We start from the raw sequence: 111418 nt of genomic DNA on the forward strand, positions 1-111418 counted from the left end.
TAAAAACTCGTTTATAGCATTTTTATCAAGCTATTTCAGCAAAATATTGCCTGATTTTATGTCCATTTAATCACAGAGTCAATGGGTAAAAGCGTTAACGTGAATTATAGGAGCGTAAAAACTGACAAGAAATGTAATAGGCCTAGCTTTATTTTCGTATAAATTTGACCTTGTTTCGGTAATTTATATGTAACAATTTAACACTTTCAATAAAGATGACAGCTGTTTTAATAAATGTAAATGGGTTTACCTGAGTATTTTAATTACTGAAATTTTAACTTGTTTTAGGACCTATTATTGTCGTTATAAATTTCAACAAAATTTATGATACGAAAGGCATCATACATTATATCTTAAGTACCTTTGGTATTTTGTACAGTTAATTTTCAATAGAAAATGCAGTAAGGAATGAACAAAAAATTAAAACAAAACAAATTAAATGACATACAGAAACATTATTTGTAGCAGAGAGTTTTAAAGTTTATAGAATTTGTTTTTTATTCTTTTTTATAACATAATCAGGCCTTGAAGGCATAAAACTTTGCTCAGTGCTCGGAGCACAAAAATCATGCTCGAAACATGAAATCCAGCAATTTGATTGGTTGATTTTCGAGGCCAGTAGTTTGTACTTCGTTGCTGATTTATAACAAAACTGTCTAAGATTTTACTTTTATATATGATAAAGAAACTAAGGATGCAATTGCCTCAGTCAATATTCATCTAACATGAATTTTGTATTTTTTAATGTCCTTTAGGTTATATATAGCTCTTCAACTGTCTCGGTTCTTATATATGCTTGGCTTTGAACTCTCTTGATGTAAGTTTATCAAGAATAGCGATCCGGACGCATGCAAATTATAACGTGTTGTTTTTTCATTTCTTTGCAAGTTAAAACATAAATGCAGTGACATATGTCTATATAAGCTTTCCGCACTGTATGCACGATCTCATATTAACATACAGAGTTACTTGTACATGATTGCTTTTTTGTTATTATAAAAGTATTTCCACAAATCTTGTTCAGTCATAAAGCATACGTGGATGGAGGGTTGTCTCATTGGCACTCACACCACATCTTCCTATATCTATATATATAAAAGAAGATGAGTTATGATTGCCAATGAAACAACTCTCCACAATAGCCCAAAATGACACAGAAATTAACAACTATAGGTCACCTTACGGCTTTTAACAATGACAAAAGCCCGTACCGCATAGTCAGCCTCGGTAATATTAAGAGGAAGTCATTTAGTCTAAGAATAAGTCCAGCGCCTTCACCTTCTCATCCCAGATTCGAATCTTTCAAATGAAACATTTTGAGTATGGAATTTCTTGAATTTCTTCAACGCCCTTGCAAATGAACTGATATATCTTGAAGTTCCAAAATCACAGAGTAGGATAATTGAACAAACTAAGTGCCTGTAAGCTTTTGAAACAGCTGTTTTGATCTAGAACAGAGAACGTATCGACATCGGCTTCATTTTGATACATCTGTTGATGAAGCACCGTAATAAATCAAATCATATCATAACTAAGAGATTACTTAAGTTATTTTATAATATCTTGTATATAGTTTTACTTGAAGCTTTCAATTTACCTTATTACATAACAGTAATTATTTGCGTCAGTGTTGTATGATATGTGGTATTATTTACCATAATAAAACTTTTGATTCCATGCTAAGGGGTTGGAGTTATCTGCAGATGTATAAGATGTTCTGAGAAGAGAAGAAAAACAAGCAGCTGCCGAGACCAAGATGGTTACTTAGCGGGATATACTTTATTTCCTGGATAGTATCAAGATTCGTGAAATTGAATAAAATGACCGTGAACTATTAACTTGCAAATGTCTTGTATATGCTATTCTACAGAGCAAACCACTATAAAAGCAACAACATATGCTTCAAATAACCACGGGTTTTAAGAATTATATATCATATCTTATCAAATCAGTACCAAGTATAAACTTGAATTGTCTTCTTAGATTCTGTGCAGTTGTCTTTCTAGAATTGTGTGGCCTTCATTGCCTGATATGGTCGATTGTTTTGGGGTTTTATTCAGAACTTGCCTACACGCATGCTAACCTCTAGATGTCTTTTTCAAGAACACAAGGTTGCTTGATTACTATGTTTTGTTTACTTTAGCTATCAATTTTAAAGATTATTTTTTCGTGATCATATTTATATGCTGCTCATGCTGTAAATATTTTATTTATCGTCATTGTTGAAAGCTTAAGGAAAATACTAATATTTGTTATTAAAATGTTTTATTTTTGTACTCACGATCATGTGCAGGGATATGTGAATAGTATTACCCCTTTGTTTCTGCTATGAATATAATACAATGAAGGGTTAAAAACAGATAGGCAGATCAAAGGGTACAAACATCGACAATCTTGCATCAACAAATGGTGATTGTATACAAGATGGCTTTATGAAATGCAATTTCGAAGGGACATATTAGCGAAATTGTTAGTTGGTTGAAATCAGCACAGCAGAGTCAACCCAGCAGTTGCAATCTATATTCTAAACCACTTTAACGACACACTTTCCTAACTTTTGGTTAACATGTATGTAGACCATGTGTCGTAAAAGAAATAACAAAAAACAATAAAAAATCTACAGAGTGCATGCTACTACGTACAGGTTATTCACTAAATGCATAGACTAAAGAAAGACTGCAAATATTTTGCAAAGCAGAGTCCAATATATACCCACTACTATTGGAAGTTATCTTAGATCGAAATGTATGGCACCATCTGTTGGTCAAGAAAAAATAAATCTGAGTAGCATATACAGTTTCAGAAAGAAGTCGGATGACAATATTGGAAAGGTCAATAATGCTTCGTAGAGTTCTGTTGAGGAAAACAATCGCATTTTGTTGGGTAACTTTTATTGTAAACCACATCACATATTAAATACTTTGTCCGGAAACTTCAACAAGTTTAGGGTTAAATGTAAAACATTGTATATGAAAGTATTCACAATCAAACTTTCATTTTTTGTAGCTGTGCTGTACTTAACTTTAGTTGACGTTGCAAACATCGACATGTATTATGTATATGCATTTGTATTGCTGTTTATAAAATATGTGTTCTACTCTAGAAAAACAATACATGAATCTTTGATATTTTTATCATGTTATAAGATTATTAAGATGATTTAAATGATTTCATAAATGTCTTTAATGTGCATTCACTTCAAAATACTAACAAGTGTTATTTCAGCAACCCATTAAATATTTGCAGAAAATTGTGTGCAAATTCGAAATAATTATTAACGAAAGAAAACGTTCAGCATTGTTCATTTAATAAGTTTTCAAAGATTAACTTACTATTTCATAAATTGATCCAAAATGTGATTGATTGGTAGTTGTTTATTTCAAATGCCCAGTGGCAAATATTTCATGCATTTTTGAAACAATCATAGCAATAATATGTTGCAGTCCTGTGCTTCAAGAAACAAACATTATATCGGATTAAGACAAGCATCTCTTTATTAGTTTTTGACAGGATTTTTCACATAAATTAAGTTCATGAAATAATTTTGGGAAACAATAAGCTGCGGTCATCTCGAACCACACAAATCAAAACCGTGATAAAACTAGATTTGCATAGTGTATCGGTAGCCGTTATAGATTTTCCATTGATCCCATTATCTTACAGAATATTTCTTTCATCTGTATTCCAGAGTTTCCTTTCCTATGATCAAAGCGATGATTATGTGAAATATCCCATTTATTTCTTGTGGTGATATAAAACCCGGAACGAACATCGGACTAAAAAGACCCGTAAATCACAAACCAATTTGCACTACCTAGCGATTTGTTTACTGTGCGATAAAAATTCAATCTCTCGTATCTGATGGAAAGTTATGTAGAGAAATCCCACTTTTATATTCCTTAGATTTATTTCTTTTTAGTCAAAGTTTAAGACTTTTCCCACATATCATTATATTTTCGTTAAAAAAGGTCGTATTTTATCTTAAAATAAAGAAGACGTTTTCAGAACTCGCATTTCAAAAAACTTAAAAAGACAAAAGTGAAATTCATAAATCAAAATTTATCGCATGTAACGAAATATTTAGTGTCATTTTTATTTTCAGCTTTTAAACGTTTGGATGAACAGCGAAGTGGAGGAAAAATGAAATCACACAAGCGTTTATGCGTATCGGTATTTCGCACCTGGTTCAAAACACACAGATATCATCAAAGATACGAGCTTTATGAATATTAAACATTAAAATTGTTTGCCTATAGAAATACAGCATGAGTATTAACATCTGAAGGATATTCAAGTCAAAATTAGATAAATTTGTTTATACTAAATAACCTTCATAAAATATACTGTCCTAATTTTCAATCATTTGGCCTTGTATGGTGAACAAAAAAGCAAAATCACTTTTCTTACATTTTTTTTCTGACATAAGTTGCAAAATTGCAATTTCTTTTTTAAAATACTTCTCAGTAAAGAATTGATAAAACTAATTCTGAATAAAATGTTATCTTTTTTAAATAAGGTCTAAAAGAATCACCAAGATTACATATATGTATATCGACGATATAGATGTTTGTGAAACATCTGGAAATCTGTTTAGAGACTATTTTACAAACAATATTATACTGGTTATAGACCGTTTGTCAGAGTACTAAAATATTCCATTGATGTTTAGTAAACATTGCTAGGTTATTACATCAACAAGGTTTCAATAACTGATCACTATAAAAAAAAATATAGAAATTTTAAAAGATAAAATTTTAATAAACGACAACATCAATTATAATAATAAAAATTTAAACAACATATTGTTTGAAGTAGGTTTCAGATCGTAAAACTTAGAAAAAACACATACGTATCTATTCCTTTGAGGCGTAGATTTTAAATCAGAATTGTAATCAATTATTTGACATCTGTGTATTCCTTTGTGAAGAATAAATATGTTTTTTATTATCATTAAAAAAGCATGTTTAAGATAAATATCTTTAAGATCATTTTGCCTAAAAATATTTCCATTCATTCTGTTTGATCAGCTTTTAGAGACAAATATACATGCTCACATGTTTTAATCCTTTGATGACGATAACTAATACCTACGGTTAAAATTTAATGTCTTCTAAACAATAGCCAACACCTCGTCTTTTCAATTCTGCTTGTCAATCTTTTGAATGTGATAAGGATTTATGTATTTTCTATAATTATAGCGTCCATTTTAAGGCTTAACCTTGGGTCCCATTTCTTGCGCAATCGACAGATCGCTTGCTCCGATGGGTCATATTAATGGACAGAAATTAATGATAATGTTTCTTAGAACAGTCGGAAGTAAGGTGTTAGCTAATGGACAAAAACGGTTTCGGACGTCAGCTTTGTTTTCCGGATCAACAAGCCATTTGATGAATAGTTTCTGTCCTGCGCAACAACAGATGAAGAATTTTTATAGTCCAAGTTTAAAATTCTCTTTTCCCTTTGGCTATGTTTTATGGAAGAAAAATTATATTCTAAATTAAAGGATTACAGCCTTAGTCCAAGATCTTGACCAACGAACGATTTTGGTAACTTTTTTCTTCAAAAGTTTAATACAAACAGAGACAAATAGCAAATTTGTACAGATTTTATCACATTTAAGTTTCGTTGACAGTTTTATCAATTAAAACATATTTATCTGTCTAAATGCCCCGAAGAAGACATATATAATATATACCTTTTTCGCACATATGGTTAAGAATTTGAATACTAAACAGAGATAATTTATGTGCATACAATTAATTTACTTGACAGAGTATTTAACATACTTTTTTTCGGGAAACATAAATTTAAAATTTACTTTATTTGATATCACAGTGAATATGTTGTTCCCTTCTTAAATTCTCTTGTTTTTTCATAGTATGAAAAAAATTACTATTTGTTGTATTTATTTTTTTCACCTAATATTTTTTCCTATAGAAGTCAAGGTATGGATAACAATATATCATATGCTGGACACAATAGTAATAAATACATATTACCAGATATATAATGTATTAGTTCGTTCACTTACTTTATTTGAATGAGTTAACCGTTTTGCAAAATTAAAACAAATCTACTACAGAAATGGTCGAGTAAACGCACTGACACATACTATCAGGTGCGGAAACAATGAACTATACCCAAATTGATATTTTTTATGATTTATGTATTTATTTCAGTATTTTAGAATTAAACACGAACAAAGAACATATGTCCGTATATACCATTCCTCCCCCCTTTTCCATAGATATGTCGTAGATAGCACCACTCTCTCTTTTCAATTCCTTGGCAGTAGATTGACATTCGATATTTGTGTTTATATATTTTTAGTGTATGAGAAATATCGTTTTTTAGTTGTCCATTATGTGAATTCACATTTATATTTTAAATTTTGATTTCCCTCTAACACATCTGAGGCAATATTTCTCAGTCAAGGTGGAATTTTTCAACAACACTTCGATCGACCTTCTTTTATTCTTATCATTTTCTCAAGGTCGTTATTTTCTAAACAATAAAGGAATATAAGCAAAAGATTTAAATTGATATGTGTGAATGAGACGGCACGGTGTTTCAATTTAATGTTAACATTAATATAAGTACTTAGTTTGGAAGCAATAGTTAGATATTGATTATATAAAAGAACCTGTCATCTAAAATTAATACACATTTTGGCCCTATACCTGTTAAATTTAAGATAAAATGTAATTACTATTTTTTACAGATAATGCTGTCTAATATATTTATTTACTCAGATTCAATTATCAAATAAATCTCGATTTTCATATAGTTTGTTGTTTTAGTTTTCTTGTGGATTACTTCCCCTTTTGTAAGAGTAATACCGCAGTCCCACTAGGCCACGATTGCACTACGATCTGTGGAAAAATGCAAACTTGATGATCGTAGTGCGATCGTGTAGATCGCAGTATGGTCGTAATACGGTCGTGGTGAGGTCTTCAAGATCATGTTGAGCGTTGCCAACTTTGGCCATGTTCAAAACAGTCGTGGTGCGGTCGTAGCGAAATCATGTGTAGAAGCGCAATGAGAGCGCAGTAAGGTCGTGGTAAGATAGAAAAGGTCGCTGTACCATCGTAGCGAGAGCGTGATTCTATTCGGAGATAATGTGCTACGATCTCACAGCGACGTTATTACGACCTCACTACGACCATCACGATCTCACTGCGACCCATCTTCGTTTCCACTACGACTATACGACGTTAACATCACTCTGTTCAAGACCATAGTACGATTCTAGGACGCCCATGCCGTCCTCGTCACGCTCTTCTTACGACCTGACTACGTTTATACTACGATCATCATGCTCATTGTCATTTTTACATGAAATATATAAAATGCTCTACAAATTTGGTTTTCCGTATGAATTTTGGACCTCTTGTCCTTTTATCCAACTGCTCAATCATGATTGACACATCCGTGTCATCCCTGCTATCGTTTACTTAAACTTCGTCATTTGAGCTTGGTTGACCATCAATAGGTTGTGATTCAGGTTGCAATGGTCGTTCCGACATATCTGCTAGATCAGGAACGGGATTCGTTACTATCAGAGCTCCCTTTGCCTCTACGTCTACTCCTACCACCACGCCCACGTGTTCTGGTAGATTTTGGTGACATGAGTGTGTTGTTTCTGATAAATCTACGTATTAATCAGAAATATAAGGAATTGGACAGAATTTATATGGAACACAATGTTGAATTTATTGCTGAGAACGTTGAAAGATTGCGGTATGAACGTAGTATAATCGTTGTAAGAACGTGCTATAATCGCACAAGTTGCGTGTTAAGATCGTGTTGCAATCAGATAACTCGTGGTATGCTCGTAGAGATAACGTGATGAGCGTAGTAAGATCATGATAATCGAAGAAAAGAACGTGGTATATTCGTAGCGGAATCGTTGTAGAAGCGTAATGGGGACGTAGTAGCATCGTGAAGCAACGAAAATTTTCATTTTCATGCCGCTCATATCGCGGCCTCACCACGAACTGAATTTATTTTAGATCGCGGTGAACGTGGTGTGATCATGGTCTAATGGGACTGGGGCTTAATAGACAGAGCAATTATCTATAATCAATAAGGAGGTATTAAAGTTTATTCATATTTTTAATACCTATTAATTACAAAACACAATGGATAGCCAATGCATTTTAAAAGAGGGACAGTCAAACTCATAAATTGGAAATAAACTGACAACGCCTGGCTAAAAAGGAAAAAGACAAACAGACAAACAATAGAACACATGACACAACATAGAAAACTAAATAATAAGCAACACGAACCATACCAAAAACTAGGGGTGATCTCAGGTGCTCCGGAAGGGTATGCAGATCCTGCTCCAGATGTGGCACCCGTCGTGTTGCTTATGTTATAACAAATCAGGTAAATAGTCTAATTCGGTAGGCCACATTCATTAAAGGGAAGGGGATTGTAGTTACGACGCAAGGAACAAACCGATATCATTTGTGAAACGGTTATTCCATAACGATCAACCAACTCGTGATGGCGTCCGTAAAATTTACGAAGGGATGATTTAAACTTCACCATTTCACCGTTTACACTAACAAACGACGAACGAAAAACTGTAGACGCATTTGCAGCGAGTGTATAGATTGCTTTCGTTTCATTTTTGTGTGAAATTATGTCAAAAAGTTCGAATGAAAAAAAACCGCAATGTGACCTATAGTTGTTGTGAATAATTTCTGTGTTATTTGGTGTTCTGTGACGAGCTGTCTCATTGGCAATTGTACCACACTAGTCTCCTTTTTTATACTACAACCATTTCTGGACAAACGGAAAATACGGACAGACAAAACAGAAACTAGTCCATAAAACAGGTAAAATTTAATCCTGATTTTCTTATAAACCAACTTTAAATGATAACTTAGTCATCAGCAGTTTAATAATGAATGTTATTGTACAATGACTTTCATATTAGAAAAAATTCAGGATTTTCTTCCCTCCCGGAACACCTGAGTTCTTCCCAGGTTTTGTTGGGTTACGTGTTGCTAAGTTTTTAGTTTTCTATGTTATGCATGTGGACTGCTGTTTGTCTTTTCGTCGGTTTTCGTTTTTCGTTATGGCTGTGTCGGTTCGTTTTCGACCTTACAGTTTGATTGGTCCTTTGGTGTCTTTTGCCTCTCTTTTAAAATGTTACCTCGACTTGCAAAAGTTAAGACACGTACTGTACATGGAGGAATTTTTTTACAGTTAAAAAAATGTTGCCAATATTTTTTGCGGAAGCAAAGTTATGAGAGTTAATCAGATCTGCACACACTATTAGAGAATCGTGTAGCAGTCATGTGTTCTCGTGTATGGCCGAGTAGAGATCGAAAAGTGGTCGAATGGGGTCGCGAAGGGATCGCGTATTGGTCGAATTGGTCTAGGATAAAATAAATATAGAAGTCGCAGTGATCTGGAAGCGATCGGGCATTGGTCGAGTTAATCTGGAAATGATCGGACATTAGTCGAGCAAAGGTCGAAATGATCGAGTACTGATCGGTAAATTGTTTGTATTCCGACCAAACTCAATCTCTACACGATCCTTTCCCGAACAATTCGACCGTTACTCGACGAATTCTCGATCTCTTCTCGAGTGAATTGCTTCTCGATCCTTACTCGGATGTTTTTGACATGTCAAATGCTTTCGGGTAGAAAATCAGACCGATAAAGTGCAAGGTAGACTATCCCGAGCATGCTTGTCGATTGAGTCAGACCAGTCTCCCTATCACGTAATTTGTCTTAATCGGGCTTGATCGAGTTTATCTGATCGGCAGTGTGAACCTAGCTTTAGTTAGTTTTCTCTTTGTTTTGCGCGCAATTTAATGGGCATATTGTTTTACATCTTTACGTCCTTTCTTCCTTCCGTCCCGTTGTAAGTGTATAGGTATGCCACATAACTCCTCCTACAGTTTGCGTGCTAGGTAGTTTTCACTTTGCTGGCTGTTTGTACATATATTAAAGGTGTGCATGTGGTCAGGGTTTGACTTTAATTGGTATTTGCTCTTTTGTGAGATAGTTGAACTTTGTAATTTTTGGAGTAAATATTTAAAATGCGAATTTGAGTCAAATATGGGTGCATGAATTTGACAGTTAATGTCTCTTTATCAATATCCATATCTATCAAATTTCTACTTCTCTGTCACACTTTTGTATCTACAACAAAAGTAAAACCTACCGCAATGCTTCTTCTGCCGTACAGTTCTTCTGGTCACCTGAAAAATAATTTGCAATGGTTATTCAAGTATCATTTTATCAGAGGATTCAAATATCGTGAACTTCGACGCATAAACTGCAAACACTTTATGGAGATATACAGAAATGCAGTCGATTGCACTGTTGGATATTTCGTGGCGCCAACTTATATCGGTAGAGGAGTACGGAGTGCCCGGAGATAACAACCTGCTTTCAATGGGGAAATGACAATCTTAGTCAATTAAGATTGGAGTCGAACGACCTGCCACGTGCTGAATGCAGGATAGTACCTGTTCGAATTATGACATAGATGGAGAGTTGTCTCATTGGCACTCGCACCACATCTTCTTATATCTAGTACTACAGTAGTTGAACTACTTAGACCACTCTGCCACAGGGATCTCGTAAATACAGTCTATGATCCTGTCATACAACAGATAAAAAGAAAGGACAACACCATGGCGAAATACCGTATACAAATCTTTCATAAATAGACATTAATTGAGTATTTTAAAAAGCATATCTATACTTCAATTGGTACAAATTGCAGTTTTAAGTAAACTAGTTAACTTCTAATTTGAATAGGGGGCATCGGTGGACAAGTGGTCTAAGTAGTTCTAGTAATCACTAGCCAATCAACACTGAGGTTGTGAGTTCGAACTCTGCTCGTATGGGTGTTCCGACTCTTAGCTTAATTGACTAGGTTTGTCAGTTTTCTTATCGAAGGTCGGTGATTTTCTCCGGGCATTCCGGCTTCCTCCACCCATAAAAACTAACCGCCACAAATAGCCCAAAAGTAGCGCTTAAAAGTGGTAGTAAAACACCAACAATAAATTTAACTTATAATCATGATGTCACTTATCCCGTGCAAAATTAAACGTTTTGAAACTTGAATTGATTATTTGTTTAAAAGAAGAAACTTTCAATCTCTTACCAGTATACGTCTATTGTTGTTTCCAGTTATATTTAATGTTCATTACTTTTATAATTGACTTATTTACAACTTATTTTAATGTTTGATGTTTAACATGTTTATTATACACATGTCACTTATATATCTTTTATATCTGTATGCAAGTTACATTGATTTGGAATAAAAATTGTTGAATTGTTTTTATACGTAATAGTTTTTGTACGTTCTGTGATATCTTAATGTCTCCAAATTAATAATTTTGCAACATGCTTCAGCCGTTAACCATAAATACACATTGATAAATGAAAAAAAAGTAAAGAAGTGTGTCATTTCCATAGAAATTAATGCTATGAGAAGGTTTTTAGTTTTTACCATTCTCAATATCACATTTATCAGAATAGTTATCAGAGGTACCAGGACTATAATTTAGTACGCCAGACGCGCGGTTCGTCTACATCAGAAGTTACACAAACACCTTCCTACTTATCAGCGCGATTGCACTTGTATCATATCAACTCGACAGGTCCCACTGATCTGTTTACAGTTCCGGAGCACATGAGGTCACCCCCGGTTTTTTTTATTGTGTTCTTCTTGCTCATTCTTTAGTTTTCTCTGTTATGTTTTGTGCACTTTTTTTTGTCTTTTCGTTATTTTTTTTACATGGTATCTTCAGGGTGTTTTCGAAGTATGAGATTGAAGATCCCTTTTGTCACGATCTCTCGCTTCTCTTCCATGCATGGCATTTCCATTTATCAATTTAGATATAATTCACATGTTTGCATCTAACAGACTCTATTAACAGATATATTTGTAACTGGACGTTAAGTTATATACAATTAATCAATTATTTACAGAAAAAAAATTCCTAAACAAATACTGTTTCAGCAAAGGAAAACAAATCAAATCTTCTTTGCACAAAGTTTACAGTCACAAGGACAGATAGGTTGTCCGTTACAGCGCGCCTGTGTCTCAAATAACTATAGAAACATGCTTTTGCGGTCTGTGATATTAGGACACCAGAATAGTTGCCTGGTCTCTAAAATCATCGATTGTTTGCTTTTCCTTATCCAGACATTTTTACTAAATCAGGAGGAATCTAAACATAAACAACTTTGCACACAATACAGGATGAAAATAAATATTGTACAACAGAAAAACGCAGGAATGAAACGTGTACATAAGTGAAACATATATAAAGCATTGGTATGCAACAGATGAAAATACATTTTTTTATCACAAACCTAGTCAAAGAAGAAACTGCACTGTGGTTGGATAATTGCTGTCCAAGTCCATTCAAGTTTGAATAATAAAAAAAAGGATGCAATTCTATTCCATTCAAGTCCGTTTTCTTCGACGGTTGTCACTTTTAAAAAGATCCTCATGCTCAAAACTCTTGACCACTAAAACTTATACAAGCAAACTTTGATATTTTCAATGTGCTTTAAGCAAGTTCAATATTTAATCTCAATAAACCCATCACATATACCAGATATCATATTTGTTTAATTCGTATTTATTACAAAGCTAAGCAAATGATTTGGCTTCACTATTATTATATTTATCAAAGTTGTACATATATCGATGATAGTTTGTTATGTTTGGTAAGGAACATGTGTTTATGCTATTTATAGAAAGGTCTGTTTGATTGGATATATAAAGTATGCGGGAAGAATTTCATGCACGGGTGGTTTGATAGTAGTTAAAGTCATTCGAGTCATTGCAGTCAAGTGCTCTAGATGCTTTTTTCCAAATAAATAATTATGAAAATTATTTATTTACAGGTTGATAGTCCAATAAGAGTCGCAAATATTGATGTTGCAGTGCTAGTTAGAGACAGACAATTTTCCTAATTCTCATTGATATAAAAAATGAATTACGTGTATTTATTACATGAATAAAAATACACTTGACTTTTGCAAGTGGCTACTCCCATGTGAGAGTTTTGTATTATATTGATAAATGTTTTATGTTCGGTTGAGGTTACGAATTTGAACATAATAACTAATGTATCCTTACTAAGAAAACAAAGCATTACACTATATATACTTATTTAATACATTACATTATACATTTTTTATAAATCTAAATTATTTTGTAAATGAGAATACCACTTTATGAATTTGGTGCGCCCGAACCACTTTTCTTGATTTAACTTCATTAGAAAAGCCCAAACACTGTTGGAACAATGTGAAAGGAAAATGGTTTCCTACTTTCCTGCGTTTTGTTTTTTGTAACCTTTGGTCAAACCGTATCGGATACAGATTATTCCAAAAACACGTAATTCGCACAAGGAAATAATTCAATTGTAAAATGCTGCTTATAATAACAACAGCAGGATTTTAATGCGACCTGCCAGCTTAATCATGTTTACAAGTTTCATATCGTCAAACATTTCCAGTCTCAAGCGAGTACTACATCATGCTATATTGCACATGTAAATGCAGTTGTACTGGTGATCGATTAGATATATAGTAAGATACGTCTTATTCCATAAAGGTGACGAAGACGTCATATTTGTTAAATATATGATAACCAAGACAGTATTTTTAAGCGGCACACTCACCTTTTATGATTCGTACAAACCTATATGAGTCATTTGCAAATGATATTTAGTTTAATGTCGTGGTGTATCACAACTCTCAGCACTGGTTGTAAACTGATCATCGTAACTGCAGGTACGGTGATCCAAACATGGCGGAGCCCAAAACAGGTAAGATTGTGTTTTCTTGATTTCTCCGTGTACACTCATTGTTTTAAAGAATTTCTCAGCTGCTAGGTTGATATGTACGGTATTGTTGTATGTGCGTGTTCTTAATATCATATGTGACTTTGTTACCGAAATAATAGCTATTGAAAATTTATGGAAGATCATCGTAACTCCAAGAATTTTGTTTGTTATGATAGTGGTAACTTGATTATAAAAGAAGAGTGACGAAAGATAATAGAGGGACAGTAAAAACTCATAAATCGAAAATAAACTGACAACACCATGGCTAAAAATTAAAAAGACAAACAAACAAACAATAGTACACATGACATAACATAGAAAACTAAAGATTAAACAACACGAACCCCACCAAAAACTAGGGGTGATCTCAGGTGTCAGTGATTGTAACTTTCTTTATATAGTGATGGGCGACAATATATGAATCGTGTTTGATTGTTTGATAACTTGTGAATAATTTTCTAATTCACTTTTTGCTTTGTAGGTATAGTCTTTATATTTCACAAGTCAAACTTTACGGTAATGGATTTAGTGTAAAGACGTCATACACAGTCATAGAAAAACATGACCTTGTGCAATGCCAAGATACAAGTATCGACAGATTGTAGATCCATGAATGTGTTTATGTTAGAAACAATAATATTTAGTTTGCTTTAAATTTACTGATAAAAAAGTCAATATTAATACCAATAAAAACAATACTCAATGATCTAATTACAGGGTTGAATTAGTAGTCTTTAAGAATAAGTTTATTTAAAGGAGCGATAATATTTCCAGGATCGTATCTAAATTTCCGGGCACGGTTAGCAACATTTCCGAGGATTTGATATTCCGTTTGAAATTAGTTTTTTACCGGTCACCCAAACTTCTAAACCAAATATTTATATCTATGGAAGAATTTTGTAAAGGTTTTAAGTAATTTGTGGTAACGAAATCTCTGGCTTAATAATTTACCAGTAATACATAGATTACATTTGTTAAAATCAAAAACGTCACAACAAACACGGGCATAGCGACCTAGTTGTGGAATATAAACGCCATAAGATGGTCCTTAAGGAACATCACCATCCAAAAAGGAAAACATTATCAATTGAATGCAATGAAGATGGGTCTTCACTGAGTTTTGTTATAATGAGTTATCAAATTATTATAATTTATTACGCCAGAGCCATGATAAACAGTACAAAAACAAGTCTGCTATTAAAGAGGCGCAATTAGTGTCCATTGGATTACCTATAAAATGTAGATAAACTTTGTTGCCAAAACGTACTTAAAATTATCAACGAGCAAACTAACAGCTTCAATCATTTATCACATCTCCAGTTAGTATATTTAACATATTTACCTTTCTAATAAGAGAACAAGGCTTTAAATGAATAGAAGCAAATATTTTTGCATTCAGATTTATCAAACGACCATTTAACTAAATAGGAAAACTTTTGTTTGATAAGATTGTGAGGAAGTGTAGTAGAAAAAGTAGAAAAAATCAAAACTGTCAACAGAATCAAAAGGACCATCATAAGCATGTAATTTATCTAAAACATCCAAAGAATTGTTTACACTCCAAAAAATAGGTAATTCCACTATTTTCATATATTTTATAACAATAGTTTATGATAAGTTGTTTGATATTAGTTTAGGAACTTGTTAAAAGCACTGGACAATTAGTTTTAGAACACTTACTAGAGGTCGAAATGAAACGAAATATATTAATGTTTTTTTAAAGGTTTATGTATCAAACCTTCAAATGTTCAGAAGAAGCCTTAAGCTGTGTTGTGGTTATAATATTTTTGTTTACTATATGACTTTATATGGAGCGCACGAACTTTAATGTAGATGAATTCAAAATGTCATGCTTAAGAACTTCCATGTAGTATTCAAGGTATACCACCACCACAGCTGCTTTGTCGGCTGGTACAAACACAAACCGCTTCGAAAAAGTTTATTTCTTATTCTGGAAATAGGCTTATTATGTAAATCTGAATTTTTTTGAAAATGTAATATTCTATTATCGACAACATCCATACATATATTTATGTAAATTTTCAAGTACTATTGCTTAATGAGATGGACTTTGAATGTAATTTCTCTAAAATGTATCAGCGAAAATATCGAACTCCAAGTGAAATTCAAAGCGGATGTGGAGAGGGCTTACATAGGCTATGCCTGTTGCCCAATCCAATTCAATTTATTTGAATAAAATATTGTTTAAACTAAAGCGGATACTCCTTTATAAAACGGCATAACCAAAAGCCTAAACACACCAAACAAATGGATAACAACTGTCATATTCCTGACTTAGTACAGGCATTTTTTGATGTAGAAAATAGTTGATTAAAGATGGTTTGGTATTTTAGATATTTATATCACATCATTTCTAGAGTACCATTAGTGGTTTCAAAGAAACTTTGAGGCCCGGTTTTGATTGCTTATAGTTGTGTAATTATTTGAAAAGAGATTCCGTGCGGCATTTGGACGCCTCAGCTTTAAAACTTTCTTTTTAAGGACGATTATACTTATATACTTCGATATTCAGTAGAGTGAAAAACGCCGAAGAAAATTCAATCGGAAAGTCCATAATCAAATGGCAAAACCAAATGACAAAACACATCAAACGAGTGGACAACAACTGTCATATTCCTGAATTTGTACAGACACTTCCAAATGTAGAAAATGGTGGATTGAACCTGGTTGTATAGCGTTAAACCTCTCACTTGTACGACAGTCGCATCAAATTTAATAATATTGATAATGATGCGTGAAAAAAACAAACAGACACAATATGTAAACATTTCACAAATAAAGGTAAAAAGTCTAATTCGATAGGTCACATTCGTGAAAAGGGAACGGGATTGTAGTTACGACATAAGGAACACGAAGGGCGACTTAAATCCTCAGCTTCGAGTGAAATTGCAAGACACATCTAATTTCTCGGGAATTTCTTCTTTAAAGATGTCCAGAAAATATATATGTAGGGTTTCAAATTGTTGACACCATATTCCGTTTTCAACAAGTCAATATTATGAGAGTTACAAACACTAACTGAATAGGATTAGGCTTTGTCTACTGAACAATAACATATTTGTCTTGTGGGTAGTATTATCGACTTGGAACATTCGGGGCTTTGGAAATCATCTATTCATTTGTCATTTTGTTCTGGAATGTATTAACGATCTCTTAACGACCGTAACCCACTCAAAACAACATATCTGTCTTCTGTATGTTATCAAATAATTCAGTTTTTATTGACATAATCACTTTCAGCACAGACACAGACACACACAACCGATAAATGCTCTGTGCCTCAGTTTGTTTTTTTTTCAAGCCCGCTGCAATAAATCCCAATAAGAAATGTCCATTAGATTGACTAAAATTCTGTCTGCAGTGAAGGAGGGTCTTCAGAAATACTGTGAAACTTCTTACTAGCGTAGTGGTATTAACCATATAAGGATTCTTAAAATTTCTAAAGAACTTTAGATAATATCAAATCTCGGTCTTTTTTTCTGAATTTAGTTCTGTAAAAACTTTTGATGTTTCAACCCTGTATACCACCATGCATTCCCCATGTGAAATTGAAAAATCGCCTGAAAGAAATATTCCACAATGCCTTTCAACATAAAAGTGGTAGCATACGCTATAAATTTATTACTTTGGGATATCATAAGGCATATTTGGTTATCAGTAAACAAAAAGGTAAACCATGCTACACAGAGGAACAAGTGATCAGTATGCCGGAGTTTCTTATCGACAACATATTTGTTGAATTTGGAGGTAGACTTTTTCAACAAATTGTCGGCATTCCTATGGGAACGAATTGTGCGCTTCTCCTTGCCGACCTTTTCTTATTTTCATATGAATCAGAGTTCCTCTTTTGTGATTTTACTTTTTTCAGACACTTGTCAAAAACAAGAAGATCAAAGAAGCCAGATTATTTAATTTCACTTTCAGATATATTGATGGTGTTCTTTCCATTAACAATCCGAACTTTGTTAATTGGTTCCATTAATATATCTCCCAGAATTAGAATTCAAAATTAAAGAAACAGCAAACACGGCTTCCTCTGCCTCATTTTTAGACTTATATCTCGAATTTTACATACACAGTCATCTCAGTACCAGAATCTATGACAAACGAGACGATTTTAATTTTGAAATTATAAATCCCCCCCCCCCCCACCTTAGTAGCAATATACCAACTTTACCTGCATATGGGATATACATTTCCCAACTTGTTCGATAGTCAAGAGCTTGCAGCTTCTTCTCAGACTTTGTAAAACGTCACCAGTGTCTAAGCAGAAAGTTGACGAACCAGGGGTATGTCAAAGAACGTCTCGTCCTTTTTTTTCTAAAAAAAAGTTCATCGGAAGGTACCAAGAACTTGTTGATAAATATTTCGTATCAACATCACAAATAAAACTAGATGGTCTTGATGTATAGATTCTGCGTACTGATGTTGTTTATAATCTTAATTACGTGTTATATTGTTCTTTTATTTGTCTTTGTTCAATTATTAATATTACTTTTAATGTTGGTCTGTGTTACGTGATATCCATTTGACGTGGCTCAGTATTTATACATTCCGTCAATGTGTTTGTATTATCTTTCATTTTTGCTGGTGTGTTTTGTATATGCGCCCTTTTGTGTTTCCTTGTTTCTTATAATGTGACTCTGTACGAACCCGGCATTATGTTATTGTTCTATTATATGTCATTATGTTATTGTTCTATGATGAATTTGATGATACTTTGAACATTCGCATAGTAGTATTAACCCATATATTGATTCTAAAAAAAATTATAGAACTGCTGGATATTTTTTAATCTCGGTCTGTTTCTGTAATTAATTCTAACATAAATTTTGATTTTGTAACCCTGCATTATAACACCAATCTCAATGTGAAATTATAATTGTTTTGAATAAACATTGAACGACAAAACTACTTTTTTGTGACGTTTGTATTTTCTGACGCCCAACACGCGAAACAAGGAATATGTTTTTTAATTTAATTGATGCTTTTTTTTTATGTTTGTTCGTCTTGAAATTGTATCACGGTAATGACTGCGGTAACCATATTTTTACTATTTTACCGATTATGTCTGTTTTGTTCTCGTATAGTTGTGAAAATAACGGAATTTGATGCAAGTGTCATAAAAGTAAAAGGTTAAGCGCTATAAAACCAGGTTCAATCCACCATTTTCTACATTTGAAAATGTCTGCACCGAGTCAGGAATATGACAATTGTTGTCTATTCGTTTGATGTGTTTTATCCTATGATTTTGCTATTTGATTAGGTTCCTTCCGTTTTGAATTTTCCTCGGATTTCAGAATGTTTGTGATTTTACTTTTTTCCAAGAGTGCTGAACATTGCATTAAAGATTAAAATTAATCAAACAATCAGTCCGAATATGTGGCTTACTTATATTAGTCTTCAAATGAATTCATTAATCAGAAACAAGACAAAATTAATCATTGTGTTTGTTCCTTACTTCTCAAACATAAATAATTTACAAATAACATTAACGATACCAATTTTTTCTCCACCAGATGCACATTTCGACAATAAATATCTCTTCAATGTCAAAATATATGAAAATTCAAATTGAACCGGATTTCAAGCAAATTCCGAAGTTCAGGCTTGATAACTATTGTACCCTCTGAGACTAACAGTACGTTCTTGATTATTTCTGGATTCTGTTGTAGTTTGGGTTTTTTACTTGGGGATACAACAAGCCAGATGGACGTATTAAAGTAATATTCATGTGTATGATAGCGTCATAATTTATTGTCTCAATCATATCTTTCTTATAGTGACGCGAGTGCTTAAGCGCAATAATGTGTCAAAATTAGAAAGTGAGATAATGACAAACATGTTATACAATTCCTTAAAGGGAGATAATACATCTAATCAGCTTATTTAAGAGAAGAAGTTCTAAGAAAATGGTCGTTATATCAACGAATGCATATACAAATGAAGAAATACACCCTTACGCTGTAATGAAACAAGCAATCTATTTTTAGTATCAAAAGTATACGAATATATAACAGCGAACAATGTAAACAAATTCTTTAGCAAAAAGCTTTTCTGAAGAAACTAAAATGAATACTTTGGTGAAAGTTGTTTTTATTAACAGTAAATATAATAGCTTTCTGTTGATCCGATCTTAAATAAGTTGTATTTGGATTTGTTAGATTGTTATGTGTTTATATTTGATATTTGATGTGGTGATATCTGGAATATTTTATTTATGATATACATACAGTGTTATACAGTTTTTGTCTCTGTGGCAAGTTAGGAACCTTTGACCTTCGTTAGTCTTGTATTTATTTTAAATTGTTGTTCATTTATATGTTTGAAGTTTAGTATGACGTTAATTTTCTCTTATCTTATACACATTGATCAAGGGCAAGATGAAGCCTCCGTTGTGTGGTATTCTATCACTGTGTTGAAGACCAATTGGTTACCTCCTGTTGTTTTCTGCTCTTTGGTCAGGTTTTTGTCTCTTTAACATATTCCTATTTTTATTCTCAATTGTCATAAAAGCATGAGGTTTGGCAAGCCACAAACCAGGTTCAACCCACCACTTTATCTTAAAATGTCCTGTACCAAGTCAGAAGATGGCAGTTGTTATCTTATAGTTCGTTTCTGTGTGTGTTGTATTGGTTTTTTGTTGCACTTCAGTGTTTCTGTTGTTTCGTTGTTTTCCTCTTATAGTGGTTGTGTTTCCTCCGGTTTTAGTTTTGTAACCCGGATTTTTTTTCTTTCAATCGATTTATGACTTTCGAACAGCTCTTTAATACTATAATTTTGACAAACTTAAAAAAGAAACGAGCGTTTGATAGAAACCTACTTGTTCAACGTATGATTACACATATTCGCACTTGTTTCAGATATTACACATGGTCTTCTAGAGATGCTGACGAAGAAGATGAACGAAAATTCAACCATAGGTATGTCTTATTATCCTGTTTATCAAATTCATCGATATATCTACAATTTTAAGAAATTATGAATATATTTTATTTGTTCGGAACCTTTTACAGCCCTTTAAAACAATGCATCAACTTTTATAATAATATGCAGAACAGCTTTGGGTGATATCAACAAAACACAGACTACAACGGGTGGAAATTCAAACATATATTATCGTAATTAGTCTGACAACCTCACTGTAAAAATCAAATGCATGCATTTTGACAACCGTTGGTCACAACTAGATATTGTTAAATATATGACTTTGTATGAAATACAGTTCAGATCATTTAGATTTATCTAATGCTGTGCGAGAAAAAAAAATCTCTAAATCAAATATATAATATATATAATAAAATTATATACTTTTGTTTACATGTCGGCTATTTTGTGCTCATTAGTGTTGGCTATCTCTTTTAGTAAGACGGTACCGCTATTGTTTGCTTCAATTATTAAATGCCCTACTATTGTGCATGCCAACGAAATTGTTATTAAGTTTTATTACGTCTGAGTAAGTAGAGTGGAGGTTTATCAGCCATCAACAGGCATCTAAAGAGCAGCAATGTCTGGTATATATGCATTCAATTGTGTTGACAGAAATTTGGAGAATAATAGAAGAAAATAATAGTGGGTGTATTAACGGAAACACAAGCATATGATAATCGAACTGAAAAAATGGACCAGGTGGATATCAAACATAGTGATAAGAAAATAAAAACGGTTACCAGTCATCATAATTCTTATTGTTCTTAATACTTTTTACATGAATAACGATGACTGTATACAGTGCTATTTAGTTTTTCTTCAAAAATTGAGAGTCAAACTACAGTGTTTTGTTTAATATTTTAGTGTTCCTGCTGTTCCTTTAGTTTCCTCTTATAGTTTGTGATTTTTCTTCGGTTTTAGTTTGTAACGCATATTTGTTTTCTCTCAATCTATTTGTGACTTTTGAACAACGGTATACTACTGTTGCCTTTTTTTGTAATCCTCTTGATTTCTATACAAGCTATTGTTATCCAGTTTGCTGTTTTAATGTTAATTCTTGTTTAAATACACCTTTTGTTGGCTGTACAAATTCAAGCAATTTATTTGTCGACAGGGTATGATTTCGGTTTTAATTAAAGATTGTATTTGTATCAGGAAGTAACAGGAAGTAAAATCATTATATAGATGTATGGATCATTGAATAAATTAAACTGATTTATTGATCGATTGATTGCATCTTAACGGCAATTGAGAATTGTTTCATGTATATTCAGGTCTAGAAACTGTTAAAACATTATGCAATTATAGTAAGATGGTACGCCATTTATTCAGAACAAGTAAATTGGACTGCCACACAGTGAGTTCTTACAGGGGTTCTTGAACATATCTCGCTTTTTACACGAGACATTCAACGTCCACATTTCGACCGGACGTGGATGCAAATTTATACATCTGCACACTCAAAAAGACGATATGCTTCGCTAGGGTTAAACGGTCGGTCGTAGGAACACAAAAGTTACCCCATTTCTCTATCCCATTCACCCTTGTGGTGTAAAAGAAGATTATCAATGTCGCATGCATATTCACAATGTCGGAGATTTTGGGTATCTACAACTTAATTCATCACACTTGTTTGATGTGTTTTGTCATTCGATTCGGGACTTTTCGATTGAATTTTCCTCGGAGTTCAGTATTTTTGTGATTTTACTTTTAAGAACATGCATGTATGTAAATATTAAAAAGTCACACTGCCTATGTAATGTAAGTGTCAATTCAAACGATTTATTTGTTTTGTTGTAAAACAACCTACCTAGATCAGGGGTAGAGGTATACGAAATCTCTCAAACATGAACCACCTTGTCATTTTCATTTGGGTTGTCCCTTTCAAGAAATCTTTATTCCAGCAGTTGTCTATTATATTTGTTTTTGTAATTTGTGTTTTATTAATCAAGCCACTGTGTCTCCTTAGTTGACTTTAGTTGTCACCTTATTTTATTTATAATAAAACAAAACAACATTTTTTTTTCTATTTGTAAAATTTATTCATAATTTAACTAACGATTTATAAAACATTTCAATGATTCTCGTCCTTCAATTTTATATCATGGATTTGTCAAACTTAGACTCAGACAAGGAATGGGTTATTCCTCCCACAATGCAAAATAATGAAATATTAAGAAAGTCTCGAAAGCCAACTCAGTATTGGAAAATAGAAACAAAAAATAAAGGTGTGTAATTAGTTCTTGGAATTAGCTGACACATTCTCAAGACCATCTGGTTCATAGGAGCGTCGTGTTTCAAAATAATAGGTAAACATATCTATATAACTATCGGTGCTTATATTTTGCAATATTTTCAATTAGGACCAATATATTTTGAGTGGTACTATCGAACAAACAGCTGTAATAAAATAATGATGTGGTTCTTGTACTTTTTTGGTTTGATGATATGTTTTGATGTCGCAATTGGAAGTTGTTATCGACAAAATGGTTAGTATCATTTTTGAATATTGGTTTTTCGATTTTACAATCTTTTTAAAAATAACATCATTTATACAATGTTTCCACTTTAAAAGACTAATCACTGATCACCGAATCGACAAAGTTAAAAGATCACAAATAAAGAAGTTTACGAACATTGTGAGGACCAAAAATTCCGAGCACATGAAAATAACGCAAACTCGTTAGATATAAACTCCAAAATTGCGTATCGTCATCGTTAAAGGCAACAGCAGTAAACCGATGTTCAAAGTCATAAATAGATTGAGAGAAAACAAATCCTGGTTACAAACTAAAACCGAGGAAAACACATCAACTATAAGAGGAAAACAACGAACACATAGTAATGTTAATTGTTGGGAATAATACACAAGTATTTGTAGCAAACATGAAATGTGTTCACAATGGTGGTTTAAAAGTGCCCTCCAGTTTTTCTATCTTACAGAACAATGATTATTTTATCAGTATTTTGTCGTTAGTTGTGTATTTTTTTTATTCAAGACAGAATTATGTCTTCCAAGTCGATTTGCTTCTTTTTCATGTCAAAACCAAATGATTTATTTATTAAAGCGTCAAATGTAGATAAAAGCAGTACTGAGCTCTGTAACGAGCAACCTTAGAAAGTGTGTATATGTATGCCAAATCCAAAGGGAACAAAATTAGGAAAGTATCAATTTTAACACTGGGTAATCGGGAAGATATATGAAAATACGAATCTCAACATTCTCCCCCACCAACTTTAGCTTACTTCAAATGTAAATCTAAGTTGAAAGCAACTTCAGTGAATATTTTATTTATATCAACACAGAAGTGCTGTCTACTGCGCTGGTCGATTTGTTTTAAGATCTTCTAACAAATAACGTTTGGTGTAATGGATAAGGATGGTGTTTTTATTCGTGATACAAAAAACCAAACCCTACAGTAACTTTCCAAAGCGAAGGCAAAGTAAAGGACAGATATTTGATTGCAGTTTGTATCTGAAATCCAGCCTTCACTTTGACGAAAAATGTTTCTGCGGGATCCTTTCATATATCACCGTAAAATTGCATCAGTGCATTTATAGATACGCCTATGGGTTATTATCAACAAACTACAGACTACAACGGGCGAGGAAATCTAACTTATAGTTTAATATTTTGTCCGACAACATCATTGTCAACTAAACTCTAGAAACATTCAAATATCTTAGCAAATATAGGGCACATTAAACATATATTGTAAATAGGGTAAATATCACGAGTGGAGCTTACAATATGTTTTGAATATTTACATAACTTGTGTGTTTTCAGCTGAGAACTACATGAATAATTAAAAATTAACACATATTTTCTTCAGATATAACTCAGGGTCTGCTAGAGATGTTGACGAAAATGACCAAGTGCAACGGACATCCAAACATTGGTAAGTAAGTCTTTTATAAAAAAAAAATGTTTGGTAAAACAAAATCTTGCTTCTGAAAATTAAAAAGTGACTTATTTGTCCTAAAATGAAATATAATGTTCTTTTTTATATGCATATACTCTTGATTACAATTTCTTAAATATACCAATTTACCCACTATATTATATGGCTTTTTTACTTCTTTTAACAGATTCTAAGACGAGACCAGTATTTTTCGCTTCACTTACAAAACGCCCTACAACCGTACATGTCAACGAAATTGTAAAGTTTGATGACGTCAGAGTGAATAGAGTAAAAGCGTATCAACCTTCTACAGGGGTTTTTACAGCACCACTGGCTGGTGTATATGCATTTAATTGTGTAATTTCTGCAGAAAGGGGACAGAAATTTGGATACCAATTGAATAAAAATGATGCAATGTATGTTAACGGATATACATCTGACGCTAACTATGGATCCCAAACTACAAGCGTGATCATCGAACTGAAAAAGAGGGACCGGGTCTATATCAAACATAGACACCAGGCAACGGAAACCATTGCCGGTAACCAGTATAGTTATTTTTCTGGGTATTTTGTACATGAATAAAGATTACTGATGAATGTATTTGTTCTTTTTGTTTGAGATACGAATTCTGCGATAATAAATGGTGTTATTCTAATTTCTGTACTTTTTCTTTGTTTATCTATTTGTAATTTTATTGTGTGTTGTTTTAAAATGAATCTGTTTTTTGGTTAAACGGGGAAATTGTTATTCAATAACTATTGATTACTATTGTTTAATAGTAATATCCCGATTTTAGGGATGTTCGTACTTTGTTATAGAATTGAAAGTTGACTAAATTGAAATAGCTATCAATCAAAATCGATTTAAATATTGAAACAGCTCCTGAGGAGGGGATACAGGTCCAGAAAATCAATAGGCTAATATAATGATGCCCACCACATGTTGTCTGTTTAGTATCAGTCTTACTATCTGTAGTTTAAAAGAGTGTCGAAAGACACAAAACAAATTATCAAACTCATAAGTCGAAAATAAAACGACAATGCCATGGCAAAAAAAAAAACACAAAAGAAAACAACAGAAAAGCATCAGTACACAAAATACAGGATCGAAAACTAAATACTAACTCCACAAATTAGTGTGTGTGGAGGGAAAATGAATGGGTGATATCATGTGCTTGAAGGGCACAAGTAAATCATGTGCCACATTTTGCACAGATCGTTTCGTGACTATGCACATTCAAGTGGTTTTACGTCAAGGTTTAGGTGTTCTTTATTTTTAATTATTTCAATACTAATAAATTGTTCTTTTTCGTAGCAATGTCCTTCATTCGATAACGTTATCATTGTCATATTAGATATTCGTCCCGAATCCATAAACTTTACTCCGATCTGTCCTACCAAATGATCTTTTTATAGTTTGTTTTAGTATTAAACCCATGCCAAGGTCGTGTATGGCGGTAAATGAGGGCTCACAAACATGGAGAGGTTTAGCGTCAAACGAGAGGTTAAGCGCTATCAAACCAGGTTCAATCCACCATTTTCTACATTTGAGAATGCCTGTTTTACGTCAGGAATATGACAGTTGTTGTCCATTCGTTTGATGTGTTTTGTCATTTGATTAGGGGCTTTCCGTTTTGAAATTTTCCAAGGAGTTCAGTATTTTTCTTATTTTACTTTTTAAATGAGAAATATTTCTATATTCTTATATGTCTGTCCAGTACAATGAATCTGTAATTTGAGTGGTTATCGTTGGTCGCTGTCTTTCATATCTGTTTTAGATTTTTATAACTTTACAGCATGTATTTTGCTAATTGTTGAAAGCCGTTCGATGACCTGTATTTGTTCACATCTCTTTGTCCGTTAGAATTGCTAATGTCTTGTTGGTTATCATACATTATCTTATCATATTTTTCTAAAAAAAAAAGTGACATTAAGTATTATTTTGAACTTCAAATCGTAGTTTGATTGTCAGATTCACATCTCTGTTCCATAGATTTCTGTTGTTAGATTTTAGAAAGTAAAATTCAAACAAAAGATGATTAATTCCTCCTTAATGCAAGGTAACGAACTGGTAAGAATTATCGAAAGGCAGCATAAAGTCGATATTCATTGAAAAATAGAAACAAACACCGAAAGTGTTTCACTGGTTCTTGGAATTATTTGACACATTATCAAGACCACCTGCTGAACAAGCGTGTCGTATTTCAAAATGATAGGTAAACATATTTATTCAACTATCGATGTATATATTTGGTAGAAGATACGGGTTTTTTTTGCCTTGTACTATCATACAGATGTTTGAAATAACCTAATAATGTTGTTCTTGTGCATTTTTGTTTTAATGGCATGTTTTGATATTGCCCGCAATTGGAAGTTGCTATCGACAAAATAGTTAGTATCACTTTTCCATGTTTTTTGTCTTTTATATTTCGGGGTACAAAAATCTCTTCATAGATAACATGATTAAATTGTGCCAAAAGCGTGTGTCGACTACAAAAATACTTAAATCGAAAACGTTAAGAAGGCCATATTAAGTAGGAAGTTGAAGAGTACTAAGGATCAAAATTTCGAAAGGTTTTTGCCAAATACAGTTAAAAGTAGAAACCGTAAGTAAGTATTTGAAAAAAAATCCAAAATTTGATTTATAATAATGGTAATTTCTATGATAATTCATGTCTAAAAAAAAGTACAAACCACTACTCTGGTCGGTATTTGTAAACTTTTTTGTGGGTGTATTCATTTCACAGATGATATCGGATATGTTCCTTATGTCTTAACTACAATACCCTTCCCTTTTCACGAATGTGACCTACCGAATTAGACTATTTACCCCTGTTTGTGACATTTTTACCTATTGTTTGTGTTTGTTTTGTTCACAAATCGTTGTCAATATCATGGAATTGTATGTCACTGTCATGCAAGTGAGAGGTTTAGCTAGCTTTAAAACCAGGTTCAATCCACCATTTTCTACATAAGAAAATACCTGCACCAAGTCAGTAATATGAAAGTTGTTATCCATTCGTTTGATGTGTTTGAACATTTGATTTTGCCATTTGATTTGGGACTTTCCTTTTTTAATTTTCCTCGGAGTTCAGTATTTTTGTGTTTTTACTTTTTTCATTCGAGATATAAAAAAAAAACAACAAAAAAAAAAAACATACAGGCACTTATCAAAGCAAGGTAAAACGAAGGGACATCAATTATATTCCAGTTCTTTATATCAAAGCTACTTCAGGCCGCCACAACGTCGAAAAGGTTTTAGTGTGATTTTCTCATAAATGTCTATCAGACTGCGTCTGTGCATTTAAAGACACAACTGTGATTGGTCAACAAACTACATACTACAGCGTGCGAGGAAAAACTAATTTACCTATTTTGTCAGACAACAGCACTGTAAAATAAACTCTAGAAACGATTCAGCATTCGGCACATCTAACTCCGCTAAATAGTACATTTTTTTTTAGATATCTACAAAGCTAGGAGGGCCAGTTGAAAACATAGCACTATGGCAAAAGAGACTATCATTTATACCAAATTGTAAACTTTGCATTTCCTATCACGATTTCCTTGATAGAAGATTGCTATTAAACAAAGTGTTCCAAGTGATGAAGTTGAAAAATCATCCCTTCATAAATTTTACGGAAGCTGTATAAAAGTTGGTTGACCTTTATGGATCATCTGTATCACAGGTGTCGACAGATATGTTCCAACTGTATTAAGTAATTCCGTTGCCTCTTCCCTGAATGCGACCTACTGGGTAAGACCTAACACGGGTTAGTACTTACATAATCCACACGACGGGTGCAACATGTATAACATGATCTGCTTACCTTTACGAAGTACCTGAGATCATTTCCTGATTTGGTGAGTTTCATGTTGCTCATCCTTTCGTTTCCTTTGTCGTGTTTTGTGTACCGATGTTTGTCTTTGTCTTTTCAGCCATGCGTTGTTATGCTATTTTCGAGTGTGAATGTCCCTTTGGAATGTTTCGTCTCTCTTTTGCGACCTGTATTACAAGTTTATTTTAACCCCGGACTATTGTTGTTGCCATCTAATGTAGATCGCCACATAGTATCCTCTACCTGAAATGTGTTAGAAGATACAAAAATGTAGCATCCCCATTTCATAAAACATATAATAAAACATCTCTTAATATATTAGACAAATGCAACCAGTGGCGGATCCAGAACTTTTCCTAATGGGGGGCCTGCTGACTGACCTAAGAGGGGGCCCGCTCCAGTCATGCTTCAATGATTCTCTATATAATCAACCAAATTTTTCCCAAGAAAGGGGGGCCCGGGCCCCCCAGGCCCCCCCCCCCCCTGGATCAGCCTATGGCAACTAGTGTTGGATTGGGTGGTACGCGAAACTGTTTTAATTCCGAATTTCGGTAAAACATGTGTTTCTGTTTGCATGACGATATAAATTAAATCCCGAATACTGTATATGTAGCAGCATATATTTACGTAAGGTAAAATTCGGAACACATAGGATATATAAAATTCAAAGACAAGCTGACAATATATTAGTTCATGATACACCTGTCCATCTGCAAAAACATGAGGTGTAGGAAAAAAGCTGAACAAAAGCAGAATATCAGAGATCTCATCAACCCAAAATAACCTGAACGACAAGAATGTTAGGATACAATTAAAACAACCACTGACGAGGTTTCTTGACTTTGAATATACAAAAGAGCATGTGACAACGTTGACATATTTCCTGTTATATCTCAGCTCAAATTATTTGTCTTTATCAGTGAAATGACAAAAATGCCCAAGTATGGTTTGCATTTGAGTATATTTAAATTGCGGAACACAACCATAACGAAAAGCAGAAACTACTTGTGGTAAAGTCGATAGAACATGTTTGACCCCGCCATATAAGGTAGGTGTCTGTCACAAGTCAAGTTCAAGTTATTTAGTGGTTGTTGTCTGTTGGTTTTTTTTTCGTTTTCTGATTGACTGAGTTTTTGTTTTTAAACGCCACATTTAAGAGCCACTTTTGGTATATATCGTGTCGGACAGTTTATATTGGTGGAGGAAGCCGGAGTGTCCGGGGAAAACAACCGACTTTCGATAGGAAAACTGACAATCCTAATCGATTAAGATTGAGTCGAGCGCAGCCACACAAGTGGGGTTCGAAATCACAACATCAGTGTTGAGTGACTGGCTAGTGTTTACAGCAGAAGGACTACTTTGACCACATGGCCTCCGAGGCCCCTTTTCGTTTATTATCTTGATCATAAATCTTGTTATTAGTTTTCTGGTTTGGATTATTTTACATTTGTGAATTCGGGGCCTTTTATAGCTTATGCGGTATGGATTTTCTATTTGTTGTAGACCGAACAGTGACCTCTTACTTCTACACATCTAAATAAAGAGGTGTCTCAATGGCAATCTTTCCACTTCTTCTTATTTTTATATAAGCCAATGAATAGTTAGCCAATATCTTATTTTGTGTCATACTGAACAGGTCGACCAGTCGTAAATGTATTATGATGCCAGGACAGAAACTCGACAGAAAAGATCACTTCATCAATAAGTCTGTATTTCACATTATAAAATTGAGATTGGGAATGTGTCATAGAGACAACAACCCGACCAAAGAATAGAAAACAACTCTATTGGTCGTCAAGTCAGCTAGTGCACAGGTCGACCCATCAGCGCGTTGACGTGACAAAAAATACTTAGTCTATACATATCATTTATTTCAAGTTCTATAGGTATTTAGGATTAGAAGTCAACAGATTGACATGTCAGCACTTTAACAAATCAGTTAGTGCAGATGTCGGTTAGTTTTTCTTCCTATAGATAACAGTCGATGGACCAGCATGTTAACAGGTCGACATGTCATTGTATCAATAGAACACAAAATAAATCAGTCTGCAAACAAATTGATTTCTTATTCTTCAAGTAATCATATAAGTATGTTGTCATGCAAGCAAGTCGACATGATAACATGTTATAGGTAGACACCACGTTGGTAAGTTGGCTGGTTGACATGACTCAAAACTGTTAATATAAATATCAGTTTGTTTTATGTTCTCAAAGACTTCTTTTAAACGGGTCGACCGTTAATCGGATTATCGGGTCAACATCTCGACAGACCGACAGTTAAACAGGTCGACAGGTCAACGGATCAATAGTACAAAGTTTACATATCGGTCTTATTAAGGTTCAACAAGACTTTTGGTCTACATGTTACGAGTAAGCAAACTGACATGTCAGTGGGTCGACAATACACAATCAATAGCTTATAGTTAACGTATCAGTTTATTTCGATTTTTACCAGTCTTTGGGTCGGCATGTCAACAGTTCAGTAATTCGACAAGTCGCAAACAGAATCTGGTAGTTTTGTTTTGTGCAAAATAAATTCTTAACCACATGGTATGTCGGATATTGTCCGAGTGTGTTGATGTTTTACGATTATAGATTCGCCATGACAATATGCAGAACAAACACAAAAAGAAATATAAAATATTTTTTAAGCTTTTAATCAGCGAATTGATGTTGCTTCCATTAAGCTATACAATTCGATTACTTGTCCCTTTCAAGTTTCAATTCATTGGAAGTTGGTCTTAATGAAACTTTTTTTCAAAATATATACTAGTATTTCAGAAAAAATGTAGGTGTATAGTTTACTTGTTTATGCACACCTATCAACCCGTTGTTTAGTCTCGAAAGGTATTATCAACTATAAATTACACGGTCGAATGTCAAAGTTTTTCGAATCACCAATCGAAAATGCTTATAAATATAAATTTCGTTGAAAAGAAAAGAAAAAACATCAAAAATGGAATTCAATTGTAACGTTTACACCGTTTTCTATAAAATACAAAATAAACTTACACATTTAGCAGCAATATATAGATAAAACACTTATACAAAAATATAATAAGATTATTTACAATACAAATTCTCGTTAATACAGGGTGCCGACATAATATGTACATTCATTGCCAAATTTATTTTTCGGACATATCAGAAGTGATCTTTGCTAATATATATATATATATTAAATAAAAACTCTACAATATAAAATATATAATATAAATATCCGGTTAACACATATTAACGTGCATTTTTCAATACAGGTAGTTGGTTTTCAAGAATTGGTATTTGATTTATTGGTTTTGTTTCTTTTTTCCACTTCATTCGGCGATTCTGGAACCAAATTTTTATTTGCCTTTCAGACAAACACAATTCATGTGCTATTTCTATCCGTCGTCGTCTGGTTAAGTATTTGTTATAATGGAATTCCTTTTCTAATTCAAGAGTTTGGTATCTGGTATAAGTTTGTCTTCCCCTTTTACTGTTTAATCCTGAAAAAGTATAAATTAAAGATTGCAGTATCACATGACAGTTATATGACCTTTTAACGACATCAAATTCTCCGCCTACTGCCGTAAAGCGGAAGTAGCTCCTCCTTATTTTTATGTTAAGAAAATTTCTGGTAATAAAAACGGGAAGTTTATATGCCGATCAAGTCGTAAATGTCACTTCATAAATTGTGATACAAGCTTACTCACTTCACTGAAGAATTCCTATAAATTTTCTGTTTTAAATGCAGTGAAATGAAATAAATTTCCGTTTTCCTGATGAATGAAATCTCTATAATGATAGTACAAGCAGATTTTATTGCAGGGGGATCTTAAACCTGCTACGTTTTGTAATTAAAGCGACAAGTTTACAGTGTTAGAATTGGACATAAAATCGTTCCTATGATATAACGGTACAGATCTATAAAACATAACATTATCAGTTCTGTATTGTTCCAGATGAGGGTTTTCCGCCTTTTGCACAATGTAATAGATTTTGTCCATTGTTGTGTTGTAATTTTATGGGTTATTGTTCATGGTTTTTTAGATATTGCATTAATGCAGAATTGTTTTTATTATATTAGGTTACCTGGTACTGGTGGACTGTTAAATGTGTTATAAAAGGTTAAAAGTACTTTTTTTACTGCATCTCACTGTCTTTTCGTAAATCTATTCAGAATTTTACTTTTTTTGAATAAAAAAAAAACCAAGGAACTGTTAATACCAATTACGAATAATTACACGACAAAAGAATGGTCAAAATTGGACGAATCTAGATGGCAGAACAACACCGAAGACAATGCACCCCATTTTTAAACTTCGTTTCTCATTTTCTAAATAAATCTAATGTCAAACAGAAAACTGATTGTAATGTTGGATCATGTGATTTTCATGTACTTGATTTTATTACATATTTAATGTACCTTTTGTAAAGGTCCACACTCTCAACCAAAGTCACACACTAGTTTAAACCCGAAATATATGCATGGGAATGTCCAATTCAGGACCCTCGTAAGCGTATGTCATATAAATGTTTTTCATTGTAAAAAAACATGGTAGTTGATTGCAGAACTCTGATTATTTTTGTAAATTCCATTAAACTCTTCACCGTTTTATAGACTAAGGGCGATTCAGACTTTTGCATTGTGCAAAAACACATGTCTAATATCTAACCTATGCATGCTTTGTTGGTTATTGGTGTCGTTGGGTTGTTGTCTTATTGACGTATACTCAACATTTTCCTTGCATTCATTTGTACTTATAAATCTATAAATCACATTGTTATTCAAGGATACACTTGACATGGTATATTTTGTACTTTAAGATTGGTTTTTCTAAACGTTTATGGTTTACCATGCAAGTTTAGATGGCTAGAATAAATTAAAGTACCATGATTTACTGAGGAAGTAAATTACAAAATGACAAGCACAACTGAAATTTATTGGCTGGCTACCTTTCAGCAATTGTTTCAAGAAATTCCAATCTAAACACAAGTTCGGTTATGATGTCACAGTTCCTAACTTGTTTATTGTGCCTCCCTACATAGCGGTGAGCCCTAATGATTTAGCATCTTAAATACAATAAAAGGCGTTTCAGTAACATAAAAGAAGTCTTATTTATTCTTGTCTGTCACCGACAAGAATCTTCACTTTAGAACGTCTTTCTATAGCTATTTACCACTTCGAATCCATGTGTACTTTTAATATAATTCATGCAAAAAATCACTTTTGGAGCCTGGTTTAGTGCAATCACTGCAATAGTCTATTCACACTACTGTGATTTATATGCGAATCGTTTATAAGTTTTGTAAACAAAAAAATGAACATCCTTCCAATAACGTTTGATAGTTTTTAAGATTATAAAAAGGGTAAAGGAAAAAATAAGTCGAAGAATGCAGTCATTTCACAAAACACAACGCAGAAAACTAAAAATTCATTTGTACAAAAGCCTGCGGCATAGAGATCAAGGTCAACTGAAACATCACTAAAAGTGTTACCACTATAGTAAACCCTACGTCCAACTTACCACCGTTTGATTTCATCCAAGGGTACATACGACGTGTCATAGCATCTCCATCGTCGCTCTCGTCGCTATTCGGATCTACTCGTATGTTATCATTCTTTGCGAAGGTACTTTGAACAGTTGAGTCTTCTATCCCACGAACAGCGTATTTTTGCCCCATGGTATTATATAAAGTTCTGTCCAACTCACGATTACTACATCTTTGATTTATGTCCGGATCATAATCCATTGATTCATTAGTACCATTGTCAGACGGATTTTTGATTGTCTGTTCACGATATTTATATCCACTGTTCAACCTACGGACATATGAATTATTGCCCGGTCTAATATCATTGTTTATAGTCGGGTGAAATTGATAACTTTCTGATATATTTCTGTCGTTAAAGTGATTGCAGGAAATATATTTATCAAACAGATTTTGTTGAAGTTCTGTGCTTCCAAAAGTGCTCATAGCGGGATACATTTTACTCTATTGCCATTTTCGTGTAGATTATGTCGTATTATCCAATATCGTGTTCATTGCTTATCCTCAAGTCCTGAAATGTAATATATTTAAATGTGTTTTTAAAATTCATTTTAAAACAAGCCTGGGTTAAGTGATTTGATTTTTTTTTTTTTACTTTTCAGTTACAAGTTTCAGGGCTGTATAGCACACCCCGTCTCTGTTGTTTTGGACGATGACAATGTAATCAGCCAAAATATATGGGCTAAGTGACAAATTTCGGTATTCGGTATTGCAAATATATACTACTAAATCATAAAATCGGCAATATTAACAGAGTTTGATGGATTTATTGTTTTGTTTTTAATGCACTTTCAATAATATTGGCATTATCGTGGCTTTCATTTATTGTATTGATGGAGCAATCCGAAGATAACATTCGACAGGAAAACTGACAATTCCAAGATTGTTAAAAGAGCGAATGGCGTTCCTTGTAAATGTTGATACATGAACACTATTTGAATTATATTTATATCTGGACATCGACAAAACGTCCTTTATAATCAAAATTTAATAACAGAATATGAATTTGTTTAGAATACAATTAAGAACAGGCGTTTATGTCATGATGATTAGATATAGGAAGATGTGGTGTGAGTGCCAATGAGATAACCATCCATCCAAATAACAATTTAAAAAAAGAAAACCATTATAGGTCTATGTACGGCCTTCATGATGATTGTCTTTATTGTGGAACTGTTTGTATTTATTTGTTAAAAAACAAAAAAGTAGGTAAGAATTGTCTTTCAATTCGAAATGTGTTCAAAGGATAAAGTAAATTCAATTTCTCCCACCTTTTAATGCCTTAAATAGTAGATTTTCTGCTAGGAATAAAGTTTAGATTCATTTTTAAAGGTATTGCAGTAGACAACATCATGATTACATGTTACAAATCAAACGAAATTTATTCTGAGGTTATAATCTGATAGAAGAGAAAACAAACGCAAAGAAAAAATAAGACAATTTATGACGTTTTAATATGTTCAGTATTGCAAAGATCATTTAGGAATGATTGATTTGATCCACAGTAGGCCATGTTTGTGTAGATATAAGCATTGTTACGCCCTTAAATGAAATCCTGTCCAAAAATGGGTATTTGATAACTTTATTCATAATTCGCTGTTTGTCAACTTTGAAGCCGGCGCCGGTCAATTTTATGCTTAAATATTACGTTTATGATCATAGCGCCACGCTTCTAAAATATTTATCCTTTTGGACTTGATGCTGTGTTATTGAATAAGAAATTAGATAAGCTTTGAAATCAGTGAAACTGATGTGAAATTGATTTGCCTAAGTAAAAGCCCATGTTTACGAATGGTTTTTAAATGACTGAGTCATTGCGATCGTCAAATAGTATCCGATTCAAAATGTTAGTTAGGTAGGACGGTTGCTACTTTGAAGTATCAAAGAAGTAACCATAGAGAGTATTCGTATTACATTTTTTGTACTTTCAGTATCGTATTGATCATTTTTTATTAGTTAATTGAAATTGATTAAAAGTCGAAAAATCATTTTATTTAAGTATACGTTTTCAGTAACACAAGATGTCGCTATTTGTACCTAAAAAACGTAATTTAATAGTTAAATATACGGATTAATATTTGCTTGATGCCTGAGTAATTGTAAACACATAAAATAGGGAAAACAACGAATTGCATTCCCGATTTCTCCCTATTTGAACGTCTGTCATTTTAAACATGTGTGTGTCATGTCCACCTAAAATCAAATACTTTTTCTGCTTTATTCTAGAAAAAATACATAATTGTTGATTTACTAGTATACTAGTGCTTATACATTTAATTGTAAAAACGTGTAACAAAAATACTGAATTCCAAGGCAAATAAAAAAGGGAGGCAACACAAACGCTTTCAATCAAAAGAACAAATGAAAACAACTGCCATATTCCTAACTCTGACAACAACATGGTTAATAGGAAAAAAAGACCAACGATAAACAACAGTATACAAAACACAACACATATAATAAAAGTCTGAGCAACACGGGAATGATAGCAGGTGCTCCGAAAGGGTAAGTGATTTAAATAGTACTTTATTCTTGTAAATTATTAGTATAAGTGCTACTACTAATGTTTCACGTAACTTTTTGTGTCTTTTGTTTGTGTTGTTTTGAAATGCTTTGTATATTTTGCTTTCCAAATGATTGGCTTTGAATATACCTTGTGCTTTTGAAACAAATATATACTAGTATCATTGCTAAATTCTATATATGTCTTTAAAGCTCGCGCCGATATTGCCATTGATCATCCCCAGTTGGTATATTATTATTATTATTATTAATTTTATTATTATTATTATTATTATTATTATTATTATTATTATTATTATTATTATTATTATTATTATTATTATTATTTTGGTATCATTATTACTGTTATTAAAAGTTTTTATAGTATATTTAATTCATTCTTGTAATCATTCAAACTTTCAGTTAAAATTAAAGATGTAAACAAACACTAACATCTATACTTAATTCAAGTGTTTTTTTATATATTGAATAGAGTATTACAACATTAAAACTCTAGTAGACTCGTAAATCTTCTCACAGTTCTTAAACGGTGATTATCATTAAATTCAATTTTATGATGATTTTTACCATAAACAACAATTAACACTCAATATAAAGAACAATTTTCTTGATATATTGTTACTTTTGGTATCATATTAAGTGTTGTAAGAACAATAAAATTTATGTAAGCGCTTTTGCTACCAAAATAATTGATTGCAAGGTCACTTAAATGTTTTGGCAAACGCTTTTTTCTAAACCTGCAGCGAATTTAGTGTTTGGAACGTCATAAAGATATCATATTCCGCCACGATGTTAAAGTTTGACGTTTTTAATTGAGCTACGACATGCAGCAGTATGTAAGCAATTATGCAATCATAGATGGTTTTATATTTGGAATGCAGATCAGAGACAAGTACCAACTTCAAAATGCGAAACTCTTGATCATAAGAGTAGATGGATTGAAGTATTTCCATCATAATTGACAGATGCTGTTTTAATTTATCTAATCAGATGGCCTGATTTGTGAACTCTACGAACTTACCAGTTGTTCAGAATTGAAAATTGCTTTATATAACTGCATCTGTTTTTGTAGAAAACGAAAAAGACAAAGATTATCAAAGGTCAGATGAGAAAGAATCGTAGAAAAACTGATCGGAAAGAAAAGAAGAGTATAAAATCAAATGAATGAAGGGAAAGAAAGGACATATGTAAAATTGTTTGAACTAAGTACAGTAACAAGTTGTTCCGAATTGAAAATTGTTTTATTTAATTGCATCTGTTTCTATGGAAAACAAAAAGTCAAAAGAATATCAAAGGGCTGATGGGAGAGATCCGAAAAGTCCAAAAAGTATCAAAGGGCTGATGGAAAAGAACAAAAGAGTCCAAAGAATCTAAAAAAAACTAATCTGAAAGAAAAAAAGAGGCTAAAAAATCAAATGAATGATGAGAAAGAAAGAACATAATATGTACAATTGTTTGAACTAAGTACAGTAACCAGTTGTTCAGAATTGAAAATTGTGTTTTATAATTGTATCTGTTTCTATAGAAAACACAAAATCTAAAAACTATCAAAGGATTCTTGTGAAAGAAAAGAAAGAGCCCAAAGAATATCAAAGAACTGTTCGGAAAGAACAGAAGAGTTAAAAAATAAACTGAATGACAGGAAAGAAATGATATATGTAAAATTGTTTGAACTAAGAACAGTAACCCGTTGTACAGATTTATAAATTAATTTACATACTTGGATCTGTTTCTGTAGACAAAAAAGGAGTCCAAAGAATATCAAAGGACTGATGGGAAAGAACCGAGTAAACCAAAGATTATATAAAAAAAACTGATCGGAAAGAAAAGAACAGTGAAAACATCAAACGAATGACGGGAACTTGAAGAAAGTACATATGTAAAATTGTTTGAACTAAAGGAGTAACCAGTTGTTTTGTATAATCGGATCTGTTTCTTTAGAATTGAACAATCCAAAGAAAACCAAAAGGGCTGATGGGAATAAAACGGAGAAGTCAAAGATTATCAAAGGTTTAATTGGAAAGAATGAACAGTCCAAAGAATATCAAAGGACTGATGGGAAAGAAAGAACATATTTAAAAGTGTGTGTACTAAGTACAATAATTTAACATGTGATAAAGATAAATATGTTCTACTTTGATTTGTTCAATTGTTGTACTTTTCAATTAATGTTTGTACGCAGAAAAGAGTAATGTTAAATTAATAAACATAAGAAACTAAACGGTTACAACAAAATTGGACTGGTTGCATTCAGAGTTCACGCTTTTGCATGCAATAAGTTATTTTGGTTTCAGTTTTTTTATTTCCTAAACGACCATAATTAATTACATTGTATAGGTGATTTCAACTTACTGATAATTTCTCATCCGGGTATGTGTATAAAAAGAAACATCCATGGTCACCACAAAACTTTCAGCAATAATATTACTTAGCATACTATATTCTTATACAGTATGAAAAAGTTATCTATTACTGCTGGGAACATTATACATACAGGCAATATATAAGTTCCTGCTCACTCATATGAAATTCCATATCATTTTGGAGTAAAAGGAAAACATCTTTGATACTTCATCAAGCGTGTGACAATTGATCATGAATGAATTTCAAAGGGATTGTCGGTTTTGAGGATACGATACAGCAAAGGAGGCCATTTTGGTAAAAAAAAACATTTAGGGTTTGGCTTTTAATTACAATAAGTATAATAAAGCATTTCGTGACTTAAGCCCCACCCGAGGAAGAAGTCTACGAGTTGACTGTCAAAAGATCATTCTAGGTATGACGCCACGTATTGAGATTCGGCGTCCAAACCTTTTAAAAGTCATAGATTGAAATTATTCAGACATATATACCTGTCAATTAAAAAGAAATGTGTCAATATTTACTAACATTTATATTTTTTAATTCTACATTTTTATTTGCATTCTGATGAAGGCAACAATACGTCTATTTTCTGACAAATGCAAGCTGAGTTTTTAACAGAAATATGAAAATGAATTATGAACATAAATAGTATTGATTAATATTGCATGAAATAAGTAGATTTTCACATTGCACTACATCATATTCATCTTATATATTTAGATGTGTAACCCTTTTTTGATTAATGTAAAGTATCGCTAAGCGGTTTAAGCAGTCATCTATTCGATCGTCTTAATGTTCAAAGGGAAATAACTCGTATAATTTTGGAACTGTTACTTATCATTATTTGTCTCAAAATATCAACGATAAAATTGTGTTGCTTTATTTACTTACTGACATTAATGTAAAATTCATATATTGTTATTATCTGTGTTTTAAACCTCAAATACCTCAATATAATACGATCTATTACATATCAATTTCAATTTAGATGAAATCTATTATCATAAAACGTAGATACTATTTCTTTTTTCTTTGAAAGATATCTACAAACAATATTGTTTATATACTATTATTAAACGTTGAAGAATTCAAGTTCAAGCATTTTTATCATCCATTTATAGATAATTTATCTGTCTTTACGTCTTCACGCGACCCTTTTCAATTTATTTGTTTCAATTAATTTAAATAATGTTAATGTTTTATTTGTGTTCTAAACTTAATAGCCCTGAACTTAAATGTGTCCAGTTGATAATTAAGCAGGTAAAATGATCATATAAAATGTCAAAAGATTATTTATGTTGGGCATTTGTTGGGGAATTATCTGACATTATACTGCACTAAATTGGCAATAAAACGCCAAAATTGTTAATTTATTAGCGTCCATAATACTAATAAAGGATCATTTTATCAAATTTCCTCATTATTTTCTTTGCTTATCTTGAGAAAGGTGGTTTCGGTAAAACAACTTTGTTTTACACTAGGAATAAGTGAGATGTAAAAATGAAATGTTCGGTGATGTAAGTAGACAATTTTAACACGGAGGGAATAATTTTACTTTTATTTCTGAAAGAGTAAGAAGGGTGAGGGTTTTAAAATTTGAATATCTAGCAGAAATATAACATTTACTAAATACAAATTAGCAAACATTACTTTGTATTGATTTATCTATAAACATTCGACACACAAATTTGACAACCACACTACAATGTTATTCGAATTTTCTTAAATACATGTAGAAAAATTTCAGTTTAGCGACATAAATGTTGATAAGCCGTGTCATGGGATATATATATATAAATTATTGCGATACTATTTGATAAAGCAAATTTTCATATCCTCTCATTTTTGTAATTGAAAGATTGTGTGTATACATTTTTAGAAAAAAAATACTGAAACGAAAAATATTTGTCTAACTGGCGAAGGAAAATGTGTGTTTGTTGCTGAATTTTACAATTATTTTGGTTATAATACAACAAAAACTTATTTATTGCTTCTATAAAAAATAGTTTGTATTTACTTCTAGCTTCTGTGCACAGTTTTTCCAAAGTAAATGTTGTTACAGAAATAATACTTTCATTTTTTATTAATATCATACTATGAAATTTATTCATGTTTTTTTTATTAATCAAGAATATTTCTTTTTTTTGTATTATAAACAAAATATTGTAAAAATCTATCAACCAAAATACATGTTTCACCAGTTGTGAGAATTTCCTATCGGTATTTTTGTGGTTCGATGCGAATAACTTTCCTCTTGAAAAAAGACAATAATTTTAAAATTTACTGCCTAAGCTCTTGCAGCTAGAATGTTTTAAAATAAAGTAAAAAGTTGAAATATGCGTTCAGTTTTTGTTTTCATTTACTCAGTGTTTTAGATGAAAGGAGGCCGAGAGAGTTTTATGGGCCATAAAAGAACAATGCTTAATGGATATCTACTGTTTAATGCGTTTGCCGTGGCGATTGGGGACTAAGTTTGATATATTTATGACTTTGTGTTCCGGATTTAAACAATTGCACACTCAAAACTTCCTTTGCTTTTATTTCGCTCACGTAGACGACGAAACCCGTACAATCCGGACATTTTATGCTGCAACAGTTTTTTCCTTTTGATGTTGTGATTATTTTGTTTTCGTTTCCTTGACGCCCGGAGGAGATATGTGCTTAAGTCTATTACATGTTTTTTCCTCACCGGACAGTTATCAAATGGACAACACGCTGTGAATATCTATCAGAAAATGAATGATTTTTCAAGTAACGAAACAGGATATATTTGTGGATGTTTTGATAAATGATTTTTATGTAATTTCAATCAGGGTGGTCAGCAGGTATACTTTTTAACCTAAAATCAATACGGTATATTGTTTGAATTAATTTTTTGGTTAATATAAAGTAAAAATAAGTATAGCTCTATCATTGTAACATACATATGAACTTTTAATACTTCATTTCGCAATACAGAAAATAGTTTTCTGTTACAAATTACAATGTATTGTTTTGTGTGTATATAAGTCTTGGTACCCATCAAGGGCCCTTGATTGGAATAATAAATAATTCTATTCTTATTATCTTTTTTGAACCATTTTGTTAAAAAAACCAGTCAATATTTTATAATTAACTTGGATTGAAAAATACTTTACTCATGCAAAATACATTAAAATGATAAAAACATAATCGTTTCAAAATACACATAATTGAAAAATTGAAAAATTAAAAAAATAAAAAGCAATGTATTTTGATTATGTAAATAAATTATACAACGCATTTGTTTTTCGTTTGAAATATGTTATTTTATTATTAGTATGACTAACAAAGCCAAATTTATCAATAATATAGAAAAAATAAGAGTAGTACAAATCCTTGATTTAAAACAAGATAATCGAAAAATCAAAACCTCAGATTTAATACGTTAACAATTAATTATTTTATCAAATATTCTATTATGATATTGATATTTATTGAATTGAATCCAATATTTAATAACAGAGACAAAACAGACAAAAATAATATATTCATATTGTATTTTAACAAGGATAACGCAAACACCAACAATTTAAGTAGTACATTTTCTAACAAAGTTATTTATTTAAATGATTTTTTAATAATAATGCACAATATTTTTCTAGAAAATATTCGTTACAAAAACACAGAAATAAAGCAATTTTAAAAACTAAATTTATGAAACATAATCTAGTAAATACAATTCTTGTGTTTTATTTAAAATTATTGCATTTTTAAAAGAAAATAAGGAAATGGTAATACACAAATACGTCTTTTCAAAAGCTTATACGTTATTTGAGAGATCACGTTAACAATCTCTGTTGTTTAAGGCTATTGGTTCAAAAACTGAAAACGACAGAATGACATGAATTGATGTAATGTTTTAATCAATTTCATTTATAGAAAAAATGACAATTAATGATTTTTGCATTACCAATACGCATGCGGATTGCCATTTGAAAGTGAAACTACTATCTTAAAAAGTATTAAAGAACACAAATTCAAACAAAGAAATTTCTTACCATGTTTACTTCTCAGCATACATACAAAGGCTCATCTTATTTCCCACGGCAGTGTTTATACAGTATACATTTATAACATATGCTTACGCAGTGTGAAATGGTTTTATTTTGAAATTGTACACAAATATTACAATTCTCAAATTTTGGGATTTGTTTATTGCCTTTTATTGTTTCATTTCTCAAATTCCAATCAACTGTAGTCATATAAAATAAAAATAATAACGAGGTAGTTTTTTGACAATTTCAAAAATGAATTGTAATTTTTTATGGCGAATTCGTTATCTAAGGGAGATAACCCCGGCAGCCTTAGAGACCACTTAACACAAACAAATTGTCTGATCATTGTCTTTATATTTATTATTATTCCAATGAGAATATATCTGTCATTTATGTTCCATAATTATATTTATGTATTAGCAACTTATTATCATACCATTTAAAAAAACATTTACATGTAAGATTAAAAAAATGCTTTTGATTTTTTTTTATGTAAGCAACATAGTAGCAAGGGGAAATTTTAGCCTTGACCACATATCATTATATCTTCATGTATAAAAGCTAACAGAGAAAGGGATACCCGTGATCATTACGTTCTTAGTTCATTTGTATGTTGGTTTGTTATATGAAGTAAATAATAAAGCGCATATTGCGCATCAAATTAGCCACGGTACTGCAGCACCTTAATTGAAAAATACTCAAATTCGTTATACAAAAATGAAAATTTTATGTTTTTTTTTTTTATAAATATATATAGCACCGTGAGCTTCCTTTCCGCAAGATATATAAGTCCTTGTCCTTTGTTATGTGATAATTCTTATATTCACTATAGTATAACACATATTATCAATAATTTTTATTGCATTATTTATATACTCCTTTTCTTTTTGTTTCTTTTTTTTTCTTTACTTTTGATGTTTTTAATATATAAATGTTTTTTTTTACAAGGTATACTTTTAATCACTTTAAATTCCGTAGACTTTGCATTCAAACGTCACAATATTTTTGTTTTGATTTTTTAAGCATTTAAAACTGTATAAATGTATACATGAATCAAAAACGTAATAAGATATTTTTTTAATAATTCATACATATACGTATTTTAATTCTGTAATTTAGGGTTAGTGTTAATTATAAACCAATGCCAAATTAAACGAATACTTCACAATTGATGTCACGAGAGACTTCCTATATGGGTTCGCTTTTGAAGTGAAATGAAATGAAATGAAATGAAAAAAGCCTTTAGATTTATATTATATAAGTGAGCGGTTTAGCTAGCTATAGAACCAGGTTTAATGCATAATTTTCTACAAGAGAAAATGCCTGTACCAAGTTAGGAATATGACAGTTGTTATCCTTTCCTTTGATGTGTTTAACCTTTTGATTTTGCCATTTGATAAGGGACTTTCCGTTATGAGTTTTCCTTGTATTTAAGTATATTTGTGATTTTACTTTTTACTTTGGAAAAGAGATACAGCTTCCATTAGAGGAGGGTTTGGAGAATTTGACAACAAAAAGCTTAGCTCACTTCTAGATCAGTTTCTCCTTTAAAGGCAGAAATCTCTAAGGCTGTGTCAACGAAACTTTCCAAGGACTAGGACGTGTCTTAGGATGGTCTTACGAAATGTCTTAATTCTATTTTTTAAGTGCATAGAGGTTTCACAATGTAGGCCTAAATAAGCATATCTCTTAAAGTTGATCATAAATTTTGGACTACAAGAGAGTTGTCTTATGGTGGTTTTATGATAGTCATAAGTTTATTATATAAATTACACTAATTTTTAATATTAGTTTTGCAAAAAATATTTAATTATTATTATTTATTATATATTCTCCTGTTTCCAGCTCATAACTGAATCTTTATAGGTTGACAGATTATCATGATTTGTCAACAATGAACGTTCGATGTATTGATATCAAGAATGCACGATTTTATCATTATACCTTATAATAACCGATTCAGTGACAAATTAAATTTAAATCACTTGTACAACACAAAATGTCATAATTGTATTAATTTTTTCCTCAATTTTGTATTTAATGTTTCAAACGTATATTGGTGTATTATTAATAGATTATTTATATTAATAACACTCATTTTCTGTATTATTTTTGCAAATCATCTAAATATATTAATCAATATGTTTAGTAATTTATTGGAAAGACATACATTTTCATGAATTTTCCCATAAAATCGTGTTAATGTTTGACAGGTGTATGATATCTTTGCTAATATCATCCGCTAAATCTCCGAGATATGTCCTTAAATAGTCTTAAGAGGATCAAAAGACAGGTCCTAAAATATATCTTATGACAGGTCTTTTGACAGCTTCGTGAAACCGGGCCATGGGCCGTGTCAACGAACTTTTCCAGGACTAGGACGTGTCTTTGGATAGTTTTAGGACACGTCTTAGCACTGAAAATAAGATATGTATAAATTTGGTCCTAAAGTTAGGATATTTAAAAAGGTGTCTTAGGACGGTCTTAGGATAGTCCAATAGTTACGATGTGTTCAGTCGAAATAAAAATAACAAAAAACAACACAAGAGGTCATAATTTTATTCGTTTTGTCCTTAATTTTATTCCTCAGGCAGTATTCGAAGGAGTTATCTTTGTGTTGATATTTTCCCGTGTTTTCTCCTCAAAATTATATATCATTTATGTATATCTTAAATAATAATAATATAATAATAACAGCATAAAATATAAATTTCAATAATTATTTTTTTTAACTACTATAATGTTATTAAAATTAAACAAAATATTCTTCAATATGTAGTTTTTAAAAGATTTAATTGTTTTAAGTTTGTAGACAAATTGTTCTATAACATAATTCCTGATATGGAAAAAAGGAGCGTTATCAATTAAAAATTGGACTCAAAGATTTTTTTTTAATTTTATTTCTGCACTTGTTAATATCAATAAATACATATTGTTTAGGTTAAATTATTCTATTTAAGCAAAATTCAGCATAATAAAGAAAAAATCCTGTCTTTTATTTGGTAACAAAAAATAGTAAAAACATATTGAATTGAATTTGTCTAGTGAAACATTCTTTTCTATTTTCAGGTGTAATGAGAGTATTGTTACATTGTCTTCTAAGTCTGACTTTTTATGATGTATAAAAATTCCAATACGTCTCAATGTTCGGATATGGGATAGACATTAGCTGGAATATATCATTAAAATACCAGATGTATACTATAAAAAATCAAAAATATGGAACCAGCATTAAGACTTTTGGAAAGCTTCTGAAGATTCATAAACAGACAAAAAACATTCCTAAAACAAACAAAATAGCATTGCAAAATTACATAATGATACGAAAGAAAGTAACTGTCCTGTAAAATTTCTTAAATAACAAAACAAAAACAAAAGATACATATGAAAATGGAAATAATATCTGGAAAAAATACAAAAGTTTATACACTTTAATAATACAATGTAAAACAGAAAAAAATGTTTATTATTGTAGCAGATAATAAACGCTGCTTTTTGATGACCATCGCCAGTTTTTCCAAACCACAAATGTCAACTTCCAATTTTTAGTTTTAAAAAGTTTCCTGATTGGCGACATTTTGAACATTCTTTTTTTTTCTTTAAAAGTATTACTTCATTAAAAATAGATTTTGAGAATAGTAATTCTTTCAATTAAATACAAAGTATACGACAATATTTATTAAATGTAATCACACATTTATAAATATAAGAAAACAGCCAAATGAAGGACATTCAGCAATATTTGAATCAGGAGAAAGGGAGACAACTCAATTTCATATTTTTTTTAAATCAAAAGAGACGTTTAATACATACGCATTAAAGAGACAGCAATCCTAATCCACGACAAAAGAAGAAGGAGAAAATGGCCTTGTCTGGCCAAAAACACGCTAACGTGTTTACCAGTTATACTGCAAAATAAAGGCAACAGTAGTATACCGCTGTTCAAAACTCATAAATCGATTGAGAAAAAAACAAATCCGGTTACAAAATAAAACTAAGGCAATCGCATCAAATATAATAGAACAACGACACAACAGAAACACAACATTAAAATGTAACAATCACAGAATCAAACTATAATATAACAATTGCCATTTACCTGACTTGGTACAGGACATTTTAAGAAAAAAAATGGTGGTTTGATCCTGGTTTTGTGGCATGCCAAACCTCCCGCTGTTATGGCAATGTTACATATAACATTAAAATGACAATATTAAATGACAGGACTGCAATATTAATAAAAGGGAGAACATATAGGACAGAGAAACACACGAATAATAGCTAACAAAAGGTACCAGGTTTAAAATTTAATACGCCAAACGTGAGTTTCGTCCACACAAGACTAACCTCACTGGTAAGTTTCGTCCACACAAGACTAACGCTCAGATGAAAAAAGTTCGAAAGCCAAAACAAGTACAAAGTTGAAGAGCACTGAGGACCAAAAGTTCCAAAACGTTGTGCTCATTACGACTAGACGTCTTACAATTAAAATGGTGCACCATACTTTAGGTTCACTTGGAAAAAAATCCATCTCAGTTGTGCTCCACACAGAATGTAGGAATTCCAAATGAACAAATGAACAAATGTTAGAAATAAAGTTCTCCAAATAAGCCACCAATGCTGCTAAAAACTACACAAAGAGAACATCTGCATCGAGGTTATGAGAAAAAGCAAAACAAAGACAAGAAAACAATATTAAGTTTAGCAAGAGAAAGGGAAAAGGAAAGTATTTAAGTCCTAGAAGCTCTCAAAATATTTTTTCAAAACTATATTAAAACTGATCCTAGTACTTTTAACATATATGCATATTATACAATGATTTTTTTTATTTTTTTTTTCATGTTCTATCAACTCTTTTCTTTCTTATTTTACTATCAATTTTGCCTTTTTTGTTAGTTTCAATGTTACCCCGAAACAGAAGTTGAAAGTCTAAAAGTGTGTGTCCTGCACTCTCTGAACACGAAAAAACCATTGCAACAACTTTTCTAAGAACTCGCACATGAATTATAAGAAGGAAAACTGTCTATCCTGACCCACCATGCAACATTGTTCCAATGACATTTGAAACTTCCCATTTCTTCTCCTTGACATAAAATTCCTCAGAACCGACTTAATTGATGTTTTGTAAAATTTATGTCCGTGTTGTATTTTTATGATATATTTGCCACTGACAAATGAAAGTAACACATAGTTCGAACACGTTTATGCAAATTTAAGGCAGATATGTTGATCTCGCAGCTGTGCTCTTCAATGTACAGTTGTAGACATTCGGTTTATCTCAGCTTAGCTAACATTCTACAGTGGCGGAATTTGCCGAAGATTGCCGATTGCAGTTATAATATGATGGACACTGCTCAAACCGATGCAAGCATTTAACTTCTTTTCTCTACTTTGAAACCCTCACTGTGATACACATTTGAGACGAAGAACTAATTTTAAAAAGAGTAGTTTCTTTGCTTTTACGCGAGGTGATTTTGTGTTATCAATTAATCACGTTCTTCCTTTTCTATTAAACATCATTCGAACCAATATTAAGTTCGAATCAATATGATTGGACTAAGCATAATTTTGTGGTTTTATTTTGTGACATATTATTGTATTTTTCAAAATCACATATACAAACAAGGTGTTCTATAAGCACTTTCACAAGCCGGGCTACGGTCGTAAATAAACTCATCATAGATACCAGGACTAAACTTTGTCTTTACGCCGACGACGTTAAAAAAAGTTAAGGACATAAACACATACTAAATTCATGGAAATATGTAATAAGGTAGTTTTCCTCTAAACGAAAATAAAATCACAAAGAACAGCCCTAAGTTCAAACAATTGAAAAGACAAGACGAGAACACAGGACAGACACATTTCATTTATTGATAATTAAATGGGCTTTCTCCTTTTTCCAAGTTTACAATATAGACGTAGGAGTTATTTCCCCTGAATTCAGTCCAAGTAAGTGCCAAAAATGCTTCTATTCTTCACTGTAAACTACAGTAAAACAGTTTCATGTGCATTTTAAAATGTAACCATATAATTACGTCTTTCTGAATCAAATTACAAGTTCTACAAGGCTGCAGTTTTAATATATTTTTACAATTTTAAAGTTGTCATTTTTTTAAAGTCAATTGATGCGATGGACATTGTTTTCCTAATACAAATATATATCTGAAATCGTCTTTCAGTTACAAATTGATTTTGTTGGTTATTAGTGTTCCCCGATAATATTCGAATGTTTTTGTCCAAAATGTTTTTCATTAAAAAAATTAAATTTCTAAATCTATGTAAACTTGTTTGAAAAATTTCTCATTACATTATTAGACTTATCCGTACCAAAATTCCATTTCAGGTGAACAAAAATTGAAACTTACAGTGCTTTAAAAGTACTGAATTTACTTAGATTGACATTAAAAAAAAAATTTGTCATACCATCTGTAACATTTATGTCTTTTAAGATTGGCCCATATAGAAACAACAGTCGTTTAGTTATAAAAATCTACTGAGTATTTAAGAAACACACGTGAAGTACGTAAATGTTACAAATGAGTACATGAAATGAAAATGGGATAAATTCATTGCCCAATAGTCCATTTGCCAATTACCGAGATGATTTATAATGCACACTTTTAACACAAATTGCTGCCCTTTGTCAATCATTAGCTGGTTGTATGTGATATATCTCCGTTTTAACTTTTTTACAGTGAAAAATGACTACTGGTATCAAACGTTTTTAGCTTCACAAAAAATAAATATTAAATGCAATAAAAAAGTTTGAAAAACTTAAAGATACATTTGTTTTTCCCTCTAGCTCTCCATTGTCAATGAAATTTTATGTCCTTCCTACAGGAAACAACTAAAAATGAATTCCCGATTATAAGGTAAATTATGATAATTGGCAACTAGACTATTCATGGAATGAAGTCTGCCGTTCCTCACTTACGTAACTGTTCTTGAGGGATGAATTGAAGAAAGCTATTTTAAAACATATTGAATAAAAAGTATTTCACATTAACTTTAATAATTTAACTGTTCGCAATGATGGACAACATTTTGGTATTCCATTTTGGTACACTGTACACAAGGAATCCCGATACTTATATAATGGTCGAGGCACTAAGTTATCCATTCTCCCAATATACTGCTGCTTACAAAGCGTATGTCATCAATTCTACTTGTTTCGGAAACTTAGAGTTCAATTCATCGGAAAGAAACTGATATGGATCATATCCCAGAACAAAGAAAAGGGATTCCCTGAAGTACAACCAGGGCAACAGTATTTTAAAACTTATAAAATGACTTTGATACCGGATATGATACATGACCCGAGACCTGAAAAGTAGTGGTGAAATTCACCGTTTCATCAAATTGCAATGTATAAAGGTCGTACCTTAAGTAGTTCTTCTATAGATCAACTTAGTAAACAATTAAATACATAAACAAAAATACGTCATAATCAACAAAACAATATATCAACCAGATCAGTACTAAAAGGTAACTTACTTTTTACATATATACCAATTAACCTATATAGCTTATAGTTTTTATGCAGTTTTTGGAAAAAAGGAAACAATTGCTACATAATCTATCAATATGGCAAATGGTCAAATGATATCAAGTTTACTGTTAAATTCATTTAAAATTGAAATTAAGAAAAATATAATGAATGCATATGTATAGTGTCCTTCATACCTGCTCTTGAGCGGGTTACTTTTCATGTTTACCATATTTACCTTCAAAAGTGTCTCAATCTATTGGTTAAAATACATCTGTACAATGATCCACATGGTAGCCACTTGTTTATACCGAAAAAGTCGGTAGTCGAAGGTTAATATCTTGACCTTCCAGGCCTATCGATAATAATAAATTCCAATGTGTAATAAATCTATTAACATTCTATGGAGTATCTATTCTATAATAACTTAATATATGCAAGAAATAAAACTGCAAATGTTGACCTTTCTAAAGGAAAAACCCGATTGGTTAAAATCTGCTTTTTGCCATCAAAGTGTACTAGGCAGAAAATAAAAATGAAAATGACAGATACCAAAGGGATATTCAGTGTCGTAAGTCGATGACAAACCGACACCACAATGACAAAAGTGATAAACGACCAAAAACCAAACAACAGAATACAAAACACATAGGAAAGTTAAGACGTAGCAACATGAACCACATTCAAAAACCGCAAGTGCTTTATGCTTAGGCTGATACTGACAGCAGAAGCTCACTGCTATCGAACTGATGAACATGCAGATTTTAGGTAACTTTCCCACTTTCAACATCAAATTGACTTATCTTTGGTATATGGTATATTCTAGGTACATAGAACGATTAAGTTTTTGGAGTGAATAAACTCATGATTTGAAGGAAAATATCGAGTTTTTAAAAATTGTTAAAATGAAAAATGACAAAAATAAGATAAGATAAGATAAGATAAGAATTTTATTAATCTAATCAAGAACCCATAAAGGGCATCATTTTACAACTAAATATGATTGGAAAAAGCAAAACAGAAAATACTTAACATTGTATTCTAAACCAATACCAACTGTATTTCCCTATTAGTGGGTTAAATTATTAAACATTTTTTAAACAGATTATACCAAAAAGAGTATACATCAAAGGTGTGTATAAAAGTTACAAAGGTTTTCCAAGCCAATGACCGAGAAAAACGAATATACACCTGTTTGAAACGATGGTGACAAAGGAGATGTAATAATTTGAAAAGGTGATTGATGAATGCTGTTCCTACGTAATGAATCTGACAAACATTACAGAAAAATGTCTCAGATCTATTGAATGTATTCCAGTAGCCCAATCCCTGACAGTTTCAACAAATAATGTATGCAAGGTTAAGGTCAAAAGGTTCTTAAAGCACAAGGAGTCCACTTAGTGTATACGTAACACTTATAAGCTGAATCTGACGAGGTTCATTATATGACTTCGAATATTTGCACAATTAGGAAATCATACCGGTATTATAGTCCATGTATAATACTATTTTTTTAGGTCTATGGGTCAAAGTTCAAAGTAATTCTTAACACTTAAACGATTTTTTTTATAGAAACTCTTTTTCAGGATGATAATTTTGAACGATCTTTCTTTCTTAATTTATCATGAATATCATAAAACGTAATAACTAATATATATTCTGAATCGTAACATACGTGACATACAACGTATATATGATGCAATCAAAGTATATTAAGCATTAATTTACCAATGTTCAAATCACATAATTTGAAGAAACTAATAAAGGTAACAGATAGTAAATGTCCGATTTGATAAAGGTTAAAACCGATATAACAGCCTGATCACATAGGCAATTTTTTTGACAATATTAAATGGGGAGGTGTGGTGTTATTGCTAATGAGACAACTATCCACCACAGTTCCAATGAAGTGGATGTAAGCAATTATAGGCATCCGTGTGGCCTTTCAATAAAAACCTACCGCTATGTCGGCTTTAAAGTCTCCGACATGTCGAATATTAGACAATTCAATTGAGAAATGTAACCATGGTAACTTTGGTCATCTAACAACGCGAAGAAAGGAACCATATCTGCAAGATACATATATAATGATACATGCATGGGTCACAAATTAAAAAGTCATACGAATAATACAAGATCGAGACGACTGAAAAGAAGTAGACTACAACAAAAGTTAAACTTAAATGATGAAAAATCAATAATAAACATACATCCACCGGGACTGCTGAAGATTCAAAATGTCTATACAGCATAATGAAAAAATGTAAAATCACAAAAATACCAAACTCCAAGGAAAATTCAAAACGAATATTCCGAAATCAAAAGGCAAAATAAAATGCTGAACGACATCAATCGAATGGACAACATCTTTCGTATTCCTGCATTGGTACAGGCATTTTCTTGTGTAGAACATGGTGGATTAAACCTGGTTTTATAGTTAGCTAAATCTCTCACTTGTATGACAATCATTTTTGAATTCAAAGATATCCACAAGTCATCCTAGTTGCTTTTTATTTCTACAATTATGCGAAAACCATTATTGGTGTAATTTTTGTTCCCAATGGATGCATTATTCCAAAATTGAAACTGAAAGCTATCGTTGTAATTAAATACAAAAATAAAAATAAACTGAAAGGCAATAACAGATGCAATCGTAATAACACCAAATGGTGATGAGATATGGGATAAAGAATGAACAGGACACTTTTTGGGATAGACTTGAGTGTTGCTAATATCATAAACATGTATGGAACTATGACACAATGATTGTCTTTGGAAGCATAAACCTTCATCTGCAACTCTTTTACCAAAAATATTTGTATGATATACAACTTCTGAAAACAATTTGTCATTTTTAATTTAAACAAGCTAAAGGGTGACTTATTGTATAAGTTTAAGACATAGTTGAATATTCCGAATGTCAAGTGTGTATCTGTACATGTATAGTGTGTATAAAATTATGAAATGAAGTAGTATAACTTATCATTGACAGTGTCTGGTTAAGAAGTAATTTATTGCAAATGACACAATTCATGTCATGTATAACCTTGTGTATATGATAAATAACAAATTTGATAAATTTTGACATTAATTGCACTACGCATTTTGCATATTTATGAGGAAAAAATATTCAACTTGAAAGGCTCTAAACATTCAACGATTTCAATCTACATATTTAAGCCGAATATAAACTAATTCATCATATTCCCCAAGACATCTGCTTATCACCGTTTGTCAAAATGTTTGATGGCTGTCAAAATATACATCATCTGCATATGTATATGAATCCACAAATTTGCATAATTTGTATAATGCAGCAGGAAACATGAAAAAAACTAATCGGCCTTCACCTACTTAAAACTAATGAATCATCGTTTTTGGGTCAAAATCCGAAATTCCAATCGACTTAATGGTTATTAGACACCTTCTAATTATATTGTTCTAAAATGTTGGCCTTATTAATTGACAGTAAACATGAATGCATGAATAAAGGCAATAGTAGTATACCGGTGTTCAAAGGTTGAAATCGATTTTAACATATGAGTACTAATTAAATTGTCTGATCACTTCTAATGTGTAGCAGAGAAAAATATATAAAACACAATTTGATAGAGGACTTGAACTTAAAAACACCAACGTTACTACAAATTACGTTTCATTATTTAAGCCAAAATAGAGTATACAAAAAGAACAAAGTTAGAGAAAGGTGGTAAGACAAGGTAAACGGCTCTTGCATCGTCATTATTAGCCTTCATGTAATCCGATAATAACTGTCACAATAAATATAGGAACACACACCTGAAACGTGGACACAAGATCTGTATTTTAATTAGATTGCTGTATGGTGTTTTGTTAAAACTACTATGTGTGTGCTTTTGTAACTATTGGCTATGGTATTAGACTGTCTTTTATCATGTGGTTATGTTGTTAATATTTCGTTAACTTATATTTTTGTCAGGTTTTTTTTTAACTTGTATTAAAAAGTAAAATCCCACAAAATACTGAACTCCGAGGACAATTCAAAACGGAAAGTCCCAAATCAAAAGGCAAAATCAGAAGCTTAAACACATCAAAAGAATGGACAACAACCGTCACATTCTTTGGTTTTGTGAGCCATTTTCTACATTTGAAAATGCCTGTACCAAGTCAGGAATATGACAGTTCTTGTCCATTCATTTTGATGCGTTTTGTTATTTGATTTTGCCATGTGATTATGGACTTTCCGAATTGATTTTCCTCTGAATGTAGTATTTTTGTGATTTTACTTTTTGTTTACTCCTTGAATTTGATTGTTATTGTCTATTGTCCCATAAACAAAAATAACAAGATTGTCTGTAAATTTGAATACTAAAGATAATGAAATATGGTATATGCTGAACAAGGATGTGACCGTCTACATGTAACCGTTCGGTTTGCATTAAAAGAAAACGCATACCGTGGAAAAATATAAAACAATTAGAATAAAAACCAAACTAACTATTAATACCACAGATACAGCTTATTTTAAGATAAATAATCGACAAATAATTATGACCGATAGCAACCATTGCCAGTTACTATATTGTTTATTTTCAAAAGTGAACATGCATCAATGATATAAATATTTTTCCAAGGCTATGCATTGCTGGTAAAGATCGTTGTGAAATACATTAGACTTATAGTGATCGCAACAAACAATTGGAACTTAATGATTAATGTATTTTTAAAGGTATTGCAGATATTTACATCTTTTAGAATTCGGTTTCGTCTGAAAATGTCGGTTTTCATTTTTATAGATACAAAAACTTGGCCATATTCATTCAGAATTATTCCTTATTCCTAAGCATTTAAAAATTGAACATATACATATCGTTTACACATGTTCAAATATTCGTATGTTTGCTTTCAGGTTCAGAAATTAAAATTGGAACGTACATCCCTTAAATTGCACATACTTACATGCTCTTTATTCCAACTTGTATAATGCTAGTTCATTTAGTTTATGTCCGTATTTTGGGTCATTCTGGATGTCAGACTTATCTCAAGTGATCTCTTAATGAACAAATAAATATCTACATACATAATTTCAATAAAACAGTTAAAAGATAAAGTAGGATTGAAAGTTCGTGCTAACTGGCCATATGGTCAGCTAATGTATGATTTTTTTCTCTTTTCTTCTTGATCGAATTGGAAGAATGCCAAAATAATGAAACAGAGGTTTACGGTATCTTTGATCCATATCGAACTATAGACCAGGCATTTACAAGCTTAGAGTTAAATAAAAAGATGAATGATTTCAAGAGGTATGTTTCGACGAAAAATTTTCTCTTAGCTGTTTCGACGGAAACTATTCTCTTAGTCAGTTTGGTTGGCTTATAAAATTAACTTCGGCAACGTAACCCTCCATAATGTTAACTCTGAGTTATAAAGGGTCATAATATAATGACTTGTCATACAGTAAAGACCTTTTGGTCGTATAGCTGCTCACATTTAAAGATATGCATGCATTTTTGTCTTTCACAAGTTTTGTAATTGGCGTGCTGAAGGTAGATTCTGAAAAGCGCAACTAAAGCCCAAAAAATTAGGTGATATTTTCGTTTGTAGTCAAAAAAATGTGTATTTATACTATATATACATCATTGCAACGACGATTGCAGTATTAATTTCAAAATGCATATTATCTAAAAGAAATAATAAAATATATACAACATAAACAAAATTAAACATGAATAGAATAATATCTATTTGATGCGACTGTCATACAAGTGAGAGATTTATCTAAATATAAAACCAGGTTAAATTCACCATTTTCTACATGAGAAAATGCATATACCAAGTAAGGAATATGACAGTTGTAAGCCATGTGTTTAAGCTTTTGGTTTTGCCATTTGATTAGGGACTTTCCGTTCTGAATTTTCCTCGGAAATCAGTATTTTTAAAATTTTACTTTATACGTGAAATTGTAAACGTGATATGAATAAATTCTGTCTGGTACCTAAGTAATTTAAGGAATCATTTTCCTCTCCAAAATTCCCTCAAATATAAATTACGAATTATTGTTTTAATATTGATATTCTAGAAATATATCTGACGAAAAAAAAAATAATAATTAAAGCAAATTTGGTCCTGCTCAGTATCGTTTCAATCAATGCTTTCCGAAATTTTGCATCGCAGATTTCACTGACTGTAGAATAAAGCGGGTCAAAGTTATGCCGAAGGAAGCATTTCCATTATATTTAAACAAAAAAACGAAGAGGCACATGACAACTCATAATGTGAAATAATAGGAAGGGCTAAAATCAAGAATGTTAACTTTGGGTATTTCGCGTTCTCGAAACTTTTCTAAAAAAAAACCAATATACATGTTTTATGAACCTAAATGGTATAATAGTATCACACCAGATTGATTATAAATTAATGGCTTAAAGTATTATAGATGCATACACGAGTAAACCATTTTCACTGCATCTAACGATATTTTACGTATGCAGAAACATATCAGAATGTGTTTAAGCTTTTCATTTTGCCATATGCTTAGGGACTTTCCGTTTAGAAGTTCCTCGGAGTTCGGTATTCTTGTTATTATACTTTTTACACAAAAACTATTTCTCATATGCATATTACTTAAGACAGAAAAACTAATTTTATTAAATTCAACAAAAATAGCCATCATGTATAACTATAGTTTTATGAATGGGTGTTTTTATAATGGCCCTGTTATATGTCCACGGTCTGTAATAATGGTCGAGGAAGTCTGTAATGGCCCGAGGCAACAGGGCCATTATAAAAACACCCATTTCTTAATACATTTATTAACCAACTGATCAAAAGTGTATGTGCTGCTACAAAAAGGTATTATACTCTTTACAACTTAGTTTTATTAACTTTATTAAAAACCCTAACAGGGCTTAATACAGACAAACTGGGCATTAATACAGGGCCATTACAGAAAAACAGGGCCATTACAGAAAAAAACAGGCCATTTCAGAAAAACAGGGCCATTACAGAAAAAACAGGGCCATTACAGAAAAAAACAGGGCCATTACAGAAAAAAAACAAGGCCATTACAGAAAAACAGGGCCATTACAGAAAATATGTAATTTTCAATAACCAGTCACTTTTGGCAATAATGCACTTAGTTAGTTAAAAAAACCTAATAATATGTACTATGTCAGGAATCTGACATTCGTTTTCCTTCCGTTCCGTTAGTTGGTATAGCCTAGGATTTGATTTTGTCAGTTTTAATGGAGTTCCCTTTTTTAAATCAACCTTGCTGTTTGGTCTTTTAGCGGACACTCTTTCCCCATGTTTTCCCTTTTTTATAACGCATTTCTTTAATTTTCACATGGTCATAACAGTTATACGCATCATGTGCATAAAATTACATTTTTCATAAAGAATAATATAATACAAGTCAAAATGTATTCAACGGTTGAACAGGCAACCATCAATTAATTGATTTAAGAGAACAATAATAAACACAGCCAGAATAGTTTTATATAGCGGAATATGATTGCACGACAGTGGTAGCTAAAATAGATAATACACATTTTAATTATACCACATGATGTTTGAGCCATTTGAGTACATGTATTGAAACAATAACTTGAAAGAAAAAAAAATAGAAGGTTAACTTTAGTCTTTGCAATGACTGCAATATATTATGTTGGTTTATTTGAAACTGTACTAACGTTACTTATAAAGCAAAAAAAATACATTTATAAAACTGACTTGTCAGCCATGTGTTCATGTAGACACTACAAAATCATAAAAACGTTAATGTAAACATTTGGTCTGTACTGCCTTCCTGGTCAACAGGTGCACAGTGCTGACCATTTGACATTTCTGGTCAACAGGTGAACATAACTGACCATTTGACACCCAACTATAAGTACAAGTACTAGTCGCTCTCTTATTTTTACAAAACATTTGATACCGTTTGCAGAACGCAGGACACGTTTTTTTGTATTGCTATTAATTACTGTGATAAACCTGGTTTTATAGCTAGCGTAACCTTTCACTTTAACACATCCAATATTTTTCCATTCTCAGATTTTTTTTTAAATCTTAATTAACAACAAATGATCTTTTCCATTCATACATGAGACGAATTGCTTTATATAAGTTACCCAAATTTCGTTTTCAATACATTCGATCATTGTTTACTTAAAGTATAAGACGAAAAGGAGTGTGATTGACTTGTCTCAAGAAACATGGATAAACATACATGCAAAAGCTTTTTATATGTCTACTCGCTCCATTATGATGAAAGATAACTACTAAAAACTGCACTGAGCCCATGTGGTGCCTCTGTTTGATCTGATATTAGAGATTAAGATTAATGAATAAATGAAAGGAAATTAATCAATGTAAAAATGTCAATATCTTCATTGAAAATATGACACTTTGGGACTTTCTCGGATATACTTAATATATATGATGAGTTTATTTACAACCACTGGGTGGATGCCAATGCTGATTGAGTGTTTATTCCCCGAGGGTACCACCAGCCCAGTAGGCAGCACTTCTGTGTTGACATGAATTGTCATTCATATGTTCATAACTATAAATTAACTGTTTTACAAACTTTGTTTTTTTTAAATACTACGGTTTGTCTTCCTCAGGAACAGATTACCTTAGAAAGTTTTAGGCAAAATTGTCAAGACATTTTGGTCCAATGCTCTTTTACTCAGTACTTTATTTGCCATTTTGACTTTTTTATTCGAGTGTCACTGGTGAGTTTTTTGTAGAAGAAACAAGCGTCTAGCGCAAATACAAGATTTCAATCCTTGTATCTATGATGAGGCTACTTATACTTTAAACGCATGTCTCAAAATTTAGCATGGAAACAGATACATGGTTGTGTTATATTTTATAACAATTGCGTTACCAATGTTGTACTTCTACTTTCAAATTTGCAAACGTATCACCTCCTTCAAAACATACAGCCTTATAGAAAATGAATGTTGTTTAAATTTAATACTTGTTTGTTTGTAAATATTGTTATGTTTGTCTGGGTAACAATTCAGTATTTGAATTTTACACCAATAAATTGATTTGATTTGACAGAAACTTGACTGAAGTTTACCAAATAAGTGAATTTCGTGGTTTATTCAACTATTTTGTCCACTCCATTTTATTAGGGGCATTGTCTATTGTATATTGTCAACAGCGTAAATAATTCCTATTCGTATATAGGCCTCGCCATAAGCTCAATTTGTTTTAAAAAAGTGTGATTGGTTAAACATGTTTATTATTTCATTTTATGTAAATTTTTAAATACAATTTAATTGGTTCTCATTCTTGTTTTATTTGTTTATCATCTCTTTAATTGGAGTAACATTGATTTTAAATGTGCACTTAGATAAAGGTTAATATATATTTTGTTTTTCATTGGACGCAAAAATCGATCACTCATTTTTGTAATTGGACAAAAAAGCTTTTACAACGTTAAGATCAAACGTAAGATTCCGTTTTACGTTACTATTATGTGTTAAGACAAACATTTCCCATTTTTCATTTTTCCTGATGCGTTTAAAAAATATGGCTTACTACCTATAAACACGTCCACAATACAATAACAACATCAATATAACACGTTTTTATAATGATAAAAATATAAAATAAATCATTTTTCTTTAATTTATGTTATGATATGATATGACAAGTAATATTTGTAAATTCGTGCATTTGTAATATATAAAAGCAATTTGTAAATATGTCAAAAGGTTGACAGGTTTAAATGGCGGTCACTTTGATCTGCCTCGTGATCCCCGTATCGCTTTGTGATTCAGCACAATATTGGACATTATGATCTGAGAATGTGATAAGCAATAGGTAAAAGTCAATGAGTACACACATATCTCTGAGAATCTTGTTCTTACCACATATATTTTAAAATACTTAACTATTAACTAAGTAAACATGTACTAGGCATTATATATGTGTATTAAACTATAGGATCAGAAAATTAGATAAACTCCTCGATATTTTGTGCCTGTTCTAAGTCAGGGTGCCATGTTTTGTTTTTTGTTCCTAAGTGATGTGTTGTTGTTTTAGATTGTTGTTCCGATATTCATGATATTTTTTCTGTTATTTCTTGCCTTACTTTTCTTTGAAGTTTAGTTTTCTATTCGTATACAATTTCTAAAAATAAAAGGCAACCCCGAAATGTTCTCATTCATAAAACAAATATTTTACGTCACAGATTAAGATTATTTATCAACTGTCATTTATTGAAGAAAAAAAATGACTTTATTGTGTCAAAAATATATCTTATTGAAAACTAGTGCTGTCGTGCTAGCATAATTCATACGATGCACTTTGTTTCTTTTTAATTTATAATTCGTAAATAATGTACTGGGAATTCATTATTGCTCTTGGGATCATAATTTGTATAATTTCGTAGTTATAGGTGAACCACGATGCTAAAGTAATCAACGAAGTAAACATTCTTTTATAGGTTTATATGCAGATAATGCAAAACCACGAAATATAATAATTCCACTAAACCCCGAAAATGGGCACCACGAATCAAAATTAATCTACAGTAGTTATACGTAAAATAATATTGGAACTCTTATGCAAAACAGGCTTCAGTTGTTGTGATCTGTCTTTGTTGCTTTGTATATAAAGAAAAGACTCTATATTAAGTCGTACAAAACGTTTGGTCTCGAACATTACTGATGAAGGTTTTCCAAACAATCGAGGTAAATTGAACTATAAATATAAAATGACTATCATATTTGTTCCTGGTTTGTTGTTTTGTTCATACATCAGATCACTGTGTGTTCGGTTTGAATTGTTTTCAATGTTATGACCTATAGATTGCTATGTGGTGTTGATGTTGTCTTATTTTTTAGGCTTTACAGTTTTCTGCTGGTATCTACATCGGTAGGTATCTATTGGATAGGTGGTGGAATCCGGGAAAACCCATAGACCTTCGATAGAAAAACTGACAATCCTAGTCAATTAAGATTAGAGTCGAGTGCATCTAATTAAGATTGGAGTCGAGTGCATCCGCACGAGCGGGTTTTGAACTCACAACCTCATTGTTGACTCGCTAGTGGTTACAGTAGTAAATACCCACCCCACTCAACCACTAAGCCCCGAAAATACATTGGCTAGAGGTATAGGGGGAGGGTTGAGATCTCATAAACATGTTTATCCCCGCCGCAATTTTGCGCCTGTCCCAAGTCAGGAGCCTCTGGCCCTTGTAAGTCTTGTATGATTTTTAATTTTAGTTTCTTGTGTATAATTCGGAGTTTAGTATGACGTCCATTATCACTGTACTAGTATACATTTTTTTTAAGGGGCCAACTGAAGAACGCCTCCGGGTGCGGGAGTTTCTCGCTACATTGAAAACCCATTGGTGGCCTTCGGCTGCTGTCTGCTCTATGTTCGGGTTGTTGTCGCTTTGACACATTCCCCATTTCCTTTATCAATTTTATTAGATAATGACCACAAAACCTAAAGACATTGTATGTCTGAGGGTAGAAAAACTGCAGTATTTCGAACAAAATGGTCGTCATTTACATAGGTTTGCTCAAACATGTGACAATGTTTGTCAATAGGAAAGTGATATGATTGCTTTGGCTGAACTTCATATGATATCATGTCATGTGTAAATTGATCCCCATCAGTATAACCTTTTTATAAAGGCAGTAGTAGTATTCCGCTTCTCAATAGTCATCATTCGATTAAACAAAAACAAATCCTGATAACAAACTTAAACCGAGGGAATCACATCAACTATACGAGTAAAACAACAGACCATCAGAAACAATAAACTACAACAAAAGCAATCACCAACATACATAGAAACGGAATGTAGATAACATCTGCTATTTTCCTGACATTTTCAGAAAAAAATGGAGAATTGAACCTGGTTTTAAATATGTGATGCACACAAAATAAAGAATTCTACTTTTATTTTAGATTGCCTTTGTATTAAAAAGAATAATTCAAGGAAACTATTTACATGATTTCGTTTCGTTCCCGAGGGTATCACCAGCCCAGTAGTCAACACTTCGGTGTTGACATGAATATCGAAAATGTCATTTTTATAAATTTCCTGTTTACAAAACTTTGAATTTTTGGAAAACTAAGGATTTTCTTATCCCAGGCATAGATTACCTTAGCATTATTTGGCACAACTTTTTGGAATTTTGGATCCTAATGCTCTTCAACTTTGTACTTGTTTGGCTTTATAAATATTTTGATATGAGCGTCACTGATGAGTCTAATGTAGACGAAACGCGCGTCTGGCGTACTTAATTATAATCCTGGTACCTTTGATAACTATTTACACCACGGGGTCGATGCCTCTGCTGGTGGACGTTTCGTCCCCGAGGGTATCACCAGTCCAGTAGTCAACACTTCGGTGTTGACATGAATTTCAAAACTGTGGTCATTTTTATAAATTTCCTGTTTACAAAACTTTGAATTTTTGGTAAAACTTAGGATTTTCTTATCCCAGGCATAGATTACCTTAGCATTATTTGTCACAACTTTTTGGAATTTTGGATCCTGATGCTCTTCAACTTTGTACTTGTTTGGCTTTATGAATATTTTGATATGAGCGTCACTGATGAGTCTTATGTAGACGGAACTCGCGTCTGGCGTACTAAATTATAATCCTGGTACCTTTGATTACTACTTTCTAAATTACGTTTCATAGACACCACATGATTTAAACAACTTCAAAATGTCTTATAAAAATGTTATAAAAAAATACAATCTGCTTAAATATTTGCATTATTGATAAAGAAAATGCTTTTAAATTAGAGTGGAAAAAAACATGACATATATATTTTATGTTCATATTCAATTAAGCACCGAATGTTTTATCATTTTTTTGTTATTGACAGAGATAAATGATGTTCTGTGAAGATATTTGATATTCAGGAATCGTCGTTTCAGAATCTAAAGGTGGTAATTTAAATATTCTGACCAAAGTATGAAAATATCATATCATTGAATAAATGTTCATTGTTTATGACGTTATAAACCAATGGACGCGATTTTCTGAACGCATTTGAAAATATTCATAGGGATGTATCAGATTTTGAGAAAGCGACGTGTCCTTTTATTCGAAAAATAAGGACGAAAGATACCAAAAGAGTTTCAAACTCACAAGACGGAAACGAGAACGTCTTGGCAAAAACCAAAGACGACGAAAAGACAAACAAGAGAAAACTTATGCTTCTGTGTGCAAACGTAGTTCAGTATCTTGTGAAGTCACCTTAAGTTAAATAAGTACAATAAAAATAAGATCATAATTTGTCAAAAGAGGACAAAAGAAGGGGAAACTTTGATAGATTAATTTGAACCTTGTCATCACAATAATTATGAATGACTATCACCAGTCTGTCCACTAGCAATTACAACTGTTTCTTCAAAATTAAGTTGATAATTTTTGGTTGAAGATAAATCGAGTCTTTTAATTTGTATTTCTTGATTCTGTGAATAATTCATCGGTGAATGAATGGTAAGCAATTTTTGTGACAGTGTCGCGCAAATTCGCTCCTTTTTAATGCATAAATACACTGTCCAAACTTGGAACTTTAACAATACCATAAACGGTACAAATGTTAATACACCAAATGCGCATATTGACAATTTATGTATCTTCAGTGATGCCCGAGGCCACATTTTTTTTTAATATTCAACAACAATTACAAATGTAAAAGAGTGGTTCTAACCTAAAAAGGCCCTACAGTATAGCGAAATACGGACAATGATAATGATAAGCACCCAAATCACTAGGGGAAGTCACAAACTTAATCAAATCAGCTCCATGAATTTAAAAGATTTTGCAACTAAAATAGAGTATGCTGTTTATTAAAACACACCAATCCCACTGATTACGACATAACATTGAGACATCATATATTTTTTTGATAAAAAGTATCAATTTGTTTGACAAAAAGTATCAATTTACGACAAATTCGTGTAACGTTTTAAAATATGGCGGGAATAGCTTCAGCACGTAATTTTGCGTCAAATATAAGATATTTTTTCCGGAAAACTATTAATATGATATCATATTATGATAAATATTTAGTAACACATGTGACATTGAAAATCCAAATCGAATTAATAAGTATGTATCTTTTTGGCTTTATAAATATTTTGATATGAGCGTCACTGATGAGTCTTATGTAGACGAAACGCGCGTCTGGCGTACTAAATTATGATCCTGGTACCTTTGATAACTATTTGTACATTTCGAGTTTGCATATTAATATTTACAAAAAAATGGATAAAAATGTCATAGAAAACAAATTCTGTTTCGTTTGCCTTTAAAAGACCAAAAACATACAAAAACATATATGTCGTTAGTTGAGAAAGTTGAATCGTAGTTACATTGCCCTGATCAACCAATCGAAATCTTATGCATGTGTCCGAGTTTTGTGGAATTGATCGTCATCAGAAACATTCAAAGTCGAATATTTAAAAGCAAATGATTATGATTTATAAGTACAGGAACATTTGTATATCTATATGGAAGGACATATAAGATCCTGTAAGATAGTCAAAATGGTCATCTTAAGATGTTAATCGAATTTTAAATAAACATCCCCAAATAGGTTTTGTCTATTGGAAGATGCCAAGGAAATTCTTTACGTGAATTTCAAATAATTTCATTAATAAATTGAATCACATTGGTAGACAAAATTAGTGGGAATAGTCAAAGATTTGTATTTGGTGTAAAGTCGTTTTTTAAGTACACTTAATATATATTTTTATTTATTTATTGAGTTGCATATGCAAAGTGCAATGCCATGACTAGTTATTATTTGAATCTTTTTTAAAAGGTATTCTGTTAGTCTCTTTTTTTCTTTTAAGTTTGAATCTGTCAAAATATCTGACAAAATCTGTAAACTATTAATCATACTAGAAGCAGAGGGGAGTACATGCCATGTGTAGTTTATGTTCATATTCAATTAAGAATCAATAGTTAATTCACTTTTTTATTGACAAAGATGAATGATATGTCTCAGTGAATATATTTGATATTTTTAATTATTAAGTGTCCTATAATTTGAAGACCTGTATTTTGATGCCTAACATAATTATCGGAAGCCAGCCGTACCATACAGGAAAATATAATAATAAGTAACCCTACAAAAATATGAAAACTGCAACAATAATCATCTTTAAGGAAGAACAAGATATCGGGAGCTTAGAACGACTAGTCTTAACCATAGTTTTAAGTAATTACAAGTGAATAGCACTTCAGTATCAGTACGTTTACATACAATTACTTACATTTCATCAAATTAAACATGCCATATATAAATTAAGTCTCTGTTTTGATTGCTTTTTCTAGTTAACAAACTGTTGATAGTGACTTGTAAATAAGAAATATTGCAACAGTATCTTTGAAGTAGTTCTTTTGTTAGAAAAACAAACAAGGATAAAACTGAAAGTACACAGGAAGTGTGTGATTTAACAAACGCATGTTTGTGAGTTGTTTTGATAGTTCTTTAAAGACCTTCCTTAAGTGGAAAAAATAAACGTAAACAATTAAAAGAGGACAAACTATAGATATAAGAAGTAAGACTTAGACTTTCTTTCAGACATTAAAATGAGCTATTAAACACTCTAATGTATGGTTGTTTCCTGATTCGTTATATCAATATGCCAACTTGCTTCTATTTCGATAAAAAGGAAGAAAACAAACGATGGTTTAAATATCACTATTCCAGATAAATACACAGGCAAGGATAAGAAAGAAATAAGCAGCAAGAATAGTTTACCGATGGCCGTTTATCCTTGAGGTTCGGTATTTTTTTATCCCAACTTTTGTTACATTGTATTTCATTGTAAAGATACAAACAAGAAGAACAAACATGTTAGGAAATTGTATAAACTCAAAGCAGACTGACATCGAGTGAATCAACAGAATAAATATTTTGCAATATCTTCCGCCGATCCAATAGGAACATTTACAGATTAAGCGAATTGTCTGGTATGAAAAATTCAACAGCCACGAAATATTTCTCTCATGAATTGTGACACAGTCTTGAACAACAACAAATCATATAACATAAGACTTTAGAGATACCGGTAAACTTAATACTGCGACAGGGTAAACTACGCTTGTTGTATATGCATCTCGTGACAAGACAATGATCATAAACCAAAACGGTGAACATTTCCAATTGGTTCTGTTAACATATATAATATATCACTTTATGAGATTGCTTACATCCAGTCAATTAAGAACAACCAGTGTTGACAAAATTTGTGATGAATCGCGAAAAGATAAAATATTAGTTTAACAGCTAAATCCACGATATTTATCGATTTTTTTTTATAGTGTTTTATTTTAATTTTGACATATTCGGCAGCTACCCAACGACACCAACAATCGAGATATAGAGAAAAAGAGATCAGCAAAGAATCCTCTTTAACACAAAATAAACAAAACGCTTTTTCAGGGCAAACCCTCGACCTTTTTTATGATGAGCAATGGACAAACAAACGGTACACAATATATATATATTATTGTCAAGTTTTTTTTATCTGATTGCATATCAAATTCTAGCATAAAACAACAAAAGAATATCCTTGTTAATTCAAAAAGGCAGAAAATGATAAATTTAGTATCGCAAAATACACATAAATTAATGTTTTATTGAATAAATATTCAAAGTTTAAATCATACATCAAATTTTACGAACGGTTTTCTAGACGTATTCATGTATGCTGCTGAAAGCATTTGATGGAAATCTTGCCACATGGAATATAATCAATTTAGGTTTAAAGTTTATCGACGTTCAAATATTGTAAATACGGGTGCATCGACTTGGTCAGCGTCTCCTATTTATAAGTCAAAATGTCAATGTCGGAAAGAGGACAAAATCCGAAAAATTCCAGATCAGACGACTCTACTGGTATCTAAAGATCTAAGACCGCGAAAACATGCCTCTACTGAGTTGCAACACCGACAAATCGTATTTGTCAGTCAATTTATGGTTAACTGTAAAACTTGTGAAGTGTCAATTTCAGTATATCTTCCTCATAACTCTGTTGGTTTAGATTGTGTGTAAGTAGCATATCCCTATTAATGACTTACACACAACCTGTAATAACTGAGATATGTAAACGCCAGACGATGGAGCAGAGATAAATTTATTTTAATGCTGACAAATGGGCAGATAACAATTGGAAAGTTGAAATCATCACATGTCATACTTTTAATTTTGAATTCGTATGTGTCATTATCAAAAATAAAATCACGAGTTGTATTAAGCAGACCTTCTACATTTGGTAGTATCCATAGTTTCAAGTTAACTGGGACATATTAAATGTAAGCTCTGGTTGAAATGTGGGCTTTTATGTGACATCTTCAATGTATGTAAAAGTAGCTGAGTCTTTAATTGATATGAAAAATGAGATGCTGTACGAAAGCATGAGCCATTGACCTGTGGTTAACTCGGGTACCCCGGAATGTAAAGCAGCGTCTTCTCCACGTGATCCTCCTTCGTGCTAAATTTGACTACTGTTTTAACTCAGCATTTACTGTTGATGTTACAAAAATATCTAAACAGTCACTTGCAGTAATTTACAGTTATTTACAGTTAAAATACTGAAAAATTCTGATAGCGATTATGATTATACACTTAAAATACATTCTAGGCCGAGTGTTGGTGGTCGATGTGGTCTGTTTGAATGACCAAACATTTGGTTATTCCTGTTATCTTTTTGATGTATCATATACTTATGTTTAAAAATGTTTTAATTAAAGTATCGCATCTTTGATTTCAGAGTTCCTTCGATAGTAAACACTTGCCGTTATAATCCAAAGAGCATTTTGAAGTAGATAGCACATATCAAGCGAAAGATTATTGATTTAAGTTTTTATTATACAGCTGTTTGTTTTTAAACTTTTTACTTATTCTTTACTATGTCATGAGTCAAAATAAACTATTACGTTCTCCGATTCGTAAACTAACATTCAAATACTGACGTATTGAAAAAAAATATGACAACAATACCAAACTCCGAGGAAAATTCAAATTGGAAAGTCCCATATCAAAAGCTCAAACACGCAGAACGAATGGAAAACAACTGTCATATATCTTATTTGGAACAGGCGGTATTTTTGTGATATTTTACTTTTTTCGTCCAACAATAAATGTACTTGCAGTGTTTCTAACACAAATTATAGTCTATATTAACCTTATTATTTGATCGGGGCTTCTACATATACAAACTTAAAAACAATTACTTGTCTCAACAAATATAATTCATCACAAAAATGTGTTTATTCAATATCTGATTAAAGACTGAAAAAAAATGTTTTGGTGTAAACGTTTAATATGGGAGATACTCTAAATTGTTTTTTTCTGAGGTTAGAGTTGCAGAAGCAGGACCAGTGACACGCACGGACACGTTGATGTTCTTGGTATCATTTTCTGTTTTGAATTAATGTGGTCGAATAATATTTTAAACAGAAGGTAAAATCGCAAAAATACTTAACTCCGAGGAAAATTGAAAAAAAGGAAAGTCCCTAATCAAATGGCAAAATCAAAACTCAAACACATCAAACAAATGGATAACAACTGTCATATTCCTGACTTGATACAAACATTTTTTTATAAAGGTATCCTAATAACTTCAAGTTATTTATTTGTTCTTTTAAATTGTTTCATATTTGTTTCAATGAAAATGTTATTATTTTTTTTTTTTCCATTTATTATTATCACTTATTTTAATATTGAAAATTACATTACATATTTTGTTCATTTTTTTCTAAATTCTTACACAAACCTGTATATTTGTATATGTGGTCGTGTTTAAAGAATATCATTCGACTCAAAAGTAACCAAACACTGTTTTATATTTATTAGTTTATCTCTAGATTATATTCATCTATGGTATATCGTATTTTGATAGCCTTTATGAATAATAAACATATTTCATGTTGTTTTTATTTTCTCATTTAATTTTGTTTACAGGTGCGTTTTTGCACTAAGATAGGTATGTATTTATAAATTAATTATTATGCATAATAAATAATATATAACCATTTCATATAGTAAAGCTATCATTTTATTTTCTTTTATTTGTGCCATAATTTCGTATCAATCCAATCCAAAACAAATTACAAGCTTATAGATTTTATTTCAGTTTGCTAAGAGCATTGCATATTTTTTAGATGCGTGAAAAAAGCGGGAAATTGCTTCAATCTCATTTCAAGGGATTTATATGTTTCTGCTGCAATAAAAATAAAATAAAACTACGTTTAATGACTTTTTTCACAGTCGACGTAATTTTAACAGTTGTAGCATAAAATTAAGATAAAATTAAGAAGTTCTTCAGTAATAACCATTAACACGCAATAATAATAATTCATATACAATCGCTTATCGCTATCATTTTGGAAAGAGAAGATGTCGTAAAATTGCCATAAACCGGTGTAAAAGTAAACTTTACTCACCTAAAGTCTGTCAGATCCGTTTTTCTTTACTGTTTAAATTTTAGTGGAAAGGAAATATTTCAAAAGCAGGATCAAATTATCAAAAAACACTGACCCTTTTCATTAAAGAGTTGTGGGTCAATCCAGGTCAAGAAGCAGAAGAAACACGCATTTAACCAATCAAAATTATGGTTTCAAATGACATAAAACGCCATCTGGCTTACTTTTTTTGAAAGCACAATTTATTGACACTAATACTTGATTTTATTGAATATTAACGAAAAGATACAAATATATCGCAGCATGCATATGTAATAACAAGGTCATTAAAAAGAGGTAAAAATATCGTATATTTCTGCAAGTAAGAAAATAAATACAGGGTAAATTTTAGCAGGTTTTTAAAATGATGCGCGGTAACGTAAGTACCGGAAGTAGTCAATCTTATCAAAATCAAAGAACCGGAGAGCAGTCAAAGCATAAATGGATGATTTTTTTGCAATGTTGTTGTAGCCGTTTTTCTTCTGTTTAAAACTGATTTAAAAGAGTATTCAAAAAGATAAATCACTTTTACTGTCTTCAAACACCTTCGTTGTATACATTGCACCTACTTTTTTTTAAATAACCATCAAGTGGCTCTTGAAGAGAGAACTTCTTCTATAGTCAGATCCTCAAAAGTTACTACAAAAATGTATATTATGTTCTTAAAATCCTTTCTATTCCTTTAAGTATCATCGAACAAATATAAAAAAAAAAACATCAACATTATACATTTGAATTGAGGTAACTGCGTTAATTTTCGTATATTATAGAAAACATTGTTTTCATTTTGGAGAGTGAAATATGTCTGCATTAGTAACATCTCTTATGTGTCCGCATTAGGAACCTCTCTAGCAAGTTAAGCGTACAAAAGATAGACAGTGCAGAAATTATATCCCTGGTGGTTGATCCATAAATCCCGTCAGTCAGATTCAAACCTGCCATTCATAATCTATCTCATGTATATATCTGTCTCGAATGCTCACGTTTCTTATGCGTCTTGGCAAAGTTATTGCTTTGCAATATCAAATTCAACAGTGAAATAATTACTTCTTTTTAGCTAGACATCATAATGGAATTATTGTTAGTGATGTATTTCGTAATAATTGTTATATGATACAATGTTTTTTTAAACGATTGTCGATTCAATATTCGTCCTAGATCCGGATCGAGTCTTGTAGGACAACACAGATTGGGGTTTTTTTTTACTGATGGTTTTCCCTGCATCTAATTCTATTCGAATATCACTGTCTTCATAATGTGCCAAAAGTAGCTAAACGAATTATATTTTTCTTTCTCTGATAATTTTTTCCTATTTTACTTTTATCTGGCACAAAAAAATATCCAGGGGGCATAGCTAGTCAAACAAAATAACGATAATACTTTATGGGCGGGCAAACCTTAAGATCACTAAATACTGCAAAATACATTTACCTGACAATGTTTTGTGCAACTAGAAAATATTAAAACTGATCAGTATTCAAAACTTTCTTTGAAGAAATATTTCAAGCGCCACATAAAAGGGCTATAGACATGCCATTACAGTCAATTTGCAAATTTAAATTGTAAATAATGGTCATTTATTTTCTCATTTATCTGATGAAAAGGGGAGGTAAATGAGAAAGTAAACGAAAGAAAGCCCCCTATATAGTTATACATTACATAATTTCACAAAGGTTCCCGTTTATTTAAAGTTGGTGTATTGTGTGCGGTATTGGAGATATTTAGTTTATAGAATAGTTAAATGCAATGAATGGCCGCTGCATCCTTTCTTCCCAAGCTGAGGACTTTTGCACTTGAGTAAATTGCGCTCTCGCTAGTGCAGCGAAAATATTATAACACAGTAATTTACTGGGGGAAATAAACAAAGAAAAATGGTTCAGAATATATATAATGCAATTACTTTGATGCCTCTTGAGATGAGAGAAAAAAACATCAAAACTTTTTCTCATGAAGAAAATTGAAAAGATGTTCAGCTGAAGATGAAAATTATATATTCATCATTTATCACTTGCAACTGTTTTGAGTGTAAGAACGTTGAAAAACGCATCTGGTTACAGCCCTATCACATAAATTGTCATAAAGCTGTCTATTGCGACAGTTTTACTACCCGGACAATATAGCTTCCAATTTATGTAGGTTTCCGTTGAGAAGTAATTTTCCAGCATCTGATATTAATCTAAACCATACGTCATACTCTGATGCATATTTCATCAGATAACGATAAAATTTTGTACAATCAAATGAATGATATTTTCCATAATGCATAGTGGAAAACATTTGTGCTTGCTTTTCAATGCAGGACCAATTTTTGTCAAACTTCAGTTTAACCCATGTTTATCTACAAATCTAAAGTTGTATAAACCACAGATATATAAAACTATTATACATCTGTGGAAAAAACATTTGTGCTTATTTTTAAAATTCGTTTTTCAATGCAGGACCAATTTTTTCAATCATTTAGATTTACCCTTGTACATCTACAAATCAAAATTTGAATAAACTACATATATTTGTAAACCTATTTTGAATAAACTTAGTACTAAAAGTCATAAAACTAAGGAGGAAAAGAAGAAATATCTACAAACACGTGTGCTCCCGAAATCCTAAAGTTGAATACGCTTAGTACTTAAAGAGTCATTAAACTGGAAAACAAATATTTAATGTACAAATTGCGGTAACATTCAGTAAATTTGCAAAAAAAAGTAAAATAGAAGTTTCCATTGTTGACGAAACTGTCATGATTTTGAAAACAAAATCAAATTATCACTCGCTTCAATACATTTTGAGCTTAATTAATTTAGCAATAGTCGAACACGAAGTTTCATTTTCAACCGGAACTAAAAGTTTCATTGACAATATTTCAGAAACATGTTATTTTCGTGAAGAAACTCATTTATTTAACTTAAATGTCAAATTATAGGCACGTTGACACGTTATTTGAAATATTTGAACACAGAACAAAACAAATGTTACTTTTTGTTGTTAAAGGTCAATTTCAAATGCTTTAATTTTCTCTCATGTTTAAAGTGTAAAAGTGGTAGAATCACGACATTTTACGTGAAATTGATAACGCATGAATTGTTTTAATCCTGTTTAGGTGCATAGATTGTAATTTGATCATAATTTATACTAAGTAAAATTAATTGTTGAAGTTTACACTTTATAATATATTGTCGATTGTCGATCATTTATTTAAATATAAAACTTATAATATTTTATGTCAATCAATATGCTTTGTTTCTTGGTTTTTATTTTCATCATGCCATTGTATTTTTCTCGTCAAAATACCCGCCTCATAGCTAAATACTTTACGAATCGCTATACCAAAATGGATTTGCGACTTGCTCTAAACGGAAAAGTAAAATTCACTTACTATTAACTTACAAATTTAGTGAAATAGAATTTATTAATTGTCAAGCCTATTATTTTATTGAGTCCCTATTTTTATTGTAAATCTGTGCTTTTTAATTTTTGATGTTGCTAGATCTTGCTAGATTGCATTTCTTGCTTCTTTTTTTAAATATGGCTTGATTAAAGTTTTCTTGTTCAGTTGTATATATATATATTTATTCTGTCAAACCTTTGCAATTACAATGGTATACAGACACTACATGACGTCAATAAATACAGACATAAATACATGAATACAAAGAGCAAAATGTGTACAATATTTCTTATATTTTTTTTTATCACAACTGAACTCTCGGTAGAAAATAACTGAATATATACTCAACTTTTATTTTCTTATAATTTGATCATTCTAAGATTTGAGGGAAGCTGCCACCGACTTCAGATGATAACTCATAGATATCTAGCATGAACGTAGCGACATAATTTATAATATAGAGTGGTTCTCTGATCGAGGGTGGTGAAGCCAACTGAAGCAAAAAACTACTTTCATTTGAAAGTTACAATACCCAGAAAGGATATGGCAAAGGATCACTAATAGATTTATCTTTTGGTTAAGGGAGCGGAAATCCTGATCAGTCCGTTGGTGCTTAACAACAATTACTAGTAGCTATTCTAGATGTTTCCTCTTGAAATGTTCATTGAGTAAACTCCATTTGAAGTTGCTATTTTTCTGTTACGGATGACTCACAAGGCATGCACAAACATAGAAACTCGACCCATATTTTTTTTCTGTGTAAGCTCAAGATTGAGGTTGCCAGGTTCGGACTTCATTTAAAGACCGACAAATCATCTAAGTTCTTATCAAGTATGTTCAAACAGAAAGCATAGACCAACTGTGGATAACGGTTAATAAAAAACAAGTGCAACAGCGCAAAACAGAAATATTTCATTAAGAATAGCATATGTAACACGTATTGACTGGCTATAAAATTGATATAGCCATTTGGTCCTGTTTTAGTATCTGACGTTCTGATCTGATTTACGAGACCAGTTAGAGCCTGTAAGCTTGTGATCAAAGCAAACACTGCTGAGACGAAAAACGTTGAAAAACACCAATGCAATCTCCTATTATCAGAAAAATACGCTCCAAAATACCTTTTTACTTGATCAAATGATAACCAACTAGTTCTACGTAATTTCATTAAGTGTTTTGGTTTGTTTGTATACTCATAAATTAAACTGTGGTATTCTTTCCTTGATTTACGTGGAAGTATATGTTGGCTATAAATAATACAATCAGTAAATTAAAGGTGTTCATAATGATTTGTGTTCTTGTTACATTGCGTTATATCTCAGCTATGTAAAGTACACAGACTATAAATTAATTACAAAGTCAAATATTCATAAGCGAATTTTTGATTGAAAAATACTCAAATGATATTTTTTTAATTGAATGTTTACACACGTGAAAATTGTATTAGGTGTTTAAACATTTTTAAATTGAAGACTTTCACGCAAATTAAAGTATAAAGAGTTTTTAAAAAATGAATTTTTTTAAAACCCTTTGCATTATATAATCATTCAAAAATATATGCACTTCCTAAAAAGTTGCATTTGAATATGTTCTCGGACTCCAGCATGCAGACCACGTTGTTGCTTATCCTATCAAATTCTTAACTTAAAACAGAAACTGGTCGTGTTACGATTTATTAACGCACTATAACAATAGTAAATAATCCTTATATATGCAAAAAAAGTGCCTATATGAAACAATGAAAACTGTTCCAAATATAAACTAATATTACAATGCTAAAAATGATAGAATAAATGACATCAATAAATAATATCAAATTGAAAATAGAAATCAAGAATGTGTATAAGGGACAACAATCCGACCAAAGAGCAGAAAACAACCGAAGCCCATCAATGGGTCTTCAATACAGCGAGAAAATCCCACACCCGGAGGCATGCCTCAGCTGGTCCCTGAACAAAAATATACTAGTTCAGTGATAATGGACGTCATACTAAACACCGAAATATATAAATGAACTAAAATTAAAAATCTTACAAGACTAACATAGGCCAGGGGCTCATTACTTGGAACAGGCGCAAAAAAGCATTCATTGTGCAACCTTTAAAAACATTTCTATATACCAAAATAAAAGAAAATGGCATGTTGAGATATAATGACTGTCAATGAGTAAAATTTTAGATTTTAAATTTAGCATAAATAATTTTCGATTCTGAAAATTTCAAAATAAAAAATTATGATTTAGAGTATGATCAGCAAATAAAAAAGAAAATGAAGATTCACGGAATGAAAGTCAAATAATAACACAAGTTTCGAAAATTTTCCTACACAGCTTTGGTTGTATTATTTTGGTCCGTGATAGTATTGATACTCGCCACCGTCTCGACAAGAAAACAAGAACAGCACTCATTGGATTTAATATTAAGTTGTCAACGTATCACCCAAACAAAAGTTTCTATCATGTATACACAATAATATAAAACAGTTCCTATTCTTATTCTCTACCATTTATTCTGGAAGGATACTATAATATTTCTTCTAGGGTGAGTAATATTCCAGGATATATCTTCCACTTTGAAGTAATATTATAAAGAAATGTATATTCTATGAAAGTGGATTCTTCGTTCATTATCAAGATTTGCATATACAGGGAGGTAACTCTAGCTTCTTTTCATCTTGACCGATTTAATTTTCGTTCATGCAGATCCAAATGATTGTAATGTCAATTACTCGCAAAAATGTTGAAAACTTGTGAATTGAATTTTCTACATGACACGCAACATACTTTGAAGTATTTTTTTGTGTCGCATTAATTTTGTAAATGATACATTGAAAATGGAACTTTATAACCTAATTGCTAATGTTTATGTGTGATGTCCAGTTACCAATGGTTAAGTAAATGGACGAGAAAATAATAACAGTAGCAGAATAGACAATCCTGTAAATTGTAGGTCAAAGGTTGTCAGCATCAATCAATGCACGTTGTCATGAAATAATACTTAAGTATAAGTCACGCGGATATTACTAATGAAGAACTTTCTTAATGTTTCTTAGAAGAAGGGGTAGAAGAAACGAATAGACAGTAAAAAAAAAGTTAAAGAAAAACGAAAATCTAAAAGACAAACAAATTCTTCACAAATTTAAACAGAAAATTGAAGTGAGATGACGAACACAAACAAAACATTCAAACAGAAGGGTACACATTTCTTGCTCCAACTGTAGATCCCATCGTGTTGCTATAAATTTATTGAAGTAAAGCACAATTGATTATTTGAAATTAACATGTAACAGTAGCTAATGTAGATAAGCAAGTATTTCTGAATAATAAATAAAACTTTATTAAAATAGTTGGTAAAATATTAAAACAAGTAGAAGCAAGTCAAGATCAACAGATATTTTTTAAGGAAAAACAGAGGACTGCCTTGTATAATAAGAATAAGAATATTTTATTATTCCAATCAAGGGCCCTTGATGGGTAGCATAACATGTATACATAGGACAATACATCATGATTTGTAACAGAAAAACATTTTTATATAATAAAATGAAACATTAAAAAAGTTCAGATAGGTGTTATTATCTTCATTCTATAAAAGTCAAATACATTTAGTTCCAGGCAGGATGAGAACCATAAAATCATAACATCAGTACAATTTAATCACAACAAAGCAATGATAGCATCAGATAACACAAATAAACAGAAAGTATATAATAACAAGACAAACTACAATATAAATCATAAATAATAATATTAGAGTAAAGCATAATTGAAACACACCAAAACTCGTTTTGAAAATTAAAAATATTTTTTCTAAAAATCAGCTGTTAGTCAAAGCCTATACTATATTGACGAGAATATTTCTGGCAGTTTACATGACTATGTTTGTTTGTCTGGATGCTAAAGTGGATAACCTGCTATACAGCTTCATTGAAACTTGACAAAAAGTTTGGGACAACTTTCACGAGATCAGTTGATACCGTGCACCGTTTTACATACATTGGCAATGTCATACAATATTAAACAAGATTGTTTCATTAAAAGGAAAACTAAAAGGGAAAGGGAAACATCTTAGATGTCACAATCCCACCTTCCTTCCTTCTTTCATGACTTGTCATCGAATATTATGTTATTAGAGTAATAGGACGGGTGCCAGGCCTAGAGCAGAAATCATTCGCATGCCCTTCCACTCTTATCGGAACTCGGGTTGCTAAATCCTTTGTCCAGGCTCTAGTTTTTGTAGGGGTACCAAACTTAAAGCATGAACAATTTTCCTTTCCGAATTTACTATGTTCATCCCATTGACATCCGTGTTGCTAAATATTTGGGTCGGGTAATCGGTTTTCGTACACGAGTGTCAAACTAATAGACCATTAACCGTCTGTCCGTCCGCACCATCTTAGTTAGTCCATGCCAGTTGGGCACGTGTTCCTATATCTTCGGAACGGACCTTCAGTTATATTTTTATTGTTTTGTGACCTATGGGGTTTTATTTATTTCGGTATTGGCGCTCTGCTGTTCTCCAATTTCTTAGTTCCATAATCTTTTCTTCATACAAATACATCAACATTCGCGCTGTTTTCATTTTGCTCTTATACAATATTCAACAAACTTTCAACATTTGATTATTCATTAAAATGTTCCATTGGAAATGTTTTAATTTCAAAAATGCATAATATCATTAATTCTGAAAACACGTTTCAAAAAAGGTGAATATTTACAACAATCAAACGGTCCATCATTATAAAAATAGTATTCAAATTTTGTAAAATTACACGGATTTTTCTCAAATAAAATCATCATATAAGAATAAAATTAAGATTGTTTTCGTAGATATCCAGTATTTTTATTGTCATTTTATTTTCCGACGATCCTTGACCGCCTAAAGACTGTACTAAGTCCCCTTTCTGTGGTATTTATATTACATAGCCAGTCATAAATTTATGTATCCTAATATATCTTGCTTTGTAAAACTTATCTGATTTAACAGGTGTGAACAAACCTTGTGAAGTGTGGCCAGAATGATTAATTCGAAGTAAGTAAAGCTTGAACAATGATTGAATTGTTTTGTTTATATTTAAATATATTCTACGAAACTAAATACAAGGGAGATAATCGATCTTGGCATAGTCAACTCTTCAACATTATACAAAAGTGTTCGCCCTTAGGTCGTAAAATTTCTACTCAATAACACCAGAGATCATTTATAGCTTAAACACCAAGATAGATTTGTTACATTAAATTTGTTTTACATTTTATTTAAGTACAGTAGATCTACACTTCATTTTAGTTTGTATAAAAAAAGAAACATTAAATGATTTTTTTTTTAAATTGATATAAGAGTGAAATATTCCGTTTAATGCCAAGGTACTATAAGAAACCTTCAATCAAAAACATTAAAAAACATGCAATTACATTATGCAGAAGAAAATAAAAACATAAAAAAAGTGAATTATAAGAACTCTGTAGAAAATATGAATATACCAAATGAACGTATTGGAATATGATTTTGTTTATGTCTTCACTGACAGTCTGTTTCACTGCCCATCTTGCATCAACGTAAGGTTATCATCTGTCTACGGCTGATTTTATTTTGTGTCTAGATTTTTTTTTAACTTGGATCACGTTTTAGTCAAATATTAATCCCATACAGATGCTGCATCATGACCGTGGACCTATAAAAACTCTACTCTTGCAGATTAAGAGACATTTTTAGGCATTTTCTTTAATTTTAAGGAACCATGGCTTTTACTTATTCTCATACTAATTCTCAAATTCATTGTTTACCTTGACTATATCATAGTATTTATTTTCTCTACACTTGTTGTAATATCTTAAAATTGAGCTTTATTCAACCTCCACAAGAAAATATACTTAGGTGTTTTTTTTATAGTTCTTTGTTTGAATTTAAGTTCTTTGTTCGCTTTTCTACCACACGGTCCATATATGAGTTCTTATCCGAAACGTTTCTCTGCAATCGTCAGCCTTTGTGCCTGTAAGTAAAGCTTATTATTTTGTTAAAGATAAATTCTTACAGAAAAATTGAAATGTCATCACTAGATACCTGTTTATGTTGTGTTGTAAGGCTGCTGTCTAATCGGTGTATGTCCCATATCTCTTTTTCGTGAGTAGTATAAACTGTATATTTTTAAAGTATATTCTTGATATTTTTTAATCAAAATTACAGTTAAATTATTTCTATCATTTCATTTAAATTCTGACGTATTTTTTTAATGCATACTTTCATACATACATAATATGTATTATGAAATTTGACTTATATTTGCTTGACCTCTAATTGTAATAATAAGCAATTGACAGATTTAAAACCTACATTTGTTCTTTTTTTATATTTTTATTGGTTCCACATCGTATTGTATGTTCGATAAGTTCAATATTTCTATTTGATGTTGCATCAGTTTAAATAACATTTAACTCAAGTTACTCGTAACTTTACTTGAAGCATTCAGCCTTGATATTTCTCCTAATTTTTATACTAATACCCCCCCCCCTATAGAACCCTCTGGCAAATCAATAATAATCACTAAACGAAATTACATAATTTGTGTATCAATAACAAGGTGCAATACTATATGACAACGTTCACTAGATTTTATGGCTTCTTTTTATTTCCAGCCTTCTATTATGATTCTGTTTTTGATTTATCGAATCCTCCCATCATTTGAAATAATTGTGCTCCCCATATGGCCATAAAAACCACAACAACAATTTCATCATTTTGCTCGCTAGGATACCGTCTCCGAGAGCCTGTTCGTAAATCATTCCCCTTGACTTTTATGTTCTTCGGACAATGGCTTGCACGTGTGCTATACTTGAGAAAGCAGAAAATTAGCTTTCATCTCATAAGACGGACGTGACTAAGGGTCAATTTGTACAGATTTGTCTTTCCCATGTGTAAAACTACTTACATTAAGAATTCAGCCTAGAACGAAGAATTCGTGTGTGAAACTAAATTTGTCGCCTATTTAGTTATATTTCTGTACCCATCATTTGACATAAATATCATTGTTTCCATTTAATTAGTCAACACTGCACATATTTCTGGCTTTCTGTACTTTTAAGTTGTACTTTTACAGATCTTTACAGAATCTTACTTAAAAATGTTGTACGCGTTAAGACCTATATTTCATTTTTTTGTCCGAATGATTTTAGGGGGTTATTTTAGCATGACACAAACTTTCTCGTATCGCCTCCTAAGCCCAATTCAAACTTTTATTAGTTTTTTTCAAGATTTGTCTACGTATAATGCCATTGTGTACCATTTTTTTGTTTTTCATATCCGAATTATTGTAGGATTTCCCTCACCAAATCATGTACTTTACAATAGCCTTATCTGTGTATACCCATTTTGTATCTCAATCAAATATTCTAATACTTTTGTTCAAGTCTTATTTGCCTCCTGAATCCCATATTCTAATACTGTTGTTCAAGTCTTACTTGCCTCATAAACCCCATATTCTAATACTGTTGTTCAAGTTTTTTTTGCCTCCTGTATCACTATTCTAATACTATTGTTCAATTCTTTTTTGCCTCCTGAACCCCATATTCTAATACTGTTTTTCAAGTCTTATTTGCATCCTGAACCCCATATTCTAGTACTATTGTTCAAGTCTAATTTGCCTCCTGTAACCCATATTCTAGTACTATTGTTCGTCTTATTTGCCTCCTGAACCCCATATTCTAATACTATTGTTCAAGACTTATTTGCCTCCTGAACCCCATATTCTAACACTATTGTTCATGTCTTATTTGCCTCCTGAACCCCATATTCTAATGCTATTGTTCAAGTCTTATTTGCCTCCTGAGCCCCATATTCTTATACTAATGTTCAAGCCTTATTTGCCTCCTGAACCCCATATTCTAATACTGTTGTTCAAGTCTTATTTGCCTCCAGAACCCCATATTCTAATACTATTGTTCAAGTCTTATTTGCCTCCTGAACCCCTTATTCTAATGCTATTGTTCAAGTCCTATTTTATCAGATTTTTTTGTGGTATTCATAAGTAAGTCATGAGTTTGCAAAAAAGGGGTGGGAGTATCATTTTGTGATCTTTGCTTGGAGATCTCTTTTAAAAACTTTATGATGGTAGTTTTCAATTGATAAATGAATAAACAAACATTATCAAAATGCCATTTCTTTTTAGCCCAACATATTCCTAGTACATTAAAAATCTTTGATATGAGATGCACAAAATACATCATTAAAGTAATTAGTATTTGTTTTTATTTTATTTAACATGCATTCGTCTTTCTGTTTTGTTTGTTTCTTAAATAGCACAATTTATACAGTACACCGTAAAAATCAACTAATGTAGCGCCAAATTCGATTTAATCGGAGATAAAATACAAGATAAAAGAAAAGAAAAGTCAAAAGTAATGTGTATTCACTTGTCAAACTAGACCCTATTAAGCTGATTAACAAAATATATTTCACTATAATAGTGTCACTTCTAATTGCTTACTTTATCATGCATAATTTAAGAATTATTTATTTGCAACCATTAAAATCTATTTCATGTGTCGAAGTGTCAATTATGGCATATTTTAAGATTGCATAAATTGTAATTTACAAATTTGCTTGCATGCATAATAGTCGATTTTTATCATCGTTTTTTATTTAACGGTTAATGAAAATAGAACTAATAAACTAAATTGTTATAAAATGGAAATGGAGAATCTGTTTTAATTACAAAATATTACGTATTTTGTCTTGGCGTGTTTCGTGGGTACCAGTAAGGCAGTGTATCAGAAATTGTATAAAGTTAGCAATCCTTTTATTCTTACATGCTTGATAAAATATGTACCTATTCACCAAGGTCCACGTAAGAAATATAAAACGCTTATAAGGAAGGTTATGATGAAAGGCAAAGGTGATGTTATCTTTCCCAAATTTCAATTCATCATGACTTAATTGTTTAATTTGTGTTTCATGAACCGATTTTATAACCATACTATGTATTTTTACCTGGCCAGGTGGGTTAAAAGATGAGAGGATCCGAAGTACTACAAGGGTATACGATTTGACTATAGGAAATTAAATATCAAACTTTTATGAGAGAGATTCCAGTTCCTTGACTTTTTTTACAAGAAAAGACAATGTTATTAACGAAAATAGATTTGAAGCAAAGAAAACAAAATATGTCTACAAAAACTGAAGCAACAACTTGTGACCCAAACAATGCGAACATCTGTTATATAGACTATGTATGTACAACGTTAAAGAGAAATAATAGGTATGAATAAATCAATGTCTGAAAGGAGTATATAAAAAAGACATTCAAAAGTCATATTATGCACATAAAGATTGTACCGGGTCAAAATATTGACTCGACCTTACAGCTCATCTTAAGTTAGTGCATTATAACAGCATATCATGACTTACTACACCCATAATAAGGATACATTTACCATATGCGCCCGAATTAATAAAAAAAAACGCACCTTGATGCAGTTTCTTGGGTTAAAATTAGAAATTAAAAATTAAACAAAATTAATTGACTTTCGGCACTATTTGCTCTGTCAGTACGATCCGTTTCATTGGTGAGAGTAACGAAGTGACCATAGAGAACCATTAAACTTCGAAGGAAAACTGTTAATTTAAATGAAAAAGAACAGTTTAAAAAGAAAACAGGAAGTCTTTCTCTCACTTTTAAACGGGTATCAAAAACCTAAGTACACCGAATTTTTCCCTTTTATTAGCAATAAATCTCACTTTCAATCGTCACTCATAATTTTTTTTTCTTAAAAATAGCAATAACACAGGATTTGTCATTTGTGAAACTGTCATTAAAACTAACATTCATACATTAAGAAAGTCACATAACAAACTAAAATGAGGTTAGTCCTCCAAATAGTTATGCCGTGCCTGTCTCAAAGTGTTCGGGTTGTGTTGCATAGTCTGTGTTTTCTATGAAGTGTTTTGAAGACTTGATTAGCTGGTTTGTCAGGGTTTGTTCTACTATCGCGTTATCGGTATCGGTTTTTCTTCGACGTGAATGTCCCTAAGAATCTTCAGCCTCTTGTTTTAGTTCGGGGTTGCATTCATTCGTTTACTTAACAAGATTTGTTCAAATAATACATAAATACGTATAGTGATACAAATTTTATTACGACCACTGTTTTAATGGTCATCTACAATGGCGTGTAAGGCTCTCTTTTATCTCTGTCCAGTCAGCTTAGCTTAACCAGATCTAGAAATAATCTCCAAAAATATTTATTAACAAGGATTAACTTTGGACAGGATTATCTGCGTCAGCATGAATTAAAAGTTGTCACGAACATCTTTAGCATAATGGTACTTTTTTACTATTTTACTCAAAAACTAGAGATTCAGAACACAATTTTTCGGAAATGGAAAAAAACATTCGTGCTGTTTATTTTTAAAATAAATATAGGAAATTAGAAAAATAAGATATAGCAGCAGGCTTGTACATTAGTCCTAATTCAGAGTGTATTCATAGGTTCATCCAAATTGAATTTCAATATAAAATCCATTTCTCAACCTTAAATAAGCAATTTGCACAAATTATGTGGTAAAAAAAAACACATTAATTTTGAAGATAAATTTAAAAGTAATTTGTTTTTATTCAACCAGTATTATTCAAGCAAACAAAAGATGAAATTTTTGTGGTGTTCTCAGAGTCCGTACCGCACACAAACATGGAATACACATTATACAGTTCAAATAACGCAATATTGTATAGAATCAAGTACCAGCCCGACATGAAACCAAGACAAATGGGTTTTGGTCTTTTGTAGAAATAATACGATCTTTCAAGAAACATATTAAGACAGCAGGGAATGACTCTTTTAATTTAGAGGTATAAAAAGGAAGTTATTATATTGGCGTTCGTTAAACGACACGTTGAGGTTTAAAATAAATGTTGTTACTTGTAATTGTTATAAATGCGATGAGAGAAATTTTTATGAAGATAGTGGAGGCCAACTAATATGATGTCCTGCCAGTTTGTTTTCACGGCATTCTTTAAGTTAATTCTCAAAATATCCTCTTTACGTATGATTCAAATTCAGGAAACGAACAAATGTTTTGTATATGATATTTTTTCTTGTTAAAAATAAAAACCAATTAAAAAAATATCATATACAAAACATTTGTTCGTTTCCTGAATTATTAAATGGAGGTATTTTGTTTGAACAGTACTGATAAAATTAACTCAGTCTTGCTTCTAGGTAATGCTGATAGCCGACGCTATTTTCATTGAAAACAAATAGCAAAACAAAAGAATTCGTATGTGTGCCCTTTATTTAACAGATCACAAAGAATACAACAAAGTGGAGGACAAGGCTTCAGAAATATGAAGATATCTGATATTCCTTACAACATTAACTACATGAAAATAAATAACAAATCAAATTTGTCTCATTACAAAATTTTAAGAAATATTTAAATATGGCTATTTGTACGTCCCTTTTTGCTTATCTGTATAAACATAAGGATATCATGGTTCTTAGTTTTCTTTTGGTCTTCTTTTTGTGTTTTTACAATGTCAAGTTGGGTTTGAGCGTTTATGATGCAGGTAAATCTAGAAAAATGACTCGGGCGTGCACAATAAATAAGTTGTTTATGTGGGATGTTTTTATTGACTATCACAGGGTTAATACCACTTTCGGTAATTTAAGTGCCTGAGGTTTTTAATCGGCTTAGTAGTTAGCAGTAAGAATATAATATTCCAACTCCCTCAGACAAAGCTATTCTTTATGACCTTCTTGGTCATGTAGCTCGCAAAGTGGTTATTGGTCATCAATGTTTCGGTTTGAGCGTTATTGGTGATGATAAGTGTTTTGAAAAGCGAGCTAGCAAATTTTCTGCTTGACCAGTGATTGCTTGTGTCCATGGCATGGTACGTGTTTTGCTACCCCAAGGATACAGAAGAAGATTCAAAAACGGGATAGGGCAAAACAAAAGACACAAATGACACTGGGGAAACACAAACAATACAATGACAAACCAAACAAAAGATACAAATGAAAGTGCAGAAAACACTACTTCACCTTATAGTTCAACTTTTGTTTGTGATGCGTTTTTTATTTTAAGTAATTTCAGACATGCGCATCGCAAAATGCAGATTCAATACGTGTTACTTTGATTTACGTTTGTAAAAAAATCACAGGCGTTGCATCTGAATAGCACAGATAAAATCGCAATTAATGTTGGATTTAGTTACAATCGAAGACGTAATTGCTGACCTTTTCGAGTATCAAGAAATTTCGTCAGATTATAAAATACATAATTTGACATATTAATATATTATTTTATGTTTTACTACTGAAAAATATGATATGGAGAGTATATTTATATCAGATTAAAATCGTTTATTATGTCTTTATTCATATAAGATTCGTGTGCCCGTACTTCATTTGCATAGACCATGATTGTTTTCCTCTCAGTTGAAACAGTTTTATATATGCCATGTATAAGGGAAAGTAAAATAACAAAAATTCCGAACTCCTACAAAATTCTAAACGGAAAGTACCTAAGTAAAAGGCAAAATCAAAAGCTCTAACAAATCAAACAAATGGATAACAACTGTCATATTCCTGAATTGGTACAGATATCTCCTAGTGTAGAAAATTATGGATTAATCCTGGTTTTATAGCTGGCCCTAACCTCTCACTTGTATGACAGTCACAAACTTTCCGTTTTGAGTTTCATTGGAGTTTTGTATTTCTGTTATTTATTTATTTTTTCAAATAATAAAAAGTTTCAGCACCAGTAAATATCTTCAATCATCATTTGTGGTTGTATCAACATATGTAGAACACCTGGACGGTTGGCCGTGTTTATGAAAGTTAATTGTTCGTACGATGATTATATACAAAGGATGTATTTGAAAATATAAACGCTAGAATGTTTCTTTATATTTATATCAATATATCATATTTTCCAACGATGACCATAGGAATTTTACTTTAAATGTCTTCTTCCGAAATTTTTTAAATCTCTGCTCATTCAAAACCTTAATTTGACAAAATCATTAATAAAAAAAAACCCTATTCTATGGAAATTGCACGTCATTTTGCGAACAAATAACCGCAGATATGGCAAAACCTGATAGAGTTTCAAAAAATACTTCACATATTGAAAATGAATACTCTAAAAAGGAACGGCCAATTTTGCCTGTATTTGTTTCTCTCACAATGCATAAATTTTAAATGAAAAGGGTCTATAAAACAAGTTCCTTTATAAATTGGTCAGTGATAAGAAATAGAAATAATATTATTAGAATCTCAAAGTAAGCACGAGAACTGAATCTATGATACATTTGAATTCATGTCAAATTGAATACTAGTAAAACGTTTTAAGAAATATTCGTGGTCTGAAACAGTTTAATTGTAAATACATTTTGTGTCACAGACAGTACAATTTGTTGTCCGATGGCTTATTTTCATATGTTTGGTTTTAAATGCCCTTCATCGTCTTGTTAAATTTGGACTACAACTGTTTTGATTCAAGCGCTACTGGTGAGCTTTATGAAAACGAAACGCGCATCAGACGCACCAAATTGTTGGCTTGATATCTTAGATCTGTTTCCACTATTCCTACTTTTTCATTTAATATTTATGAAGAAAATCTAGAGACATGAGAATAAGACAAAACTAGACTAAAAATAATCGAACATACTATACTCGTTTTTGAGGCATTCTTTTACACCAAAATTGTATTTGCCTTGCCAATCGAGATAAAGATTTGTTAGCACCAATTAAACCAACTTCTTAAGTCAAAGTGGATTACTTTTATTCAAGGAAGTACTAAAGATATAAACAAAATTATTGAAAAAAATAATACAGTTTGTAGATGAAATGTTAATATTATGGCCAAAGACAGCCAATTTGGTTATAACCAATGACTACTCCAAAGACCCAAGAAATTTAAGACTTGCATGCCAAACATTTACATAAAATAAATTATCAGTGAAGTTGTGCAATATCTTTTTTGTAGATCTTTACTGCTCTGACAACAATGCAGTAACACAACTAAATTGGAGTAGCATGATAGGCGCCATTGGTGAGAAGGAATTACTGACACTTTCGGATTACATTAGTTCAATCCGAGGTTTGGTATGTTATATGTTTGTTAAGCTTTTTTTGGCCTATTTGTTACCTGATTACTCTGCTTATATGTGTTGCTTAGCTGAAAATATTTTGTCTGATTTTTACATGTGACGATGTTTATTATTTTCCTTGGATTTATGGTTTATTTCTATCTTGGTAGCTAGTCTTCTCTTTGACAATCATACCACATTTTTTGTCTGTTTTATGTACAATGCCGTGAGAAAAATAAAAGAAATCATAAAACAATTCAGAAATTACTTATAAAACCATTCACATTTCCTGCTAAAACACAATAGTGTCAAAGAAATTCAGAACTATCATCTGTCCTTTTGCCAAGGGACAGACAAAAACAAAATAAACCGATAAGTCATTACAGAGGTGGGCAAATCACAAATCAAACAAGATAGTATGCTGAAAACTAGCATCAATACTTGAACAAGGCTGTTCTTTGATAGAAACAGGTACAAGGTCTTTTTTTTTCTTTTTTTTTTTTTTTTAGAGAATAAGGAAATAGTCTTGATTTTTCTCATTGTTGAAGGCTGAACGGTCGTCTATCATAGATCACATCCACTCCATTTGAACTCTAATGGATATATTTCTCATTGCCAGCATACAGCATCTCCTTATGTTTATACTGTTATATTCAATGTATAAGATATACACGCGAATGTGTTGACTTATATTTAAGGTCTTTCCTCTCCGCGAGGAAAGACCTTATTGTTTTTCTCCTGTTTTTAAGGTCTTTCCTCTCCGCGAGGAAAGACCTTATTGTTTTTCGCATGTTTTTTTTTTTTTTTTTTTTTTTTCATCCAGCATTTGTTTGACATGGCCTCCCCTCGTTTCTATTGGAGTTATCAAACCCAAATATGGACCATCGGTAGACCTCATTATGAAGTATTACCAGATGAGGCTGTGTAGGATTTCATCATCCCCTTTAGAAGTTATCTCCCTTTTATTGATTTTTTTCAACATGGCCCCCCCTCGTTGTTTTTGAAGATATCATGATCTTATTTGGACAATAGGTACATCTCATCATGATGTATTACCATATGAGGCTGCATATAATTTCATCATCCCCTTTGAGAGTTATTTCCCCTTGAAACAATTTCTTTCCTTTGCTCATTTCTCAAAAAATGTTAGAGATAGAATCGATTTGAAAACGGCAACATGTACAGGAACAGATGGCAATGTTAATGAACATATACAATCATTTTGTTATTTACCCTTATAAGGAGTTATTCCCCTTGAAAAATTGTATACAATTTTAGAAAAAATCTATTTCGAGAACTGGAAGTCGTAGAGACTTGGGACCTTCACCAATAATCTTTAATTCATGTGACCTTCAATATGCACCCAAAGTCAAAGGTCACAGAGTGCAAAAAAAAAGTACGCTGCAATTTCAAGCTTACATATTAGGAAAACGATAAGAGTTTGCTGCCTACATACAGCGTATAAAATGTTCCTCTCGACGAACTCTACATTTTATATAATAAGCCCAAAAATGTCCGACCGTCTGTTCAAAAGTTACAACGGGATGATTCTTAAAAGTATAGTATTTTGTGTATATCTTTTTAAAGGTAACATATATCAACCTACTATAAACTGAAAAGATGATCAGTAATTCAAGACCTTCAATTTGAGGTCAATGTCAGGTCATGATGAAATTTCACCTTGACCTTCACATTATACTATGACCTTGACCTTGTGATATTTGAAAGGTCAAGTGGTCTTGAGTTGAATGGTGATAGTCCCATGTATCTACGACTTCCGGTTCTCAAGTTTGGTATTGCATCATATATTTGATGATTAATTGTGACCTTGGTGAACATTGAAATTGTCCCAATTCTTTTTCTATGATGTTGTCCTTTAACTGTAGATCATTTACCATTTAACAGATTTGAGATATCTGCTGTCGTTTTAGAGATAATGCAGTTTGAAATTTTGCGAGCGGCGGCATGTATTTCTGAATCAACAACAGCTTACCACTTAAAATGTTTAAGAAATTGAAGAGGTTGTCATAGTTATATGTTTGACCAAGTACCAAAAACATTCCATGGGAAAAAACACCAAAAAAATCATTTTGAAATTTTCATGTTTTGCATTAACTTTGTAAGTTTCATAACTTCTATTTATATCGTTGATATTGCATCATTTTTGACACTTTGCCAAATGGGGTCAACTGATATATCAAATTGAAGGTCTCAATAAACTCTGCTTAAAAATGAAAATTTTAAACCTCTTTTTCATCCCAGGGGGAAGGGTGGGGTCATTTAGTGCAAACATTCAAATTTTTCAGATGGTAATGTTGTCGCATATCAAATGAAAGAACATAAAGCGTACATTTCAAATTTCAAATTCACGTCCCCCGAAAATTGGTTGGATGGGTTTATTGAGTGCAAAAAAAAATCTTTTACAATTGGGTTCTGGTATATCAAGTAAAAGGTCATGATGTGTACATTTGAAATATCAAATTCCTGACCTCCAAAAATTAGTTGGATGGGGTTATTAAGTGCAAAAATCAAACTTTCTAGAACATGGCGTTGTCGCATATCAAATGAAAGCTCATCTATCCTGTGTTACATACATCATACTTCCGATCTCAAAAATGTAGGCTGATGAGGTCATTAAGTGTAAAAAGTGAAAAGTTTCAGAAGGTATGCTTGTCGTATATCAAACGAAAGGTCGTACAAAGTACATTTCGAAAACATCACTTTTACAGGAAAGACCTTTCAATTGTTTTACAAACAATTGAGATACTAGTTATTTTTAATCATTGTGCTCATTTGCTCTTTATTTGGGACAATAAGCAGTAGCGATGTTCAAATGTAGACAAAGGGCATGTAGTCCTCGATTCAAAACTTACCCTTAAACAGGTGTGCTAATGCCATTTGAATTATGCTAAATACTTGTTATCGCCTCTCTTTCACATCTATTGTAATATAAATGGTATGAATGCCATTAAGACTCAAGTACTAGTATGCAATTTCTGGGTTTATTTTACAAAAAGATCGAAAAATATTTCTCGTTTTATCTCGTCATTGTCAACGACCCCATAAGTGTCACTTGATCTTGCACCTGTTAAGGTCCAAATGTCCTCCTCTTTTGTGTCATCATATTTCCTAAAACATAAAAAAAGAAAGATAAATAATATTTTATTCAACTTCCGATTAATAAACCTTGTCATAAACTAGGAATTTATTACTTCATAAACATCCACAAAATATTTTCTCCTAAACAATCTCTGATAACATAAAGAAACTGCCACTAGAAACAGTCAACGAAGATGCCTTGGGAAATACCAAAATGTGAACTTCTGTTACACCACTGTCCCATGTAAGTGTTGGTTGATGCGTTCACACATGTTTAACCCTGCCCTATTCTTCATGTGCCTGCTCCAAGTCAGGAGCCTGTGTTCAGTGGTTGTCGTTGGTTCATGTCTGTTGTGTTCTTAAATGGTTTTGTCTTAAAGATATCATGACCTTATTTGGACAATAGTTAGATCTCATCATTTAGTGCAAACATTCAAATTTCTCAGATGGTAAGGTTGTCGCATATCAAATGAAAGAACATAAAGCATACATTTCAAATTTCAAATTGATGTCTCCCAAAAATGGGTTGGATGGGGTCATTGAGTGCAACAAATAAATGTTCTTTTAAGGTAGGGTTGTTGTATATCAAATGAAAGGTCATGATGTGTACATTTGAAATATCAAATTCCCGACCTCCAAAAATTAGTTGGATAGGGTTATTAAGTGCAAAAATCAAACTTTCTAGAACATGGTGTTGTCGCATATCAAATGAAAGCTCATCTACTCTGTTCCATATATCATAATTCCGATCTCAAAAATGTAGGCGGATGAGGTCATTAAGTGTAAAAAGCGAAAAGTTTCAGAAGGTATGCTTGTCGTATATCAAACGAAAGGTCGTACAAAGTACAATACGAAAACATCACTTTTACAGGAAAGACCTTTCAATTGTTTTACAAACAATTGAGATACTAGTTATTTTTAATCATTGTGCTCATTTGCTCTTTATTTGGGACAATAAGCAGTAGCGATGTTCAAATGTAGACAAAGGGCATGTAGTCCTCGATTCAAAACTTACCCTTAAACAGGTGTGCTAATGCCATTTGAATTATGCTAAATACTTGTTATCGCCTCTCTTTCACATCTATTGTAATATAAATGGTATGAATGCCATTAAGACTCAAGTACTAGTATGCAATTTCTGGGTTTATTTTACAAAAAGATCGAAAAATATTTCTCGTTTTATCTCGTCATTGTCAACGACCCCATAAGTGTCACTTGATCTTGCACCTGTTAAGGTCCAAATGTCCTCCTCTTTTGTGTCATCATATTTCCTAAAACATAAAAAAAGAAAGATAAATAATATTTTATTCAACTTCCGATTAATAAACCTTGTCATAAACTAGGAATTTATTACTTCATAAACATCCACAAAATATTTTCTCCTAAACAATCTCTGATAACATAAAGAAACTGCCACTAGAAACAGTCAACGAAGATGCCTTGGGAAATACCAAAATGTGAACTTCTGTTACACCACTGTCCCATGTAAGTGTTGGTTGATGCGTTCACACATGTTTAACCCTGCCCTATTCTTCATGTGCCTGCTCCAAGTCAGGAGCCTGTGTTCAGTGGTTGTCGTTGGTTCATGTCTGTTGTGTTCTTAAATGGTTTTGTCTTAAAGATATCATGACCTTATTTGGACAATAGTTAGATCTCATCATTTAGTGCAAACATTCAAATTTCTCAGATGGTAAGGTTGTCGCATATCAAATGAAAGAACATAAAGCATACATTTCAAATTTCAAATTGATGTCTCCCAAAAATGGGTTGGATGGGGTCATTGAGTGCAACAAATAAATGTTCTTTTAAGGTAGGGTTGTTGTATATCAAATGAAAGGTCATGATGTGTACATTTGAAATATCAAATTCCCGACCTCCAAAAATTAGTTGGATAGGGTTATTAAGTGCAAAAATCAAACTTTCTAGAACATGGTGTTGTCGCATATCAAATGAAAGCTCATCTACTCTGTTCCATATATCATAATTCCGATCTCAAAAATGTAGGCGGATGAGGTCATTAAGTGTAAAAAGCGAAAAGTTTCAGAAGGTATGCTTGTCGTATATCAAACGAAAGGTCGTACAAAGTACAATACGAAAACATCACTTTTACAGGAAAGACCTTTCAATTGTTTTACAAACAATTGAGATACTAGTTATTTTTAATCATTGTGCTCATTTGCTCTTTATTTGGGACAATAAGCAGTAGCGATGTTCAAATGTAGACAAAGGGCATGTAGTCCTCGATTCAAAACTTACCCTTAAACAGGTGTGCTAATGCCATTTGAATTATGCTAAATACTTGTTATCGCCTCTCTTTCACATCTATTGTAATATAAATGGTATGAATGCCATTAAGACTCAAGTACTAGTATGCAATTTCTGGGTTTATTTTACAAAAAGATCGAAAAATATTTCTCGTTTTATCTCGTCATTGTCAACGACCCCATAAGTGTCACTTGATCTTGCACCTGTTAAGGTCCAAATGTCCTCCTCTTTTGTGTCATCATATTTCCTAAAACATAAAAAAAGAAAGATAAATAATATTTTATTCAACTTCCGATTAATAAACCTTGTCATAAACTAGGAATTTATTACTTCATAAACATCCACAAAATATTTTCTCCTAAACAATCTCTGATAACATAAAGAAACTGCCACTAGAAACAGTCAACGAAGATGCCTTGGGAAATACCAAAATGTGAACTTCTGTTACACCACTGTCCCATGTAAGTGTTGGTTGATGCGTTCACACATGTTTAACCCTGCCCTATTCTTCATGTGCCTGCTCCAAGTCAGGAGCCTGTGTTCAGTGGTTGTCGTTGGTTCATGTCTGTTGTGTTCTTAAATGGTTTTGTTATGAATAAGGCCGTCAGTTTTCTCTATTGAAGTGTTTTACATTTTTTCTTGTTGGGACCTTCTGATAGCCGAGTACGCGGTATAGGATTTTGCGGTTGCCTATAATTGCTTACATCCACTTCATTTCAACTTTTAAAAGTTGTCTTATTGGCAATCATACCACAACTTTTTTTTATTTTTAAACACGGCATGTGCCTTATCACGGGTCATTTAAATTGTAATAGGAGTATAATTACGGATTTCAAAAGTGGCTAGGAATTGCTGTTCCTTTCGGACCACATCAATAGATCCATAATTTGAGCTGATATTATCGATCCATAGTATACGATGTTATGTTTTGTGGACTATACTGTTTTTCTGATCGTCTATTCAATGTTCTCTGAATTACTTCAAAATTTTCTCCAACAATCTATTTTTTCGCAAAAACAGTGTCTTACTCTCTATTGAAGAAGTGAATAAAAAGGGTATAGAATTTAGTAACACGCCATAAATGCATAGGAACAAACGTATGTGTTAGTTTCTCAACAAAGCAAATCACAAAAAAAAGAGATCTTTATGATTTAAATCATTCTTATATCAATCTATCGGTCATATATATAAAAAAAAAAACACTTAATTTTAACAGGAAATCAGAAAAAAGGGACAGTGATACCAAGAGGATATTTAAAAGCCGAGGAAAAACAGATATGGCCATGGCAAAAAAGAAAGGACATAAAAAAAAGATCAACATGTCTTTAAAAATGGGAAAGATTACAATGTGGACTCAAAAACCATCGTTTGTTCATAAAACTACTACTAGGGGGCTTCCCATGATTGAGGGACTCGCATGGTCGGTACTATAAACATTTATTATGAACCACATTTTATACACACGACAAGAACTGGATATTGAAGCCACGGCAAAATCATTTGATGGAAATAACTACCAATTTATAGATGGATTAGCGCCGTTCCAATGAAGCCATCCCGAAATTTGGTGTATGTCCAATAAGGGATATTTAGCACTATCTTTTTTAGAAGCGGAGTGAATATATGTTGTATGTAAGATGATCTATTGGGTTATCATGCAATAATTACATGCAGTTAATTTATAGTTTCTTATCTAGTTTATACGCTATTTACATCAACTTGCCATAGATTATCTTCATAACTGAAACGTTGCAGAATAAAAGAGAAAACCTTTGTTCCTGTTTGTCAGACTTAGTTTTAATAAATAACTTATCTTTCGCGACGGCTGTAACTTGGAAAACCGCGCCTTCGTAAAACGCAAGATAGCTGTGGATTTCATTCAGGAAACTCTCAAATCGATAGCTGGTTAAGCACGAATTGAACTTTCATGGTACGTCTGTGAAATATGATATCAAAACAGTTTTAAAAAACACACATTTTCATATTTTTGATTTTCAAAATAAACTACAGATGAAAAAAAAGTTCTCGGAGCACTATGCAGAAAGCTACGGATTGATTAACTCAAACATTAACAAAAACCGGGGTTATCTCATTCTCATCGGAATTTTAGAAGTTCCCGCTTCAATAGTAATGCCCGTTGTTTTAAGATTATCTTTCATACCCGATTCCACAGATACACATATACTGAAGAGACATTGAAAGTAAGGAAAAAAATACCAAAGTGATAGCAATAGTAAAAACCATTACTATTGAACTATAACAAGCTTTGGAAATGAACGTAAATAAAATCAACAGTAGTATACCGCTGTTCAAAACTCATTAATCCATGGACAAAAAACAAAACTTGGTTCAGGTCTAAAGAAAATGATGGGCTAAATTTTATGTTATAGCTAGTTAAACATCCCTCTTGTATGCCAGTGGCTGATAGCTCCGTTATATTGATACAAATGAACGAGTAACCAAAACAGATATACTAGGTTAATGTTACATCTTGTGATCAATTTATTTGGCAATCGTCAATGGCAGTCAGAAGGATTTGAGAACATCATGCAGTTGTTCGACCTGTTAGTCAAAGCGTTTCGTTAAAATATACTTTTGGAAAATGTTGTTTGTGCTGTATTTAGACCCCTCTACAACGAAATTTGTTTTACATGCACACGTATAAAAATTGCGTTTTTTATCCAACGCAATCATATGTTGGAACGTTGTTTTCAATGTAGACTTGAAAATATACTAGTAGTAAATACGTATAATTTCGTACAAATCAACTCACTAAAATATTCAAATGAATATACAAAATAAATCTGACAAGGACGCCAACAAAAAGTTATGTGGTTGATAGGTAATCTGACAAGGACGCCAACACAAAGTTATGTGGTTGATAGGTAATCTGACAAGGACGCCAACAAAAGGTTATGTGGTTGATAGGTAATCTGACAAGGACGCCAACAAAAAGTTATGTGGTTGATAGGTAATCTGACAAGGACGCCAACAAAAAGTTATGTGGTTGATAGGTAATCTGACAAGGACGCCAACACAAAGTTATGTGGTTGATAGGTAATCTGACAAGGACGCCAACACACAACGCTTTGTAGTTGATACTACATGCATATCAAAAAGTAATGCCGCACTAGTATATGATTTCCTTATAAAGTACACATTAAGTTAAAAAAAAAATATAAATGCAAAGGTAATCAAAAGAAAAATGAAAAAAAAACATTCTAAAAACCTTTTGTGTCCGAATCGCAAATCTGGATTCATATAAAATCATCGGTCGGGCATTGAACGATACATTTTGAAATTTAATCTCACCAGCTTCATTTACAATTCTAATATGACGTGCTTCTTTCGCTTTGTGAACAAACCCATGTTCTAAATCCAATACAATTTGTTTGCACATGCGAACATGCGTATATTGACGTCTTCCGAATAATTAATTTTATCAAATTATCATGCACTTAATATATTTCTTAACTTTAAAACACTTTCAAACTCTTATTATGACTGTAATGTGTTGCATTCCAAAATTGACATATTTGACCTAGATACGACAACCGTTAACATGGCTAGGCATTATATTCGTGTTATTTTGGCCTCACTATCGCTCGGACAAAAATAATCAAGAATATAATGCCTACCCATATTAAAACTACAATAAAGTATAGCTTGCATCAAATATTTCTTAACTTTTATGTACTGCCTTGAACGAAACGCATATGTAACTATATCGATAAATGCCAAAGAGTGCCGCATAAGTAGACTCTAGATGTCATCTTGATCATACTTCAAGCTTGGAGATTGTAGTTCGCCTATTACTATTAATTTTTCTTCGATATATAAATATTTAAAAAGATGTTTTCCTTTTGTATATTTTCGGCCAAATACATCGTCATGCATCCTAATGTTAATGTTGTTCCTGGAACGACAGCATTTCTCCGTTATTTTAATTAAGGTTAGCGTTATATAAAAACAATTTGATTGTCACTGAGACTTTTTCTTACCCAAGACCAAAAGGATGTAAACTACAGGTAACCGTATGGCCTTTAACAATGAGCAAACATTTTTCGTATAGTATGCTATAAAAGGCCAAGGGATAAAATTTGAAACATCCCAAAGACAACAAAAAAACCCGATTTACGGTTATAAAATAACAAGGAAAACATTTATTTCAAAGAGCACACAACGACAACGGCTGGAAAACAAGCTTTTAAGCCTTTCATCTTAATTTTCAAATCCTTGAGTATTAGTAAGAGCCTTGATAAACATGTTTTACAGCTTAAAGGCGTTACACTTCAAACAAGACTTTCCGGTGATATTAACATATTCAAATAGGGAAAGCGTGTAAAAAATAAAACCTGTGGTTCTTTTAAAAACCCTAATGAAATTTACATTTACATTTACGAAGTTAAATTAAAGCTTTTTTGGAAGCTTTCATATAACAATTTCTAAAGTATATCCTTTCTCCCTCTATTTTATTTTCTTTGTAACGTTTTATGTCTCACTTACAATGCTTCTTAACATCAAAGATTCCTATACTATGAATAAGGTAAATACTTTTACTTAATTTGAATTTTATCATGACTTCATGATTTTTATGTAGGTACTAATACGACTTAAGAATTGTATTTTTTTTCTTCGTAACATTTTTATGTCACTTTAATATCATTAGTCCAGATATCAGGCTATCATTCCAGTGACAGAATCACATGATAAACAAACTCTTACTGGAGTCCTTGGTACTGAAACGGTGAATATCCCCGTTTATTCCCCAGACAGTGGCAGTTTATCTCTGTTTATATGCAATGAAAAAATGAATTGGAAAAAGGTAAAAGTTTGGAAATTTCTACATGTAACATAATCGGAATTCAAAACTAATTAAATACTAGTAATCGAAACATGTTTCTTTTTTTTCTTGTTATATTTCTGTATAAAACAATGGGTATTGAACTGTATCGTGCTTCCTTTAGAGGAAATTGAAATATTTTTTTAATAAATTAACAATTACCGATGTTATGGAAGGTACACACTCAGTTAATTCTGTTTTGTCCTAATCATAAGGTATGGTTTTTGTCTGTAAAATGTCTGAAAGTCAACGTTTAAAGCTATAACTTCAGAAAAGAAGAACTCCTTTATGAGCTGGAATAGAAAGAAAAGGTAACAACCACTTAATGGTTAGACGATAGTAAAACTGGCAATAACGTTTGGCACTTATTTGACCATTTTGACTTGTATCAAGTTTTCGTAAATGCTATTGAGCAATAAAACGCCACTTTTTAATGAGATGGCTAAACTCGCTTTACCCTAAATGGACGGATTTCCTTCGAATTTCGTACGAGTGTTTCGACTTTCCCAGAGATTTATTGGATGAAAGAGAACAAGATATTTACAACCAGTCAATCAAAGATAAAATAGCAACATAAAATTTGTCGTTTATCTGTTGATAAACAAATTAAGGAAGATAATTTCTAAATATGACGGAACAAATTTCCTGATCAAATGCAGTGTTTAAAAACCTTAAAAGATTATAGAATATCCAAACATTCATGAAAAGCACTTACGTTGTCTAGGCGGGATGCTGGGGTCCATTTAGCGTTTGACATAGGAAGTGTTTAACGAACCATTTTAAGCAACAAATTAGACGTACATTTGCCCCCTTTTAATATACTTTTTAATACGTTTAGAATATTTCCGGACAGAGAGACAGTGAAGTATCCGTTCGTAGAGCCAAGTTTTTATCTTAAGTAGTCCATTATGTCTTAAGATACTCTGATAAAAATCGTTTTGACTGAGTTCATGTTTAATAGGGGACAACGGTTTCTTCATCATTACGTATTGCTCTATTTTTAACGATCCTCCATTTCAAAGTAATGCAATTCTCATTTTACTTTTAAAAACTAAGTTACGAATTAGAACAATTCAACGAGTTAATATTTGGAAGACATGTATATCTTATTCAAATAAATACATTTTAACACTTTATTTCACCTATACAAAACGTGTTCCTCTATTTAAAATAATCCTTCATTTCAAATTAATGCAATTTTCTTCTTCTTTTTTTTTTTAAAGTACCACGAATTTTGAATAATTTAACGAGTTTTATATATGTGAGACGTGTAAATCTTATTTGAATTAATATATTTTAACACTGTATATATAAACTTTATAAAATTGTCCAGAAAATTTAACAAAATAAATGTTATCTAAGAATCAATCAAAAGTTTAAATAGTGAATATTTTTACATCGGTTTACGGCATCATGCTAGCTTTTTTCGATGCATTTTTCCTGAATGTTAAAGCTTAAGCCGTCTTGAAAATTTGTGACTCACCATTCTTCAAATTGAATATGGAACATCAGGAAAGTGGGACATAAAATCTTAACTTCTAAAGGACAAAACCGTTAAATTGTAGAAAATCTACAAACTACATCAGTGGAAAAAAAATCACTGTAAGCAAGTATTTAAGAAGATGGAAAAATTCCATTCTCCAAATTCTGTACAAGAACTTATTAAAAGAGGGATACACAATCTGAATTTTTGTTGATTAACAGCTTTTACTAATTTATAAAAATAAGCATGTCAATTGAAAAACAATTGGAGATTCAGTAAATTTATGAAAGCATTCAAAGCTTTCAACAATATCTTTTAAATTATATTGTATACATTGTACGTAAAATCATTATTATAATTATTATGTTATTATAGTTATCATTATCATAATTATTTGATATGTTATTAAAGTTGTTATTTATTTTAGTAGGTATTCACGAATTAACAGCATAACTTTGCTCGCAACATACACTGATGTATATATTTACTTGATAGTTTTGGATTCACTTGCTTCTGCATATATTTGTAGTATATCACAATAATAAATCATCAATACAGAAGAGTTTGTTTTTATTGTTTACAAAAAATGGCATTTGAGAAATATTGTACAGTAATTCGAAAACATAATTTGGTTTTTGTGGTCAACCAATATATTATAACAACTGTAAAATTTTGAGACATATATTGAGACTGCAACAATAAGAAATATCGCAAGGAAACAAAGAAGTCATATCTTATTTTCCTAAGATAATCGAAAGCCTAACCTTGGAGTTTTTGATTTATATATATTTTAGTTGATTTATATACTTCTAAACTGATAGAGAATTCATTAGTTTAAGAATGTCAGTGTATTAATCAACACGTCATTTCTAAAGAATATTTTAGCAGAAAAGAATGAAATAAAATGTAAGCTGTAGCTAATGTTCTATAAGCTGTCTCCATCACGATCGGACGATATTTTTCATTGACGCTCACGCGCGCCGTCTGCAGCCTCGTGAATGTATATAACATATGTTTTAATACTAATCTCGTAGAGTTTGTCGACATCTCGTTTCACCTCGTAAAATAACGTTCCACGCCATAAAGTATTTTCTCGATTGTTTCTTGATAAAACCTATGTGGTCATGTTCTACAACCCAAGGGAGGTTTCTTATTAAATCAGAAGACTGGTGCTTCGGAAATTGACTGTCATATCGTAGATAAATTATGGAGTGCACTTCCGATTTTGATGTTGATAAACGTTATATGTTCTGGTATGAGATGTATGGGAATTTTTGGTATTGTGTTTTTACTCTAGTTATCACATGCAAGCATGCATACTTGGTGTACTTTAACGCATTCTGAATGATTCGTCCATTCGTCCAGTGTCAGTTTTTTCGTGGTCTTATTTGATTTAAGTGTCGAAGTACTTGACACGTATATCATAGAGATTTTTCTAGAATGTCTAAAATATTTTATGTAACAGTGAATCAATTTATAGATTGTTGGTGGTTTATTTTAGGTATCATATGGAAGCATGCATGTTATGTTGTACTTTTACACAAATTCCGTCCATTTGCACAGTGTCGGTTTTTCGTGATCTAATTTCAACTATCTGTTGGAGGTTTCTTCTTATAAGATGACATGAGAATTAAAAGAAACATATTCAAAATTTTATTTAACGGTTTGTCAAAAATATTTGATAGATTGTTGGATGTTTAATAAGAGAATATAAAAAGTATCCCATGCTTGTTAACAGCCAGATGCAGACAACAGTCTGACCACATGGCACAAGTCAACCAAGATACCATATCATAAAAAACGTAATCTTTCCTCTTTCATTTTAAAATTTTGTGAATAAGGGGACTTCTTAATTCATTTTTGCTGCTGTACTATTCTTGTAGGAAATATTGGAGAAGTTTCCTTTTATATAGTACAATGGGTGTCTCTCAAAGTGACTAGAGAATTTAACTCAAACTGATGATAGGTATCCAAATGTCTACTATAAACAAATACTTTCATATATGGAAAAACAAAAATTTGTGAGTTGTTTCTTCCCTCTCTTTTTTTTTTATTTTATGAAAAATTCTGTGGAGGTCTAATGACAAAGTTTTGTTTAAAACAAAGACAACATTGCATCCGTATTATTCACAAACTTCATCTAACAAACTTAAAAGGTGTATTGAAAGAAGTGAAGTTATTAGTATTGACACATATAGACAGACGCCTGAATGTTATATACGTGGCATTTCGTTTTCGTCAACTTAATTACCAAAAGATCTTCAAAAGTTTTTAAAATGAATACATGATAGACTTTAAATTTAATTAAAGACCAATTATAGTACAGTATATAGTCACCCTCACTAAATATGAATACAAAACATGAGATAGCCATCTAAGAGATCTTTAACAACACAAATAAGGTCAAACTGTCAACATTGAAGACTGGAGAACTCCAAACGTCTAACGTAAAATATGGACAGATCTAACTGAATTAAAATAACACCCAAATAACCATTTATTAACTACTACTGACGGAATATACACACCAGCGGACTGATATTGAATTTTGTCAGGTAATCGGTCTATTTTCTTTTTCATCTCATGGATTTAAAACGTCTTTGCGATCAAGATAGCATTGAAACTTGTTCCTTTGATGTTTGAACCGTTGCTGGTTACAGAAACGAATAAGATCGTAGGAATGTAGATTCCACTTGAGATTTATTTGAACTGCTATTTTAAACCAATTTACTGGACGTTCAGACAGATATTACTATATTGACTCGTGCTTTCTTTGGGCCGTTGAAATTAAAACCTTGCTGATATGAAAGTAAACTTATAAAAGATAAAATTTGATTTAAACTTTGTAATATGTTTCCGGTCCTTTTCGAAGATTTTCCGTGTCTGCCAATCTTTGATGTTTGATTGGACTGTCTTCTATTGTCTTATGACTTATATATCAGACATTTCGACTTATATACATATTCTCTATTTTTGTCGGATAAATTTTGAAGTAAATTTACCTTAGACTGGAATTTAAAATTAAACAAACATATCCAGCATAAACGTGTGGGGGATTAAAAAATACCGAACTCCAAGGTAAATTCAAAAGGGGAAGTCCATAAAATAAATGACAAAATCAAATGTTGGGCTTTATCAACCAACTAAAAAAATGGAAAACAGCTGTCTGTCATCTTTCTGACTTGGTACAGACTTATTTATATTATTGAAAGATATGCCGGTGTATCAAGCCTAAAGTATGCTTAGGATTAAAAGTTTGGAAAATTCACTAAATGATATAATTTTGTATCAAACCAAAATCGAAATAACAAAATTGTCTAAAGTAAACACAAGTTCCTGTTTGTTTGTTTATTTTACGTTGGCTAGAGTATAGGGGAGGGTTGAGATCTCACATAATCCCGCCGCAGTTTTGCGCCTGACCTTTGTTAGTCTTGTATGTTTCATTTACCGATATATTTTTTTTTTTTTAGTTTTGTGTGACGTCCTTTTTCACTTAAACTAATACAATATTTTGTTAAGGGACAAGCTGAAGCCTGCTTCTGGGTGCGGTATTTTTTCGCTGTGGTGAAGACCCATTGTTAGACTTCGGCTGTTTTCTGCTGTTTGGTCGGCTTGTTGTCTTTTTGACAAATTCCCTATTTTCATTCTCAATTTCATTATTGAAGGATTAACACTGCAGGTCTTATTACATATTTGAAATTTATTTACTTGCAATTTACAATAAAAAAAAGTATTATTCAAATGTTGACAGTATCGTCGCTCTGATAGCTGGACGAATGAAACCGCAAGCAGAGACCAATAGTCCCCCATCAGCGGCATAGTATATTGTCGTTCTCTCTGATAGCTGGACAAATGATACAACAAGGACCAATGGTCCGCAATCAGCATCGGAAAATCATGATGGATGCTTACTACAGATACGTCATATATTTTTAAATTATATACAGATAACATTTCTTTGGTTTTTTTTTTTTTATTCTCCCTTAAAATTGTAGTTCTTGTTTTCATTTTCATTTCAATATTCGTTTATCTTAATGTCGAGAACAATAAGGTGGAGTGTACTTTATGAACTCCATAAATGGTATTCCCCAGCATCACGTGATTAATCATGCTTATTAATATCTCTACAACAAAGAGATGACGGATACAAAGAGTTTTAATGGACCTTTGACTTCTTCTTTTTTGTTTGGATTCATACAGCTAAAGAATACAAAATCAGTGTTGACATTCTAATGTTGTGTAAAACAACTTAAATGTTAAGATATTAATTGTTTTTTCTGTGATATAAATTACCGTGTACCAAATCACCTGTGTTGCAGGTCATGGCTAATTATACGTTTTTATTTATTTTATTTGATGCCATGTATGGACATGAATAACGTTTTATCAGTTTAGATCGTTGATGTGATTATGAAATAACACAAAAAGAAAGCAGAAGAAATGCTGCACATTGTTTTGTGTTTTTTGTATATTAATATAGATTTGGTTTTGGTATCGTTAAATTGTGACATCCGATTGTTATGCCTTTTCTTAAATCAAATACATTTATGAAATATTAAGACTTACATTTTTCTAATTTGAAATCAGATTTATTTGGTATCTACATAGAGAAAAGTCGTTGATCTGTTGGGTAATACACATTTGAGAAAAATTAGGCTAAATTTGGATATATTTTTTTCTGCTCTTAAATCATAATAAATGGAGAGATTCCCATGTATTATGTTGCAAAGTAACGTTTATAATCATATCGCCAGTGCTCGCCTTTGACCAGTGCTTTCAAAATTAAAGGTCAGAACCAACCTTATGTATGTATTCCCCATTTCCATTCTCAATTTTATTGTATAATAAGTCTCTTGTCTGAATATATAGGAACAATGCAACAGGAAATTAAAAAACGAAAATATCACCAATCCACAAACATGTTTACATTAGAATCTATATGGTAACGCTTCCACTTCGTACGACTCTTGTTTCTGGAATTAAATCACCAAAACACTAATGAATAACATCACAAAAAACTAATGAATAATATCACCAAAAACACTAATGAATATTATCACCGAAAAGAATACTGAATAATATCACCAAAAAACTCTACTGAATAAAATCACCAAACACACTATTGAATAATTTCATCAATACACTATTGAATAAATTCATCAATACACTATTGAATAGTATCACCAAAAAACACTAATGATTCTAATGAATAACATTCCAAAAACGCTACAGGATATTATCACTAAAAACACTAATGAATAATATCCAACAAAACACTACTGAATAAAATCAACAAAAACATTATTGAATAATATCATCAAAACACTTTTGAATAATATCACCAAAAACAATACTGAATATTGGACGACATCAAAAAATCAATAAAGGATAAAAAAAAAAACTTAATTCAAATAGTTTGGGGGTGGGGGTCAAATTGCTGTAAGTTTTGTATAAATTGACATCGATTTTACAGATATTCTTATTGGTCAATCAATTTTTCCCAAATAAATTTAAGAGGGGGGTATCGGGGGGTCCGTGAAAAATTATATGAATTAAGTTTTTTATCCTTCATTGAACTTTTGATGTCGTCCCTAATATCACCAAAAACACAACTGAAAAAATATACAAAAACACTACTGAATAAAATCACCATAAAACTCTATTAAATAATATCACCAAAAACACTAATTAATAACATCACAAAAACTTCTACAGAATAAAATCACAAAAATCACTAATGAATAATATCCCCAAAACACTACTGAATAAAATTAACAAAAACAATATTGAAAAATATCATTAAAACACTAGTGAATAATATCACCCAAAACTCAACTGAATATAATCAACAAATCACTAGTGAATAATATCACCAAAACACTTTTGAATAATATCACAAAAAAGCACAACTGAATAAAATCAACAAACTGAATAATATCACAAAACCACTTGAATAATATAACCAAAAAACACTACTGAATAATATCATCAAAACACTACTAAAATAATATCACAAAAAATACTACTGAATAATATCACCGAAAAGACTACTGAATAATATAACCAAAACACTACTGAATGATATCACTAAAAACACTATTGAATAATATCACCAGAAACTACTTAATAATATCATCAAAACATTATTGAACGATTACAACACAAAACCATTGTGTGCCTTAACAGAATGGAATACAAAAACACAGCATAAAAGGAAAACAACTGTATAATGCAGTCGAAAATGGCAGAACTCAACAGATTGATACGAAGCAAAAACAAGAAATTAAATTAAATCAATAGGATTAGACCGTTGGTTTTCCCGTTTGAATGGTTTTACACTAGCAATTTTGGGTCCCTTTCTAGCTTGTTGTTCGGTGTAAGCCAAGGCTCCGTGTTGAAGGCCATACATTGACCTATAACCGCTTGAAAAAAACAATCAACGCATATACAAGCTTTCAATTATTAACAATGATATGGATGAGTTATACTTCACGTGGTAAAACCTCCATGTTTTTCCTTCTAACTGAATTATAAATGACAGCTACTTATCATATATAGGGATTTTAGCGTGTCATGCATGGAAAACAAAACGGATGCCACAAATGGCACGTGAACTGAACAAATCTCCTTTCCGAAGCACTTGGGTTCAGTTGATATTTTGTATTTGGTTGTTCGTCTTAAACTAGTTTTCTGTGTTACTAGTATATATGCGAACTGTTTTGTTTCGTTTTTGTCTTTTTGTTTGGCTATGGTATTGTCATTCCTGTTTCTACTTTTAAACATCAATTGCCACTCATGGTGTCCTCATATTGTAAGTCAGAATCAGTTTCCCTTTGGGGACTTTTGAGTCGTGTTCGTCGTGTCACATTTCGTCGTGTCACATTTCGTCGCAACAAACCACAATGGAATGGCGTTTATAAATAAAGGGATACTTTATTGCTTTAATATTACACTATATTCTCTATTGATTTTTGTCAGTGTTTCTTAATAATCTTGATATACGGTCTGAGAAATATAAGTTAATAAGTTTAGAAATAGGATAAAAATCCATTAAATCTTATCTAGCCTCAATTATTTGTTTCCTTTGGCGAAAAATATTGAAATTGATTTTGTTTGTTTTTGTGGTTCTTTGCGCAGTAGGTCTTGCCAGTCTTCCAATCCGACATACAGACAAGGAATATCAAGGAAATAACTCGAAGGTCATATGATATTTAGTCTGGATTAATGTAATTTGAAATTAATTGAAAGTTTACCGAAAAGACAATCCATTGTTTTAATATTGTAAAAGTTTGTTGATATTGAGAACCAATGTCAAATATTAACCTTAAAAGTACATGTAACTGCAGTAATAATTTCTTCAATTTAAAAGTCGATTTCTTCGTCGAGTGTATATTGACATTTGTGTGATCAATCAGGCTTACATTCAACTGTTCGGGAAGCACAAATACACACCACGTTGAGCGAAATGAGGATGTTATATTCCATGTTTGGAGTAAGGATCTCTTGTAATTACTCATGAGGAGTCCGTCGGTGTCCATTGGAAAAGCAAAATATCTTCTCCCATCAAACCAATCCACATTTTTTTTTCATTTCGCAGCCAAACTACCCATTGAAAGGCGAATGTCATTGTTGCCACTAATAGTATCCACACGATTATATATGATAAACGGTATTCATTATCTTTCTCTATTTATCAACCCGTTGTGTTAAAAACATTTTGAAAAAGGCGAAATTTTCAGTGAAAACAAGATATACTTTTGTGTTCATTTGTCAACACAAAGACAGAATATATCAAGGGGATATTCAAAGCTAATAAGCCGAAAATACCTCACAACGCCATGGAAAAAAAAGAACTGACTACGCCATGGCAAAAAGAAAAACGAAAGACGAGTTAACGAGAAACAAGTCCACCAATCATTACTTAGAAAACTAAAGACTGAGCAACTGGAACTGAATCAATAACTTGGTGTGTTATCATATATTCAAGATGGGTTTCTGCCTTCTCCACTTGTGGCACCCATCATGTTATTAATGCTTAGTACATAGATTGATAAAAATAATAATGATGTTTGTAAACTAAAACATTAGTTTCGAAGACTAAATGCGTTTGCTTCCGATATGAGTATAAACAAAGAAGACGTGGTATGATTGACAATGAGACAACTCTCCAAAAGGGACCAAATGACACAGAAATTAACAACTATTGGTCAACGTACGGTACGGTTGATTTTATATAGTCTATTAGTGAGATTTACCAAATAGTGTCATCGTTTAATTTATCTAATTCATTTCACCACATATCATATCTTTAATAATATGACTTAGCATTATAATATAGTGTAAAGATGTCATAAACAGTCTATAAAAAGTATGGTGATGTGCAATGTAAAAATATATAGGTATCGGCGTTTGAATGTCGACGTAGGAACAAAGGTTTTATTTTATGCATGCATGTCATACATATTTACTTATGTTTTATTCGTTTTAAACCAACATCAATGCTAGTACTGATGGATACAAAGATCTTACTTCAGTCTTATATTAACAGCCTTTCGGAATATTCAAAGAATCAATAAAATAAAAAGGATGGTATTTATATTTACATGCTCTATAAACAACATCACCGTCAACATAAGAAGGACATTTCCCTGTTGTGATAGGAGTTTTACAGATACGTCTAAAATTCCGAACAAATGGTTGAATGTATATATGAAATTTAAGTAAAGGTTTTAATAAGAGAACTCTTAACGTAAAAAAATATAAGTAGACAAATGGTTAGTGTTATTAAATTTTTCTTTTAAATGAAATTTAGACAGATAATTACTATATATGGCCATACACTGTAATTCATACCAATACAAGTATAAGTATGCTAGTAACGACGGAAATTAGTGCCCATATGATTTTATGTTGTAATGTTACACTACTGTATCAAGTTCGGGTGAAGGTTGGCGCCTGTAAAAACGTTTAAACCCGCTGCATTTTTTTTTTTTTGCACCTGTCCTAAGTCAGGAGTCTGTATTTAAGTGATTGTTATTTGTTGGTGTGGTTCATTAGTGTTTCTTGTTTCTCGTTTTTTTAATATAGATTTGATCGTTGGTTTTCCTGCTTGATTTTTTTTACACTAGTCATTTTAGGGGCCTTAGTAGCTTGTTGTTCGGCTTTAAATATCTCATCACAGTTCCAATACTAGTAAGTGTGTTTAACATATTCACCTTTTCATTAGGAGGAGGTAATAAAAGAGTTGCAGCAAACACATTTGCAATCCCGATTTGAAAAAGACCATTTGATTACGTAAATGGTAAAACGTATGGTCGGTAAGATTATGTTGGTGTGTAGTGTAGAGTATCGACAAGACATAACTGTCAACCGAATTGAGAGAATTGAATTTCTCTAAAACATCTGAAGAGAATTTTTTTTAAACTCAAAATTAATTATTTCCATCATTTCAAAACGCTTCATTACAAAACATTTTTTTCTTGTTTGAATTGTTTTACATTGTCTATTCGGGGCCTTCATCACAAAACATAGTTTTTCCGTTTGAATTGTTTTACATTGTCATTTTGGGGCCTTTTATAGCTGACTATGCGGTATGGGCTTTGCTCATTGTTGAAGGCCGTACAGTGACCTATAGTTGTTAATTTCTGTGTCATTTGAATTCTTGTGGAGAGATGTTCCATTGGCAGTCATATCACATCATCTTTTTTATAAGGAGTTCATATTAATTATAAGAAATTCCACGTAGTTACTCCGTCTGTAGTTTTCTGTGAAAGGCTTTTTATACCGATGTTTTGCTTCAATTTGTTTTGTTTTTTTGTTACGTTGTCCGTTTTTTTCTTTCGACTTATGAATTTTGATTTGTATCTTCTCTCTTGATCTTGATATCTTGTGTTGCGTTGTTTATTAGAACGTGTTGAATTTATACATCATAAAGGTAATCTATTGTCACACGTTTTGATTCTTAGTTTTTGATTCTTTATTTCTTATTCTTCTTCATTTTTATAAGTTCTAGCACGTTGTTGAGAAATTTGGTTCAATTTTATTCTTGTCCTGTCTTGTTTGTGTTGGCGTTGGTGTTTATTTTAGTATAACTTCTTGTTGGTTTTGTTTTGTTTTATTTTGTTTTGAGATATTTTATGGTTTTTGTTGTTGTGTAATTTAGATTTCCTATGGTATTTCCTTTGCTTATTTTGAGATATTGAATTATTTTTTTGTAGTTTTACAAATTTAATTTCATTTATGTATGTCGCAGTGTGTTGTTTCTGTTAAATATTGGTGTAGATGTCACGTTAACGGTAACTTATCTAGATATAATAATACTACATCAAGTTGCAATGTTTCTTGTAAAACCATAATGAGCAAATTATGACAAAAGCCAATTCTAGCCCGCCCTTAACAGATATTTCAGAGGCTCTGTTTAAAATTTCTTAAAAAAACATAGATAGTGCTAAAAGAAAAACGTAGCAATTTTTACAGTGTTAACTAGACTAGATTCAGATATAAGCGAAAGTAAAGCAGCAACACGTTTTAAACTTATTATAAACACTGTATTTTTTATGGAAGCATGCATGCTACGTTTGAAAAAACGCACACAGATGCAAAGATTTGATACAGTTTAATAGTGTTTTCTTTACTTGTGCATACAGTTTTTGGACACTTTTGTTTTGATATTAATAAAAATTGTTTTGAAAACAGAAGGCTGCTTGAAAAAATCAATATCTTTTTTTCTGATGAAATTAAAGGGTTCTTGCTCAAATACAGTAGTTAAATCTAAGGACAACATCTTATTTAACCCTAATCTTCTGCTCAGTGAAGAGCACACCTAATCTTTTGCTCAGTGAAGAGCACACCTAATCGTTTGCTCAGTGATTACCATTCCTAATATTTTTCTCAGTGAAGAGCACACCTAATCTTTTGCTCAGTGAAGAGCACACCTAATCTTTTGCTCAGTGAAGAGCACACCTAATATTTTGCTCAGTGAAGAGCACACCTAATATTTTGCTCAGTGAAGAGCACACCTAATTTTTTGCTCAGTGAAGAGCACACCTAATCTTTTGCCCAGTGAAGAACACACCTAATCTTTTGCCCAGTGAAGAGCACACCTAATATTTTGCCCAGTGAAGAGCACACCTAATCTTTTGCTCAGTGAAGAGCACACCTAATCGTTTGCTCAGTGATTACCATTCCTAATCTTTTGCTCAGTGAAGAGCACACCTAATATTTTGCTCAGTGAAGAGCACACCTAATATTTTGCTCAGTGAACAGCACACCTAATCTTTTGCTCAGTGAAGAGCACACCTAATATTTTGCTCAGTGAAGAGCACACCTAATCTTTTGCCCAGTGAAGAACACACCTAATCTTTTGCCCAGTGAAGAGCACACCTAATCTTTTGCTCAGTGAAGAGCACACCTAATCTTTTGCCCAGTGAAGATCACAACCTCTTGTAAATGATCTGCACCATGTCAGTTTGCTATATTTCGTGGAACTTAAGACATTATAATAAAATAAAAGTCTTGGAGCTTTAGACCAAAACATGAATTGAAATCAGTACTTATTAAACTAAAATTGTGCGAACAGTACTTTTTAGGCAATGCTGTCTGAAACCACCTTAGAGCATTAACCTACAGTTTTTATCAGGTAAAAAGCAGTCTCTGTTCTTCAATGACTTGTTCCAACTTGTAGGAACACCCATAGTCAGTCACATACCTTTCGCAAGAGTGTAATATCTTGAAAATAAATGTCAAGAGTGATTGGTATTTTTCGTTTCATTAAATGTTTTTGTCCATTTTATTACATAAGTCGTAATATAATTTACAACCAGGAGGAAAATTTTAGAAATGATTGATAAATGTTTGAATAAATCAGTCTATAAATATATTAATATTAAAAACATCATTTTTAATGTTTATCTCGTTAAGAAATAATGATAAAAATCAATATGACATCTATTTACAAGAACATTAATGTACCATTATCACTAACTTATTGCTGTTGACAGATTTCAGTTGCACTTTGGAAAGTACACGACGGCAAAGAAAAAATCTAGTTGTGTTTTTTTCTCCTAAACAGAAGATGCCAAAGGCGATATCCTTGTCTGACACCATAATCCCTCACGTTGGCTCTGTTGTCCAATTGGACGTAAATACAGTTGTATTAAGAAGGTCGAAAGTCTGTGTCACACAAGAGTGATTACGGCAACCTGAAAAAATCAAGACATTTTGTGTCGCTTTGGACAAATTTACGACATGACTATATCATTAAATTATCCAATGGCATGTATGTTACAACTATGTACTATTTTTCTTTTGTTTCCCCCATTTGTTTTGTTGTATTTTTGCATATAATTTTATA

General features: G+C 31.7%; 2 protein-coding genes and 1 long non-coding RNA gene across 3 annotated transcripts; 2 read left to right on the plus strand and 1 right to left on the minus strand.

Annotated features, from left to right (window-relative positions):
- The first annotated feature begins 23152 nt into the window (after positions 1-23152).
- Positions 23153-25300, plus strand: LOC139510535 (complement C1q-like protein 3). Its single transcript, XM_071297100.1, has 3 exons — positions 23153-23284; positions 24629-24694; positions 24885-25300. The coding sequence occupies exons 1-3, from the start codon at positions 23209-23211 to the stop codon at positions 25280-25282; spliced, it is 540 nt and encodes a 179-aa protein (XP_071153201.1). The 5' UTR covers positions 23153-23208; the 3' UTR covers positions 25283-25300.
- Positions 25301-31766: 6466 nt separating this feature from the next.
- Positions 31767-71250, minus strand: LOC139511885 (homeobox protein Hox-B6b-like). Its single transcript, XM_071299029.1, has 3 exons — positions 69895-71250; positions 34046-34581; positions 31767-32023 (listed from the first exon to the last, which is right to left on the minus strand). The coding sequence occupies exons 2-3, from the start codon at positions 34506-34508 to the stop codon at positions 31773-31775; spliced, it is 714 nt and encodes a 237-aa protein (XP_071155130.1). The 5' UTR covers positions 34509-34581; positions 69895-71250; the 3' UTR covers positions 31767-31772.
- LOC139510536 (uncharacterized) lies at positions 41066-46112 on the plus strand. Its single transcript, XR_011661907.1, has 2 exons — positions 41066-41756; positions 46043-46112. It is a non-coding gene; the product is annotated as an uncharacterized lncRNA (long non-coding RNA).
- Positions 71251-111418: the final 40168 nt, after the last annotated feature.

The sequence above is a fragment of the Mytilus edulis genome, chromosome 2 (assembly GCF_963676685.1).
Source record: "Mytilus edulis chromosome 2, xbMytEdul2.2, whole genome shotgun sequence".
NCBI lineage: Eukaryota > Metazoa > Mollusca > Bivalvia > Mytilida > Mytilidae > Mytilus > Mytilus edulis.

What these genes read in the sequence shown, in the direction of transcription:
- LOC139510535 (XM_071297100.1), top strand. Translation starts at nt 23,209, where the DNA reads ATGATGTGGTTCTTGTACTTTTTTGGTTTGATGATATGTTTTGATGTC. An exon ending in AAGTTGTTATCGACAAAATG is followed by an intron (nt 23,285 to 24,628) that starts GTTAGTATCATT and finishes TATTTTCTTCAG; the next exon opens with ATATAACTCAGGGTCTGCTA. An exon ending in CAACGGACATCCAAACATTG is followed by an intron (nt 24,695 to 24,884) that starts GTAAGTAAGTCT and finishes TTCTTTTAACAG; the next exon opens with ATTCTAAGACGAGACCAGTA.
- LOC139511885 (XM_071299029.1), bottom strand. Translation starts at nt 34,508, where the DNA reads ATGTATCCCGCTATGAGCACTTTTGGAAGCACAGAACTTCAACAAAAT. An exon ending in TTGGATGAAATCAAACGGTG is followed by an intron (nt 32,024 to 34,045) that starts GTAAGTTGGACG and finishes ATACTTTTTCAG; the next exon opens with GATTAAACAGTAAAAGGGGA.